The 144,179-nt window shown below is 33.1% G+C and overlaps 11 protein-coding genes and 1 non-coding gene across 15 annotated transcripts; 6 read left to right on the top strand and 6 right to left on the bottom strand.

Annotated features, from left to right (window-relative positions):
• Nucleotides 1-24,949: 24,949 nt before the first annotated feature.
• Nucleotides 24,950-26,915, bottom strand: LOC142626846 (protein FEZ). The gene is made up of 3 exons (XM_075800554.1): nucleotides 26,732-26,915; nucleotides 26,151-26,455; nucleotides 24,950-25,804 (listed from the first exon to the last, which is right to left on the bottom strand). Exons 1-3 carry the CDS (start codon nucleotides 26,913-26,915, stop codon nucleotides 25,079-25,081), a joined length of 1,215 nt encoding a protein of 404 aa, XP_075656669.1. The 3' UTR covers nucleotides 24,950-25,078.
• Nucleotides 26,916-41,440: 14,525 nt separating this feature from the next.
• On the bottom strand, nucleotides 41,441-47,262 carry LOC142629404 (uncharacterized). Its single transcript, XM_075803382.1, has 10 exons — nucleotides 46,936-47,262; nucleotides 45,979-46,070; nucleotides 45,297-45,404; nucleotides 44,667-44,749; nucleotides 44,215-44,345; nucleotides 43,756-43,805; nucleotides 43,543-43,635; nucleotides 42,235-42,326; nucleotides 41,939-42,045; nucleotides 41,441-41,725 (listed from the first exon to the last, which is right to left on the bottom strand). Exons 1-10 carry the CDS (start codon nucleotides 47,137-47,139, stop codon nucleotides 41,684-41,686), a joined length of 1,002 nt encoding a protein of 333 aa, XP_075659497.1. The 5' UTR covers nucleotides 47,140-47,262; the 3' UTR covers nucleotides 41,441-41,683.
• Nucleotides 47,263-51,076: 3,814 nt separating this feature from the next.
• LOC142629160 (uncharacterized) lies at nucleotides 51,077-53,093 on the top strand. The gene is made up of 2 exons (XM_075803140.1): nucleotides 51,077-51,677; nucleotides 52,243-53,093. The coding sequence occupies exons 1-2, from the start codon at nucleotides 51,077-51,079 to the stop codon at nucleotides 53,091-53,093; spliced, it is 1,452 nt and encodes a 483-aa protein (XP_075659255.1).
• A 13,698-nt stretch (nucleotides 53,094-66,791) lies between these two features.
• LOC142627614 (putative methyltransferase PMT2) lies at nucleotides 66,792-72,330 on the top strand. Its single transcript, XM_075801487.1, has 7 exons — nucleotides 66,792-67,140; nucleotides 67,994-68,648; nucleotides 68,780-68,990; nucleotides 69,180-69,462; nucleotides 69,793-70,182; nucleotides 70,476-70,553; nucleotides 71,785-72,330. The coding sequence occupies exons 2-7, from the start codon at nucleotides 67,998-68,000 to the stop codon at nucleotides 72,014-72,016; spliced, it is 1,845 nt and encodes a 614-aa protein (XP_075657602.1). The 5' UTR covers nucleotides 66,792-67,140; nucleotides 67,994-67,997; the 3' UTR covers nucleotides 72,017-72,330.
• A 4,461-nt stretch (nucleotides 72,331-76,791) lies between these two features.
• Nucleotides 76,792-78,951, top strand: LOC142627332 (protein PHYTOCHROME KINASE SUBSTRATE 1). Its single transcript, XM_075801173.1, has one exon. It carries the CDS (start codon nucleotides 77,267-77,269, stop codon nucleotides 78,800-78,802), a length of 1,536 nt encoding a protein of 511 aa, XP_075657288.1. The 5' UTR covers nucleotides 76,792-77,266; the 3' UTR covers nucleotides 78,803-78,951.
• Nucleotides 78,952-82,613: 3,662 nt separating this feature from the next.
• Nucleotides 82,614-86,513, bottom strand: LOC142628289 (sphinganine C4-monooxygenase 1). Its single transcript, XM_075802383.1, has 2 exons — nucleotides 85,931-86,513; nucleotides 82,614-83,393 (listed from the first exon to the last, which is right to left on the bottom strand). Exons 1-2 carry the CDS (start codon nucleotides 86,150-86,152, stop codon nucleotides 82,839-82,841), a joined length of 777 nt encoding a protein of 258 aa, XP_075658498.1. The 5' UTR covers nucleotides 86,153-86,513; the 3' UTR covers nucleotides 82,614-82,838.
• A 5,166-nt stretch (nucleotides 86,514-91,679) lies between these two features.
• TRNAL-CAA (transfer RNA leucine (anticodon CAA)) lies at nucleotides 91,680-91,763 on the top strand. The gene has a single exon. It is a non-coding gene; the product is annotated as a tRNA-Leu (tRNA).
• A 2,371-nt stretch (nucleotides 91,764-94,134) lies between these two features.
• LOC142629550 (origin of replication complex subunit 6) lies at nucleotides 94,135-98,418 on the bottom strand. Its single transcript, XM_075803557.1, has 10 exons — nucleotides 98,171-98,418; nucleotides 98,016-98,062; nucleotides 97,815-97,919; nucleotides 97,640-97,720; nucleotides 97,206-97,317; nucleotides 97,033-97,095; nucleotides 96,843-96,927; nucleotides 96,664-96,734; nucleotides 94,617-94,713; nucleotides 94,135-94,516 (listed from the first exon to the last, which is right to left on the bottom strand). Exons 1-10 carry the CDS (start codon nucleotides 98,288-98,290, stop codon nucleotides 94,437-94,439), a joined length of 861 nt encoding a protein of 286 aa, XP_075659672.1. The 5' UTR covers nucleotides 98,291-98,418; the 3' UTR covers nucleotides 94,135-94,436.
• Nucleotides 98,419-99,933: 1,515 nt separating this feature from the next.
• LOC142627097 (uncharacterized) lies at nucleotides 99,934-106,068 on the bottom strand. The gene is given in 9 exon segments (XM_075800896.1): nucleotides 99,934-100,315; nucleotides 100,430-100,543; nucleotides 101,192-101,323; nucleotides 102,102-102,215; nucleotides 104,120-104,265; nucleotides 104,771-104,849; nucleotides 105,087-105,284; nucleotides 105,713-105,835; nucleotides 105,925-106,068. Coding segments are annotated over 9 exon segments (1,011 nt in total). The 5' UTR covers nucleotides 105,979-106,068; the 3' UTR covers nucleotides 99,934-100,264.
• A 3,963-nt stretch (nucleotides 106,069-110,031) lies between these two features.
• On the top strand, nucleotides 110,032-118,688 carry LOC142629938 (putative hexosyltransferase MUCI70). Its single transcript, XM_075803985.1, has 9 exons — nucleotides 110,032-110,161; nucleotides 110,402-110,632; nucleotides 110,718-110,825; nucleotides 112,571-112,923; nucleotides 115,672-115,883; nucleotides 116,129-116,385; nucleotides 116,492-116,670; nucleotides 117,050-117,164; nucleotides 118,256-118,688. The coding sequence occupies exons 2-8, from the start codon at nucleotides 110,440-110,442 to the stop codon at nucleotides 117,125-117,127; spliced, it is 1,380 nt and encodes a 459-aa protein (XP_075660100.1). The 5' UTR covers nucleotides 110,032-110,161; nucleotides 110,402-110,439; the 3' UTR covers nucleotides 117,128-117,164; nucleotides 118,256-118,688.
• Nucleotides 118,689-120,685: 1,997 nt separating this feature from the next.
• Nucleotides 120,686-125,597, top strand: LOC142627496 (uncharacterized). 4 transcript variants are annotated; one of them, XR_012842857.1, is made up of 11 exons: nucleotides 120,686-120,839; nucleotides 121,114-121,230; nucleotides 122,445-122,527; nucleotides 123,308-123,391; nucleotides 123,524-123,599; nucleotides 123,722-123,794; nucleotides 124,017-124,090; nucleotides 124,332-124,423; nucleotides 124,767-124,860; nucleotides 125,088-125,194; nucleotides 125,356-125,597. XR_012842857.1 is itself a non-coding variant. In XM_075801374.1 (10 exons), exons 1-9 carry the CDS (start codon nucleotides 120,725-120,727, stop codon nucleotides 125,152-125,154), a joined length of 783 nt encoding a protein of 260 aa, XP_075657489.1. In that variant the 5' UTR covers nucleotides 120,686-120,724; the 3' UTR covers nucleotides 125,155-125,194; nucleotides 125,369-125,597. The 4 variants fall into 4 exon arrangements, 3 of the variants coding, with proteins under 3 accessions (XP_075657489.1, XP_075657490.1, XP_075657488.1); XM_075801374.1 differs by lacking the exon at nucleotides 124,332-124,423 and having other exon boundaries at nucleotides 125,369-125,597; XM_075801375.1 differs by lacking the exon at nucleotides 124,332-124,423 and having other exon boundaries at nucleotides 121,114-121,218; nucleotides 125,088-125,597.
• A 4,339-nt stretch (nucleotides 125,598-129,936) lies between these two features.
• On the bottom strand, nucleotides 129,937-137,480 carry LOC142628034 (cullin-3A). Its single transcript, XM_075801972.1, has 2 exons — nucleotides 136,991-137,480; nucleotides 129,937-132,112 (listed from the first exon to the last, which is right to left on the bottom strand). The coding sequence occupies exons 1-2, from the start codon at nucleotides 137,149-137,151 to the stop codon at nucleotides 130,075-130,077; spliced, it is 2,199 nt and encodes a 732-aa protein (XP_075658087.1). The 5' UTR covers nucleotides 137,152-137,480; the 3' UTR covers nucleotides 129,937-130,074.
• Nucleotides 137,481-144,179: the final 6,699 nt, after the last annotated feature.

Below are 144,179 nucleotides of genomic sequence, written 5' to 3'. Positions count from 1 at the left end.
TTTCCAATTTATTATTATTGATTTTTAGTTGAATGTACTTTTTAGCAAGTTCAGGTTCATGTTCAAATGGATGAATCATGAATATGCTGCTTGTTTAATTTGTTTGTAATTGGGTTGGTCCCACCCATATTAGCTTTATTGTTGGGTTCCTCCATGGCCCATATGCTACGAACTAATCTTTTAATGGACTCGATTTCTAAACAACCCGTATGATGGACGTAGTGGAGAAGGAAGCTGTGATGGAAGAACAGTGCAATCCCAAGTCAAAATCATTAGAACTGCCCATTCAATATCTATATGAGCTCTTGTGAGAGGTTTTGAGGAGGGAGAGGGTTTGATCTGTTTACAATTATGCTTTTTGGCATAAAATGTGTTAGTCTAAAGGCAAGTGGGGAGGTGGGTTACAAACCACTAACGGAAAGGACCATAGGTAGGTAAAGTATCAAAAATCAAATTGCAGGTAGGTAAGTTGAATTTCGGGCAAACCATAGGTGAGTAAGTTATAATCTGCTCTTTTGTTTTTAGTTTCTTTATTGTTGTTATTTATGTGTGTGTGTGTGTGTTTTTTTTTTTTTGTAAAAAAATTATTTATGTTTATGTATAGCTTAAATGGATTGATATCCTTATAGATAGAATACAACTTAATACTTTTTTTTTTTTAGAGATAATCACAATATGTTGCTAACCCCGCAGTTCAAACTCTTTCTCCCCTGGACCCCCAAGCACTTCATATATGGGGAGGTGTCAATTCAGCTACAAGGCCTTTGGCAATACAACTTGATACTTAGAATACCAGCTTAGTAAGTATGTTTTGAATTTTATTTCTTCATATATTAATGCATATTAATTTATTTACAATTTTGAACGGATGAGTGCACATTGTAAATATAAATTGTTGCTAACCCCACAATTCAAACTCTTTCCCCCCTAAATCGCCAAGCACTTCGTGTATGGGGAGGTGTCGATTCAGGTTCAAGGCCTTTGGCAATACAACTTAATACTTAGAATACAAGCTTAGTAAGTATGTTTTGAATTTTATTTCTTCATATATTCATGCATATTTATATATTTACAATTTTGAACGGATGAGTGCACATTGTAAATATAAATTAATAAGCTAAATACAAAGTACAAACAACAAAACTTCTAATTACAAAACCACTATATAGAGTATTCTTATTGTTCTACAAAAAAACATAGCTCAAACATTTATAAGATAGTGAAATAATATTGCAAATCAAACAAGAACACTCAAGAAAGTATCATTGAAGGCAATTGAGAATTTTTGGGCACTTATGTAATCCTTGACCCTAGAAACATATTTTAATGGAGCACTAATAACATCAATGAAATTAAGGATGAAATCGTACATATATTTTTCAAGCCAGATGCACATACTCTCTTATACAAAATTTTTAGGCAGTCCATTTGGGTGGTCCTAGTATCGCAACTTGCATTATATGGTGCTCCCTAATACGTATCTGCTGTAAAAAATTTGGTGGTTTTATAATTGCAACATTATTGCATCATGTAGAACTGGAACAAGCTAATATTTCTAGCTATAGTGCAAGATGCCTAAAACTTGTATTTGGTTAATAAAGAAGATATGTATATAATAATTCCATGATTCAAATATGTATGTATTTATGTATGTATGAAATAAATGTGGGTCTGATTATAGCTATGCATCTATTTTAGTTGATACTAATTGATATTAGTTATTCTCTCAATCTTTACAATTCCCATTAGTGGTATGTAAAAAAAATTTCGTAATATTTAAATTCAAATTAGAGACCATCCATCAAGTAAAAAAAATAAATTTGACCTTATTTTTTAATTACAATACAAAAATAATAAAAACAAACATAACATTTGTATAAGCAAATAGGGTAACAAAAAAGAAAATGTTGAGTTTCTACCATTATTATTGTTGTTGTTATGTTTATATTTATGTTAATTGTCATAGACCCATGCGATGTGTGGGGATAGATAATTCTTTTGTAATTAATATATAATAATGGGTGAAACTAAGAGAAACTCAAATTAGAATTCTAAATTAGAGTTCTAATTTTGTGCCATGTGTCTATATTTATGTAGAGACCACACAATACTTATCCTTCCAATTGTTCAATTAGAATTTGAAATTGAAGTTCAATTTTGCTCCATGTGGCTAAATGTATATAGGCACATCTATATATATATATAAGGTAAAGCAGAGAGAAACTCAAATTGCAATTCTAAATTAGAAACCTAATTTTGTGTCATGTGTCAAGATTCATGTGGCTCCATTTGTCTACATTTAAGTGGGATCAATTGTATTCCGATGTGCTCTTTTTTTTTTTTCCACACCCGCGTATTTCTAAGTTCACCTCCCCTTCTACAATAATCGAAACCCAAAATCCTTCCTCTCCTACTCAGCTAATGGTGCATGTACCCAGTTACCACACCAATTCAGGCACCTTAATATACATCTCCCCTCTTCTTCAATGAATGCTATGGAATTTGAAAAGAATCTCTTAGTATCAATGATGCATGTATTTAGGTATTTCTGTATCTTATATAAGAAAAGGTTTTCCATATATTCCGATTGTACTCATAATTTTAATGGTCCTGGTTTATGCTTCCTAAGGTTTGATTACTTCTTTCTTTCATCTGTCTATACTTTCGTTCGTTTTTGTGAATAATTGTTATTGTTTAATGATAAAAAAATTTTGTTTTTCTATCATTGATGTTGCATGTTTATTTTCTGTTTCATAACAAGTTGCAAGGAAACTTAGAATTTTAATCGTTCTGGTTTATGGTCTACAAAACGAATTCCAACCATTCCTAAGGTTTGATTATTAATTTCTTTCATCTGCCTATTGTTTTCGTCCTTTTTGTGAATAATTTTTATTCTTTAATTATAAAAGTTTTTTTGTTTGCCTATGATTGATGTTACATGTTTATTTCCTGTTTCATAACAAGTTGCAAGGAAACTAGGGAATTGTTTGAATTCCAAACTTTCAAGAATGCCACAAAATTGGAATGGGACATTGGAATCGAGATGAACCTTATCTTTACAGTTATGAAGAATTTGTAGTTACGTGCAAAAGATGCTCAATCAACCTTGAAACGTTTAAGTTGGTGGATAGGCATCTTTAAGTCTCTTTTATTGTATTTTTCTACCCTCATTGTAGCATCACTTAAATAATAAGATGCAATATTTTGTTTCTTTGTTAATCGTTTGTTAAGCTTTGAAAAAGTTTTACAATTATGATTTCCTTAATGGTTTGCCAAAAGGAATGATTATCGATTGTGGAAAATTCCAAGTGTAATCAACCTTATCCTTATGATTATCAAAGATCTGTAGTTACATCTCATTGAATATAAAACCTGACTCTTCACCTTTTTTTTTCACATCAATCCCAATCACTCTAAAATCCTCTCTTAATTTTTGTGCCTAAGGAATTATATATATATATATATATATATATATATATATATATAAAATCAAAGCTAAGAGAAAATATAATTTAATTCTAAATTGGATAGTTAATTTTGCATCATGTATCTTATCTAAAATTTTAAATTTTTGTGCATGCATTAACACCTAACACGGAAGTTAGAAAATCACAATAATCAAGTTCATTCACCTAAGCAAAAACATTTAACTTGCATACTAAAAAAATCGCTATCATCCCATTCGTTGTTCGTACAAGCATAAACATACAACCTTCTAGAAACATTCAGCCACATTTTCCACACACACACACACACACACACACACACACACAAAAACACATTCCTACGCCTCCACCACTAAAAAGTTAAAACTAATACAAACTTACACTCTCACATAGATCTTCACATTTAGCTTTCGTCTATCTCTCAAATGCATAATCTTTGCTCTGAGTTTTTAAAGGCATTAAAGGTAGTTTCTCTTTATCTCCCTTGCTTTCATATTCTTATTTTTTCCCCAATTTGGTTTACGATTTGTACAATCGTTTTTTTTTCAAGTGGTATGATGAAGATCAAAAAGGCAGAGTCTCCATTAACCCCCACCCCCTCTTTTTCTAGTTCCTTTATGTTAATGTTTATCGGCCATATGATTTCCTTCTTTTGTTCCAACCAAGCCCACATGAAGAAACGGAGTTTGCATGGAACATATATACCTTTTGAACGTTCTCTTCCAATCCTGTTTTGAATGTACCTATTATATCATTATTATCATGTAAAATATGAGTGGGTTGGGGGATTACTTTGTGGTGCTTCTTCCTTTTTGATTGTTTACTAAAAGTCTTTAAGTTTATACTACTCACATGTTTGAGTCTGGAAAATCTTTGTTATGTGTTTTCGGGCTAAGCATTATTTGCTCCATTTGAAATTTTTGTTAGTTTTGTACGCTATGCAAGTTAATTTATTCCTTTTTTTGACTTGGTTCTATGTGTTATAATTCAAAAGCACCAAATTAACCAATATTATTGTCAAAGGTATATTCAACTGAAATTTTTTTGTTATGTTTTATTATTTCATGGCTCTAACATCTACAATTCCCTTTCTCCCCCTCTCATGTCCAATATTAATTGTAAAAAATTACATTGGTTTACGTAAAATTAAAAGCATGACAATTATTAATTAGAAAACAAGCAAGCAAGTACATTTGAATTGCACAAAAGATATTTCTAATCATATTATTCTAACTTATATATTCATTTTCAATATTGATTTCAATTTTTTTTTTTTAATCCAAATGAATAAAACAATTTCGTTACATCATATGTAGTTTTCCTATAAATAAATCATAATTAAAAAAACATTATGAAGCAAGCAATTATCACTTAGAAAATAAGCAAGTAAAAAAAGAAAAAAAAGTGCTTCACAATATCAAAAATTAAGAATTAATAAATTTTAAACAAAAACAAATATGGACAATTTACATTTTCTACCTAATAATATCCTTACAAGATTTTTTAAAGACTTAACAAAATATAAGAATGACTATTTATCAATAGTATTTAAATTATATATGTAAGAATTATACTATGCACCTTAATGTGTATTTTTTAAGTATATCCATGCAATTGTAAAAAAAATTGCATAATGCTAAGTTTTGTTAATGAAATTTTCTGGTTAATAATATGAATTTAGACTTAACTAAGCCTTTTAAACATAAATAAACTCATAACTAATATATAAAAAATAAAAAATAAAAACTAAAACCAATTATATCACTTAAATAATACAATGCAATATTTTTTTTCATTGTTTTGTTAAATCATATCCATTCTCGTGCGGTAGCACGGGTTACATACTAGTTCTCATTAAAATCGTTCTTCTTAATTGAATTCTCAATTTTGTGTCACGTCTCATATAAGTTTTTACATTTTTGTGCTAAATGAGTTATTGTATCAATCAAGTTTTCTTAATTTTATTGCTAAATGCGAAAACCAAAGAGACTACAATAAGAACTTCGCTTGGGTACAACGCATCTTACCATTAGGATGGCAACACGTGACTATTTTTATAGGGATGAAATGCACTGAGTTTATTATTCAGTAAAAAAAAATAAGAAAAAAGAAGAAGAGAGAGAATGAGAAAAGGCCCATAAGGTAGAGAGAGATCCATAAAGTAGAGAGAGATCCATAAGGCAGAGAGAGAGAGAGAGAGAGAAAGAAATTTGAATTGCACCACCATCAAGCTAGCCTTCTGTCAAAGTTCTGGTTAAGATGTGGAAACAATTGAAACTCTGGTGATGAGGACTTCTCACTGAGAATGGGTATTCTCTTTATTGTAGAAACAAGTTTCACAAAAGCTATTATTGAGAGTGATTCTCTACAGGTAGTTACAGGCTTACAGCTCTTTGGAATCCTACAGAGAATTCATCCTTACCTAGGTAGGTTGCAATGTCAAGCGTGAAGCATACCAAGCAGTACATATATGGGCCTGAAGGCCTTAATACACAGTTCTTAAAATGTTTGGTTGGAGGCAACCCCCTTATCTATTGTAAATGTTGTTCAAAAGGATTTGATGTAATTGGTTTCAGTTTCATTTTTCAATGAAAGAAATTTCCAGTATTCAACAAAAAAATAATAATAATAAAAGAAGAAGATAAGTCTAATGTCCCTCAAAATTTTATATTTATATTACAGGGGCAAAGTTTGGGTCCAATGTTTGTGATTCTATTTGTTAATTTTGTTTGTTTTTATGCGTTTGAAGCCAAATATGTTACTATAACAATGTCATTCTCGGATTCTAAATTGTCCTCCCATGGTGGAACCACAAAGTACAAAGCCTTCCATCAAATAGTCGTGATTGTCAATGCACGCAATCAACGTTTAGACTTCAATTTGATGGGAAAAAAAAATTCAAAATTTAAATGTAGAATCAGAGTTGGATTTTTTTTTCCTTCCATTTTCTTATTTAATTACTCTATGGCAAAATTTGATTCAGTCAATGTTGTGTTTCTGAATGAATCTATGATTAGTTGCAGCATTGAGGGAGTCTGGCATTATTTACTTCACCCAAGAAGAAGATGGTAACTTGAAATTATTGTTACTTATTAAGGAAATGTAAATTGCTAATTTCTTATTTAATTTTAAAGCGATAACTTTCATTTCAAAAATTTTCAGGCCTATCTAGAGCAACTGGAAATATTTATGACCTTTATACCTGGACTCCATGACTTCCATGTGCATGCTCTTGGGGACACAACAAACGGTTGCATGTCCCACTGGTATATTTCAATGAACATAATGTTTGTATCTTTCTATCTAAAGCATTTAGGGGAGAAGAGAAGTAAAGAGTCCCCACTTTGTTCCAATCAAATGCCATTTGGTCTTATTCTAACTACTTGCATACAGTACCATACTTCAATCCTGATGGCAAGGTTAGCATAATTCAATTCTAATATGCCCCATATCGGTTTGCTAAATGATAATTGTAGAGCCACTTCTTTTAGTTTTCGTAGGATGTTTATGTTTATTTTGTTTAGATATTTCCAAACTCTAGAGTGTTATAGATATAATTGTTTCAAACAAGGGATTTGCTTCTCTAAAATCCTATACTTATCTAAATAATGCATTTTTAGCGTGTTTAAATTAGGATTTTTAAAATTTGTTATAAGTGTGTATATATAAAGTTGAAGTACAATTTTAGAATTCAAATTGAATCAAAATTAGTTGTAGTATAATTTTGTGTCACGTGTCTAATTTAATTTTTATTTTTTAAAAATTTTAGTGCCAAGTGATCCCCATTTGTAATATTTTCATTTCATGCGTAAGCACAAGTTACATGCTAGTTGTAATATAATTTATGATTTGTTATCTAAATTTTGTGGAAGGTAATTTGTTCTCCTTAAAAATCAAACAATTTCTAAAATTATTTTCCATTTATTCATCTCTATATATATTATTTTATTATTTTGAACATGTTTGATTGATATTATTCATTTTTGAGTTGGTCCATATTTTTTAAAAATTATTTTATGGTGCGTTATATATGTATGTGTGTGTCTGTGTGTCTGTGTGTATGTGTATTCAGTTAAAACTCATTACCAAATTAGATTTGATATTATTCAAATAGTTGACATAAACATTTAAATACATAACCAAGATTATATTTAGATATAAATTAAAATTTTCACTTTCAAAAGTATTAGTCAAGCAAAAAGTATAAGAGGGAGAGAGAAGACTTGTGATGGAAAGCTAAAAAATCACACCACCAATTGTATTAACCCAAAATAGTGTTATAAAAAGATACAATGATTCATCAACCTAAAGTAGAGTTGCAAAAAAAATAAATAAGAGAGAGAGAGAGAGAGAGAGAGAGACAGAGAGAGGAATCACATTTTTTGGGAGAGAATGTGAGAGGAAATAGTAAATTTAAAGAAAATAAGATAAGAAGAAGGAGAGACAAAATAAAGATATAATCATGACAAATAAACACCAAATTATCCAAGCCATACTATGTAATAGAATAACTTTATATTATTATGAACTAACTTTATAATGTAATATGATAATATTTTACAGTCGAAGAATCTTATAAAATAAAATCAAATCAAAGAAAGTAAAAAAGAGAAAAACTTAAAAACATATAACCAAATTGCATTAACCAATAGTAGAGTTGTAAAAAAAACAAACCAAAAATTTATCAACCTAAAGTAGAGATACAAAAAAAATTTTAAATCCACAAAAGAAAGAAAAAAAAAGGTTTGAGAGAGAGAGAGAGAGTAATAACCTCTTTTGTGTGGGGAAAATATATATAGAATGCAAGACAAAATAGCAAATTTATAGTGTGGGAATGAGAATAAATAGAGCCAAAATAAAAGGAAGTGAAAATGATAGAGGAAATGTAATAGTATTGTACAAAATTAATATAAAAAAATAAGAGTAAAAAATAAGAGAGAAATGGTTGAAAATAGGTGCCTATATGGCTGTTGATGTGGCTCAATAGAAGCATAGTAACAATAATTGTTATGCTTCTAATTATTTATATATATATATATATATATATATATATATATATATATATATATATATATATATATATATAGCTTAAATGGATAGATGTCCTCAATAGATAGAATATGAATTAATACATAAAATGCAAGTTGAGAAATGTATTGTAAGGCAAAGCACATCTACAATAATGTTGAAGATCTATTAGGTTTATTTTCAATTTGATTTTGTACTATGTTAATATTTATTAATTTATTTACAATTTTGATCAAATAGTGCACGGTTTAGGCATAAATTAACAAGTTAAAGACAAAATACAAACTGTACGTTTTTAGATCTAAGTTAAACAAAACAATCATATCATGCAAAGAAGCGGAAAAGTAAATAACACAATGTTATGATGACCTAGGAAAACCAAACTGATAAAAAACCTGGGGAGAATTTAATTTAACTATCCTCAAGGTAAAAAGCAAATCCACTATAGAGAATCAAAGTTTACAATAAGACTTAGACAACTAACATTCTATTGCTACCACATGTAGAACTTACTAACACAATCAAGTGCAAGCTCTGAATCCACGAACTCCTTCTCTATTAGGCCTCTGCAACACAAACACCCACACTTGTGACTTTGAGACTCACCTCAAAGGTTTTGGATCTCCTTAGACATTGATCTTGTATGCAACAACTTCAACAATACTAGATCTTGAGATTCTTCAAGGAATAACACCAGTAGAAGACTTTAGAGAGCTTTTAAGTGCAAAACCCTAGATTTATAAAAGAGGCACAAGATGCACTCTAATCTCTCTAAAAAAACTATGGAAACCCTCTCTAGGGTTAGCTTATGATGTCCTTTACGTACTGAAAAAAATGGATTGCGATTTGGGCTTCAAAAGGATAAATTATGGCCTTTTTACGTTTTCTGATTTTTGATGATATGCGACTTTCGATCGATCGAATCTAATTTTCGATCAATCGAGCCTTGCAGAAATTGAATAATAATTTCCTGTAATTACTTGATTCCAAACTTAATTTAAACCAAACTTTGGGCAAGTCTAAATCTAGACTAAATGTTTTGATCATGGTTTGCTAATATATACAGATTGAAGTTCTAATACATTAGTTCCTAAAGTCTTAAAACCTAACAATCTCCCCCTTTGGCAATCTATGACAAAACACATTACACAAAATAAAATGCTCAAAGTAAAAATAGCCCAATAACATATTATTGCCCATATAAATCACAAATCTCAATCTAAGACTCCTAACTTAGAAGTTGCAAAAAGAGGTAGAAGATCTTGATCAGAATGTACTTGTCTTTCTTGAAACACTCAAAAGAACACTTCAACGCATATGTGGAAAGAAAGTCATGTAAATAATATGAAACACAAATAAAAAACAAAATTAAACTAACTCTCCCCCTAAGTTACATACATCAAAAAACTTCTTATATTCTCCCCCTTTCAAAAACAATTTCAACTCCCCTAAACAAAACAAACAGGATTCCCACATTTCATCTATTTCTCTCCCTTTTTGTCACATATTGACAAAAACAACACAATCAGAAGGTAGACAGAAAACATACACAATAGAGATTAAGAGAAAATAGAGAATTAAGGGAACATAAAACAATTCAACTCTATAGAAAATAGAGACAACTCCCCCTATGGACAACATAGTTTAAAAACAAGCTTCTCCCCCTATAAAAATAGAAAAAACAAAACAAGTTTTGAGAAAAACAATTTTGGGGAAAATATAGGAGGTGGGGAAAAGTAAGAACACAAACCAAACAAAAAACAATTTGAGGTTACACATGAACACAAATATTCTCTTTTTCAATAAATGTAAACTTGACACTATGTGACCCATTATTATCCATCATAACTCTTTAGAAAAATATTTTCTGCAGTTCACACATAAAAATAGCATATACTAAAAAGTACATAACTCAAAAATTAATCAATCAATTTTTAAATCAAGTTGAGTACCCAATTTAGCAAAGTGAATGCATGTTATGTGTGAAAACAATGAAAAATATGACTGCAAAACTGCAAGATGGATACAGAAAAAAAAATGTTATGCATGTAAATCTTAAACATAAATGATGCATGAAAAAATTTGGTTAAAAACTTAGAAACTGAAAATTTTTCAATTTCGATCGATCGAGCATCGATCGAATACCAATCAAGTCAAACAAAGAGTAATGATTAAAAATCAAGGGATTTTTGATCGGTCGAAAAACACATTCAATCGATCAAAATTCTGGAAATTTGAATGTTTGAAAAACTGCAAAAGATTATGTAGAAAACAACTCACCCCAAGTAATTTCATAAATGAAATGCATGAGAATGAGTTTAAATGTTTATCAAAACATGAGTTTTCAACCCAGAACTTCAAAACCAAGATTTTCACACTTTTTACCCCCAAATTTTCAACCCTTGAACATATTTTATATCAAAATCATAGAATATAGAATCTTGGATGGCCAAACTAAATTCACACACAATTTCATGTATTAAGTTTAGCAAAGAATAACTTATGAAGTATGTGTAACTAGTAACAACATGAGATACATGTGAGGTGATATGCAGATAGTAATCAATCATAATTTCTACATTATTTATCACAAAAATTTGAAAGTGACTATCACCTAAAAAGTTACATCATATAACTCTCACATCTCCTAAAAAACAAGCTTGCAATCATGTAAATTTCTTTTTATTTTGGCTCATAATGTACACACCAATTTTATTTCTTTGTTTCATCTTTATGATAGCCCAATAATATACACACTAATTTTATTATTAATCCGAGGCTACACCTTATTTTCTTTTTGTACATGTGCTACACTTTCTTGAGTACAAAATCTTACGATATGCACTAACGTGTTTATGATTGACTAGTAAAACAATAGTGAGATGGTTATTTATGTCTTTCTCTTAGAATTTTTTAGTCCTAACAATCAAAAGCATGTGATTTCAAAATCAAGAACATGTGATCAAAAACTATAAACAACTCCCACACAACATGCACTACATAGCTAAAACTAGCAAAGTGCAAAAAATAAGATCATTCAAGGTATACAAGTATGTTATATAAAGATAATAGGCCAACCTTTGTTGGGAAATTTAGACCCCGGTTAATAGAATTAACAAGTTTTAAACTCAAGTAGTTAATTAGATTTATTATGAATAAAACTTGTTAAAACAAACAAACATCAATATCATGTCAAAATCATATGCTGCGAAAAAATAAATAAGACAAGATATGATGACCTAGGAAAACCAATGAAACAAACTAATTTCACGGTAAAAAACTTGGGGGGAAACCTTCCAGAAAAGCAATCCACTATACTAAAGAGAAGTTTCAGATCTAGTATAAAACCTTTGTCCCTAGACTCTACAATCCCCGTAGATGAACTTATAGCAGAAACCTTCTACCGCTTCAGAACCTCTGAACTCTTCAATATATGAATGTCATTCTTTTAATGCATGGATCCCAGTACGTGACTTACTCCTTTGCACGAATCCCAGTACGTGACTTACTCACCAACTTGAGGAAGAAGAATGTTGGCTACAAAGTTCTTCACTTCATCAACAATGAAGATCAAGAAGCACTTGGTTACAAAACCCTAAGGCATAAAGACGCAGTACCTTCTTTCAGAAAGAATAAGGCATCGGTCACCTTTTGCATATATTCTCCTTGTAATCTTATATGTGACGGCCTTTAAAATAAGCCTTATATATGTCTATAGTTATAAGAAAAGAAACCCTACACATACGTGTCAGCATGGGCCAAAAATCAAATCTAAAAATCTGAATTTCGTAAAACTTGATAGATACAACTGTCGAGCTAGTTGTCGAGACGTCGATAGATAGTTATCTGTCGAGACCTCGATAGATAGCTATCTATCGAGACCTTGATAGATAGCTATTTGTCAAGCAGCTGTCGAGCTTTAATGAATTAGCACTTCTTCACTTGTCTCTTGGACAAACATGCATGGCTTCAATACTTGGACTTGAAACAAAATTCCTTGAAGTATTAAACACATCCTAGATCTACCCAATTACAAGTAAAATGTGTTTTGTCAAAGGATTAGTCAATTACATAAAATAGTGACATATGCTCCTAACATTGAATCACATATGTCCTAACAATCTCCACCTTTAGCAATCCATAACAAAACCACAACAAACAAATGAATATATAAGAGAAGTCATAAATCACTCAACTCATACTCACTTGTTAAGTACAATAAAATATATCCTAACACAAACTCTTGAAAAACTTTGCAAGAAAAAAGTTCATGGCAAGTAAACTTTGATAACATGTATTTCTGAAACACTTTAAACAAAATTCATCAAGGCATCTTAGTGTGAGACAGAAATACAAGATTGCATACAAATAAAGATGAAACATGTATATAAAGATATAAAAGAAATAACACATGTAGAGGTAGGTGAAGAAAACATACATCATCACATACATACATACATACATACATACATACATACATACATACATACATATCAAAGATAAGTACAATGTATGTAAACATGGTCACAAGACCAATATACAAGAAGAAGAAGAAGCAAAAAGTACTCCTACAACAACAAGGAGGTAAACACTCCCCCTAACAAGATGAAACACATCTCCCCCTTACAAAGGCATGTATTTCTCCCCCTAACTTGTAGAATCTTAACAAGAAATCACAAATTCATCACAATTTCTCCCCCTTTTTGTCATGATTGACAAAGGATACAAAAAGCTATAAATCCTCACCTAAGGAACATAAAAATGATAAAAAATGATCAAGGGGCACAAGGAATCGATAAAAATGCATGAATGTAATGAAACAAGATGCTATGGATGACAAGATCAAAGAAATATGCAAAACATGTGAAAAACAATGCATGCAAGAGAATCTCGATTGATCGAGAGGCGTCGAGCAGCTATCGAGCCAACCTTGATGGATCGAGAAGGTGTCAAGGATCTATCCAACAGATAGAAACTTTCTCAATGGATCGAGAAGTTATCGAGAAGCTATCGAGATTGCGATAAGAAAAACTGAAGAGCTCGATAGATACCCTAACTGTTGAGAGGTGTCGAGGAGTTGTCGAGATTGCTTAAAAACATTTTTTCAAAGAAAAGAAAAACACGGACATAAATGCAATCAAACAAGCAACTCAACCAATGATCCAATCAATATTTTAAGCTCTCAAAATCATCTCTTAACAAAAATATTAAGCACATATATCCCAAAACACACACACACACACACACACACACTAAACAAATCTAACCAATTTTATATTTCAAAAACAAGTCAAAACAGTTTAGTGAGCATACATTAACATATGTAAACCTTGTGATGGTCAAATCACATTATACTTGCACATGTATCAAAAGTAGTAAAGAATATTGTGTGTTGTGTGTGAAAAACTTCGCAAGATTGTATAAGTGTATATATGTTATGACGATTGAAATATGAGTAAATCGATTTAACTCACACACGATCATAACTGCTTGATATGGACTATTACCCTCGAGGTACATCCTATAACTCTTATATCTCCTAGAATACACGCTTGCAATCATATGTAAAGCATTTTGATCTTTTTGCTATTATTTTTCTTTGCATATTTTTCTTTTAAGCAAACCATACATGAGCATATAAAAGAGAGGAAAGAAATACCCAATTATGTTAAACTTTTTGACATTGCACTTTTGCTATGCTGAAGCATACAGATGTCATTGACATTGCACTTTTGCTATGCCGAAGCATACAGATGTCATTTCATGATTGGTGGGCAACAACAGTGAGATGGTTATTTATGCCTTTCTCTTAGGATTTTCTAGTCCTTTCCGTCAAAAAGAGTGATACAAGTATTAAGTATAAGAGATTACCTAACCTTACTCATCACAAACATGAGCCACAAAACTTACTTACTTAGTTGTGCAGTAAGATACTCATCTAAACTATAAGAGATACAAAGTTTAGAAAACTTTATTTCAATGGCCATCCAAGGTGCACAAGTACCAATGTACACAAACACATATTATTTTTGTATTTTTCTAATTTTTTCCCTTTTTTTGAAAAAAATAAATAAAAACTAAACAACCAAACAAAAACTGACAAACAACATGAAAGCATGAAAGAAAGATGCATGTGCATGAAAGCATGATAGAAAGGTGCAAAGGCATAAAATCATGATTCCAAAAGTAGATAAGAAATCAAGCAACAAGAGTCCTACTATAGATAGAAAGAATTAAAGTAAAGGACAAACATAAAAGATAGTTAAGTCTTAGGCTCATTTCTCACCCACACAGCACGAGTCTTTGGCCGTGAAGATGAAAATGCGTATGTCCTAGTATGTCTACTAAAGGTGATGGAAGAATTAAAATTCTCCTGAAATTGAGTTAAAAAGCCTAAGGCTTTTAATAACTCTCTAAACAAAGGTGTAGATCCTTGAGAGGAAACTTGTGACCATTTGGACACTTGCTTTTAAGGATACAACTTAAAACAATTAGGACGAATGTGTCTAGAAACACCACAATGGTGACAACCATGAGACTTAACAAAGGATTTAGAATTAGCCAAATCAGTTTTGGATTTCATACATTTATCACCTTTCTCAGATTGGGGTACAATGACAGTCCTTAATCCAGAAGCCATGGAAGAAGAGGGACTGGAGGAAACAGCATATCCTAAGCCAGTCTTATCAAAACTAGACTTTTGAGCACTCAATACTTCATTAAGTTTTGCACTAGATATCCTCTCTATTTGAGTTCTAGCTTGACTAAGCTCAACCTCAAGATTTTTGACCTTCTCTTCTAATGAGGTGTTCTCCACAACCAGAGTCTCAACTAATCTTGTAGTCTCATCTAGTTTGATTAACAAATCGGCTTTTTTAGTTTTTACCTCATTAAGCTCTTTTTTACAAAAATGAAAAGTCTTTTCAGATTTTATAAATTCAGTACATAGCTTATCATAGGCTTCCTAAAGGATCATGTTCTTAGGTACTTCATCATCAAAAGAATCCTCACTGTCACTAGCACTCTCTACAATCACCTTATCAATTGTGGCAACAAAAGCCATAAAATGACCACATTCATCCATAAGCTCATCAGAAGAGTCATTCTCAGTATCACTCCAGATAGCAACCAACCCTTTGTCTTTTGACTTCTTAGTCTTTTCCCTCATAAGGTAGTTTAGGCACTCTATCCTCATATGACCAAAACATTTGCACTCATAGCACTGGATAAAGGGTTTCTCATTCTTACCCTTCCTTAAGGATTTTAATTTCCTAGGAGGTTTGCCCTTATCCTTTTTCCTAAATTGAAGAAGCTTGATAATCTCATCGATTATGAAGGTTAGATCATCATCCTCATCCTCATCATCATCTTCATCTTCAGAGTCCTTAATCTCTTCCTCAATGCCCTTAAGAGCCAAGTTTTTACCCTTTCCACCATTTTCCATTGAGCCTAATCCCATCTCATAAGTTTGAAAGTTCCCTACAAGCTCAATCAAAGGAATTTGATCAATATCTTTTGCTTCTTCAATGGCAGTGATCTTGGCATGAAATCTTTCAGGTAAGGACCTAAGGATTTTCCTAACAATTTTGGATTCTGCTATAGACTCTCCAAGGTTAAAGGCAAAATTCACAATATTCTTGAGTTTAGCATAGAACTCATCAAATGTCTCATTCTTATTTCTTCAAAACTACTAGTGAGTTTTTGAAGCCTCACAGTCTTTACTGTCTTGGTACCTTCATAGGTAGTCTCAAGAATGGTCCATGCTTCCTTGGCAACTTCTGTGGATGATATTTTCTTGAATTCCTCATTGGTTACCCCACAAAACAAAGCATTCAAGGCCCTACTGTTGAAATTTGCGCTATGATTGTTGCTTCATCCCAATCCATAAGCGTTTCCTTTGGCTTAATCCAGCCAATTTCAACAACTTGCCATACTTGTTCACCTAAAGCCTGCAAAAAAAACTTTCATACAAACTTTTCAGTACGCATAATTAGTGTCATTAAATAAAGGAGGAATCAAAAGAGATTGTCCACAATCCATGACAACAGGGGATCAAAGATCACACTCAAGGAAATTAATTCAATCAGAGTGCACCTGCTCTGATACCACTTGTTGAGAAATTTAGACCCCGGTTAATAGAATTAACAAGTTTTAAACCCAAGTAGTTAATTAGATTTATTATGAATAAAACTTGTTAAAATAAACAAACCTCAATATCATGCCAAAATCATATGCAGCAGAAAAATAAATAAGACAAAATCTGATGACCCAAGAAAACCAATGAAACAAACTAGTTTTACAGTAAAAAAACCTAGGAGGGAAACCTTCCCGAAAAGCAATCCACAATAGTAAAGAGAAGTTTCAGATCTAGTACAAAACTTTTGTCCCTAAACTCTACAATCCCCGTAGTCGAACTTACAGCAGAAACCTTCTACCGCTTCAAAACCTCTGAACTCTTCAATATATGAACGCCACCCTTTTGATGCACAGATCCCAATAAGTCACTAATTCATTTGCACGAATCTCAATACGTGACTCACTCACCAACTTGAGGAAAAAGAATGTTGGCTGCAAAGTTCTTTACTTCATCAACAATGAAGATCAAGAAGTACTTGGTTATAAAATTCTAAGGCGCAAAAACGCAATAACTTCTTTCAGAGAGAATAAGGCATTGTCACCTTTTGCATATGTTCTCCTTGTATTCTCATATGTGACGGCCTTTAAAATAAGTCTTATATATTTCTAGGGTTGTGAGAAAAGAAACCCTACACATACATGTCAACATGGGCCGAAAATCAAATTTGGAAATCTGAATTTCGTAAAGCTCGATAGATATAGCTATCGAGTTAGCTGTCGAGACCTCAATAGATAGCTATCTGTCAAGTAACTGTCGAGCTTTAATGAATCAATACTTCTTCACTTGTTTCTTGGACAGACTTGCATAGCTTCAATACTTGGACTTGAAACAAGATTCCTTGAAGTATTAAACACATCCTAGATCTACCCAATTACAAATAAAGTGCGTTTTGTCAAAAGATTAACCAATTACATAAAATAGTGACATATGTTCCTAACATTGAATCACATATGTCCTAACAACCTTGATTACAAATTCATGATGTGTAATACAAAACAAATAAAAATCTTTTTGGTTTAAAAAAAATGCACACATTATGCTAAATGAACAATGCAAAGCTATGTATGATAGTGCTCAACTAAGCTATAAAGGGTACAAAAATAAGAAATACCAAATACTAATTCATGAGTACATGTACAAACTAATACATACTCACACAAAATAAGAATTAGCTTAGCATTTATGCAACACATACTATTTAAGTTTCTCCACAATGTCAAGCATGTTCTAAATCAAAAGAGAAATATTATAACTTATTTAATCCTCGAAACAAATAAAAAGACACAAAATAAAATATTTTTGTCTTTTTGAAATTTTTAATGTTTTTGGATTTTTGAATAATCAAAACAACCTAAAACTAAAAGTAAACATGTCCACAAATAATTGAAAGAATTAAATCAGGGACAAGTCAGCAACACTCACCTTAGAGAATCTTTTCTCACCCATATAGCACGAGTCTTCGGCTTTGTAGGTAAAAATCCATGTGAAGCAGAGTATATTTGAGGGATTACACCAATCTTTTGAGAAAGATTAATATCTTGCAAATTCCTTTCACAAGCCTCAAAAAGATCAACTGAAACAATAGTGTCAATTTTATTCAAATCATCACAATCAAAAATAGTAAAACACTTAAAATTATTCATGATAACAGGGATCAAGGATCAACTCTAGGTATAATAACCTAAATCAAGAGCTAATGGGCTTTGATACCACTTGTACGATTTTAGATTCCTGTAAACTAGATTATTTAACCTAATTAATTAACCAAGTGAATACTTAGGTTTATTATTCAGATCTAGATTAAAACAAAACAATCATATCATACAAAGCAGCGGAAAAGTAAATAACACAACGATATGTGACCCAGGAAAACCAAACTAGTAAAAAACCTGGGGAGGATTTAACCTAATTATCCTTAAGGTAAAAAAGAAAATCCACTATAGAGAATCAAAGTTTACAATAAGACTTAGACCACTAACATCTTATTGCTACCACATGTAGAACTTACTGACACGATCACGTGCAAACTCCGAATCCATGAACTTACCCACACTCGTGACTTTGAGACTCACTTCAAAGGTTTTGGATCTCCTTAGACATTGATCTTGTACGCAACAACTTCAACAATATCGGATCTTGAGATTCTTCAAGGAATAACACCGGTAGAAGACTTTAGAAAGTTTTTGGGTACAAAACCCTAGATCTACAAAAGAGGCACAAGATACACTCTAATTTCTCTTAAAAACTCTGAAAACCCTCTCTATGGTTAGCTTATGATGTCCTTTAAATATTGGAAAAAACAGATTGCGATTTGAGCTTTATAAAGATAAGTTATGGCCTTTTTACGTTTGCTAATTTTTGCTGATATGCGACTTTCGATCAATCGAATTTAATTTTTGATCAATCGAGCCTTACAAAAATTGAATAGTAATTTTCTGCAATTACTCGATTTCAAACTTAATTTAAACCAAACTTTGAGCAAGTCTAAACCTAGACTAAACGTTTTGATCATGATTTGCCAACATATACAAATTGAAGTTCTAATACATTAGTTCCTAAAGTCTTAGAACCTAGCACAAACAACAAAACCTGCAATTACAAGACCACCATATAGAGTAGTCTTATTGATCTACAAAACAACATGGCTCAAGCCTATATAAAATAGATAAATCAAACTGCAAATCAAACAAAAAAAAAATCAAGAAACCATTTTTTAAGCAATTTAGAATTATGGAGGATTTGTGTAATCTTTATCCCTAGAAACATAATTTAATGGAGTACTAATAACATCAATGCAACTATGGATGAAATCCTACTTATCTTTCTGCCAAACTAATTGGACCTCCTCCCGGACCTCCCCTAACCTAGATTCTTCTAAATTTATTAAGCTGAAATGAATATGAAAGTTCTGGGGAGAGAAGGTCTTTTAATACCTCAACAGTGCTTAACTTAAGACCAATTGCATGTTGTAATGTAGTCCAGAAATGTATTACTAAAATCCTTCTAACGGACTTAAAGATTATTTGGCTTCTTGGTAAGCTCTAATCAAACAGCTTTTATAAACGGAATAAACATCTCAAAAAATGTGTTGCTAGCCCATGAACTTGTAAAGAGTTATCATGACATAAGAATAATGCACCTAATAGATGTGCCATTAAAACTGATTTGAGGAAAACTTATGATATATATATTGTCAATTAGCAATTTATCCTGATGTATTTGATAGCTACTGCCTGCCCAATTAATTTTGTCATCTGAGTGAGGGAGTGCATCACATACACATGATGTTTAATTGACCTTAATGGAAGCATGGTTGGCTATTTCAAGGGAGGCAAAGGCCTTAAACAAGGGGAGCCACTTTCCCTAATCTCCTTTTGTCATTGTCCTGGAGGTCTTCACTAGTACAATGCCAAAAAGAGGTTTATGAGCTTAGCCTAATGGCCTACTGCCTACCACACCACTAAACACCTAAAGACTAAATCTTGACTTACTTAACTTGCAAAACATAACACACCACTGCATACCCTTGATACGATAGTCACTTCACAAGTATAAATGATTGTGGAGTGTGGGAGGCAAGGGCCAGGGTTCAAGTCTCTAGAAAGGAGTTTCACACACATAAACACTTAGATTATGCTAGAATAGAATTCTATCTTGTATAAAAGAAATTAAAAAATTCAAAAAAAAAAAAACTTGCATAACACAACACAATTGAACCCATATTTATAATGGGAGTTACAAAATTTTAAAATGGGTCAACTATCAATCAACTAGATGGAAATTTTGAATTTTATTTCAAACCAATTGATTGCTCCAATCCACTTATTTTCTCTAAGCATTCAAGGGCTAGGGTTCAAGTCTCCAGAAAGGAGTTTCACACACATACACACTTAGATTATGCTAGAATAGAATTCTATCTTGTATAAAAAAAAAATTTAAAAATTTAAAAAAAAAAAAAAAAAAAAAACTTGCATAACACAACACAATTGAACCCATATTTATAATGGGAGTTACAAAATTTTAAAATGGGTCAACTATCAATCAACTAGATGGAAATTTTGAATTTTATTTCAAACCAATTGATTGCTCCAATCCACTTATTTTCTCTAAGCATTCAATTCCTTGATTTTTGTCTTTAATTTTTAGAAAGTAAATCATACTTTCCAACAAGTTTCACCCTTATTAAAAGAATTAGAAGATAGATAACCTAAGCTTTCAGATATTCTTTTAATATTCACTGCTACTAGCTTATCCTCAATTAAATTAGTGGTAGAAAGCCTAATTGGGGGATTGATCCTGCTGGGCTATTCACCGACCCCTAATAAAGTGATACTGTGATATTGTTTTCTTTCTTCTATTGTTGTTAGGTCTCGTGTTTGAGTTGTTCCACTTTGTGTTCTCTCCTGTTTTTGGTATAGAGGCTTGTAGACTTGTAATTGTCTCTGTTGCTAGATCTTTCACTTGTGTGGTATATATGTTGGACTCTGAAACTGTGTTAAGAATTTATTCTATATTAAGTCTTTCAAATTTAATCCCACAATAAAAGTATATCATAGTGAATTCATTGAGCTTGGCCACGTACCAGTCATACCATGGGTTAAATGCTATCAATTTATGTAAAGGGGGGAGAATCATATTGTTGACATCCAAGAGGTTGGATTCCATACGTAGAGTCAAATTCACCTTTTTTTTTAAGAACCTCTTAATTTTTATTCAAGAATATTGGTTCTCTCTTTCCTCTTGCAAAATCTTGTACCCTCTTCATCAAGAAATCAAAGCTTTGGGTTAATGGCCAAATCAAGACAACCTTTTGCCAACTAAGGCCTAGTGGCATATTTTTTTATCATTCTAGCTTCAATATATAGAAAGGTGGCATCAATGTTTTCAACCAATCAACATCTAGAAACCGAATCAATCAAAGAACTGACATTATCTTTTCTTTGGATGAGATTTCAAAGGGAGCCAACCATTGGACCATATACAGACTGATTTGTCATTCCAATTCACCAAGATTTTCCTCTTTTGATAATCTCTGTTGGAAAATTTAGACCCCGGTTGATAGAATTAACAAGTTTTAAACTCAAGTTGTTAATTAGATTTATTATGAATAAACCTTGTTAAAAAAAACAAACATCAATATCATGTTAATATCATGCACAGCGAAAAAGTAAATAAGACAAGATATAATGACCTAAGAAAACCAATAAAACAAACTAGTTTCACAGTAAAAAAAAAAAACCTGAGGGGAAAACTTCCCAAAAAGCAATCTACTATAATAAAGAGAAGTTTCAGACCTAGTACAAAACTTTTGTCCCCAGACTCTACAATCTCCGTAGATGAACTTACAGTAGAAACCTTCTACCACTTCAGAACCTCTGAACTCTTCAATATATGAACGTCACCCTTTTGCATGGATCCTAGTACATGACTAACCAATGATGCACAGCTCCCAGTACGTGACTAACTCACTAACTGGAAGAAGATTGTTAGTTGTAAAGTTATTCACTTCATCAACAATGAAGATCAAGAAGCCACTTGGTTACAAAACCCTAAGGCACTCAGTCACTTTTTGCATGTGTTCTCTTTGTATTCTCTTATGTGATGGCCTTTAAAATAAGCCTTATATATGTCTAGGGTTGTGAGAAATGAAACCCTACACATACATATCAGCATGGGTCGAATATCAGATTTGGAAATTCTAATTTCGTAGATCTCGATAGTTAATTCTGTCAAGCTTTTGTCGAGACCTTGATAGATATATCTATCGAGATTTAATGAATGCACTTCTTCACTTGTTTCTTGAACAGATTTGCATGGCTTCAATACTAGACTTGAACTCTTGTTCCTTGACGTATTCTAGATCTACCCAATTACAAGTAAAGTGTGTTTTGTCAAAGGATTAGCCAATTCTAAATGACATATATTCTTAACATGATCCACATATGTCCTAATGATCTCCCCTTTTGATAATCCATGACAAAACCACAACAAACAAATAAAATATGAGAGAAGTCATAAATCATTCAACTCATATTCACTTGTTGAATACAATAAAATCTACCCTAATACAAGCTCTTGAAGAATTTTGCAAAAAGAGAGTTCATGGTATGGAAGATTTTGACAACCTGTATTTCTAAAACACTCGTGCCAACTGTTGCTTGACCAATATCAATATATGTAATTGGTGAAGTTTCACCATTTCCTACCATTACACCATCAATGTCATGATAAGGAATCAAGGAATAAAGATTACCTAGGTTACCAGTCATATGATCTGTAACTCCAGTGTTTGGGTGCCAGGCAGGGTCTTGGGGGTCAACGATGGTCATGGCTATAAATGCTTGTGGTATATTATCAGCAGTGAAAAAATGATTAAAACGGTTATTCTTCTTAGGCTTGTTGGTCTTTTGACCATAGAACACCGTTGGAGGATCTGATTGAGTGTCAAGTTTATGCTGTTCAACATAGCCTTTGAGGAGCATGACTACCTCACAATATGGTGGAACTGGAGGTTTAAGCATAGTGGCAATAAAGACCTCATATTCCTTAGAGATCAGAGTCCCCAAGACCTCAGCTGCAATATTGAGGCCTACAATAATGACAAGGACTTCTTCTGAGAGAGTGGCTATAAGCCATCCTTTTACAAGGCGATCAGACCTACGCCACTTCACAAATAAAAGTTTTGTTGAGACTCAGACTCATCGTTAAGGATGAGTTAAGGCGGGGGTTTGGTTTCACCATTAATGAATCCTTGGAGATCATAACTCTCAAGAATGTTAAGCATCTATGTTTTTCAAAGGAGGAAATTTGTGGATGACAGATGGATTGACACAAAATTAGCAACATTTTGGGCCACTGGGTAAGGATATTCATCGATTTGGGTAGAGGGAAGAGAAGAACTAGAAGAATTTGACATGCTCTAAGAGGAGTTTGAAGAGTTTTACATATTGTGTGCACCAAAAAAAAAAAACTCTTATCTCCCCTCTGGCTCTAATACCATAAAGACTTTTTGAGAAATTCTATCTCACTTGATGAGATAGAGAGAAGAATTGTATTTCTTATATACATAAAGTTATAGGAGTTATTGTTAAAGACAAAGAGGAAATATAGGAGATAATTATGCACACACAGCTAGCTACTTTCCCAAAATAACACAATTGGCTACTTTCCAAGAATAACTAAGTCAGATCTATATTACTTTTGGAAATCTGGATGAGTGATATCCTCCTCTGTTTTAACGGTAGTGCTGGGATCATCACGAGTGATTTCCTCCACTGACGTGATGGTGCTATTATAAGGGTCTAGATTTAAATCTCTAGGAAACAGTTTTACACATATATACATTTAGATTTGACAAGAGTAGTCGAAAACTTTGTACTTAAATTGGCACCTCTCCATGCACAAAATGCTTGGGGGTTAGCAACTTATTGTAACTTTCTCCAAAAAAAAAAAAAAATTGACAAGAGTAGGATTTCTATCTCAATTTTTTTTTTTTTTAAATGTATGTATATTGTAATTATCTCAAGAAAAAAAGATTAGATAAAAAAAAATGTATGTATGCTGTAATTATCACATAAAAAAATAGGTTTAACAAGAGTAGGATTTCTACCCCAGAAAAATTATATATATATGTGTGTGTGTGTGTGTGTGTGTGTGTATTTATGTATGTATGTATGTTTTTTTAATGTATTTGCATCGGTGTTTTAGTTATACTAGTAGGCTTAAATTTTTTTTTTTTATATACAAGATAGAAATTTTACTCTAGCCTAATCTAAGTGTATATGTGTGTGAAAGCTCCTTTCTAGAGACTTGAACTCCAGCTCTTACCTCCCGAACTCCGGCTCTTACCCCCCACACCCCACAAGCATTTATACTTGTGAAGTGACCATCGCACCAAGGGTGTGCGATGATGTAGGCTTAAATATTGAATGGTCATTGCTTAGCACTATTGGTCAAACACGTTAATTCAAGTAGGTTTTCTGCCAAACCTTAAGTTTCTATAGTTAAGTAAGAAACTTTGGATCGATTCTTGTTTAGAAATGAAAATAAAAAATCACACTTGACAATAAATAACCAATTTACATTCAAATTCAATTGGATCTATAAATAAATAAAAAGTATATATGTTTCTAGTCCGCCAACAAAAAGGGAAAAAGCAATTAAAATAGGTTTATAATGTTATATATACGGATATACGAGAAAAAGGGTTTCCTAGTTTTCTTGTTACACGGTTCGCCGGCCATTTTTGGCGTGTGTGTTTGTCTCGATGTTTTTGTTCTTTAATTTGGACTTTACATATGGCTGTCAAATTTTCAATTCCATAATTAATCAACGTGGTATTACATTCTATTCATTCGTTAAACATTACAAAAGCCTACAAAAAGATTCTACAAAATGAACTTCTACTAGCTGAATTAGTCTAAAAGCTAGAAAACAATGTCTTTGACTGTTAATCTCTACTTTTTGATTAAGTATAGCTCTTGGTTGTAGAAAAACTTGTGGACATTTCACTTGGACATGGTGAAGAATCCCACACTAAGTTTGTCTTCCAAGCATCATTATTCGAAGGCAAACTGAATGGGAATCCAATGGATCGGACGGTCTCCCAATGATCATCAGCATGTGCCATATTAGGATTCTTCATCAAGGCATTGGATTGCTCACCTCCACTAGCCATGTTCCCTTGCATGTCTTGAAGTAAACTGAATGAGAAGCCATTGCAATGTTCTTGCGGCCCACTATAGTCTATACTCTCACTGACCTTAGTACCATAATCTCCAAGCATTGAAGAGGGCATGTTTAACAGCATGGAAGAAATATCAACTGTGCATTTTGTTGGTGTTGAAGTTTCTAGAGGTGAAAACAAGAAGTTAGAGGGAAGGTCTCCAGTCAGTTGAGAAGGTTTATCTGCTAATTGATTTAAAGATTTGTAGCACACAAAATCTAAGGGAGAAAACGCAGTGGAAGATAATTGTTGTATGTCATTGTTAATAGAGAAATGAGTGGCTGCTGAACAGTTGGTTTTTGATGTCAATGACATGTTCTCCTGAGAAAACTGAGTGCAGTGTGGACCTTTGACTAACATATCAAGTGTGTTAGTTTCAGATGGTGACGGAGAAACCCAAGAGTGAGAGAGAGCTCTTTGGGTTGTGGAATTAGTTTTCTTGAATATCCTGCATATTGCCCATGAGTCCTGCAAGTTATAAAAAAGAGAGAATATCTTAGTACAAGAATACCAGTAAAACGTCAATAAGTTTATGGACACAACTTTTTTTACAACCTTTAAATCAACAAATTAGAAACAATAGACAATAAAGTAATGATAATGAAGCCAATAACTTTTAGGTCAATTGATACTTTTTGATATTTTTAACATAAATATCTAAGACTCAAATTATGTTTGCAGTTGATTTATATAAAAATCAATATAACAACTTGTCACTTTAGCAAACGGGTAAAAAAAATTTGTGTTTATAATATAATCATTAAAACATAGGCAAAGATCTAAATGAATAGTACAGTTTTATGAGACACTTTACATTGGCAGGAATGCTTTTGTCCACAAATCTCTTTGGTGGTGCTGTTGGGTCAGTAAGTGAAGGCAACCTAAACTCATGCATCATCCAGTCAGTTTTGACACCTTTGGCAGCTCTACCTTTGTAGAACACAAGGGATTTCTTCAAGCCAATGCACTTGGAACCTTCAGAGGAGTAAATAGGTCTGTCAGTTCCTGTGGCTTTCCAAAACCCAGCTCCAGTTACCCGATTAGGCCTTGCACTGTTTCTGTATTTCCTATCCCTAGGGCAGTAGAAATACCACTCTTTTTCTCCAGTTGTGGCAAACTCTACATGAACAAAGTTTGCAGCAAAAACTATTAGCCCCACTAATAAAAAGTCACACTTTTAACTGTTTGGATTTGCTTATTTTCATCATAAACAGGAATATAAAGTTCTTTAAAAAAATCAAATCTTTCAAGATACAGTTATACTTCTACACAATAATAAAAAGAAACTGGTGAAAATAAGCTCATCCAAATGAAATCACATATGAAAGCTAGTTAAATAAATTCCTGCAAAGTGACCTAATTAAGCTAAAAAGTAAAGACTTTAGTTTATCTTACTTGGAAGATCCCATGGATCATATTTATAGATATCAAGCTGCTTGATGAGCTCGATAGAGAGAGGCCGCTGCTGAATTTTTCTCTTCAGATAAAACCCAACAAGCTCCTCATCAGTTGGATGAAATCGAAACCCTGGTAGCATCACTTCGTCTAGTTTATCACCATCAATAATTCTCTCATCCATACCTTCCCTGTTATCTTATTTTTTAACCCTAGTTTTCCTTTCTACAAACTAAACAAGCAGTATATATGGAATAAGATCTATTTTCTTTTTTTAAAGTAGAACTTTTTCCTTTGAAATAGACAACTAGCTTATTGTCTTTGCAGATCTTAAACCAGAACAACTTCTCAATGAGAAAGAGAGAAAAGTATTTTCTTTCTGCAAAGCAAACCCTAAAATATATGAACTTAAAAAGGGAGAAGAACACAAAGACACCAACTTGGACAAACCTCACTTAATTTGAAGCCATTATATGCTACCTGTGAAGGGGTCTGCCTCCGAAGGATCAGCCGCCTTTTCTGGTGACTTTAAAGGAGTGTGTGTTTTGCGAGGATCGCGCTGAAGGCTCACAAAGAAAACTAATGACAAAGCTCTTAAAAAAGAAACAACTACCAAGAAAACCCCAAGTCAAGAAAATGGATTTTGATATGTAAGAGAGAGTAGTATTATTTCTTTCTCTTGTACCTTAATGAAAAACCCCATTAGGGGTTTGTTTAATCCAAGTTGAGGAATCTCAAGAAACCACCAAATCTGAAGTTTATGGAGATTATGGATCAATGTTTAGCTTCCCAATTATCATATTAATTTCATGAAAGTTCTGCTAAATACACTCCAAATGAAGACAAAGCAAGCTTCCAAGAAAGTAATTTTATATTGTGTGGTTTGTGTTTGAACCATTATTTGGAAACGTAGACTTGAACCAACTTCCAACACAAAGCTCATAAATTTATATATTCAAACTATAAAATTCCTATGACACCACTTAGGATTATTATAGTATTGTATCAAGTTTCTCAGAATCCGAAAATCCCGTTTCTATTCCATTCCCCAGAGCTTCTATTCCACTGACTTTGTCAGATTGAAACAATTGTATATTTCTGTATCAAATGTGTAGATAACACCAAACGAACGTGTGATGAGGAAGTACTCCAAAGTCTAAAGGTTAAAAGGGACCACATACCCTTATTAGAACATAGAGAAAGAAAAGTTCTTGTTTGACCAATTTGGAAGGATCTCAGCTAACCTATCTTTCAGAGTAGTTGAAACATATCCAAGTAAAATAATTGACTTTATGGGTAATCTTTAGCCCTCTTGGCTATTGGGAAAAGGGTTTCTTTTGCTTTTGACAATTTTGCTCTTGACAATGTGAGTTGAATTCGGCAACTTTTAGGGGTTTTTTTTTTTTTTCGGTAAAGAAAATTTCTTGGACAGACAGGAGTAAGTTCAATGTTTTTGTTTTTCGGTACTATGATTTCAGAAAACATGGGTTACAAACTTATAAGCTATCTCTTATTCTATAAACTTAATTATCAACATAGATCAGGCTCAAACTAAAACCACACAAGCTTTAATATCATATTAAACTACTATTTATATCCAAGATCGATTTTTTTTTTTTTTTTTTAATTTGATTGTTGTGAGTAGGGTATTTGAATCCTAAATATCTTTTTTGAAACACCAAAAATTTACTAACTAAATTAGTTACGAGGCTCCTGCCAGGAGATTAAATTGTTAGGGTATTTTTTATTTAATCATTTAACCATCTATTCTACCACAAACAATAAAATCCAAAAATCTTAAACAGTCTAAACTCAACAAAAAAAATCATGACTTGTTTTGAATATTATATATCTCATGATTGAATTTAAACCTTGTTTCAGCTAGTTTTAATTTGCTGTGAATTAATTGATATCATATTCATATATATGTTGTAGCCTATATTATCTGTCACTATCTATCTTGTACTTTTATATATTTTTTCCATCTCATATATTATTGATCAATGCATGCGTGTTTGAGATGGAAGGGAACTTAAATCAAAGAAAATAAGCAATTACAAGGAGCAACGTAACAGTACAAGAAAGGGTTATCATAGACTTTTTTTTTAAAAAAAGCAATATTTATTATGTACGATTCCAGCTAATATGCATGAAAGAACATAAAGACACAGACTTTCATAGAAATCCACTAACTCCACTTCTAGATGAACACAGTAGCTGGCACCGACGTTCTTGAGGTTTGAAGACGGCAATGTTCATACAATATCTTTGTGGTCTAAAGTCTAAGACTTTGATTTTGGTTTAGTCATGTCCATAAGTCACATATATAATCATTTCTGGCACAAGGTTATTGTAATCGTCTTTTTTTGGCTTATGTTCAATAAAAAGCCCACCAAAATAAAAACAAAATATATATATATATATATATATATATAAGAAAAACACAATATAAGAAAAAGAAGTAGTACTTTCTCAACAAAAAAAAAAACAGAAGAAGTATTAAAATATAATTAATTTCTATGTAGATAAGATATGTATATATGTAACACAAATTAGAAGTGGAAAAAAAAAAAAAACTATAGAATCGTCTCTATCTCTACTGTGCAGTCTTACTCACTACAATCATTCATAGTCTATAATCAATATGCTCTTTCAAGAAAATGAATATAATTTAATGGGTTTGGGGAATTATTTTACATTACTATATTAACGTGGAATATATAAATGTTTTAGTAATAACATATCTGGCAAGTGTTAAAATTTGTAAAAGTGGATATAAATGCTTTAGTAATAACATATCTGGCAAGTGTTAAAATTTGTAAAAGTGGTTATGTTAATATATTAACATAACCACTTTTACAAATTTAAGATAAATTATGGTGATATTGTATGAACATTGCCGTCTCAAACACTTATCATAACCATTTAAATCACATGTTGTGACTGATGTATAATAAAAAATTGTTAGTAGTGTTCATATTTAAAAGTGATCGTTAATAATAATTTAAGAAAAGTTAACGAACGTTCTAAGGCTATTAGTTTAAAAAATAATTTTAAAGCTTTTTAGTAAAAAAAGTTTTAAAAAAATAAATAACTTTTTTTATAACTTTTTATTTTTCCCATAAAAGTTATATTAAAACTTTCTCAATAAATTTCATCTCAACAAGTTATAAATTCTTTGTGTCCCTAGCATTGTTGGTATTATTTTCTCTATTTAAACGTCCCAAAGTGTTGAAAGGGAGACATGGGTTTTTGGACATTTTAAAAGGCCAAAGTCAAATACCTCTAATTTTGTGGACTTTGGAAAAGCTAAACTATGGAATTCCTCAATTTCTTGCTTTTAGTAAACCAAATTATTACAAAATTAATTTTTGAATTGCCTTTCAAAACCCACCCTCATTAAACTTAACAAGGTCCAATTTTTCATACTAGACTTTGCTAACAATGTCTACTTGTTGGATAGCAATTAGGGAGTGAAGTACTGTGCAGTTAATGATTCAAGCTCTCACTGAGTCAAATGCCAAACTTGGGACTCAAAAATCAGTGAAACTCCCAAAATCTAGCCCTCGGTTGGAACCATTTCTGTCTGTTTCTTGACCTAGGGTTTGCTTCCCAAACGTGTAACCAAAGCTTTTAAAAATGAGTCAAACTCTTCAAGCTCAAGCATCTATACCTCTGTCCACGTGAACATGAACCAGTAAATAAACACCTAGGTGGCAAGTGCACTCAATATGGTAGATAAAACCGAGCTGGTACCCAATTTGAATCAAATTCAGTGACGTGGGTGCCTCATTATCGTTTTAAGTCATGTCATGTCAATGCCTCACATTATTAATCCCAACTTGTCTTCAAAGATGCTAGGGTGGAGCCGTGGAGGTGGTGGGTCATGGAATTAATAGAGTCTATGCTATTTGTGAATTTTTATTTTGCACCTTTTTTTTTGGGGTAAAGTTTTGGAGTATTTAAACTTTACACTTTGAAATTAAATTTTGGAATTTTGATTTTACTTCTTGAAATTATATTCGATTTGCATCAACAACTATTTTGTCTATATTTTATAGTGAGTAATGATTATGGCCCCAAATATGAGTGAATAGTGAGTAATTTCATATTCGTGAAGTGTCGCATAAACTTGTCAAGCTTGTTTAGTTTTTCCAATAATATGATGCTACGTCATTTTTGTACTCTAAAAAAACTTTAAATAATTAAAATAAATTTTTTAAAACAAAAAACATACACACACACAAAATAAACTCAAAACAAAACAGAAAAAATGATGTAACATAATGAAAATGACGTGACATCATTTTATTGAATTAATTAAATACGCAAAGCAAACTTATATGTGGCACTTAATAGAAAATATAGATGAAAAGACTGTTAATGCTAACAAAATATAACTTCAAGAAGTAAAATTTAAGTTCTAAAATTTTAAAGTGTAAAATTTAAAAAACCGTCAAACGTTAGGGGTTAATTTGGATTTTAGCCTTTTGTTTTGGTAATCAACGTCTAGTATCGCCACCCCCACAGGTCCAAATCTGCACTGCACTTCAGACTTTCTTCTTTATAAGGGAACGAATATTATTGGATTAAGAGGAAAAATATTATTCTAAGGCCATAAATAAATCACGTTTAAGCTTAACAACATTACGCTATGACCGATTAAAAAATACAAACAAACAATACACTAGGGGTGCCAATGGGCTTTAGATCAAAGTATCAAAAACATCATTTTTTTGGTGTTTTTAGTGGAAACATCTTAGATTCAAATCCTTCTTTCTCCATTTAAAATGTATTATAAAAACAATACACTATAAGTTAATCTAAATCTAAACTAACAATGTCGTAAAAATAATCTTGTGAAACTAAGGTATGGAGTAAACCTCCTAATTAATATGTGGGTCTCACGTACCTGTGAATCTCAAATAATAAGAGGAAGCCACTACATACAACAACTCCGTAAGATGTTACCTTCACAATGCCAATGGATCAAACTAATAATCCAATTGACCCATTGGCATTTCATTTTTGTTGGTGGTGTTATTCTAAGATTAGGTTCTCTCCAGTGGTGTTGTTATAAGATTAGGTTCTCTTTTGCCAAAAAAAAAAAAGATTAGGTTCTCTCCCTCTCTAAAAATGGGTGGGTATTGACTCAATAAATATAACTATTTTTGACAATTCACTATCTCTATTAAAAACTAGGATAGAGTATTTTAAAATACCTTTATTAAAGATTGAAATTTCCAGTTTTAACTTAAAAGCTATTTTCAAAGTTTAAGATGGAGAAAAAACTCGTTAACAAAAATGTAAAAGAGATGGCAAATTTTGCTAAAGAGCTTAAGTCCATTATTAGATATCGTTTTTCCCTCCTAATGCAAATCCAAACCCCAAGAAAAACAAAAACAAAAACAAACACAAAACAAAACAAACCTTTTCAAGCAATCAATTTTGTTAACACTTATATTTAGTTAAAGTTTACAAATATATATAGATGAGAATGACCCCCAAACTTTTCATATTTCTTATATGACTTTCTTAAATTGGTCAAATTTTTATATTTGTTATTACTTTGACCCTCTTATTCTTGAAATTCCATTACACTTTGGTTAATCTAAAACTTAATATTAAATTTGGTATCTTTTTAGCTTTAATGGCCCATTAAAAGGCCTTTAATCTTTTTTATATATTTAGTGACCAAAAACCAAAGCCACCACTTCCTAAGTCTATATAATATGTAAAAGATGAAGCTTATTATTTATTATTGTCATGCTTGGTCCACTTTGGTTCATTCAGTCCATTTGGTTTATTTCCGTCCAATTTGATCCATTTCGATCTATTTCGACCCATTCAGTCAATTTCTGTCCAATTTGGACTATTTCAGTCCACTTTGGTCTATTCTGTCCATTTCGGTGCACTTCAGTCAATTTTAGTCTACTTTGGTCCATTCAGTCCATGTAGGTCCATTTGGTCCACTTTAATATATTTCAGTCAACTACGGTCCATTCAGTCCACTTCTGTCTACTCATCCAATTCAGTCTATTTTGGTCCATTTGGTCCACTTTAATCACATTGATCCACTTCAGTCTATTTTGGTTCACTTCAGTCCATTTCTATTAACTTTAAGTCTATTTCAATCCTCTTTAGTCCACTTCATTGATGCTTTAGGAGAAAAGGTTTGTGTAGAAACTAAAAAGTGTAGTTACTTTATTGACAACCATGTTGCCTTCTTAACATAATGTTGGTAGGTTCTTAATAAAATTACATTTTTCTTATATCTTACTAAAGTCTTGTATTTTTTTTCTAATATAAGTGACGTATTTACTTAAATCAGCTTCTTCTTTAGGAAATTCAAAACTTATAAATATAAAGAATAAAATGTTTGTAAGGAGCATTAAAAACAAATTCCAATCACACGTTACATTATTTATAAAAATGTCTTCTTGCCTTATATAATAATTGAATGTAAAATGTATTATGTTTCCTTAAAAATAATACTAAATTTAAAACACTTTTAAATAACAAATATAGATAGCTTAATTTAGAAAATCTTATATATTGTATCAACTATACTTTATTAGAAAATAATCACATCATTTTATGTAGATTTTGGGACTAACAATCTATAAGTCTCATCTACTATCTCTCTAAAAAAAAAAGTCTCATCTACTATTTTTATTTTTTACTTAACAAAAACAAATCTTTCAAAAAAATTTCCACATGTTGCGCGGGATTGGGACTAGTAAAAATTAAAAAAAAATGGACTTAACTTGATTAAATAAAGATTATTACATCCATGGTTGTCAAAATCGCAACATAAATCGTAGAATCGCACGATTTTACAATCCCACCTCACCAAAACGTTTAGAATCACACAAAGATCGTAAAAATTGTAAGATCACACGTAGGATCATGTAGAATCGTATAAGATCGTATGGGATCCTACCAAAACATAAAAATCTTTTTTTTTTTTTTAAGTTCATCTTTATAAGTTGTAATTTATAATCTCAAGACTAAGACATTGTACTTCATAAATGTATCAACTAAGTGGTGGGACTCATATGGTGATGACTTTCTTGAATTGAAAATTTTGCTATAAGAATAGCTCTTCAAGTGGTGAAAGTAATTGGAGTACATTTGGAAAAGTAAGACCAAATGACTTTGGCATATTATCCCCCAATTGAGAATTCTCTATTAAAATTTGTACAACTTTATGTACACTCAAAAAGGAGAAAATTGTTTAAACCAAAACAAAAAAAAAAAAAAAGAATGAGTTGGTATTTGTTATGTAAAACTTGAAGATAAAAGAGAAAATACTTAAACTATCAAATGCAAAAGAAGAAATTGGTTTGAAGAACTTGTCTTCAAATGATGAGTGGTTAGCAAAGGGTGTCAACCAAAAAATGATGGTACAGATTTTGACGAAGATAATGAAGTAACAATTCTAATACCTTCCTTTATAGATTTTTTTTTTTTTTAAGTTACATGTGTATAGTGTGAATGTGTGATCACTATTGTATCATTTGGTTATCAATGCTAGGAAATGATAAGGGTTCAAGGGCTGCTGCTGAAGGAAAAAGTGTGCTACTATTTTGGTACTTGGTTGGTTTCTAATTAAACATTCACTAAACTTTTTAAATACATTGCCTTAAAACTTAAATATATTTGTTTCATTAGTATAAACGTAGCAATGTAGGACATGCAAATTTCATCATATGATCAAAATCTTTATTTTTTTATGAAAGATTCATAATTTACGTAATTATTCAATATCAATATGTTTTTTACTTCAAATCTGAAAATACATAGGACCTTACGATCCACGATTCTACCTAATTTCTACAATCCTACATAGAATCCCAATTTTAACAACCTTGATTACATCCCATTAAAGTGGCATTCACGCAAAACCTTGGTCCATTGCAAGTTAGTAGTTACTAAAATAAGAGAAGTTTGTTTGTTATGTTCGGTACTGTCCGAGGGATGACTCACAGAACATGTGAAGCAAGCAATATTAACCTTTTCTCTACTTCAAGTTTCAGAAACAAGTCCATCAAATCATTGAGGAAAAAAAAATCCATCTAAATATCTAAACACCACATATTCAGCAAAAAAAATAAATAAATATCTAATCACCATTATTAAGCTTTGCGATTCATCAACAAAACAAATTGTCTTCAAGAATTCCATATATAAATTTGCTCACTGTACCATCTATTTCTATAATAGCACAGCACTGACCCAATAACATTAACATTCACAGACACAGCTCAGGTCTGCTTTCTAATCTTGGCTGAGTAAGGAAATAGGCATGACTGGCTGGCAAATAACACGTCCAATTTTAAAACAAAACAAACATAAATACTTACGTAGCTAGCCCTGTTTTAAAGCTTTCAAGTGCTTCAGGAAAGAACTTCATCAGTGTTTTCAATTTGCAGCATTTAGCTGCTTGAGAAGTTTCCTTTTCTTTTTTTCCAATTTTGTTGAATAAAACTTCTAGAGATCATCAGATTGAGAAATAAATAAACATGTGCCCATTATGAATGATAGATCATGAAAGAAGTCAATTAAAAATCAACTTCCAACATTTTTCCTAAATGATTAGCTTCCATCAATTGTTCTCCTAGTTTTGATAGCTTTATACAACAAAGAACAAATAAAAGAAAAGGAAAGGTGTTTTTTTTGGGGGGGTGGGGTTGGGAGTGGAGAAACTAAAAGGCAGCCAGTACAAGCTCCAGAATCAATGAAAATGCCTATGTAGATTTGCGTAGTCGCGGGAATCCTGTTAAATCATAACCTCTAAGCTGCAAACAACCACAGTTAGTATTAACACTTGATACATAAATTAAACATGTAACTCAGTAATGAAATACATTTATGCTTGGTTGTCCTTGAGATCCAGTATAATAACAGCAGAAAAGGTAGTGATCAAGGACAAATCAAGCAGACTTACGCACCCACATAAGAAAATAAATACCTTATAATAGGTGAAAAGCAATAGTACTCCCAAGTTCCAAATGGCATGAATTGTGATCGGCGTTAGAAGATTACGGGTTTTGGCATATAATAATCCCAAAGCAGTCCCTGCAGGGTGCACATTGTACTGTTGGTTTCTACATAGTTGATTGACAAGTTTGATATCTGCTGAGAGATAAATTTGACGTTCTAAACAAAGTTATATGCTTAAACAATGTGATCAAGGGAACTTAAAATATAGTCATGTGGAACACATTTCTACATCTTTTGCATATATTTAAAGGGAAGCATGCTACCAAAAACAAACTGAATCAGAAATTTTGCAGGCCTGCGATGTGCAAGCGCAAAAACAGCTGCACTGACAGCTACTGGTGTAGGAACCCTGCAAAAAGAGTGGAAGAAGCATGAAAGCAAACAGGAGCATTTAAAAGTTGACAGGTGATAAATGTACTTAATTTTCCTTAACAATCAAGCTCAAGTGTTGATCAGCCAACCCTCATGGGGGCTTATGGACGCAAGGCTTTGTGGATGAGATATTAATGGAACAATAATAGATGTTGATGGAGGATTCTTTTGTATGGAAAAATTTGGGAGAATGTGTAGATAACACATGAGAACAGATGGCCCAAATTAAACCCCAGTAATGCTTATTTGCAATGATTTCGGATTTATCATAAACATTTTATTTCATTTTACATTTGAAGGGGCCATGCCTGCAGTTGTTTGCAGCATGTCCTTTCTCAGTCTCAGTTGTTGGCAATTGGGACAACATCACATTAAACTACGTCACCCATTAGTCTTCATTAGCAAGAACACAACCATCTCAAACCTTTTATTTTATCTAGTTCTCAAATACTACAGTTTCTTACAAATGCAATCACATCTAGTTTTATCTGTCTTGTATAGCCAGCTATCCATCTCATCCATTTTCCATAATTCTCATATTATGAGCATGTTCTTCCTTTATATTCAAATGTTTTGTAAGAAGTAGCATACTTGGCCCTGTAATCTCAAAACACTTTCTTTACCAAAAAAAATTCTCAGAACACTTTCTCCATCACTCCATGATCAAAATTCAACTTATAATCTCTACGAAGTGCCTATCCTTTCTTTCTTCCTTTCCTTTTTTTTTTTTTTTTTTGCCCCTTAAAATGTATTTTACACATGCACTTAGTGGGTCACAATCCTTCCACCCTGTTCTTATGGAGAAAGGGGCTAAGCCTTAGAAGCATGAAGTCTCATATATCTATTATATTAATTACCACTAGATTATTCAGAAAAAATAAATAAATAAATTACCATTAGATTATGGTAAACAATGAAGCCTAGACCAAGGCTTCACTAAATCAATATAAACCTACAAACCATATGTCATAAGAAATTATCGACATTAGAAAGCACGAAAAAATTCTAAATTATTTACCCTGAGAGTTTGTTACTAAATATCATGTGTGATTCTTGTGCAAAGAAATTATCAATAGTGCTAGGCATAAATTAACCGTAAGCGTTTAAACACTAAGTTTTTCTGCAACATTAAAATGAAAACTTAATATTTAGATGTAGGGGGAAAAATCAAAAATAAAAATGAAGGAATTTTCCCACTTAGTTAAGGACACCATTAAAAACCCTCGAAACAAGGTCTCCTCAAGAAGTGGAGCAAAGACACTAGTGATGCCCACCAAGTAAGCAGTGCTGCAAAGTCATACAATGAATAAAGGGTTCCCTCCAATCTGAAACAATTGATCAATATCATTTCAACAGATCAAGTATATAAATGCAAAACCTACAGCCTAACTAATAACAAATCAATGTAGCTGCCAAGGATGAATTTTACCATCTACATTCATTGCCTCATTGAGACAGATTGAGGCTGGTATAAGAACCACTATAGTCTATCATGCCAATTTTGATTTAGTACATGATTTTGCAGCTTATTCGAATGAGTAAATATTTAAGGGGACGTATTGTCAATAAACATGGGTTGTACCCAATGCACAATTCTCCCAATTCTGTAGGGTCTGGAGAGGGTGATTGGCAGGCAGCCATACCCTTATGTTTTGGGAGAGGTTGATTCTCAAACTCAAACCCACAACATGTTGCTTTGGTGGAAGGCACTTGCCATCAAACCATTTCCAATTAAATCAATTTTTTTTTTTTTTTATTAAAAACACCGTTTGTGCATGAGACCAAAAAGACTGATACCATAGCAAAAAATGTCTTCAGGAAGTGGTCGAAACTCGTTGACAATGCCATACACAACTCCAAGTGCAACTGCAGTGGAAAGGCTACAAAACAAAAGGTTTGCTTAAAAACTAAGGTGACTATTGACTACACTGATAGACAATTTGGTAATAAGTTGACATACAAACAATTTACATGTAAAAGTATTGCAAGTTTTATGAATCCCATGTGAAATCCCAGATACGATATCTATGAAGCCAACAAAAAAAAAAAGACCAACAGTTAAGAGCACAGCCATTAAATGCATAGCATCGATCTGATTTCTAGAGGGTAAATAAGCTTCCAAAAAAAGAACAAAAACCAACTACCGCCTTAAGCAACCCACTGCTTGTACAATGTCTTACAATCTCCAGCAAATACATACAAATTCCAATACAATTCAGGTGTTTCAGGAAACATGTTAGATTCGAAACATGAATGCCAAAGTTATGTGTAAATGTAATGATGGATCGAATATAAAGATGGGGTCCGAAAATTGGCAGGCATAGTTTTACAATTGGCAAAAGATAAGCAAACAATTGAAAATAAACTAGAAGGACAGCCATTAATACCCCTGAGACAAGAACATTATCTCCGCCTGCTTGTCCAAACTCAGTTCCTCAAGGCAAATTCCTAGCTTATGAAGAGCCACTGACAGTGTATGCCCTGCCAAAATATAACTGTCTAGGAAAAAATTGATTAATTTCATTCCAAACAATCAACCTAGAAACAATTGGCATGTATGCATATTTTAGCTTATAAAACATACTTAACCAATACCCATAAGACCGTCTGCTTCATAAATTAGTATTATACAATTATTTGACATTGGTTTGCTAAGAGTTTCTTTGGACGTGCTTATTTTCATTGACTTATTTTCTTTAGAAAAACAAGGCGAAAATATACATTTAGTCCTAAAACCAGAAATTTTCATTGTTAGCCCTTGAAAAAATGTAAATGCAGGAGCACTGAACTCATTGAGATGTCAAAACATGGCAAATATTTGACACGTCTCAGCATCTCAACGAGTCCAGTGCTCCCGTGCACTAGACCCAAGTCGGTACTTCCAAGTTAGAGTGCTAAACCTTCCTTAACCCTACAATTATAATATAGTACCACATGTCTATCTCGAACTTTTAAATTTCAGAGACTAAAATATAACAAACAAACAAACAACCTTAAGCCTGATAAAAGTAGAGTCAAGCAAACCGTTTGCCAACCCCAGGGCACATCCCATCGCTTCAACATTGGCCGGTCCAATCCAGTTTCCTGAAAATAAAATTACCAAGTTATTTTTATAAAAAAATTACTATGCATTTTTTTATACAAACGATAGAAATTAAAAGTTATAAAGAGAATATTTAGTGGGGTCAAAATATTTCCTTATTATAAACACAATGATAACATCTAAATTTGTTGGTATATTTTAGCACTTAGTGTAGTGGGTTTCATTTATCTTAATAGATTGTCACATCAAATAAGAGCCATGAGGCTCAACTCCGCCTATACCAAAAACCACCTCAACATAATTATGTTCAAAACCCGCCAACACCAAAAGCCAATCAATGTTGAAAACCCATGTGAGAAACGTCACCTTGGGTTGAATATCAGCTTTTGGTTTATTATTATCTTTGGAAAAGCAAACTGAGCTAAGCCTTAGAGCTTTCTTGGAAATGGGTGTGCTAGAATGGAGGGAAAGAGCAATGTGGTGGGTTTGTTTCGCTGAGTCTATGGACAAGAAACAACGTTTGGGTGGGAAAACATGGTGACGATAGTGGGAAGAAGATTGAGCAGCTAGCTAAGAAGAAAGTGCCATTAACACCATTTCTTTTGCTCTTTGAGAATTTCAGATGCTGTGAGCGTTTTATGGTTTAGACTACTAGAGTGAGAGAGCACAAGAGTAGAGTGGCATGCTGGGTAGGACAACTGGACAAGTCCCTACATTTTGGGGCTAGCTGTAAATTTGATTTTACTACAAGACCCTACATTTTGGGTCACTCCCAATATGATCCTTACTTGTTAGTAGCGGTCAATTTGATCAATGTTAACGCAAGCCATTGTCAATTTGATTCTTGTTGGTAATAGTGGATTTAATCAATGTTATTTTCAACTTGTAATCGATTTGGTCCCTATAGGGACCAAAATAATATTTTAGACTAATAAATAAGCATGACTTTTAGGGGGAAAAAAAAAAAGTTAAATTCATTTTGTCAATGAGTTCCTCTAACAATATGAAAGGAAATGTTAAAAAATGCCCTAAGGATATTGGTTTATGAGCTATTTTTAGATAGCAATTAATTTTGTTGACAACTTTTTAGATTTCTCATAAAAGTGATGTCAAAATTTTTCTAATATAATTTATTAACAGCATAAGGGCACCCATTAACATCACCCTAATAAGAATAGGGTCTAAGATAAGGTTGTGAATTCAATAATCATTATAGAATTTATGAGTATGTAAATCAAAAAGAATTAAATTTATTATGGGCATAAAATATTCTCACATGTTCAGATAATATTGGAGAGTAGGAGAGTAATTGGGCTTCTTCTTGTTATTCTTAATTGGAAAAAATCTAGAGCCACATAATTTTTCACAACTTCTTGCCACAATTGTGATGTGACAAAGTGTGATTGATAAAGGAAAAATGGTGAGTCCATGTGTAAGTAATAGTTAACCACTCACAATCTACCCATCAAAATTGTGGCAAAAAAATTGTGGAATAATTTGTGGTCCTAAAACTACTCTTCTTAATTACATCATGTGATTGGAAATGATAATGATCTTCTTCATTTCAAATGGATTCATTTTATGATTCATATTAAATATTACAAAGTTTTAAAAGTGAACTAGTATTATACTAGTGCATTGCTTATTTGTGAAAGTGATGATCTACTACTTACAATCAACCAAATCAAAATTTTGGTAAACGTTGTGACACAAAGTTATGATTCTAGAAAAACTGATAAAATTAACATTTGCCAAAAGAGCTGAGTCTGCTTTTCTGATCTTGGCTGGTCGAGGAACAAGCATGACTCATGACTGATCGTTAAGTAACTCGTCCAATTAAAGCAAAACAGAAAAATATTTTGGCATCCAAAAACAAATATTCCCCCGTGGAAGGATGCTGTGGTAAATACATAAACCAAAAATTAAGATACCGTTTAGAAAGACCAAAAAGCTGTGTTTCAGTTCCTAAAGCATCTGTCGTAGGTGAAGTTAAGGCCATTCAATTTTTTTTGGCATAAGAACCAACCCAGAAGGGCCTCTATATCAGAAATTTGGTCACAGGATATACCATATTTATGTAGCTAGCTCTGTTTTAAAGCTTTCAAGTACAGAAATTTGGGTCAGTGTTTCCAGATTGCAGCATTTAGCTGTTTGTGATTTGAAATGCTGGAACAGTTTCCATGAACTTTTTCCAATTTTGTTGAATGAACTTCTTATTCATTGAGAAAGAGATCATCAGCTTAAAAATTAAGTAGACATATACACCCATTATGAAGTAATCATGAAAGAAGTAGTAAATCAACTTCCAAAAATTTTCCTAAATGATTGACTTCCATCAATTGTTCTCTTAGTTTTAATCACTTTATACAACAAAGAACAAAGAAAAGAAAAGGATTTTCTTTCTTTCCTTTATCTATTTATTTATTTTTAGTTGAGAGAGAGAGAGAGCCTAAAAGGCAGCCTGTATGATTACATGGTTAATAAACCTAGAAGGTAGCCTGTACAAGCTCCAGAATCAATAAAAATCCCTATCAGGTTGCTTGTAGCAATTCCTTGATATCATAACCTTGAAGCTGCAAACAACCACAGTCAGTTTAAACACTTGATACATAAATTATACATGTGAAGTTACTCAGTAATGAAATACACCTATGCTTGGTTGTGCTTGAGATCCAGTACAAAATAATAACAGTAGAAAAGGTCATGATCAAGGGCAAATTAAGCAGACTTACGCACCCACATAATAAAACATGTACCTGTTTAGCAACCAAAAAAAAAACTTATACCTGAAGAAAGGTGAGAAGCAATATTACTCCGGAGTTCCAAAAGGCATGGATTGTGATTGGCGTTAAAAGATTACGGGTTTGGGCATATGAAAATCCCAAAGCAGTGCCTGCAGGGATCACAATGTACTGTTGGTTTCTTCATGGAAGACAGACAGGTTTGATATCTACTAGAGAGCAATAAACTTGACATTCTAAATGAAGGATTTTACTTAAATAATGTCATCAGGGAAACTTAAAACAGTCATGTAAAACACTTTTATAGGTCTTTTGCATCTATTTAAAGAGAGGCATGCTACCTAGAACAAACAACTGTGGAAACTCTCCAGGAGTGAGATGCGCAAGTGCAAATACAGCAGCACTGATAAAGACAGCTACTGGTGTAGGTACCCTGCAAAAAGAGTAGAAGAAGCATAAAAAAAAAGGAAGAGAATTTAAAATTTGACAGGTAATAAATGTAAGTTATGTTCCCAACAAAAATCAAATTCAATCAAGTTCATGTTCAACTTACCTATCAAAAAAAAAGTTCGTGTTCAACTCACCCTCACAACGGGAATATGGCAGCAAGGCTTTGGGGATGAGATATTAGAAAAGATGGAGAAGTATTTTATATGGAACAAGGAGATGGAAGAATGTGCAGAAAACTCATGAAAACAGATATACAACCCAAATCAAATTCCAGTAACACTTATTTGAAATGATTTGGAATTTATGTCATAACATTTTATCTCATTTTACTTTATAAGGGCCATGCCTGCAGTTGTCTGCAATATGTCCTTCCTCAGCCTCAGTTTGTCTGCAACTAGGACAACAACATCACATCAAACTACTTCAACCATTAGTCTTCATTAAACAGAACACAACTATCTCAACCTTTTTTTTTTATCTAATTCTAAATGGGTACAGTTTCTTTCAAAAGCAATCATATCTAGTTTTATTTGTCTTGTATTGCCAGTTATCCATCCATCCAGGTTCCACCATTCTCAAATTACGAGCATGGTCTTCCTTTAAAGTAAAATGTTCTGGAAGAAATACTTGGCCCTATAATCTCATAACATTTTTACTTGACAAAACAAATCTTAGAACACTTTCTCCATCACTCTTTAATCAAATTTCAGCTTATTCATAATTTCTAAGAAGTGCCCATCCTTTCCCTTTTTTTCCCTTTAAACAAATATTTTCACGTCCACCCAGTGGGTTGTGACCTGCAATCCTTCCACCTTGTTTCTATGGGGGAAGGAGCTTCCCTTTAAGCCAAGGCTTAGTAGCACAAACCGTCTCATATATATGCAACTTCTATTACATTATTAACTGCTGGATTATAGTACACAATAAAGCCTAGACCAAGGGTTTGCCAATTCAATTTAAAGCTGCAAACCATGGGCCATAAGAAATTATTGGGATTAAAAAGCAAGAAAATGTTCTAAATTATTTGACCTGAGAGTTTGTTACTAAATATCTTGCTTGATTTTAGGAGTGGTGTGTGCAAAGAAATGATCAATAATGCTAGGCATAGAATAAACGGTCAGCTTTCAAACACTAAGTTTTTGTGCAACATTAAAATGACAACTTAATATTTAGATGGAGAAACAAAAAGGGAACCATACCACTTAGTTAGGGACACCATAAAAAACCCTCGAAACACGTTCTCCTCAAGAAGTGGAGCAAAGACACCAGCGATGCCCACCAAGCAAGCAGTGCTACAAATTAAAGCGATAAATTAAAGCGGTCAATCCTAAACGCCAAATGATAGCAATGGTTTTAACAGTTTGACATGGATACTGCCAGAACATGCACAACTATGGAAGGACTTGAGATACCTGATACTTGAAGATCCAATTAGTGGAAGCAAGCGAACTAATGCATCAGTCTGAAACCAAGTTAAATAATTATAAAGGAATATAAGCTTAAATATCCGTCTATGTCTAACTGAATATCACCAAGTAACTTCCTAGTATTTTAATAAACATAGCAGCTGTATTGAATGAAATTTAATCTGCCTAAAAATGAATAGTTCTCTTTAAAGAAACGAAAAAGGTATCTCATTCAGACAGCACACAATTTTGTAGATGCAAGCAATATTCCTTAAAGTTTTACTACAATTGAATCATAGAAAAAACACATATTAGTAGGTATGATACAGGAATGGAGGAGACATGTTCCTACTAATTTAGTACAAGTAGCAATCTAAATAGACACAGAAAAGTCATTGAGTTTATGTCCTATGCACCAAAAAATGAAAGGAAGATATTATAAAAAGTTCCAGACTAATTCCTAACCTCTCTTTGTGGGCTCTCACCACCAAAGGACAGAGCAGCTCCTGTTAATGCAACGGCCATTACAGCACCACCAAGGCCAATCCCTGCCCACAAGAGCCATCCTTTCTGTAGACTAAAAGGATCCCTCAAATCTGAAACAATTGATCAATACCATTTCAAAAGATCAAGCATATGGATCCAAAATCTACAGCCTAACTAATTACAAATCATATGTAGTTGCTAAGGATGAATTTTGCCATCTGAATCTATTATCTCATTGAGACACATACTTGAGATTGTATAAAAGCATTATATCATGCCAATGGTTTTTTTTTTTTTTTGTTCATGATTTTGCAGCCTAGTTCAATGAGGAAACATTTTGGAGGCACATTGCCAATCAATGTGACGAAAGTAAAAAAGAAAGCTGTTTGTGCATGAGGTTGGAGAAATAACAAGACCGAAAAGATTGATACCATAGTGATAAACATCTTCAGGAAGTGGTTGAAACTTGTTGGCAATTGTATACAGAACTCCAAGTATAACTGCAGTAGTAATGCTGCCAAAACAATAAGTCAGCTTAAAAACAAAGGTCACCATCTACTACACTGATAGATAGGCAATTTGGTAATAAGTTGGCATACAAACAATTTACAGGTTAAACTATTGCAAGTTTTATGAATCTCATGTGATATCCTTATCCCAGAGAGGATATCCATGAACTCAACAAAAGACCAACAGTAAGAGCACAGCCATTGAATCCATAGCATCAACATGATTTCTAAAATGTAAATAAATTTCAAGAAAAACAACTAAAACCAACAATCCTAAATGTTAACTAAATATACATATAATGGCATCTGCCACAAGCGCACACTGCTTGTGCAATGTCTTACATTCTGCAGCATAATACACACAAGTTCCAATACAATTTAGGTGTATCGGGAAACATGTTAGTTTCCAAACATGAATGTCAAAGTTACATGTACATGCAATGATGGACCCAAATTCAAAGATTGGGTCCAAAAAGTGGCTTGCATAGTTTATAACGTTCAAAAAAAAAAACCAAACAATTGACAATAGACTAAAAGGACAGCTGTTAATACCCCTGATCCAAGAACAGTATCTCCGCCTTCTCATCCAAATTTAGGTCCTCAAGGCGAATTCCAAGATATGGTATAGCCACTGCCTCTGTTAACCCTGCCAAAATAAAACTGCCTGGGACAAAATTAATTAATTTCATTCCATACCAAAAACCTATGAACAATTTCCCTATATGCATATTTGAGCTAATAGTAATAATACATACTTAACCAATGCCTATAAATACCTATAAGGCAGTTTGTTTCATAAATTCCATGCATAATTTAGATACAATTATTTGATATTCAATAGCTATGAGTGTGTTTGAACGAGCTTATTTTCTATTTAAAAAATAATTGAATAAATAAATTGAAAACATACAATTTGGATCATGTTTTACGTTAGCATCTGAAATTTGAAAAGTTCATTTTTAGTCCCGAAAAAATTGTAAATGTAACATATTAGACCTTCTGTAACCTTGCAGTTATAACAAGGTGTCACAAGGCTTTGTTGAATTTTTCCACATGAGGCAATGCTTAGGTACATTTACAATTTTTTGAGAACTGAAAATGAACTTTTTAAATTTCACAGACTAAATTCAAAATGCATAGTTCTGCCTAAAAATAAGCTAGGTAAAGGTATTGCCATACTTGGAAATATAAAATTAGGGGGGAGAGAGAGAGAGAGAGAGAGAGAGAGAGAAACCTTAATCCGCAAGCAAGCGAAGTCAAGGAAACAGTTTGCCATTCCCAGGGCACATCCCATCGCTTCAAAATTGGCCAATCCAATCCAGTTTCCTAAAATAAAATGACCACAAGGAAATATTTTCCACTAGCAGGCAAAATAATATAAAAATGACCAACATTTATACAATGTCTTAGATTAGGTGCAGGGTTTTAATTTTGTTTATCAAAACCCAAATTCATGAAATCATTCCAATTTTAGACCTCGCTCTATCTCCATTATTCATTTCCGCTATTCTAGACAGTAACAAGCCAGATAAAAGCTGGAAAATATTGATTAAACTCTGCATTTCACCTTCTATTTGTTCATAAATAAATTTGACAGGCGTTGAATAGAGAGTGCAGAGAGATTAAGTTTTGCTTAGTGTGAGAACTTTTTCTCTGCTACATTATGTCCAGGTCATACCCAGTTCACAAAGCTCCCACTTTTTGTGATAGGTACTTGCCATCGCACCAAAGTCCAAACTCTTACATTAAGTCCAGAATAATATAGAAATCAATACCGGAGAAAAATCTGGACTTCAAATTGAAAGGGTTTCATCTTAAGAGTTTAAGACTTTGATTGACAAAATCAAAAACCTGGGACAGGACTTAATTTGATACAGGTGTAAACTCTAGGCCTTTTCTAATGTAACTTCTCCAAATTATAGAGGAAATTTTTTTACTTATACATACACTGAGTCAATGATATAATAGTAATCAAAATTATCAAATGTTAATTCAAACATATAATTCTCTGTAATGATTACTCTTTATCATTGCGTCAATACACCAAATAAGTAAACATTGATGAGACTTTTCCAGTTGAACTAACTGAAACCCAGTTGTGTAATTTAGTACTTAACTATGCGCTCAAACCAAAAAAAGCTAAAAGTAGAGATTCATTGCAGTGAGTTGTAGCTGAGTTGAGAAGGGTTACCTTGTCTTGAATATCGGGTTTTGACTTATCATCTCCGGCTTTGACAAAGCAGACCGAGCGTAGCACTCTCTTGGAAATGGGTCTACTAGATTGGAGGGAAAAACCAGTGTAAGTTTGTAGTTTGGGTGAAGAATCCGGGAATAGATGGTAATGGTAGAGCGAAGAAGAGTGAGCAGCTAGCGAGGAAAGTACCATCGACACCATTTCTGTTCTTGAGAATTACAGGTGTTAAAAAGAGTGTTTAGACTAGAGCAAGCAAGAGCACAGGAGTGGAGTGGCCTCTTGCTTGGTTGGATAAGGTTTTTTTTCTTTTTTTCTTTTTTCCTTAAACTAAATCTAGAGAAAACTAGGTTGTTCTTTCTTTTCTTTTTTTTACAAATATCTTTCTAATAAATTTTAAAAACAAGTTTAAAAAAAAATATTATTTGTGTTTATATATATTAATATATTATTAATGTAATTAATCACTTACCCAATTTATAAATACCTACGAAAAAATTAAAAAATATATATGTAAAGGTAGGTAGGATTATATTAAAAGGATACCCTATTGTGCTTAAGTGAGCAAAGATATTCTTGAGAAAAAGAACATTTTTCAATCCAATTTAGGTGGAGTCTTTTTTCTTAGATTTTTGCTAGCAATCTTCCTTCTTTTATGCATCTTTAAAAATAAATAAATAAACAATTCATTTTATGCACATTAAAGGGAGTGGATTGCTTTGACATTTAAGACTAAGTTTGAAACTTAAATCAAAATGCCTTATTATGGAAAAAATCCAATAGTGGTATTGTTGAGATTCAAAGATCTTAGCAGTTGGTCGAATCTTAAATACATTTTCAACTTGTACTTTTCCACTAGGGGAGCTTGGTTGCGTTGAGCTTTTATGCTTTGGTACAACTACTTGTCGAAAATGGCTGAGTTAGCCTTTCATTAGTTTCGCCAAAATGTCACACAACAATCTTCTCCCAAACATAAAGAGGCGCCTATAAATTTACCTCTGGCTTTGCCCCTTCTCTACTATAGGTGAACCTGTTTGATCCAGAATTTCGTTATGAATTATTAACAATAGTTGAGCTAATATCTCTCAAATTTCAATTAAAATTATATATATATATATATAGAGAGAGAGAGAGATTATTTAAATGAAATCATGACCTCAATATTGATGAGTTTTATATACCTTCAACTTAAATTAATTAAACATTTATAAAGTTATAGTAAATAACATATAGAATAATGGATATAGTCAAAATCTCATACATTGTGAGAGAGATCTTATAAGTTATAAGAGAGTCACACAAGAATTAAGATACACCTAAACCTAATTGGTGATACAAGGACATATCACATATCAGTCTTTTTCCTTGTTAATCTTCTTTTGGATCAGGGTGGAAAAAAGAGTTCATGTGTGATGTGAATGGAAGGCCCACCATGGTGGGCCTTATCTGAGAATGCCAATTACTGCTACCGACGCCGCCTTGCCAAACTTTTGGATCCAAAGGTTTATGTCAACTATTTCCAGAGTGGGCCCGTTTCTGCATGTTGAGATTGGGCCATCACCAAGAAAGGTGGAAAGAAATCAAACTCACATTTGTAAACGATAATGATATCATTCTATTTCAATTGAAAGGGATTGCTTTTATTTTTTTTTGGAAAATCGATAGTAAACTTTATTGGTTCATAATCATGTTATACAATTGAGAAGAGGAAAAAAAAAAAAAAAGAAGGTAAAATTGGGTTTGGTGGTGAAGAAAATGGAAAATCATAGGTTTGTTTGGTTTGCATTTTTTAAAAAGTTTTTTTAAAAGAATGAAAAAATAATATGTTTTTAAAATAAGAAATGTGTTTGGAATAGTATAATTCTCTCTCTATATGTGCGCGCTTTTTAATCAACTCTTTCACAAGCTACATACAACCAACCGTTAGCATACCCAATCACTAATAAATCACTATAAATTAGACAACATTAGCAACCAACAACCACAATGTGAAGGGCCTTCACCATAAGGGCCACAACCATGGAGGACCTTCACGGTTTCACCTCTAGGTTCAACAACCAAAAACCACCCATGGTCCTTGAAGGTCTTCACTAACAATCAGTCATAGTCTCATAGACCCAGCAAGCTCAATCACAATTTCCCCCTATTTTCTTATCTACCAAATAACCCCCATAATGTTTATTAAAAAAAACATGCATGTGGACATCTGTAGCAAGTATTGTGGAAATAGCTATTCCATTGCATTGTTCATTCCTACATGCCATTGTGACCAGGATTTTTTGTTGAGACTGATGCAAGCAGTAAACAACACAAAGAAACAGAGGCAAAACGACATTCAAGATCAAAACAGGAAAAGGAAAACGACACAGTACAAATTGGTGCATCAGCACGTGTGAAGAAAAGATGCATGTGACTTAGTTGTTTAGAACTCCAGATGTCATGTATTCATTGGTGTAGTTATAAGTGTTGGTAGTTATACTGTTTAGATAGCTGTTAGAAAGTTAGTTAGAGCAGAGTATTTCAACGCCCATTTTACTCTCTTGTATACATGTCTATATGTAGCAATCATGGCTTGTAATTATCATTATCTGATTTCAATGAATTAGAATCAGTTCAGAAATTCTCTCTAGAAATTTCTTTCTTTTCATGGTATCAGAGCAATGCTTTCGTTGAAGCTCTGTTTTTCCCCTTTCTTTTTTTTTTAAACCCTAATCTTGTTTCTGCGATCTTTGAAGCTTCTACAATGGCTGCCACAACTGATTCTTCACAATCAATACCTATTACCACAAATTCTTCACAATTTGTACCTTCTTCTAGCACAGCCATAGCAGATGAGTATGCTAATAACCCATATTTTCTTCCAGCCAATGAAAATCCAGGTTTGTTCTTACCTCTCAACCTTTAATTGGACCTGAAAATTACATGAGCTGGGCTAAATCTGTGTTCTTAGCTTTAAGTTCTAGGAACAAATTTGGTTTCGAATAACCCATATTTTCTTCCAGCCAATGAAAATCCAGGTTTGTTCTTACCTCTCAACCTTTAATTGGACCTGAAAATTACATGAGCTGGGCTAGATCTGTGTTCTTAGCTTTAAGTTCTAGGAACAAATTTGGTTTCGTTAATGGTGTAATCACTGAACCAGACCCCAATTCTCCATTGTTCAATTCATGGAGTCGATGCAATACTACTATATTGTCATGGTTAACCAATTCTCTGAGTTTGGATCTCAAAGCAAGTGTGATGTACATCAATAATGCTAGGGATTTGTGGATTGATCTAAAGGATAGGCTATCACAGGGAAATACTCCAAGAATGTTTGAGCTTGAGAAGGAAATCTCTCATCTTTCACAAGGTTCTCTCTCGGTGAGTTCTTATTTCACCAAATTTAAGACTTTGTGGGATGAATTTGCCAATTATCAACCATTTACTGTTTGTAATTGTGCTTGCACTTGTGGTGCTAAATCTTCTCAATTGGATGCTCAGCATAAGGAACATGTTTTCCGATTCTTAATGGGGTTGAATGATAGCTATGGAAATCTTATTGGGCAAGTCTTGTTACTTGAACCTTTCCTTCCCTTAGCAAAGTCTCTGTTCTTTGATATTGCAAGAAGAGAAAAGGAGGAATATTGGTCATGGGGTTCATATGACTGCGTCCTATTGAGGGCCGCTTTGCAATGTTTGTGAATAATGGAAATAAAGGTCACACTCCCACATTATGGTGGTAAAGGAGGGGGGCATTCTAAGAAAGAAAGGCCATTTTTGTACCTATTGTGGTGTTGTCGGGTCATATAGCGAGACAAGTGCTATAAACTTCATGGCTATCCGCCGGGATATAAGCCAAAAGGGGGCAATAAGGCTATGGCTAATCATGTTTTGGTACTTTTGGGAATTTTGATGCCTCGAGCCCTCATCAACTTAATGGTGGTCTCAGCAATTGTTGGTTTTCAATTTGATCCGGCCCTTGCTTCACGAATGTTTTTGGTATTTCTGCGGTAGTGTTTGCCTTGCAACTTGGTTCACAACCTCCTCTGTCACAATGTCCAATGTCTCGGGCACAATGTGAGCGATTACTCACTTTCTTGAAACATTATTCGGCATCCGGATCAAGCAATGGTACTCAATCTCTTCACCAGTCGCTTCAATGGCACCCGCTTTGCGTTACCACTCAATCCCTTACAAACCTTCTAGCTCCACTTCACCTTCCTGCCCTTCCAATTTTTCGGGTAATCCTCATTGGATACCACCGGACTTTTCTCATTCCATTTTTTCTGCTCAAATTGTCAATAGGCATGCATACAAATCTAATGATTGGATTATAGATCTTTTGGAGCTACGGATCATATGGTCCATTAATTACGTCTCTCGGCTTACTACCATTACTTCCATGGTTCAATCTTGTGTCTATTTGCCAAATGGGGAGGAAGTTTTAGTAACACACATAGGCACAGTGCAGATTTCTTCTACACTTACACTTACTGATGTTTTATGTGTTCCCTCTTTCAGTTTTAATTTGATTTATGTCAGCAAGCTCACCAAGAACCTTCATTGTTGTCTTATATTTCTTGGGAATTGTTGCTTTATCCAGGACCTTGCTCATTGGAGCACAATTGGTCTGGGTAAAGAATGCAATGGGCTGTATTTGCTGCAAGACACTGCCTCTCACACTGCTGTTTCTTCACACACTGCTGCTCTTGCTGTTACTAATGGCTGTTCTTCATCAGAATTATGGCACAATAGACTAGGTCATCCTTCTTTTTCCAAGTTTTCTTTGTTACAAGGTGTTATAGATGTTGCTGTTCAGAATAAAACATTCTATTGTGATATTTGTCACTATTCTAAACAGAAAAGGCTTTCTTTTTCTTCTAGTGTTCATGTATCCACTAGACCTTTTGAACTTGTTCATTGTGACCTTTAGGGTCCTTTTGGTACATGTACTCTTGATGGATTTCGTTTTTTCTTAACCATTGTGGATGATTTTACAAGATGTACTTGGGTTTATCTTCTTAAAAATAAATCTGACACTCAAGTTTTCCTTCCTCAATTTGCTGCCATGGTTAAAACTCAATTCAACAGTCATATTCAAATCATTAGAAGTGATAATGGTACTGAGTTTTTTTTAAAAGATTTTTTTCATTCCAATGGTATTATGCATCAGTTATCTTGTGTTGATACTCCCCAACAAAATGGCATTGTTGAGAGGAAGCATCAACACATCCTTAATGTTGCAAGAGCTTTGAAATTTCAATCTCAAGTTCCTTTATGTTTCTGGGGTGATTGTGTTTTAACTTCTTTGTTTACTTACTTAAGAAATTCCTTCCAAGTCTTTAGGTAATAAAAGTCCTTATGAGTTACTTTTCAAGTCTGTTCCTACCTATGCTCACTTAAAGAGTTTTGGTTGTTTATGTTTTGCTTCCACTCTTTCTCATAATAGGCACAAGTTTGCACCTAGGGCTAAGAAATGTGTGTTTCTAGGCTATCCTTTTGGCATTAAGGGTTACAAGGTTTTAGACCTGGATTCTAATTCTACCTTTATCTCTAGGGATGTCATCTTTTATGAGCATATTTTTCCTTATAATACTAATCCTCATCCTTCTGCTTCATACCTCAATGATTTTGTATTTCCTCATTTTGCTTCTGATTCTGTTTTTGTCTCCACTCCTACTTGGGTTTCTCATTGTGATACTTCTCCTAGTTCATCTTCCACCACTATCCCTACTAATTCTATTCTCCCAGATGCTTCTTCCACTCTTCCTTTAGATATTCCTTTAGATGATCATTTACCTTCACCTCTTTCCTCTCCTTCTCCTATTTTAGTTTCTGCAGATGCACCCTCAACACTTGATCCTCCTTTGCTTAGAAGATCTGTTAGAAACCATCATCCTCCTTCTTACCTTTCTGCTTACTCTTGTAAATCTGTGAGTACTAAACACCTTGGATTGCCTATGATGTTTCTCGAATTTGTGTTACTCTCATCTTGGTCCTGTTTTCCATTCCTTTGTCATGGCGTGTCTTCAACTCCATCGAGATCCTGCTTCTTTTCATCAAGCGAGTTCGGTTTCGAGTGGAGGGATGCCATGGACAAGGAAATTCATGCTTTGGAACTCAATGACACTTGGACTCGACTACTCTACCTCTGGCAAGACTCCCATTGGTTGTAAATGGGTGTATAGGATCAAGTATCATCTTGATGGCTCAATTGAAAGGTACAAAGCTCGCTTAGTTGCCAAGGGTTTCACTCGGCGGCTTGACCGGACTATTACGAGACTTTTTCACCCGTTGTCAAGTACGTTTCGTCGGCTTGTTCTTTCTTTGGCCGCTTGTGAACAATTGGTCCTTGTATCAATTAGATGTTAACAATGCATTTCTCCATGGAGACTTGTGGAGGATGTTTATATGTGTCTTCCACGGATTTCACGGCAAGGGGGCAACTAATCTGGTTTGCAAGTTGAATAAAAGTCTTTATGGTCTTAAACGGTGCCTCTCGACAATGGTTTGATAAGTTTTCAACCACTATTCTGCGAGATGGGTTTCATTCAATCCGGTCCAGTTACTCTTTGTTTACACATACTCGAGTTCTTCTTTTACGATTCTCTTGGTATATGTGGATGACATTTTATTATTTGGAAATGATCCCACCTATGTTGCTACTTTGAAGAAGGTGCTTGATGCTAAGTTTGGTTTAAAGGACCTTGGTACTTTGAGGTATTTCTTAGGACTTGAGGTAGCTAGAAGCTGAAGCGGGGATCGGCTTAAACCAAAGAAAGTATGCCTTAGAAATTCTAAAGGATACAGGATTCATTGGTTCTAAACTGTCAAGTTTCCTATGGAGCAAAATGCGAAATTATCTAAGTATGAAGGCAAGCTTCTTGAGAACCTGCTGATCTGAAGACTAATTGGAAGATTGTTGTATTTGACCCTAACCGGGCTTGACATTACCTATGCTATTCATAGGTTGAGTCGGTTGTATCTCAACCAAGAGAACCTCACTTGCTTGCGGCTAATAGGGTCTTGCAATACATCAAGGTTCACCGAGGCAGGGTCTTTTCTTTCCAAGTAATTGATTTGCACATTAAGGCCTTCGTTGATGCGGATCGGGCAGGCGCACGACACCGGAAGATCCTTAGCTTGGTTATGCGGTCTACTTAGGTGATTCTTTAGTGTCTTGGAGATCTAAGAAGCAAGGGGTGGTGTCAAGATCCTCGGGCGAGGCGAGTACGGGGCAATGGCTAGTGTAGCTTGTGAAATCACTTGGATTTTGCAACTACTTAGAGATTTGAAGGTCAATCATTCTAAGGCCGCAATGTTTGTTTTGTGACAATCGAGCGGCATTATACATAGCCAATCCGGTCTTCCATGAGAGGACAAAACACATTGAGGTGGATTGTCATCTGGTGAGAGATAAAATTATGGAAGGCATGATTAAGACTTTTCATGTAGCTACTAATTCACAAGTGGCTGACATCTTTACCAAGGCTTTGGGGTATTCATCTTTTGCACGATTATCAATCAAATTGGGTCTAAGGGATATTTTCATTCCAAGGCAAGTGAAGTCAGCTTCCTTAGTCCAAGTCAACGAACCTAAGGCTCGCTGACTTGAGGGAGTGTTGAGGCCGATGCAAGCAGTAAACAGCACAAAGAAACAGAGGCAAAACGACATTCAAGATCAAAACAGGAAAAGGAAAATGACACAGTACAAATTGGTGTATCAGCACGTGTGAAGAAAAGATGCATGTGACTTAGTTGTTTAGAACTCCAGCTGTCATGTATTCATTGGTGTAGTTATAAGTGTTGGAGTTATACTGTTTAGATAGCTGTTAGAAAGTTAGTTAGAGCAGAGTATTCCAGCGCCCATTTTACTCTCTTGTATACATGTCTATATGTAGCAATCATAGCTTGTAATTATCATTATCTGATTTCAATGAATTAGAATCAGTTCAGAAATTCTCTCTAGAAATTTCTTTCTTTTCATTTTTATTATTGTAGCCTAGCAAATGGCAAGAAGTCGGTTTTGGGATGGGAAGAACCAAACCTTTTAAACCTATAACTATTTAGTCTATTTTACATACAAAACTCTCATTTAACGGTTAAAAATTTTAAAAATTACACTCAAACTCATACAGTTTCTATTTTTTTAAAAATGCAAAATCGTATTAATCCTACTCATTTATTTTATCATGGCCTGGGTCAAAATGAGTCAAGTCAAATTGAATTAACCTAAAATTGAACATCTCAAATATTATTTTACAAAATTTAAGTATTAGTAAACACTTTTATACTAAAGTAAGTAAATATTTCATTCCTATTAACAAAAATAAATATTTCATGAGATAAAGAGAGGCATATATACTTTTATTATAGAAACCTAGTGTGCGTTTGGCTCCAGTTTAAAAAATCAGCTTATTTTATTATTCAGCTTATTTTTGTTACTATTCACAGGCTCCATTGCATTTTTTGATACTATTCATGGTTCCACTGTACTATTTTTATTTTAACTAACTTTTACCTATATCTACAGTATTTTCAACAAAAAATTTTCAGTTTCAACAAAATAAGCGAATTCCAAACAGACTCCTAGTCTTTTATGTAAAGAAAATTAAAATTAGAGGTATTTTAATAATTAAATTAATAATCAAGTTGAGTTCAAGTACCTAAAGTATAAAACTAAGGCCATTTACATTTCCTAATGGGTTAAAACATGTGAACTCATACCCATCATGAATCAATTTCAAAAACCCTAAGCCCTTGCTATTAGGTCGAGAAACCCACAAAACTGACAAAACCCAATCTATTCTATTGTTGGCCTTAGTATTTTTTTTACATATAATTTAACTATTACAAGAAGTAGAGGGGCAAGGAGGAGGATTTTAGTCCTAACTCTTTTTATAAAAGAGACCGACTAATATTACTAAGTTACAAAACTCTTAATCATTGTTAGTCTCAGTCTAATTGCATTGGACTCACAAAAGTCAAACACAACAATTAACTAGCCTATTGATGCTCCCCATGATCAAATTTATCCATTTTTAGATCCATGATGGTTCATTGGGCATGCTCATGAGGCACTTTGTAATTTGCAAACCATTTTTTTATTCTTGGATAGGATATATACATTTATTTATATTTCATAAATAAGGTATTTGACCTTAACAAATTGTTTAGAAAGCCAGAAAAATGGTTCGCAAGGAAGAGCATTATTTGTACATGCAGACAATATATATTTGCATTAAGGTCAGAGTATGGACCTTTATCTCGTTGGCTCAATTATACAGTCCATCTTCCTCATGTTGAGCTCTTCCTGCAAGTTCTTTTGTAGTTTATTTTAGAAAATGATGGAAAGCTGACTTTCCCGTCTTAAACTAGCACACTTTTGCCTCGTACTTTAATAAATAATAATGGGCCATGCCCTCCAAACTTGCTTGTCCCATAGATAATAAGGATCAAAAGATTCAAAATTATTGCACATTCTATAAATATATACTCATTTTTTTAACTGAAATTGTGAGTTAAAAACTCGATTAATTATAATTGCATTTGCAACTCAAGATTTCAGTTCAAAAAATGACAGTGTATAATAAACACAATAAGAATTAATCTCGTTTTCAACTCACAATAATAGTTTTAAAAAAAATTGTGTAATAAACACTACTCATATAATAATGAGTTAATTTTTGTGCAGGACAGTCGGCCAATATGGAGAGCAAAAGAATTCCTTGATCTTAAATCAATGGTGAATATGATTCTCAAAAAAAAAAAAATCAATGGTGAATATTGAAATATATATATATATATATATATATATTCTTTCTCGTTTATGTACCACGATCTTGCTGCTTTGTCTCGTTTATGTACCACGATCTTGCTGCTTTGTCGGCATGGTAGTGCCCGTTCAAGGATTATTTTATTTATTAAAAAGAAATTTGCAATTTGGGCTGTCCAACTCCGACACTCCCAACTCCTTCCTCGTTAAGAAACTGGAGGTCACATAATGAATATCTTATTGGAGCTCCTTTTGGCCATAAATTATCTTATTGGGTGATGGACAAATAGCATAAAACTCTTCTTCTTTTTTATTTTCTTTTTTTAAGAGAGGCTTTCAATTTATGGCGTTACTTCTGAGGATAAATCTTTATCATCAAACCAATACACTACTAATCGATTTTTAGCGTAGACAGGGATTGAACCACAGATCTCTTATTTAACAATCAGAAACTTTACCAGTTGAGCTAACTAGAACCACAACATAAAACTCTCTTATTTACATATTAGTCCGTACGAGCTATGTGCGAGCAGTGCACGCCACATCAGCTAAAATTATATGTTCAAACTACGATTTTAGTTAAATTGTAAATTACATTTTCAAGTCACAATTTCACTTTTTCAAAATTATAACTAAAATTGTGATTTGAATACACAATTTTCATAGCTATATGTACGAATGTGTGTAACAAATATTAACCGGTAACAAAATCAAACTAGCCATTAATAAATTATATATAACTAGCTTTAGTTGTTTCTAATTTGTTATCTTTCTCAAAAAACTCATTTAAAGTGGGCGTACATATATTTCCCTATAAAAATTAGTTATTACTTTTCTTTTCTTTTTGCAAATATATTTCTCCGAAATCAAAATTTTAAATATTATTATTTTTAGGTACGTCTTTTTTTTTTTTTAAGATATTCCGTTTTTAATGATTTTTATTTATCATCAGACCATGACATCAATCTTCTTCAATTATAAAAAAAAAAAAACTTTATCAATTGAGCTAACTAGAACTCACTACGTACATCTTCCCACTTTAACTAGTTTTAAATTTAGCATTTACACCAAAAGCCTTGTAGCTAAATTGACACCTTTTCATGCACAAAGTGCTTAAGGGTCTACGGGAGAAAATGTTCGAGCTACGAGTTAGCAGCATGTTGTAATTATCTCTAAAAAAAAATTGGCATTTACTAGTTTTTACCATATTTTAGACAAACTAATTCATTTTATATTGGAATTTAATCAATTCAATGGTTTACCAAACATCTTCAAGTTTGATACCAACCAATCCTCTAGATGAGCTGTGCGTAATGCTTATATGCCTATATGTTCTAGCTTGTGTTGTGAATAACACTATTATCCTAAGTCCTAACACCAAATTTAGTGGCAACATTAACAATATAATAGACTGATTTGGTGGCTGGATGTATTATTAATTTATAATCTGTGACAATGAACCCACAGATTTAGGATATGAGTTGGATGTTGTTGCAATTTGCAAATCATTCTTAATAAAATAATAATTAGATGTTGTGAAAATTTCTTGAATTAGTGTGTTGGTCGCCAAGGAAAAAATATATATTTGTGATGGATATTACAGATAACCCAATAATTTAGGATAGAAAATTACAATTAATCATACTAAATAAATCATAATTATGATCTATGGGCACCAAGATCGCTAGAACATGTTCCTTTAAGGCTTGAGAAGCCCAAGTTTTGAGTCTTTTGACTCTATTCAAGAGGCAAAATGTCAGTTGCATTGTGATGATGCGATCCCATATTCTTTAGTATTCGAATATATTTATTTATTTATTTTTATTCCCATTGTAAAAGTTGGTCTAGTATATTTCTTCTCCCGAAAAACAAAAGTTGGTCTATTATTATTATTATTATTATTATTATTATTTTTGTGACTAGTACATAGTTTGTGTAGTTAATTAATTAATGTCTTAAAAGTCAAACATGAATTATATTATACAAATTACTAAAACTAAAAGATAGGTAGTTTATTCGAATTCCGAGATGACTAATATTTAAATACATATTCAACTGAAATGACATAAAATAATTTAATCATCTAACCTTATCTATAAGAGTCCTATCATAAGATAGTATTTTTTTCCTAATCCACAACTCAAATTCGAATAACTACATTAGGAAAGTTCCCTTCTCAAAAAAATAAATAAATTAGGAGATTCAAATAACAACTGGCTAATACTTGAGGCATTATCATTATTTCAACATCACTATTTGCTATGACTGCATCTTTTGATTCCACACCACATGTACATGGGACATAATAGACCTCTCTATCTCTTCTCTTCCTTCTGGATTCCTTTCTCCGAAGTTAGAGATGAGCTATGCCTCCCTTTCTTCTTTTGATAAGTCATCATTATTATTATTGTTATTATTCAAAAAATAATAATAAATAGACCTTGTACCAAATAGAAGTAGTATCAGGCGGCTTGATATATTTGGAGGTCTAAGGCGAAAATTGATTATCTTGTTTCATATGTAAAATTACTACTCCTTTTGTCCCACTTTGTTTGTCTTCTATTCCATTTTCGGATGTCCCAAAATATTATCCTATTTCTAAAATAGAAGTCATTAATTTACTAATGTTCTTATTATACCCCAATTTTATTTTCAAAATTATTTGAAAAGAAAACTATTATACCCCTATTTTTGATAAATTTATTTAGGGGTAGTTTTGGAAACTGATACATTTTTAAAAGGTAAATAAGACAATAAATTATGTTCCCTTAAAAAGTTTAATTTTTCAAACAGGACAAACAAAGTGGGACGGAGGGAGTATTAATTAACATGAGTCACGTAGATTTTTTTTTAAAATTTTATAAACACAAAAAAAAAATTTGATAAAACTTTTTACATTTGTTGATATGGCAGATTGATAGTAGTAAGTAAAAAAAATGATGTTAGTGGTTGTAACGACCCAAGGAAAAGTGCTAGCCACAATAAAGGCTCCTTATAGTTGTTAATAAAGCTCAGATCTACCCAGTAGATACCCGATGTGAGACTCATCACACACCCACACATATCACACAATCAATCAAATTGGGGCATCACAATCTCTCTCACTTAAATCTCTAACGTCCTCGTTATGGCCCACTTTGTGGAGTAGTGTCTCCGAGCCCACACAGGGTTACCGGGCCAACTCTGATACCATATGTAACGACCCAAGGAAAAGCGCCAGCCACATCTGCGTTATACCTCAAAAGGACTAGTCACAATAAAGGCTCCTTATAGTTGTTAATAAAGCCCAAATCTACCCAGTAGATTCCCGATGTGAGACTCATCACACACACACACATATCACACAATCAATCAATTAAATTGGGGCATCACAGTGATTAATTTAGTTGAAAACTAGTGAAAACTTGACTACTGTGAAAAATGTTATGAATATTTTTGTGGATTGCTTTCTTTCTTTTCTTTTTTCTTTTAGAAAAATGCTACATCCACAATGTTTTTTATTACAGATCTTAGGTGTTAAGTTATTTTTTGTTTTCTATTCGAACTTACCATTAAAATTATTTTTTTGCTATCAATAATAACCCTTAACAATTTGCTATTTAGGATTTTTTATTTATAAAAATATTGTGAAAAATGTTATGGATATAGCATTTCTTTCTCTTTTTTATTTGTTTTTTATTTGATAAGAAAATATTATTTTATTTATTTGTTAATATTTCAACTTAATTAATACTGTTGATTATAATTTAGGGTCATTTTTTTCATTTGGAGCCTTAGGCGGCTACATCACTAGCCTATACCGTTGAGCCGGCACTGAGTAGTATTGACATTGAATTTTGACCATAGGTTTATAGGATGATAGGACACTCAAAATTGAGGGGAAAAACATGACAATGCCATACAACAAACAAGAACAATTTATTCCCATCAGAAAAATAAAAAAAATAAAAAGAACAATTTATGCTACTAGGACCTCCACTGCAAATCATATGACTAACCTATCATTGATAGCGACATTCAAACAGACAACAGTAACAATGACGAGGACCATCGTGTATACTTGGGTTTGAACTACCTTGAGTAAAGACTAATGGCCTGTTTGGATGTTTAAAAAAGGAGGGAGAGTAGAGTAGAGGGAAGGGGAGTAATTCAATTACCTTGTTTGGGAGTTTTTTAAGGAAGGAGGGGGAGGGGTTTGGAAGGGTTTGAAGGGATTTCAACTACCTCCAATCCCCTCATTTTTAATTCCTCCAAATTGGAGAGATTTGGAGGGAGAGTAGAGCACATAAAATTATTGATAAAGTAAATTACCTAATTTACCCTTATTATATTTATAAAATTACAATGTTAAAAACAAGGAAAATGGCTAATTACTCCCTTCCCCCTTACTAATTATAAAAACATCCAAACAAGGTGGAGGGTAATCATTCTCCTCTACTCTCCTCCCCACTACTCCCCTCTACTCTCCTCCCTCTCTAAACTGCCAAACAAGCCATAAAGAGTGTAGCTATAAAAACTCTTAACCGGTATTTTGCAATCATTTTTAACTGATCTCTTTCTACATTGTTTAATATGTATAGTCATGCGTATGAGAAGCTTTAATATTTACTTTTTAAAAAAAGTTTGAAAGAATTTTTTTTTTTTAAAAAAACTCACTATTGAGGTTTGACTTTTAAGTTGATATCAAGTACTTCTATATATTTGACTCTTCAAACACAATTACACAAGTGACACATAACACTGTTTCAAAATTTCATATTAATCTAAGTCACTTGCTTTCTTCCAACAAGTAGGGTTATCCCATGTCCACGGGTCGAGTTTGTGCTCAACTCATACTCGACTTGAACTTCAAGCAGGGAAGAATGGAACTCTTCGCCAATCGTGAAGGGACATTGGTTCAAACAGCTCAAGTTAAGTCTGGGTTGTGGTCAAAGTTGGCTAAAAGGTGGGGAGGGTGGAGTTCGTTAGATGTGGTTGATATCTTGCCAGGTCCATGACCAGAATGGTGGCAATATTGATGAAATTTGACTGAAATCTTGCGGAGGACAACAAAGAAACCCTTATATATGCAGAGAATACCAAATTTTAATGATGGAGATTAGCAAGATCAATTTGAATTGAGTTTGCTTGCAACAAACTGAAACTCGACCTAAAAGTTGTCGAATTTCGGAGGATAGGATTGTCGTAGATCACTACATTAAGTAGATTAGGCCCGAACGATTCTGTCAACTTCTCAGCTGCCGATCAACTATGGACAACCCTACCAACAAGTCTTGATTGCACAAGTCACAATGATTACAATATAACAATTATATGTTCAAGAAAGTATGGCAAAGGAAGGATTCTCCTAAACCAATAAATAAATAAATAAAATAGAGAATGAAGTAGGAGAGTAGGAGAACTTACAAACAATGTTAAGTGACGTTTGTGCTCAGAAAGCAATTGGATATTTTTGAAAAGTTTTAACAGTACTTAGCATTAACCCAAACCTTCAAAGTGTATTTTTTTTAGTTTACACCCCCCCCCCCTTTCAAAAAAAACTTGCAACTATAAAAAAAGAAAAAAAGAGAATATATTGCAAAGATGACTCTTTTCATTTAACATTTTTATAATTAATATTAACTTTCAAGATGAATTTAAGTCACAAATTCTGTTTTCTTAAAACAAGTGCGAGAAGGAATTATTTTAATTGATTCTTCTTAAGAGAGACCAAACACTACACAATATTATTGAACAAAAAAACTCTAAATTAATACAATATAATATAATATAATATAATTTTTTTTTAAAATACACCAAGCATACTTTTAAATAAATAAAATATAAATCCAAACAATAAAACAAAATCAACCAACTTAAGACAAGTGGCACATTTATTTTATTTTAAGCAAACACACGTTTGATGAAACATTAACCTATATGATTGTGGTTTCTAATAAATTTATAACTCAACTAGTTAGCACATTATAGTGTTTTTAACAAAAACATTCATAGTTTAAATAATTATACCCCCAACTATCAAATTATTATTAAAAAAAAAACTATCCAATTATGGCTTGCATCCAATGCACTCAATACAATACAATTGCTACATATGTCTAAAATTAGTCATGCATCAATATCGTGTTTGATCAATGCATTGAAACACTAAACAAAAATCATATAGGCAATAGCTTTTATAACATTTTTAATTTTCATAACACTTGGATTGACCGGATGTTTATTACTTCTCATATCAGTCTACTATTGAGATTATTTCATCATTTATTATTAATAACATATCAAATCTTTTATTCAATGAAAAAAGATTTTATACTGTGATCGCCGCATGCGAGTTGATCCACAGCCGTCAAAAGACACTGACCCGTGAACAGGAAGAACACACGGTCGCAATAACTCATAAAATCACACACCGGCAAGAGTGTGGTGGGACCCACATGTCCAGTTTTACCCAGCTGTTTTTTTTTATTTATTAGCGCGTGGGTCCCATTCCCATCAGAATCCCAGTAAGTTAATGCGTTTCGCACAACTCTCCACACACCTAGCAGACACGGAGTCCAATTATTATTATTTTTCCCCCTCAAAAAAAAAAAAAAAAAGATGTAATTTTTGTTTTAGTAAACAAATGTTTTTTTTTTTTTTTGAGTTAAAGTAAACAAATGTTTTTGATGAATTATTTTACTATTAATCGATTGAAAACAGAGATCCTTGTCTCATGTTTCGAGATGCTTGGGTTTGGATCTTATGATTTTTTTTTTTTGGGCTAGTTTGCTTTCATTCAATTATTTGTAGTTGGTAAGATATCTTTTTTTTTTTTTTAGAAAAAAATGTCAGGAGTTATTTGGGAATGTTGATTTTTAGATTATTCCTAATTTAGCTTACGTAAATTTACTTTTTAAAGTGAGAAAGTTTTTCTTTTTACATGACTTATAGTTTATTTTTTTTAAAGAGAGTTTTAAGTTATGACGTCCACTCTTTATGATAGTTAAGGGTGTTTATTAAACTGCAAAAAACACACCAAAAATACCTATAAAATGACATAACCAAGTAACAATGCACTACACCACACCACATCACATAGTGCAGTATGATTTGCAATTTTATAATAAAAAACGTATTGTACCCTATGTTTTAAAAATCGGACCGGACCGGCCGGTCCGACCGGTTCAACCGGAAAAACGGTGCAGTCCGGTCCGGTTATATGTCTCAAAACCGGTCAAAAACCGGAAATTTTGAAAAAAACGGTTTTATTCCCGGTTCAGTTTTTAAAACCATGATTGTACTGTACCGCACCAGTTCTATATAGTAATATATTTGTTTATTTTTAATATTAAATATATTATTAATAGTTTAATAATCCTATTTTTCAAAAAAAAAAAAAGTTTGATAATCCTAGGAAGTGTTGATTAGGAAAACCAAAAAAAAAAAAAAACTAGCTCAATAGTTTAAAACTTAAACCATAACAAAGGGAAAAATTAGTTTTATGCTGAGTAGAAAAAGCACAAAATTTGAAAAATATACCATAATCAAATCGTTCAAACCGCATTTTATATACTGCATCACACATGTAACCGCAAAAATAAGGTGCGATGTGGTTATAGTTTTGGCTTAACTCTAAACCACATCGCACCACACGTGTGATCACAAAAATAAGGTGCAGTGTAATTAAGGTTTTAGTTAAACCACATCATAAATGGTGGTGCTAAAAATGGCCCAAAATCGCACCGCAAACACTCCATTGATAGCTCTTTATTATCAGATCAAGATATTAATCGGTTTTTGGTGTAGACACCACTTTTGATGATAGTTTTTTATTATCGGACCAATACATCAATTGGTTTTTGGTGTAGGCGAGAATTGAACTTTAAATATCTTATTCAACCATCAGAAACTTTATCAGTTGAGTTAATTATAATTTATAATTTTTTTTTAAGATCTAATAAACCAGCGAAGTAAAAAAAAATTACACGTATTTTCACATACTTTTTCACCCACGCATATTTCCACACATGTTTTCAGTTTTTAAGTGCATGTACCAAATACCCTAATGTTCCAAACAAACATAAGTAGCAAAAATATCAGAAGGAGATTCAAATAAAGTTGTCAATTTTATTCAAATAATCATTTGGGGGATTTTACTAAGGCGTGCCTTTAGGGCACACAATAATATACCATTTTTGGAAAAAGTTTTACCGGGAATTGAAATTTTTACAATTTTTTCAATTCCTCATAAAATGTTTCTAAAAATGGATGTCTAAGGGCACACATTAATCGGACTCTTGTTTTATTCACTAGAATGAAATATCTTGATACAGGTCTACTCCAATGTGCTATTTTGAAGTTATTAATAATTTTATAATAAATAAATATATATATATATATATATACACACACACTTAATATTTCATCACATAATTTTATATCATATCAAATTATCAATAGAAAATCAAATAATGCACATATTTAAAGGCTCTTAATTTTTAAATTATATATAATAATTGTATCCAAAAATAGTTATATATATATATATATATATATCATTGTCGATTATGCAAATAATTATATAATTGAATTATAGGTGTTCAAATTTTCTAGGCTATTTCAATTGGAAAGGAATCAAATTTATATGACTTTGGATTTAATTTAATATTGTTCAACAAAAGATAATTAAAAAATACATTGAATTATAAAGCTCACAAAAAGACTTCAGTGGAATCGAAAATGGTCAAAATAATTTTGGGTGGCGCTTGTGTCTAATAGCCAGTTTCACTAGATACATTACGATGCAAACACGTGTTCAATCTAAGACACATATATGTATCCTAATATGTTCAGTGGAACTGGCTAATAGACATAAATCTTTCCCAAATGTTTTTGGGCAAATAAGAATGGTCAAATTGATTGAAACTAAATAACAACTAATCAAATCAATCATATTCTCCTATCAAAGAAAAAAAAAAAAAAAAAACCAGCCCTATTCAATAATTAGTTTGGATTGTCGGTATGGAGTAGGATAGGACTTGTTTGTACCGCTTATTACAAAATTGAATAATTTTTTAATCTAAAAAATTAACTCAAGCTCCTAATTAATATACTCTTATTTTTAAATATATAATCTAATGATTTTTTTAATGTAATATTGGATTATTAACTAATAATGCTTGAATAGAAGATTTGAGGTTCAAAAATCGTTCAATCCCTATCTAGATAAAAAACCAATTGGTAACTTGTTTTGATAATAAAAAACTATCATCAGGAGACACTATAGGTTGAAACCCTCTTAAAAAAAAACTAATGAAAATAAAAGAACTCAATCTTTTGAGTATTATATCTATAACATTTATTAAAATAAATATTATATTGTTTCAATTTGTCAAAATATTATGAAAAAATTGCTTTATTTTACAATATTTAAAAATATATATATAATCTATTTCAACAATCATCTAAATGATAAGTCATAAAAGAATATCGAGTTTAACTTATTAAGGAAATATATATAATCAAAAGATTTAATTGTGAAATAAAACTTAGGTAGCTACTAAGAATGTCAACACAAAAATAATTAGAAATAACTAATTTAGAGAAAAATATTTTTTAAAAATTGAAATGAAACTAACTCATGCCATTCTCAAAGTTTATAATTTTCTACACAATAATTTTACACAAAATAAGAGATACATTTATGGAAATAAGCATAAATAATTAAATAAGTGATTTTAAGTATGATTATTTTTTAGTACATGAAAAGACCCAAACATTCTTAAGAATTCCTATACTCCTAGATTGAACATTTAAAAAAACCTATAAAGTTTAACTTTATAAAATCATTAAATAAGTAATTTTAAGTACATGAAAAGCCCAAATATTTTTAAGAATCCATTTGGATTGAACATGTTATAAACAACCTATACCTATATAGAGTTTTAACCTTAAAAATTTCCATAGGTCGGTTGAACCATAGTTGTTATTATTATTATTATCTTTTAAAAAATATTATTATTGTAATAATAATTGCACTAACAAAAACATCAACAATACACACAGATTGAGTGAGAAAAAAAGGGGTCACAAAGTCCCCTTTTTTTCCTCACTATATATTAGTCCATTTATCATCAGTCCGAAACACGATCTCACTGTGAAACAAAAACAAAAGACACATTAATTGAAAAAGCCAGAAATTCCCTTCTGGGAAAACAAAACTACTTTGATTGAAAAAGCTTTTTCAAGGTTTTACCAGAAGAGATTTATTACCAAACAACACGTTCCACTCTCATTGGATCCCCTCATTTCCACTTCTATCCTATTAGTTTTAGCTTCGATCACTGTTTTTTTCTCAGAAAAACAGAACCCCAGAAAGAAAAGGAGTTTATTTTATACTAAATCTTAACACTTTGTGATTGGCTTGTGAGATCTTCCACTTCTGCTTGTTCCTCTTCATGCCATTTGTAAGAGATCTCTGTTTTTTTTTTTTCTTTTGTTAATTAGACTTGGATCTATTGCTTACTAGTACGATAAAGTTTTTCTTTTTAAGTAGTTAATCTTTTGGCTGCTTTGGGTGGTGACTGAACTGAACTCTAGTACTTGGAATTCAGCTGTGTGGATGGAGGGTTTTGCTTTGTTTATTGGGGGATCTCAATTGGTGAAAAGAGTTTTAAGATTGAAAAGTTGGAAAATTTTCTCTTAGCACCCAAATGTTTTTTTTTTATAAATATTTTATTTAAAGTATGGATTTTTATTTTTCATTGCTTGACCCTGGAGCAAAAATGTTTTTCTTTTTTTGGGTTGAAGTAGATCTAAAGCTAGATTTTTAATTCATACATGTATGTGATTCTGGAATACTTGCTTTACCTTGATATTTATGAATTGTGGGACGTGGTATATGTAATTCCCTGCGATTTTGAGTGGTTTTAAGGTTTATTGCACTTTAAAGTGACAATTGACTCATTAAATTGACAGTTTATTTATAATTTTTTATACATTGGTGCTGAACTCACTAGTTCTGGTTTCATGGTTTCCTGTAGTGCTTTGGTTTGTAATTAGTGTTCAGTGGAGGACACCCAATGCTGATTTTGTGTTTCCCTGATTTGGGTTTTTGTTATTTCTTTAATATGTGATGGTAAAAGCCTAAAAAGTAAAAGGAAGATATATTTTTTTAACTGTGGAAGACACTCACTGATACACATATTTACTTCCATGCTTGTGTGCATGTGTCTGGTTTTGCTGTTCTGAATTAGTATTCAGCTTGGTGAGGCTCTTCATTTTCCATAGTACTAAAAAGAATGTGGGCACTTTTTCCAGGTGCATGATGGCAACAAAAACAAATTCAGCCGATGGTAGGACTAGGAGCTCTATACAGATTTTTATTGTAGTTGGCTTGTGCTGTTTTTTCTATATACTGGGTGCATGGCAGAGAAGCGGTTTTGGGAAGGGAGATAGTATTGCTATGCAAATCACTAAAGGTGAGACAGAGTGCAATATAGTCTCGAATTTAAATTTTGAGTCACATCATGGTGGCGAAGTTGTGGCAGTTGATGAATCTGAATCAAAACCCAAAGCTTTTAAACCATGTAATCCTCGTTACACTGATTACACACCCTGCCAAGATCAGAAGCGTGCGATGACTTTCCCAAGGGAAAATATGATTTATCGAGAGAGACATTGTCCTCCTGAGGGAGAGAAGTTACATTGCCTAATCCCAGCACCCAAGGGATATGTTACTCCGTTCCCCTGGCCAAAGAGTCGTGACTATGTACCCTATGCAAATGCACCATATAAGAGCTTGACAGTTGAGAAGGCTGTTCAGAACTGGATTCAATACGAGGGAAATGTATTCAGGTTCCCTGGTGGAGGAACACAGTTTCCTCAAGGTGCTGATAAATATATTGATCAGCTTGCTTCAGTAATACCGATTAAAAATGGGATGGTTAGAACTGCACTTGATACTGGTTGCGGGGTATGTTAAGTTCTCAAAATTCTCACTTATTTTGTTACCTGTTCAATCCCTTTATCTGTTTTCTGGGAGGCTGATCAACTTATTTGTTTATCTGTGATTTTAAGATTCTAACAATAGGTTGTTTTGCTCAGGTTGCCAGTTGGGGGGCATACCTTATGAGTAGAAATGTTCTAGCCATGTCATTTGCACCAAGAGACTCACATGAAGCACAGGTTCAGTTTGCTCTTGAAAGGGGTGTACCTGCTGTTATAGGTGTCCTGGGTACTGTAAAGTTACCATATCCATCTAGGGCCTTTGACATGGCTCACTGTTCTCGTTGCTTAATCCAATGGGGGTCAAATGGTGAGAATTATATATTGTAATTGTTAATTTGTGCTTGTAGCAATGAGATTTTATTAGAAAGGACTTGCAATTTTGCCATTTAGTCTTCCTTTGCCCCCTGTATCCTGCCCAATATAGAATCTCCACATTGTACTAAAGTTGTGATGGCAGCAGTCCTTGAAATTGTGTCTTTTATTGTTCTCTTTGTAGATGGAATGTATCTGATGGAAGTTGACCGAGTTCTTAGACCTGGTGGTTACTGGGTTCTTTCGGGTCCTCCAATCAATTGGAGGAATAACTACAAAGCATGGCAACGTCCCAAGGAGGAACTTCAGGAGGAGCAAAGAAAGATAGAAGAGATTGCTAAGCTTCTTTGCTGGGAGAAGAAGTCCGAGAAGGGTGAAATTGCCATTTGGAGAAAGAGAGTAAATGCTGATTCATGTCGTGGCAGAAAGGCTACATTTTGCAACTCAGTTGAAGCGGATGATGTCTGGTATGCATGCAATTAAGGAACATAGTGTTGCAATTTATCTAACTTATACCAATATTCCTTTTATTTCTTTGAAAACTTTTGGTCGTAACCCAGGTTTGCTATCAAGTATCAACCAGACTAAAGGCCTTGGGATTATTAATCTACCAATATTATTATGATTTCTGAAAGAAGTGGCTGAACAATATTAACATTAAACTTTTGCTTCAATGGGCTTCAGGCTTGGTCATTATGAAATTCAACAGAATCTTAAACCTGAGCCATGCTAATGTTGTTGACACACTCACTTGGCCATTCTGTTATTAAGTTTTCTTTTAATTTGATGGTTTTTAGGTATAAGAAAATGGAGGCATGCGTAACTCCATATCCTGATGCTGGAAGTTCAGATGAAGTTGCTGGTGGTGAACTGAAGGCATTTCCAGAAAGGCTTTATTCAGTCCCTCCTAGAGTTGCTAGTGGATCTATTCCTGGAGTTTCTGTTGAGACATACCAGGAGGACAACAGTAACTGGAAGAAGCATGTGAAGGCTTATAAGAAAGTCAATAAAATTATAGACTCAGGAAGGTATCGCAACATTATGGATATGAATGCTGGTCTGGGAGGTTTTGCCGCAGCACTTGAATCTTCCAAATTGTGGGTCATGAATGTTGTGCCCACTATAGCTGAAAAAAATACACTGGGAGTCATATATGAGCGAGGATTGATTGGCATCTATCATGACTGGTACAACTTTCTCAATTTTCTGGTGCTGTTTAATTATCTTAGCTGAAAAGAATCGTTTTAGTGTACTTATTTTGGGTTTTTTTGGAAAAGGCCTTTGCTTCTTATTCAAATATCCTATGCATTTGTTCTAAAGTAGATAGCTTTGAATACTCACCATAAAATGTTTGGTTGCTGGTGGAGGTTTATTTTTGCAACATGTTTATTATGGCTCATCTTGTGTAGGGTTCTAGTAATTACAATGTGCCTAATGTTGCAGAGTTGGCTTACTACTTTTAATATCTTTGCTGGTTCAGGTGTGAAGGTTTCTCCACATACCCAAGGACATACGATCTCATTCATGCACATGGCGTTTTCAGTTTGTACAAGGACAAGTATGTTACTTAAATATTTGTGCACCCAAATCCCTGAATTCAAGTTTTCTGCCCACTCTTAAGTGTGTAGTTCCAGCCTTCATTATGTATGAAGGATGTTATACACTTGCTAATTTATAGTTAGTATGGAGAAGCTTATTCTTATTCTCCAGATAAGGTCATGGGTAAACAATTATATTTTCCCTTATGTGACATAAAATATTTGGCTTTGGACGTGTTACTGAGCCATAAGTGGGACAATTCAAGCTTAGTATGGTTGAAGTTGGACTGTGCTTAGTAACGTCTTGAACTAGATCAGCCTGTACGATTTGCCTAAACCCTTCTCCACCCCCCGGGGTTTTTCCCCTTTTCTTTCCTCTTCCATGCCTCCACACACACACACACACACGCACACCCCAAAAGAAAAAGAAAAAAACCAAAAACAAAAAACAAAAAAACAAAAAAGAAGAAGAAGAGCATGTTGGAACTTGATGCTCTTATTGTAATCTATAATTATCAGAATATATCTGTTGAGTTTACTCAATTATTCTTCACAACTCAATAGTCAAGTGGCTTCATGTAGCTTGTCTAGCAATTCTTATGTAGTGCCTTCTTTTGGCAAGACGTCTAGTGGAATTATGTTGCTTTAACTGCATAAGCAATGCTTCAACAATTTCATGAGCTTGTATGTAATCAATTTGGGCTTTTTGAGCATTCAAAGCTTAAAATGTGGCCTTCCCTTGGATACTTGTCTGAGAAAATGTTGTCTGACCTTGGATGTTCAATTGGTGAGTTCTTATTCAAGTCTTTTTGTGGGATGAAACTCAGTTGCTCCCTTGCAGCTTTGTTCTTAGAGCAGCCCTTGTAATTTTCCCTGTTTGTAAGAGTCTCTTGTTTGAGCAGAAGTGGGGTAACTCCCTAGCAACTTTGTGCTTAGTGCACCCTATATAGAGTACTTCCAATTTGTTGCTTTAGGGGCTCTATGTAAATGCATTATGGCTGAACATTTACATCTAAAACCAATCTTTGATTTAAAAAAAAAAAAACCATTAAAAGAATCCAATTATGATGATGCATAATTATCCTGCTTGGTTTTAGGCACCTTACAAACTTTGTAGATGAGTTTTAACTTTCCTCTTGGATGAGTCTGAGTCATACTTAACTATTCACTTCAGATTCAGATTCAGATTCAGATTCAGTTGATTGTTCCCTGCACTTCTATAACTTGTATTTGATGATTATATGAATGCAGATGTGATGCAGAGGATATTCTCGTGGAGATGGACAGGATTTTGCGACCTGAAGGAGCAGTCATATTCCGTGACGAAGTTGATGTGCTAATCAAGGTGAAGAAGATAGTCAGCGGGATGAGGTGGGATACTAAAATGGTGGACCATGAGGATGGTCCCCTTGTTCCTGAGAAAATATTGGTTGCTGTGAAGCAATATTGGGTTGCAGGTGGAAACTCCACATCTACACATTGAGTTCTGAAGAGGAAAATGTTGAGAACCATGACATGGGTTAGGCTGGCAATTCCCTTTGTTAGACTAGTCCTCACAAAAATTTGTTTATTTTACAATGAGCACTTCCACTGCATGAGTACTTAAGCATAGGGAAAGGGCTACTCCTGTTCAACTAACCTTTACTTGGCCCAATGTATTTTTTTTTTGGTAGTAATTTATAAACAGAGAAGCTACAAAGCTATGCTTGTAAGGTTTATGCCTTTATGGCATTATTAATTTTTTGGCATCCATTACACATTTGACCATAAAGTTTAAAGTTATTTTTACTTTGGTTACCTTGCTTTAAGATATTTTTCGGGTGTACCAAGCTCGATTCCATTTTTTAAAGTAGTATTTCTTTTTCTTTTTCCGTGACCAATTTGGCCGTCGAGAGAACTGATGTAGTTTTGTTGGCACTTAACTCATGAAGATGGACGAAATCAAACTTGATGAACCAATATAAAATATCTCAAACTTGAAAGATTAAAATGAAAACAAACCCAAAATTTAATAGTCAAAAGTGTAATTTAGTTCCCTCCCCCCCTCCCTTCTGGCCAGAAGATTTGATAGTTATTTATTTCCTGCCAAAATCAAGTTATTTGGGTGTATTCTTCTGGCTGAGAAAGCCTGTGTTTTGTTCAAGTTGTAGAATTTCCTAGCCTAACTTCAAGATTTACCATTACTATTTCTCTTTGCACGTGTTTTAGAATCAAGGCAACAAAATGGTATGCTGAGTTGCTAACTTGTTTCCTATCAAAGTAGAGGCACAGAAATGAAAGACGTGTGAGAAAAGATCAGAGAAAGATTAATTAGAGGAAGAAGGTATAATCTAGTATCTTCATTCTGTTGACAAATTTATGTGTAGAACCTATCATTGTGCAAATTTAAATTGAACAAGACTGTTTAAGAGTTCATGTTTTGCCATGAAGTGAATGCATGAGAAGATATGGGAGGCGGAGGCTAGACTATAAATGTCGAAGCCAATATAATTACTGCTATATATATATGAACAAAACTTAGATACAGTAACTTAGATGCTGTTCCTTAAGTTCTCATCTTAAGATTCAGCCATGTGGTTACTTAACTAAAAAGTATACTTCCATCCCATAAGAAAAAATCCACATAGCAGAATCTTAAAAGGGAAACCTAAAGAACAGCACCTTAGTATTGTACCTAAGTCTTGCTCTATATATATTGGGTATATACGTGTAAGAGTCTTGCTTACATGAAGAAAAAATAGAGACCATAAGGAATTACTATAACATAATTGAAGTCAAATTTAAGCTTAAGCTTTTGGATTGGTGTCTTTATATCCTATATTAAGATATTAATTGAGCCTCAATAGTCAACAATTTATAAAGAGCGTAATAATAATCGGTGTGAGGTGACAAAATGCATGGCCTTACTTGGGAAAAGAAAATAGAAAGATGAAAACTGAGGAGGTGTTTGATTTAAGCGTCACTCATAATTCAGTTCCCATAACTCAAATCATATTATTCAAACTCAATTCTCATAACTCATATTTCTAACTCTACTTTTTCACTCACTTTAGAAAATATTTGTTTGGTTTCTATCTTGGTTGCACATCTCATGTCTAAAGTTCTAATAATGCATAAAGTGGTGGGGCCCACTTAAAGAAGAGAAGCTGCCTGAAAAGGGAAAAAAAAAAAGAAAGAGTAAATAGCTAGCTCCCAATGGTTACACACTACAATAGTTTGATTTGACAATACACTCACGCAAGCCCCACTATAATTGAGTTATTTACAATAATGTCACTGAAACATTTAACTCAAAATTTGGAAACATCTAAATTTTGTTTTCAATTTCCATAACTCTAACTCAAAATTCAATTTTGAGTTTTGAGTTATGGAAACTCAACTCAAAAATCAATCCAAACAACTTGGTTTTTAGTGGTGTCCACTGTTTTCATCAATCCAAAGATTTTTTTTTTTTTTGGTATTATAATAATAAAGTAATTTGTTCAATTGAGCTAGGCATTTCAGGTAACCACGGGCCTCTCTACGGCTAGCCCATCATCCACCATGGACAAGAGCAGAAGCTAATCCCCAATCCGTAATGCCAGTTTGAGCCCAAGCCCCATGGCTCAAACTCTTTGTTTGGATCAGGGGCCAGATAACCAAGCCCAACAATCCCTGCCTGCTGAGGTAACCAATGTTGCATAGGATTTTTGATTGTCTATGAGTTACTTGAAAATTTTGCTTTTTCTTTCCCTCTTTTATTTCATTAGCTGCCTTACATTGTGAATTTTGTCGTACTAAATGAATGCTTTGGACTTATATAGTCGACAGGAAGGGTGAGTCAATGCCATTGTTGTTTATGGACTTGGTTTATGGTAGGGTGGGTTTTGTGTGGACAACATCTCTCTAAAATACACAAATTAAGAAGCTTGTAGATCTATGGTACACAAATATGATTGGATGTGATAGTTTGTGGCTTGGAAATTCAAGCATGGATGGTTGGATACAATGTACGGGTGAAATATTCTCAGCCTCTTATTTCTTTATTTCCCAAGATGACCAAGATACAAATACTACAGTATTGGTAATTTGGCATCTCTTGCTAAACCAGCACGGTATTAAATAAAGGGTAAATATTAGTTACAGTTTTGGGTATTATACGTTAGATTCTCCAATCAATCAATCAATATATATATAAAAGCAGAGACCTCATGCGAGAGAGCACGAGGTTCTGCCAAGTGGCGCTTTCTATAACTCTTTTATTTAATCCATCCATCTTTTTTCTTTTCTTTTCTTTTTTTTTTTTTTTTTTTTTTTTTTTTTTTTTTTGGTTTCAAGTTTTTACACCTCATCTGTTATTACTCCTCACTCCTCTAATGTTTAAACTTTCAAGTATACCATTAATTCAGCCCTGCGTCTAAACCTTCATTTGCCTACCCCTTGCACTTATCCAAGTTACATTTTAGGCTTTACCATACTTCCAGCCCTGAGTCTTAACAAAAATCTCAACAATTTCTATAATTTTTTCATCTCTCTTGCCTCTCCTCTTCACTCTACAACATCACCACCATATCTTCATCACCATCGCCAAACAAATCTACAATTTCACCATCATCCCTTGAGCCAAACTGAAAAAATTTCACAGCAGAAACTGAAAACCCAAAACCCACCATTTAGCCAAATTGAAATCCTAAACCACCTACCACCGCCACTAGACAGCCCAAATCTCCACCATTGTCACCCACGCCACGTTGTCGCCGGTCTACAAAGGATCCAATCATATCCAATGGCTCTCTCTCCACAGTTTGCACATTTTTGCCAAAATCACAAATGTATCATCAGAATTGGAGTATTCCTTTGAGGTCAATTTTATTTTACCCCGTTGTTTCCTTTGGGATGTTATTTTTAATGTTTTCAACTAGAATGAACTTTTCTTTTTTAATTAATAATAATTTATAATTTTAAGGCATGCAAAATTAATGAAGTTTTCTATGTATGATGAAGGATTGAAGATTTGAAAGCTTTAAGGGATCATTCAAATTTATATGTTGTAATTACTTTTTAACCATTATGGTTTGTGACTTTCAAATTACTGCATATTGCAAATGGTTATGTTGATATTAGCTTGTAATACTTACAAAAAATAATAGAGTGTTTTCAAATCTAAACTTGGCAAATTTGGCAGTAACTGCACTCACTAGAATTTTAGTTTTAATTTTGAACTTTAATAGGATTTGGTTAAACATTGACGTTGAAATAGGAGTGTTTTTTTTATATTTTAAATTTATTTTTTATTTCTCATTATTTCAATTCAATAATTATAACAGATATATGTATGCAATTTATAATTGTTGCTTTTTATGATAAACTCATTATTAATAAAGTTCTATAATAATTATGCTATAATACATATACAACATTCTTCAATCATCTTATATAAAACATTATAACATTATCCATGCATCGCATGGGTAATTTACTAATTAAATTTAATCACACAGTTTCATTGACCAATATAATAAAAAATGTCTTATCTTTTCTAAAGTCACCCATGTGACATATTTACGAGATTAAGTTTAACTGAAAAATCTAAGTTTTGCCTACTAATAAAACACATTACAAATTTATTTGCCGTCTTTTCATTTTTGCTATAAGGATTATTCACATTTCACGCATCACTTTCTAGACAGATCAACATTGATAAGGGACATATGAATGAGGATCATATGAATAGAACAAAGGTACCAGAATTTCAAAAAGTTTTGCTTGTGTGACTAAACCATATCAAATATACTACTCAAAATATATTATTGGGACCATTACACCAATCATATATTGCGGTTGTACCTGACTTAATAAAGCATCTTCAATTAAAGGGATAGGAATGTTTTGCTTGTGTAAATAACCGTTTCAAATTACCAACTCAAAATCAATTATTGGGGGTGTAAGAAAATGCTTGAAAGTGTTTGTGTAGAAATGAAGAATTAAATCCACATGTGGACCACCCACTCCATTATTTCCTCTCTTGTTTAAATAGCAGACTTAGTAGCGTGATATGGTAATCCAATCAAGTTATTTATCTTGTCAATATCCGTACTCATTGTCAAGTTATCCCCACTTGAAAAGCAACATGTCAAAGATAGTTCCATTTTCAAGAGATCCATATTTTTTAGCATAAAATTATCATATCAATATAGGCTGGGTTGATCTAAGGATTATCATCAGATAATGTTAAATAAACTCTAGAAAATTTTCATGTTGTGTGAAAATTTACCAATTTGTTAACATTGGTAGGCCTCAAAGCATATGGCCCTACATTATTAACATTTTGCATGCTGCACATGCCTACTTAAAGAACTAGTTGTCAATAAGCAAAGCAGCCATGAGCCTAGAAATTGATTCAGACCCTCTTGTTCTATCCAAGTTTTCTCCATCCATCTGATTTCAGGTTTGGATTTCATCAAAGCTCAGGTTAAGTTTCTTTCGGCTAGTTATATCATAGGGACCTCAGGTTTCTCCAAATCTTTTTAAGTATTTTTTGTCTGCAGAGAAGTTGTTCCTCTAGATTCTCCTGAGATTAATTTTCTTTTCTGTTCCTAGCGTAGGGTCTTTTTCATATTTTTTTTGTAGTTTTGTGCTTCTTGTCCAATTTGTTCCAACCCCATTGAGAAAAGAACTCCTCTTTAGTCATTTTCTCTTCTTTTTGGTTTTGTCCTGCACAAGTTCTCTTTTAGACTAAAAGAACAGCCATCCCATGTCTATGATTACTTTAACTACAGCTTGCAATCCCAGCCTCTCACAAACTTTGCCCTTTGGAAGCAACAACAATAACAATCTCCGGGATGCCTCATTTTCTTCGTATCTGAACGGCTCAGAAGAAATCTTTATTCGAAAACTTGCTGAGTCAAGCGGAGACCTCATGCCTGTCATTACCACTGAAGAGCAACAAACTCAAATGGGAACAAAAAAGGAAGATGAAGAAGAAATTGGAGTATTTGGTGCTGAGAAGTATTTCAATGGAGTAATGGATGATGATAGTGCATCAACTGCTAGCATGAGTAGTGCAAGGAAGTACCAACACAAGAAAGAAGAAGGAGTTGAGGTAGGCACTGGGAAGTACAAAGTTCAGCCTCGAACTCCAAGTGTTCATTCTGAATCAAGTTGGAATAGCCAAAGTGCATTATTGCAGGTTGGTTTAAAAAACCCTTCAAGGACTAAGGCAGAGAAGGTACGCGGAAAAAGAATTCTTGCTATTCTTTGCAAATGCTCTGATAAAGACGCTGTTGAAATTAGAGAACAAGTTGGTGAAATCAGTTTCAACAAAAGTGCTACCCCTAGTGTAGTCCAAGGCAAGGCAAATAAAAGAGAGCCTAGGAAAACCGAATTAGAACTTGTTGATGCAGTTCAAGTACATACTCCTCGCCTGGACAACAAGGTTGAGGAGGAGATGCACTCCCATGGATTGGATGAGTTGGGAATTGGGTTGAACAGAGAAAACTGTTTTACTTTCCCAACTTTAAATTCTGGTGTGGGAACTATGCCTATTAAATGTCAGATTCAAGAAGAGCTAGAGAAAATACCACGAAAGTCCCTAGAAGTGTTTGGCTCGCCTGTATTGGAAAGGAGAAACAAGTCTTTAAGCCTTGAGAGGAGGCTAACAATGTTGTCTTGGGATGCTGCTCCAAGAGTGGAGGATCATGAATTTTCTGTGCCATCTGGTGGAAACTACAATGATACTGAGAGTGATGCAAGTTCAGACTTGTTTGAGATAGAGAGCCTCACAGGCAAAGCCAACCCTTTTCTTGCAAGGCAAGCATCAGATGCCACTTCTGGCTGTGTCACCCCAACAACTTGTTATGCACCAAGTGAGGCAAGTATAGAGTGGAGTGTAGTCACCGCTAGTGCTGCAGATGTCTCAGTAATGTCAGATTGTGAAGAGCTAAGGCCGACAAAAATGACAAGTTGTCCAACAAAAACTGTTTCTTCAGCAATTATTGATGCCAAAACTAAGACTAACAAAGAGATACAGAAGCGGCGTTCAGGCATTTTGTTGGGTTGTAAGAGTCACAAAGCTGTGAGAGTTGCAGGAGATGCCTACAAAACAATTGAGAAGGCAAATGTTTACCCACAAATGCAACGCAGCTTGGATTCCTTCACTCCAGTGACAAGGTTTCAAGCTGAGACCAAGCTAACAGGTTTCAATTCCAGTGTTGCCATTGCCACACGCACACGCTCACACTCACTCCCTCGGCCACAGTCACCTCATGCTACAAATGTTTTGCACATTTAGTAATCTACATTTTCTTTGTAGAAGTATGCTTCAGTTCTATAATCTGTATTGAGTATGATGTAAGGTTTATCTCACAATTTTTCTTTTTTAGTGAATCCGACAAGGTGCTCTATGATTAAGGCCACCTCAAAAAGCCATATATACCTACATTCCTCTGTTTCATTATCTTTCTGTATGTGTAACTTTTTCTTTTCTTTTCTACTAATTTTCTTGAGCCACAAGCATGAGTATTAGAAAATGCATTATTTGGATGTATTATGTATCTTTGTGTGTTGCAAATGTCTTTGTGTGTTTAGAGGTTTCTTTCTTTGTCCACGCATGCATAGTTGGTTTTGAAGTGCTTCCTCTTTGCAGGCATGTTAACAAGGCTACAAAGCTTGCTTTTTGTTTGGGGCTTTGTGGATATAAACTTGAGAATTATAACATCTAACTGACTTAGAAGGTGCAACTAACCTGAAATTAAATAGTTAATCTGTCAAACATTTTGGGCATATTTTCTGTGCTGGACCACCTGCAGGAAACACGGGAGAACTCTACGAACTCTACAATTTCCTTTGAATTGTCGGCTGAATACCTTTGCATTTAATCTCCATTAAAGTCTTGGACCCCCTCCATAGAAAACACCTGTTAGATACAAGATAAACAAAATAGTAATAAGAAAATTGACTTTCTCCATTATCTTATATATATCTTAAGTAGAGAACAGGGATTCAAACAGTAGAAGTCTTTGTTAGGAATACTAGGAAGTACCAATTGACCTAAAGGTCATTGAAATGGAGAGGATCCTTTTTTAAGACTAAGGGTAATAACATAATAAATTTCCGAGTTTGACAGTAATTTAATCCTAAAGTTCAACCACAACAATTTACACCCTATTGTTTCAAAATCATTACAATCTCAATCCTTTGTGATCCTTTGTTAATCGAACATAATGATTAAGCTATACTTGAAACCTATTTAGGAACTAAAAACTTTTTCACATGAACATCAAGAGGTATTTTAATTTCAACCATAAAACCATGACATCTTCATTAAAATGATATATTTGTTAGGTTTTTTTTTTTTTTTGGCATGAATAAGTTGTTTTGAAAGCCTTTAGGTGCCAAAATACAACTTGCGAATCACAGAGTTATTCCAAGCCATTACTATTACTTAATAATAATCATTAAGGATTCAATGATAACAATTTTGAAACTATAGAGTGAAAATCGACTCAATTAAAACCTCTAAGTAGTTTTATTTGAAAGTAAGATCAAACTCTCAGGTTTATCATGTAATCATCATCCCTTAAATTTCTCTCATCCTTCACAATACCAAAATTGCACACAAAATAATTGCAGAGAATTCTAATCTAGTTTTATTTCAGGAAAACTCTGCAAATCACAACAAAACTGCACATTATCCTAATTTTCTGTACTATTCTGCACCATCATATCACTAATCACATAGTAATTGCTTCATCCCTGACTCAACTTCAACTTGTATAAATGAAGGCTATGGTGAAGGAGAATTGTCAATCCAGCTGTTGATGATGAAATTTCAATCTTCAATCAAGGAATGTCGATAATAGACCAAAAAAATTATAATTAGCAAAGGAATGTCCAATAAAATGGCATGGCCAACTTGCTACAATATGAAGAAATGGAGACTGCTCCTATCAATTCCATAACCGCCTAATAAATAAGGTGGTCCATGATCAATCCTAGTCCACATATTAGCACAGTACCTTGTCTCAGAATCTGATGGAGCTACTGATGCAATGCTTTTACTATCTTTTAATGTTAGGCCACAACCTAGTTTTATCTGAATTAAGAAATCCATCCAACGATTTTAACCAACACCAAAAATTATTCTAACTGAAATGATCAAATCAATAAGAAAATAATTCAATGACACACAAAACACCAAAACGTACGAGAAAAACATTTTTTAAGAGAAGCATCATGGGACCAACCCTAAAAAAAAATTGAACAATAAGAATATCAGGTACAATAATCCTCCAATTCTTATTTCTTGGTAGACAAGAACTTCAATACTTGGTAATCTTTTTTGACAAGGAAACCCAAAGGTAACCAAGTTAATTTTTCTTTTTTGTCAAGAAAACCCAATTAGCTAACCAAATTACCACAGAAATTTGAGCCAATTTCCCAGCATTTAAAGCAGCTTCACCACTCCTAAAACCAAGTGAAAATGGTAGCTCAAAAGGGTTCTAGGCTTGTGGCAAAAAGCATCATCTTCTTTAAATGTGTCCATTTCAGTCCTTATCGAGTGGATGCTACTCTTTTAGAATTTCTAATGCTAACAAAGAAATTGAAGAACCATTAGCACTTATTAGCAGATAATGGCTGAGAAAGCGGCCATGTGCTTGATGGGGTCCAATAGTAATACCAAAAGGCCAAAGTAGATGTGCCATTAATTATATAAAATTGATACATTAAAAAACTAAAATGCAAAAGAAAATCAAATGACACTGAACTTATAGCTGTGGATATAAAATGGATACCTTAAAAAACTAAAATACAAAAGAAAATCAAATGACACAGAACTTATAGCGAGGAAAACACTGGTGTGAAAACTCTCTTATACAACCATTAGAGACTTTACCAGTTGAGCTAGCTGGAACCCACGAATGGACAATCTAATAATGTCTTTTTTATGTATCTATCTGCATTATGATATGGTTGATAAGGTTTGTTCATAATCCATGGACAGCTGGATAAGATGACATTTAATGTTATCTAAATAGGTCACTAGCAACATAATTGGAGTAAGATGAGCCATCCAAGTTTTGTATAAACTACAAGTCAAATACGTGCAACCCTATTCATTTTCTAATTTCAAAACCATCATGAGTCAAGAAATTAAGACGGTATGTTGGTTCTAATTAAAATATGAATAGGACATTCTTATTGTTGTTGTTTGGTTTGGTTTGGTTTCCATATCATCATGAGCAAAGAAATTTATATGGTATGTTGGTTCTAATAATTATATGATTATGACTGGATGGTCCTGGTTTTGTTTTTAGTAAAAAGTTCTATTTTGTTTAAATAAATAAACATCCGCAACATAAGTGCATTTTAAGTGGGATAAGCTTTAATTACAATTCCTTAGTTGTTGTAAATTAGGTTCCTAATTGAAATCAACCACATGATTTGACTGACAATGCAACAAAAACAGTATTATTCATGAGGTTAATTGGCAATAAGCACACGGTTAAATTCAATTGGAGAACATAAAATACAACACCTAAGAAATTTGTAATTACATATGATAGCATCAATTATTAGAGCATTCTCAACAAAGTTTTTAAAAATTTTAATATTTAACATCTCAAGAAGCCACTTTATCAATTTTAACAACTCATTTTACAATCACTCAACATCAAAAGTTCTATTTTTTTACCATCTTGTTTAAAACAATATAAACTACTCATTAAAATAATAAAAAACAACCACACAAACCACCTTTTCCACCACAAGCATTAAAATAATTTTTTTTTTTTTTAAGATTGTAGCTGCACAAGCATTAAAATAATAATTTTTTTTTAAGATTGGAGCTACAGATTGTAGCTCATTGTAGCTCAGATTGTATTTTTTTTTTTTTAAGTTTAGCATGTTTGTTGTAACTTACTTTTTGGTGCTCTTTACAAATTTGATGTTAAAATTTAACATTTATATCATTTAGCATTCTTAATGAGAATGCTCTTATCTACCTTCTGCGTGAATAGGTCAACGGCCAAGAAAGAGTTTGGATTGTGCAAGCATGCAAGCCTCTCAAGCTCTGACCGAAGCCCAAACATCCAGCCAATCCATTGCCATTTGGAACCAATATAGAATAAAACCTCTAATACAATGCGAATTTTATCTGGGTACACAACTTCTCAAAATCACATATAAGTTTTAAAAACTTATATTAACAAAAAGAAATAGAAGTATAGGGCACAGCGATATATGTATATACAAATCACGTAAACAGTGTGACTCTTCAAGGGGAAAAATAATACAGGTACAAACAATGAATGCTTATCACTCAACAATCAGTCCTCCTTGTAGCCATTAGTAGGCTGTGCTTCAAAGCCCCCACCCGCTCTTCTCTCTAACGTGTAAGGCATATAGGTTCCAAGAATTCTATCCCACATAACGAAGAATGGCTGTGAGAAGTTGTACTTGCTGCCATACAGCTGATGGTGGACATCATGATAAGCAGTATTGTTTTTGAAAAAGACGTGGAAGAGATTTCCGGGAAGCCATAGCCCGCAGTGGTCATCTACTGTTTTGATGGTAGCAAAGGAGAAGAAGAAGATGGAGGCTCGAGGAGACATACCCGAGAGAAGAAAAGATAAGGCTCCACCAACTGTGTCAAGGAGAAGCCCCTCAATGGGGTGATTGTACAGAGCCCCAAATGAATAGGGTACAACAAGACGGTGATGTAGAGCATGGATATGCTTGTACAAGAACTTGTTGTGATGCATGTATCTGTGCATAAAGTATTGCCAAGTATCCAAGACCAACATAGCAGTGATGAATTGTCTAGCTAAAGCGATTAAGGATGATGGTGGAACCGTAGCATCACTGCCATCATTTCCCGTCACCTACATAATACCATGACTACATTACAAATTGATAATAGAGGGTAAGCATAGGAAATTATGGCAGCATGAAATGATGGAAAATGTATGGATTTACTATCCGAATGATCGTCAATATCAAAGGGAAACAGTGACAGGAAATATAGGAAAGAAAAAAATGACTACAGAGCTCATGTTATGACAGAAAAAGAGACTTGGTGAGAAAACAACTGACTGCCAGTTAACATAAAGATAAATACCATACAAGTAACAGTCTCCACATGATCATACCTTCACCAATCAGATAACCAAGGTTTCCATAAAATTGTCCACATATCAGATACATCAATTAAAAATTTCATTCAACCCAACTCTTCTTAACCAAAGCTACATCCTAATCAACTAAAACATATAGCACATTAATTTATAACCTTTTTTCACAATTAGTTTGCCCCTGTAATTTATTTATATAAATTTTTTTTGTAAGTTACCTTGCCCCAATTACTTCAGGCTAAAAATACTTTTCCTTGCCATTTCAAGCAATTCATGCAATGTTGTTTTGATGGAAAATATTTTCCAACATTTTCTAATGGTGCAACCATAAATCTTGGTTAATAGAAGCCTTTCCATAACCCAAAAAAGGCTTAAATGTTTTACGATGCGGAGGAATGTGGAACATTTTCCACATTATACAGCTTCCCTTCTCAATAGAATAGAACAGGGGGGAAAAACTCTAAAGTCTCAATAATAAGCTTCTCTCTTTCTCACACATTACATGCAATATTAAAGATTTTCCATGTGGGCCAAACAGCAGAAAGACTTTTTACTTTTTAGGATCATTTTCAAGGTTGCAACCTAACACAGTTAAACAAGCCATTTCCCTATTGTTTTCAGGTAAAAACATTTTCCCGGACCCCAGGAAATTAGTGTATGTTTAAACACACACAGTGTCAATCAGAATTTTTTTTTTTTTGATAATCTTCAATCAGTATATAATTAGTCATAATATATTACATAATAGTTGCATACAAGTGATGCAAAACTAATTAATCATCTAGTGGCCGTACACACATTTGTCATAAGGTTAGTGTAACACCAGGACACCAAAAGAGTGGCAATTTGTCCCTAAGCAGACCATCCATCTTATATTATGAGATGTAGAAAATTTTGATCCCTAACTAGACATAACTAGCTCAAGTGTGCTCCTTTATGACCTTATGTTAATCAATAGTAAGTCACAAACCATTTCTTTATTTGTACCTGGATACAACCAGTTACCCACAATGCCTCATAGAGAGCTTGCCCTATATCATGTCAATATAAAAGTAACAAAACTAAACTGTCCGGTAAGAATATTTCTAAAGCTATAAACACTTTGAAGTGCTTTCAGGAATTCCAAATGACATGATTCTGGGACCACCTGACAGGATAGGTTCAAAATAGAAGCGCATGGAGGTGCAAGGCCATAGTGAGGATGGCTTATACTTATATATTGCTTCCTGACCCAAGGAAACCATGTTTAACATATGAATCCGAATTTGGTAAGGATGGGGTGTAAAACTCATGTAATTATCTGTGGTAGAGTGTATCCAATAAGAGATTGTCACATTAGTTTTTTACTTCAAACTCAATACACCCTACCACACATAATAACATCTCAATAAACTTAAAATTAAGTTGGATTTTCAAATGAATATTAAAATTGATTGAGTATGGTTGTACCTATTCTATAATATGTATATGATGATGTGACATGTTGGGATTGGAGGGGTAGGTTTTACACCACATCCTTATAAAATTTAATCTCTTAACATATTAAGTTACAACATCCCCTATTCACAGCTGAAAAAGTTCCAGAATTATATAAAGCCCTAGAGTATAATTAATCAAGTCATCCCATAAGGGAAAAATTCATACAATTTCAGAATTTTTCTTCAAAAGTGAACAGAAAAATGTATTACAACACAATAAGTAGAGAGGAAGAAAAGGAAAAGATAAAGAATAAGCCAGCACCAAAACAATCTATGGTTAAAGGTTATAGTCAAGAAAGACATCAAAAGACACTAGAAAATCCAATAATTGAAAGCTATTATTATAACCAGCAAAATCATTGTTATAAGAATAAGCCAGTATTAGTGTATTACACCGCCTAATCAAATATGGTAATCAACGATTATGCATATGAATGTCGTAAATTAAACATCCTGGTCAGCAACAAGAATGATGATATTACTTACCATAGCACAGCCATCAATAACAATAACAAAACAATCAATAGAAACCCAACAAAAAAAGAAAAAGAAAAAAGGAGTGTCCTATCAACATGTGACCAATTTTCTCATACAAAATCAGCAACTTAACATAAATTGTCAAACATTTCTATTAAAAAGCAGACACTAAACAATTTTTTTTAAAACAAATCCTAAATTACAAAGTCAATAACCCAATTGAATGTTTCATCTAAAAACAACCCAATGAATCAATATTTTTGTCCTAATAGACCCAAAAATCAATTAAAAGTAACCAAAAAAAAACACAAATTTTCAAAAAAAAAAAGTTACCTTGAACAATATGATTGCAACAATAGCCTGAATGGTTTGTTGAAGAAGGACTCCTTTGACCACAGTAGCCTTTGAAACCAAGTTCTTCTCGTCCTCATCTTTCTTAGAGTGCAACCGATAATTCTCAAAGCACCCCAAAAAAACATAAATCCCAGAATACAACCAATAAACCAAGATTGGGACAAAAGTTCCCAACAAATCATCTGAAATCTCAAAACCCATTTTGGAAAACAATGAAAAGAGTTAGAATTTGACGGAAAGATGGTAAATTTGCATGAGAATTTAAAAACCCTAAACAAAAAATCAAACCCTAACTCTCTCTCTCTCTCTCTCTAATGGGAAAGTGGGGACCTTTGACCTTTTCACACAATGCTAGGCAGGCTTTGTTTATATATAATAGAGAAAATTGAATGTGTTTGAATGAATGATATTTTTGATTTTTTAATTATCCCACAAATTAATTTTGAATTTTTTTTTTTTTTTTACTATAAAATTATGGGTTGGTAATGAAATTGAATTATTTTTTTTTTGGTAAAGAAGAAAAATCGGAGAGATCATAGATGAGAGAGAGAGAGAGAGACCCAGAAAATTCAAACTTTGTTGTTGGTTTAGAATATTGCGAGGGTTTTTATTCAGTGTATTCAGTTTCATATTAGACTGTGTGACATTTGCACGTGGCGTGTTGTGATTGGATTATATTGGAGAAATAGCGAGTTTAGGTTGTAGGGGATCGAATCAATTGTTGTTGAGTTTGTGTGTGTGTGTTTCTCTCCGCGTTTTGTCGTGGACTTTGCAAACGACGCCGGTTTTGACTGACTGTCTTTGGGTTCCAATAAAGTTGTGGGCGGGACCGTGTCCGCGTGTGCATGTCGTTTTTCCGACACATGGTTTTTAACCTGCGGCTTGAACCTTATATTGACAACAAGGAAGACCAATGCCACCATGGTTTTGGTTAGTAATGTTTTGGCAACAATGTTTTAGTAATATTGTTTGTATTTTTTTAAAATACATTTGAGTGAAAAAATATATAAAAATACGTATAATATTATTTAAAAATTAAAAATATATTGTTAAACTATTATATTAAATGAGGCTAAATTCTAAGTAATACATTGTTATGAATCATTATTATTAGTGGGTTCAAATTAAAATTGACAATAATTTATAAAGAAAAAATTATGGGTGTATTTAAAAGTGACAAACACGGCATGAAATAGGTGTGAAAATTAGTATATGTTCTTTAGAATAACTTGTCTTGATGTCTTCTAGAGTTTTCTGATGGTATCAAAAGGTGAAGTTTTTTACTATAATTAATAATTGTCTTATTATAGAGTTTTTGATGGTTTCGAAAGGTGGAGGTTTTTAAATCTTACTCATCTATTTAAAATAGTTAATTGAAATTTATCTATATCGTCACATTTTGAAAAGTGGACTAACAAATTTTTAACACCGATTAAATTATTAATAATATAATAAATTCTAATTTAATCATTTTAAAATTGATGTAGTCACTTTAAAAACTTTTAAAGTAAACTATATATTTGGTCTTTATTTTTTACATCATATTTTAATTTGGTTCCTTACTTTTAATTGTGTCAATTTAGTCTCTTCCCTTATCTCTTGGATAAAAATTGCTAACATGTCAAACAATCATAATAAAAAACTAGTTTATTGAAACATCAATGGAAACTAATTTTTTATTTCGGTTATTAACCACGTCAGCAATTTTCATTCAAATTATAACAACAGAGACTAAATTGACACGGTATTAAAAGGTTATGAATCAAATAATTTTTATAAAGGATTCTAATCTTTTGGGTAATGTACAATAGATTTTTCAATCAAATTCAATTGTGTAGTTATATTAGCCAATAAATTATATAGTTAATTTTAATTAAGGAACTTGAGGCAAAGTGCCTAAGAAATCTTACATAAGCTTTGTCCAACTTTAGTTTCTTTACAATTTGGAAGAGGGACAAGTGATAATTGGTATAACATTGGTTTTAAATCCAAGTTACTGATAAAAGCGTCTCCATGACTATTAAGGTACTTTATAGGTGTGTGCTACCATTACTCTTTTCACACAGTATTGGGTTCCAAATAATATTTTCACCAATATTATCAATCTAAAATAACAATCACACACAAAAATACAAATATTTACGTAGAAGAAAAACCACAGGACTAACTCCAAATCGATTCATTATTATCAAATTAATTACAATAATTCTCAAGTTTATGTATAACTTGAGATCCACCAAATATAATAACAAATTCTCTTGTGTATGTCTTATGGCCTCTCACACACGCTCTCTTTGTGTTTCACAACTAAAAAAAAAAATTTCTTGTTTTTCTTTACTCTCATACACACTAACTATTTATCTCGAAGGCGGCAACACTTTGCTCTCTCCTCTCTAGCTCTCTCTCCCTATACGGCACCTCTTCCTTTGGCATATTAGCTCTCCTTGGCTATCTCTCTCTATGCGGTATCCACTATAATTCTCCTTGATTCATGTGCTTGTTGTCTCTCTCCTTGTATTACCTCCCAAGCAAAAATCTCTTCTTCTTTTTTTCTTAGTTTCATGCTCTATTTTTCCTCTCCCATAGAGAGGACTCTGGGCCAAAGTCATTAATTCTTTGTAGCATTGTCTATTTATAAGACTATTTTCCTATTCCCTTGCCTCTTGGACAAGGAATACATTATTTCTTTAACAATGAATAATCTTTCTTTCCACACGAAGGAAACTCAAATTAATTTTTCATTCTTCAACTAGGAAATCTAATTAACTTTCCAATAATTTGAAATTTGAGGTAATTTCCCAACATATAGATCCATCAGTAACATTTGACATCAGTGGCGAAGCCACACACAAGGGTGGGGGGCCATGGCCCTCCCAATTTTTTTTTAAATTCTTTTATAGTATATATATATATATATATATATATATATATATATATATATATATATATATATTATTTACATTGTAAAAAATGTAGCTTGTAAAAATTGAAGTTTGGCCTCCCAAAAATTTGAATCATTTCAATAGTACTCTTAAAAAAGAGAGAAATTATATTTAAAGTCATATAAATTAAGAGTTTTAACAAATTAAACTATGTAGTTTCAAAAGCAACAAGTTTAATCTTGATATTTCAGAAAGTAACAAATTAAACTTCAACCTATTGTGTTTGAGATTTAATATAAGTTAAGGGTTTTATTACTTCTTGAAACCTAAGAATTTAATTTATTACTTTTGAAATTATAAAGTTTAAATTTATTAATTTTAAACTATAGGGCTAAATTTGTTGCACTATAAATATTATTTTTTAAAAAGACCAATTAGTCTAGATTTTTTTTTTTTAGAGAGTTTCAACATATTTTGTCTACTTCTAATGAGAATTCTTTATCATCAGACCAAGATGCCAAATCAATTTTTGTTATAGGCAGAAGTTGAACCCTAAATCTCTTATTCAATCATCAGACTATACTAGTTGAGCTAATTAGTCTAGTAGTTATAGAAACAAGATTTTTTTTTATTTTTTTTACTGTAAATTATGCTCTAGTATTTGTTAAAGTATTGCATTATTCTTGAACTCGGAGACTTTATTGGTTCCATTGAAATTTTGTTATTCACTTTGGTAGACAATTTAATAATTTATATTAAAAATTAAAATCTTCAAAATTTCATTATGGATATGCTAAAAGATGAATTTTATTATATGAAAGATCTCATTTAGCATATTTTTGATAGAAGATATTATGATTCAGCCAAAAAAAAAAAAAAAAAAAAGATAGAAGATATTATGTTATTTTTTTACTATATATTTTTTGTAAAGGTCTAATGTAAGAAGTACATGATCTTTATATACTCATTAAAATTTAGAAGATGATAAATTTTTTTAACAAATTAATGCATGTGTATATATATATATATATGTGTGTGTGTGTGGAGATTTGTCTTAACTAATATATTAGTATTACAACTTAACCCTCAAAACTAAATTTATAACTCCGCGCAAGTAGCATCACTTTTACGTGTATAAATTCAATGAAAATGAAAACATCACTCCATTGACCATTGTATTTCCATCGTAACAACTTCTAACCGTATCTTAAAATAATGATTAATAAACTGATTTGCAGCTTTGGTATTTGATCTTTTCTTTTTCTTTTTCTTTTCGGGAAGTTGGTCACTATTTAACAAGTGACAACAGTGATGTTCTATAATTTTTGTCTGCCTCGTCATTAACTCCATGTGGAACAAGATTATAGAATATGCAAAACGTAACAAAACTTATGGAAATGAAAACAATTTGTTACCCCTTTGTAATTATTATATCATTATAATCATACCAAACAGTTCTTAATAGAATGCTTAATTAACGTTGAAATAGTTAGACAATTAACGCATCATTTTGTGTAAACTGTAAAGTTGTTTTTCCCAATCATTTTGACCATGTTTCTAGGCTGCACATTGCCTTTTTGTTGTATAGTTGATACAAATTCCATGTATCTTCTTCTAGATGAGAATTCAATTGAGATCATGTAAAATATTTGCAGCATCAATGGGGCCAACTTATGGATTTCCTATCCTTGTCTTTTAGGAATTTCTCCATAGAGGAAGACCGTAAAGTCAATATGAAATTCATTGACCGAGTCCTTGGTTTAATAGTCAAATTTGGTGTCTGGACCAAGCTCATTTGACAAATCAGCATTACAGAGTCCGCTAGCTTGTCATCGTAACCAGTAATAGAGGTGGTGGACCCACCACCACACTTGTATCACTCACAATTCCTCGTAATGTAAGTTATGGCAAAAAATTGTGTAAAATTATGTAGTATTAACATTTTTCTTATCATAATGTAAGAGTAGAGAAAAGAAAAAAACTTTTAAAATCCCTAAAAATTACACTTTTTTATATAAAATAATTATTTTATAATTTTAGTTTAACAATACACTCTACCTCTCATATTTTATTTTACAATACATCATATTAAAATCATCTTTAAAAAAATTGTACTTTTTATAATGGGACTCATACTCAGCTCACCCAAAACGAAAACACACCCAACTCATGATTAAAAATACTTAGTATTCTAAAAAATAAATAAATAAATAAAAACTCATGATAAAAATAAAAAATAAAAAAAAAACTTAAAAAGAAGAAAAAAGAAGAAGAAAGAAATAGAACATGCAGTTTGTATTTATTTTTGCATCTTGCTCTAATTTAGCTCCCTAAATGTACTGTTTTGTGCATTTTTGTTAACAAGTGGGATCCATTTTCCAAATGGGAATGCTTTAGCATTTTTAAGTCAAACAAACACGAGGCTTTGATATTCTATTTTGGCAAAAATATCATTTTGATCTCTATTAGTACGTTTGGATTGAGAGGAAGGAAGTGAGAGTAGAGTAGAGTAAAGTAGATCTGACTCAAAATTAGCTTAAATTTAGTCAACTCTACTCTTTTTCCTCCACTCTCCCTCCTTCCCCCTCTCAATCCAAACAAGCCTTACATTTTAAGGCCATTGCCGATTTGGTTTTTTTTATTTTTTACTTTCAATCAATTTATAGTCAATTTTTGTTAGAGTCGTTGATAGGGATCAAAATGATGTCGGTATCAAAATGGTCTTTTCAGGTACTATTTTCTAATGGAGTTGAGAGAACTCAATAGTAAATATAGGGTCAAGGCCAACCAATACCATTGAGACTACAAACGTTATGTAAGAAAATCAACATCTTACAGACACTAAAGTCAGGATGGCCGAGTGGTCTAAGGCGCCAGACTCAAGTTCTGGTCCTCTAACGAGGGCGTGGGTTCAAATCCCACTTCTGACAAAACAGAAAACCTTTTTATCATTTTTTGCTTTCTGTTTTTTTATTTTATGTTTCTATTTCCATATTTGGAGAACATGGTCAGTGAAAATTTCATAGTGTTAGTTAAAATTCCCGAAGATCACAGTTTCTATAAATAATTCAGTCATCTTTAAATGTTAAAATTCTAACTCTTACATGTTAGCTATAAATTTTTTTTTGTTTTTGTTTTTGTTTTTATAGATAAATTGGAAATATCAATCATCACATTTCTTATATTCATAAAATGTATTATACTTCGTACAATTTGTGGCCCAACAATTGTTTGTATTTTGGTCCTTTACATTTCAAAGTTTTTATTTTAAATATTTATGTTTGATTTCATTTTATTATTGGTCCTATCGTCCATTTTTCTTAGTAATATGACCACTAAGTGCTCTTTATATTTAAAACTTCATGAAATACTAGCTCTAAAATGATCTTAAATGCAATAATTTCATTGGTCAACGACAATAGGATTCGTTCATTAGGTACTTGGAATATATGGTCTTTAATAATAAAACTAATGAAAATAGTAGAGGCAATAATTAGGAGAAGAATAAATATAGTATGCCTTCAGGAGCTAAATGAGTAGACAAATTGAAGATACATGATGTTTTAAAAAAGATAAAAGTATAAATGAGGTTGGGATAGTTGAAGATAAAAGTTTTATAAAAAAGTTGTCAAGGTCAGCAAATTAGGAATAGAATTATGTTAATAAAACTTGTTTTAAGATACAAGACAATTAACATACTTAGTACAAATAGGGTTAGAATTAGAAGTATCCATTGATCAAAATTTACATGAGGAAATGGATGAACTGATTCAAGGATTACTAAACAAGAAAAAGTTTTTTATTGGAGAAAACCTAAATGGTGATATTGGAAATGGTAATGGGAATTTTCAAAGAGTTCATGTGAGGGAGATGGAGTAAAGAGTGAATTAGTGGATGATATTTTTACTTTGCAACAACATATAATCTTATATTAGCAAATATTTGGTTCAAGAAGAGGGATCCACACGTAAAAGTGGGACAAAACTTAATCAAATAGATTTCATATTTTTTTCAAAAATTTGATAGTAAATATTGTAAAAATTATAAGGTGATATCAAGAGAGAGCATAATCGCTCAACATAGGTGATAAAACTAGATATTTGTATTAAAAGATGGAAAAGAATGGGCAATTAGACAAAAATACCCAAGACTTAGATGGTGAGGTTTGAAGGGAGAGAAACAAGACGTGTTTAAAGATAAAATGGTCGAAGAAGGCAAGTGATTTTTTTTTTTTTTTTTTTGTGAAAAAGAAGGCAAGTGAAATTTAGACAAAAATATTGATAAGATATTATATCAACATTTTATTTGGAGAATCCAAAGTATGTGGGTGACCAACCAAGGCAATGAAATAGGGAGAATCTAAAATGTCTAAAATATTCATTTATTTAACACTGTGAACAATAACCGTGAGAGTAAGGTGAGAAAGGAAATGAGAAAAAGAGAGTGAGGAGAGAAAAAAAAAAAAGAATAAAAAAATTATTTACACGGTAAACAGTAACCATGTATATATGCATAGTTACTATTCATTTACAAGACCATTGTATATATTTAGACATTTTAACAAAAACTAATGTGAGAATTTTTTGGGTTAAAATGTGCAAAATTGAATACTTTTTGTATTTTAGAAGACTATCCACGAGCTAATGTAGTTGCTCGAGAAAGCTATAAAAGCCTATCCAAATGTATGGACAGTGCTGCTAATAAAAATTACAAAGTAACAAATAAGGAAGCAAAAAAAGTTATCCAATAAGCTAAATTTAAGACTTATAATGAATTAGTATTTAGCAAGCTGGGAACGAAAAATAGAGACAACTATACTTATAAACTTGCTAACACATAGGAAAAGAAAATAAGAGGCTTGAATTGTATCGAATCCATATAATTTAGGATTGAATGATTGATTGTTATTGGTTTTTCTTTTTTTTGGATTGGTAACTGATTGTTATTTTTATTTTATTTTTTTTATGGAATTAGAAAGTGTAACACAATACAAACTACAAAATTTTTTAAAATGCTTATCGTTATCAGTTTTGAAATTTAGAATCAAAACGTAAAAAAATGATATTTAAAAATATGGAGTAATGATTGAGGTTCTGTATTATTATTATTTGTATGAGTTGGCTTGTTGCAATAATTTATGCCAGGCAATTTATAGTCCATTCAGCACGCGGAACAGCAGTTATAAACTATAAATAAAATCCACCAGAATGATATGGAAATTTGCCAGGTTTCTGTTTGCACATGTTCATTTTCTGTTTAAAAATTGGACATTGAACGGAAAGTACAAAATATGCTTTAAAATTATTTAAAATTTAAACACAAACCATTTGAAATTAAAGAAATGATATTTCAATATAGACAATAATGATTGCCTTTCTGTACAATGAGTTGTTGCAAAATTGTATGCAGGCCAATTTTTTTTTTTTTTTTCCATGATCCATGCAGCATATGAAACTGCAATTACAATATGATGAACCAACCAACAAGGCTCAACACTTGTTTAGGTAACGTTGACCAAAAATGTTTAATCTTCATCTCTTGGTCCCATGAACTTCCAGCATAGTAAACCCAAAATAAATCAGTATGACAAACATTGGTGTCTCTTACATAGCCTCCAACTCCTGTGTCTCTGTAACTTCCTTGGGAAAGTTGAGGCGAGTTTGCTTGGTTCGCTTGCAAGGAACTGGAAAATGCAAATAGATAAAATTAGTTAGGTTGGGTCCTTGGACTACATGATGTGCAATGTGTAAGCATAAAAACTGAGAAGGGAATGCTTTCAAAACCTTTTGCCTTGTTTTTGTCATTAGATTCAATGACAGAAGATTTCCACTTCTCATAAGCATGCTTTTCTGTTCTTTTGCGCTTCTTGTAACTTGAAACCTGCAAATGCATCACATTGGCTTCAGTTGACAGTCCACAATTTAATTTAGGAGTGGACTTAATATAAAACAATGCATACAGAACAATAGATAATTTCTGAAGTTAAACAGAAAACTTCAAAACTTATTGAAAGCGCTTGCATTAAACGGGTCACTATAAACCATAGTATTGAAGACTTCCATATATTTAGGTAAAACAACCATTCAAAGATAGTCATGTAAAACAGCAATCTGAAGAGTGAAAAGGGCTGGAATGGGAGAGGGTGGTAAAATGGTTTTTAGCAGCTATTCCTCACCCCCCTTCAGTGGCGCCATGTATAATTGAGGGTGGTCCTTGGGAATTAAAAATAATAATAATAATAATAATTATGCTTAAAAAATTCTAAATTAATATGAGTAAATGACCACCTAGAAAAAAAAAACTTGACCACCCTAAAAAAAAACCTGAACATCCTAAATAAAAGTTTGCTCATTAAAAATAAAATGACTTCTCCAAAATTTTGGTCCATTGAAGATTAAACTAAAAAATTATGAGAAATGCTATATTCACAACATGTCCTCAACACTTTCATAACAAACCCTAAGTAACAGATTGTTATTAGTGAAAAAAAAACAATTTTAATGATATGTAAATTAGAACTAGTAACAATTGCTAACTAGAATTTGATGTAAAAATATTGTGAATGTAACATTTCTCAAAAATTGTTCAAACAAACAAATTACCCTAAAAACCCAAATCAAATGTTTAGTTGTGACATTTTAAATTGTGTTTTTGAAGACATTTTAAAATTGCTATTTTTTAATAAAATATGCATACTTTTCAATAGCTAGTCAATTAGTGCTTGTTTTAATCTTTAGTTGAATTTTATTGGATTTATGTGATACATCTTGTACATACACATATACACTAAAATAATACCTCAATATTTTATTGCACATGATTAATGTAATGGTTTAATGCCTGTGTTGAATATATTGAATGAACTTGTAGCTTGCCCTTTATTTTTTTGTTAGCACTATGGACAAAATTCTTATAAGGAAATCACTTTTATTGTAAAATTTATCTTCTAAGCAAATTCATATTCACTTGAATAATCTTTTTGTAGATCCTCGGCTTTGAGAAAATGTCTCATCTTTTCATTCTAATGATCAAGAGAGAATAAAAATGTGATATTTACAAAGATGTTCTTGTCAACTTCTTAGCCATGATTTCCCTAAAAAAGAAATTAGTGGAGTATTGTATTGATTTAAACCTAATTAGTTTAAAGAATACAAAATATTCGTTGGAACATATCTTAAAAAAAGATGATGCATTTTGTTTAGAATGTTACTTATTTAGGCAAGATGTTGGTAATTGAAAGGGAAATTAGTATTTTAATGATTACTTGGTTGTGTATATTAAAAAAGATGTAGCTGATAGTATTAATAATAAAACTATCATACAACAATTTCAAAATACGAAAAATTTGTAAAATGAAAATTTAAAACTTTATGTATTTGCAACTATTTTTTTATGTCAGTATATTCAAATTTTATTTTTATCAAATTTTGTTTAATTTAAATTTTTTAATGAACACCCTGAACAAAATTTCTAAAACCGTCACTGCCCCTTTGGATGATTTTTGGCAATTACTATCACCAATTTGGTATATGGGCACAGACATTGCATAAAACTGCAGAAACCATTCATATACTCTTAACAGAGGCGCAAATAACTATCTAGGTCATATAGCAAAAGCAGAATTCCATTTGAACAAAGCACTATCAATGTGGCAACAGCAGGATAATGGCCCGATTGTTATCAAATTAATGAGAACTGATTAATGATTATTTCAATGCAATTGAAGTTAGAAAGGTCTCATTTGCATGCATCATCAGCATGATCTAGAACCAAACAAGATGGACCCATTAACCAACAAAAAATAAACAATTTGTGATGCTGTTATAGTACCTCTGGTCCATCATCCGATAAATATCCACCATCCTCAATTTTTCTTTTCTCAGGTAATACATCCAAAAGTTCTGCAAGTCAAAGAAGAAAAAACGAGCTTAACAATATTGAATAAAAAAAAAGGGGGGTTTTCAAGTAAAACACGCAAAGTGACAACATAAACACCTCAAGAGACAAACCTCGATTTCCCTTTACATCTCTAGGGTCTTTCTTCTCCTCAATTCCCACAAAATCATGGCACAAGTCCTTCATGGAAGTAGAAACCTGCAGTAGTAAGCCATTATCAGTATCAAGCATATTAGAAGTAAAGAAAGAAAACTATAGTTGGCAACAAGTCAATTATGCGTAATAGAAAACGGTTTTTCTTACACTAGAGAATTCAGTTTCAGATGCACCACAAAGCTCAATCAACTTAAGCTTGTCTACCTTGAGCTGTAAAAAAAGTAAATCAAATACCAATTAGTTAAAAAACAATAAAAGGTGACTCATTTCCCTGCCTGAAAAAAACACAGATAGGGATCATTGTTCATTGATGTACTCACCTTATGCTTTTTAGCACACAAATAGAATGCTACAGCAATAAACACAGGGCGAGTGAAGTCAGCACTTGCACGACGAGAAGCTGGCAGCGATGCAAGAAATCTGTTCCTATATCTGAAAAAACAAAACACCATAAAACCATGAGTGATGCTTGCTATACTGTAAATTTTATTACATAAACATTACAAACTGATTCATGAACTCTTAAACATTACACCATCATTGACATCGAAATATCAAAACACTAACATTCTAACAAATTTGTCAAAGGGTACTAGACATTTAACATAAGCTCAATTAGTGAACTACATAGCAAAACATGTAACAAACTCAACTCTCTGAGGCATTCTGTCAAACATGTAGCAGACAAGACTGATATTTTTACACAATAAAAGAAAAACAAAATGTGGACAACATAGAAGGAATTTGGACTTACAGAGAGAAACCCTTGTTCACAATAGGTATGAGCCTCACACACCCAAACTGGATTGCCAATTCTCTCACATCCAAGTTGTTCCTTCAAAACCCAATTCAGTCTCAGCCACCATTACCATAACATTACAAATAAAACTAACTAAATAAACAATAAAAAAATAAAAAAAAAACCCCACTTGACACCGAAACCGTTCTGCAACAAATTGAAGGACCTGTTGTAAGCTTTCTCCGACATGCCGCTAAGCTTTATAGCGCTTTGCCGATCAAACAAAGCGCCATGCCTGTTAGCCAAAACGACAACACACTCAACAACAACAAAAACGATAACCCAAAAACCAAAAACCAAAAAACCCATTAAATTAAACAAAGAAATGTACCTTGTAGCAACGATTTCTAAGCAGATTATAGCTTTACAAACCTCGCCCTTCAAAAAAACAAAGAAAATAAAACAAACCCAATTAATATTTTTCGTTAATTATTAATTTTTTTGAACTGAATCGAAGTGAATGCGAATGTGAATTGTGAAACTTACGACGCCGATGATGGAAGAGTCGAACTGGACATCGCAGAGGCGGCGGAGCTCCGCGGCTTTCCGGGTCAAGTACTTGGAGTCCGAGAGGTCCAGCTTCTTTGCAATGTCTGAGAGATCCATTTTCTCCGAGTCGGGTCGGGAGGGTTGTCGGGTCGGGGATTAGAGACTTGGGTTCGAAATTTGCATGGAAATGGAAAGAGAGAGTGAGAACTGAGAATTGAGAATGGAGAAGAAGACATTTGATAGTAATAAAGTGAGCGGGGAATGTGAATCTTGGATTTTCAATTTTTCATTACTTTGGCGGGAATTTACGGGATTTTCATTTTCCCGGGAAAATATTTTTTTTTTGGCGGTAATTAAAAATTATGGGATTCTTTCTCGGCGGTGAATTTGATTACTAAATTTAAATTCTAATTAATGGAATTTTTTTTTTTGAAAGGCAATTAATGGATTTTCCATAAAAGGTTTTTTTTTTTTTTTTTTGGGTGGGCTTGGGTTAATTAATTAAATACTCCTAACCTTTTTTTTTTTTTGAGAAATTTATTGGCATTATTATGCAGCCACGCCATGACGTATGCCAAAATTAAAGAAAATATAACATGGTAGAAATTGAATGCTTTGGCGAGGGATTCTAATTGGTAATTTACAGCTTTATACCGGAAAATTATTGAATATTGGCTTTTGTCGTATGCCATTTTTTGGGGCAGGATCATTGGATTATTAAGTTCTTGACAATAATATATTGATGACTTGGTAGTACTTAAGCTTCTATCAAAAACAATATTAGTCAGATTTTATTTTATTTTATTTTTAAGTCCGAATTTGGTAAAGATGAAGTGTAAAACTCATATTTTACATCATTCAATAAAAGATTGACATATCAACATTTTATTTAAAATTCAATACATCCTACCACGCCTAATAATATCTCAATAAACTCCTAATTTAGTTGGATTTATATATGGGTGTAGTTGTGTTAACTTTTAAATATGTAATAAAATGATGTGGCATGTTGAGATTTAAAAAATAAAACATGAGTTTTACATCACATTCTTACAGAATTTAATCTCTTTATTTTTTTAATAATGCGTATGCTTTTATGAACTTGGTGGTTAAACTCTACTGCAATGCCTCCATATTGTAATGGAGGTCTTACACAAAAATATTACTAACACCAAGATAAGAAAACACTCAACACCTCTCATTCTTATTGCTTTCAATAAAAAAAAATTTAAAAAAAAATTGTTGTTTTATTCAAAACCCAAATTAAGTTTTTTTGGAATATGACATCCAATTTTTTTTCAATTAATTAATTATTGGACTTAATGGTTGTAAGGCGTTAAAGCTAATTTTCATATTGTAAACTTAATGTTTTACGTATTATCCAACATTTTTCATTGGCTCGGGTCATAAGAGATTGCCAGATTGGTTTGACCCAGTAGGACATGGTATGAGTAACGTTTTCAACTTGTTTTAGTCCATCCATTTAAACAATATCAAGCAGGAGTCATACCCAAACCCGCCCAATCAGACTCACTTGCCAGGCCTGAAGACGAATGGTACACACAACAAAAGACTAATGAGTCAATATGGGCTGATTAGATGAGTGATGCCTGATCCAGACCCAAATCAGTTATAATAATAAGGCTATAATATGGTCGCAATGATTCTTTATACTAACTGGGAATTTGGGAATGATATATTATCAAAAATAATAATTGGGAATGACATGGAAGAAACCAAAAAAAAAAAAAAACCAAGTGTAGCACCAAACCAACACAAATGCATGTGGATCAAAATCTTAGATAGTATTTAATTTAAGTACCAAAAAGAACACTGGGTTTGGTCTGAGGGACACCACAAACCAGTGTAAGGGGCAAAAACAAAAGACTAACCAAAAAGAAAAAGAAACTGATAAGGCAGACTTCTTCAAAAACTAAAAAATGGCAATTGCCTCAAATATCTAAAATACATGTTGTGGACAACTTCCTAACTGTTATGCTGATACCTATGTCCATAAAATGACTGAGGTATGAATTGCATTACCCTTCAATACCAGCATTAAGTTCATGTATGAATGAACATAAACAACTGCTAATTTGATTTCTCAGTGGATGGTTCTTCTGTGCCACTGTTATCAACCAGCTGGTAAACAATTAGATGGCAAATTAATATTAGTAGCAGTACTGAAATGCATATGAAGAAGCAACAGCAATGAATGAAGGGAAAGATTGGGTGGGGGGAGAGAAATTTGCATACCAAGGAACCAACTCGCTCATAGGCTTCCATTACTTTCGGGTCTTGCTCGTCCTCATACCCCACTTGAAGTATTCTTGGTCCATTGACAGACCAAAAAGCTCTTCGACCTGCATCCTGAAAATATATTAAAGAATGGATTGAGCATTACTGTTTGCCAGTGGGTTGTAACAAGCTAGAAATCAGCAAGGACAATGAAACTAGAATTTCTTGGAAAGCATCCAGAATTCTCCAAATAAGGATGATGCCTACATTTATAGCCATTCCACATAGGCTGGTCATATAGAGCTCCAAGGATTCATATTATGCATTATCTTAACAAAAATAGCACAATAGGAGAACCACTTCACTAGCAGATGCTGGGAATGAGCTTGCAACCAAAATTTTTGCCTAATCTTTTAAATTTAAAATGTCAAAATAAATATATAATAATGCATTATTCTTGGGATTAAATTTTAAAAGCAAGTAATGAAGCCATTTCAGATTTATTGACGATTTTTGTTAAAAAGCCAATAACTTGAGACTATTAAAATGTAAAACCAACTATATATCAGCTCGAATCTCACAATAGCAGTAAGAGAAAAAAGCTCCACATATTCTTGTTGGAACACTGGAAAAATAATAATAATAACTTTTTCTTATAGATGTCTGAGTTTTATAGTTGAAGTGGTGTTCTAGACAATTTTATATGCTGGTAGAATCTATATAGATAAATATACTGACATATTTCATCTGAAAAGGAAAAATTGATGGTCCTTAATTGACCTGTAATGTGATCAAGTATATAGCCTCTAGTACTTGGACTTGAATTTCAGGATCCGTAACTGGTTCACGCTCAATCGAGAGTGCACTCCCAAGCTCAAGTGGCATTTTCGATGTGTCCTTCTCATTATAAATCTGGGAACAATTCACCAGGTTGATGGAAAAGAAAGCAACTTATTAGTGTACTCCAAAAAGCGAAAGGGAGAAAAAGAAAGAGTTGAAGATTGCAAATGGAATCCAAAAAGAAGAGTAAATACTGTTTGTAATTATAAAAGAAGTTTTCAGTAAACCCTGTAATGATACAACCAATTTAAATTTGTAGAATTAGCATATTCTAAAAGAAATGATTGAAGAAGGTAAAGCAAAATAAAGTATATAACTATATGGTTTTTATCAATTTAAAATACTGTCATTCTTATGTTTTCACAGGACAAAATATTCCATATTGCAAGGTTGTATAGCAATGAATCATGATCATTAAGTTTTGTTTTGAGTAATTACATGCTTCAAGTCCACAAAAATGGCATTAAGATACTAGAGGGCTTCTACTTGAGCAAAAGATACAAGAGGCCTTCTTTCTGCATCCATGGAACTAAATCATTGAAGACTATTTATAAACAAATGAAGTAATGTAATTGGGTACAATTGGATATAAAGCAATACCACAGCAATTTCAAAAATTAGAAAGTTTCGCCCATATTTCTAATAGTTAACTAATTAAAGAGTTAAGTGCTTCCTAACCAATTTAATAAAATATGAATGCTTTATAGAGTCAAGAAAAGTGAAAAAAGAAAGAAAATTTACCCTTTTTTTATAAGTAAGAATGATATATATACCAAAAGGCTTCTCTGTGCATAAAAAGCACAGAGCACACCAACAATTACAAAAAAGAAGGAAAAGAGAGAAAAATTACCCTGTTGCCAGCAACTGGTAGAAGCAAAGCTGGCCAAAGAAACTCTGATATTAAAAGTAAATTTGGTAGCTGGCTCTCAGCTTCAAAACAACAGTTGCGAATAGTTCCAGAAACCTGTAAGCAAAAAAAAAAAAAAAAATCTTACTTCACATAAGCTGCTAATCAGGGGACTATTAGAGCTTAATTTGGTTGAATAGGCATTGATGTTGGCTGCGCAAATGTGGCCACAGAAAGCTTTGTTACACACACTTGCTCAAGTTCCACAAGCTGAACCAAGCTCATTATTCACCCAATCTATGACCCAACAGAAGGTAAATGCCCTCTCATAATTTACTAGTTCTAAATATATCTACAGATTATTATTTTCTTGGAAATACTATCGCAAAGGAGTTTGCTGTCAAACTGTATGTAAAAGCTATCTCTGCTTAAGCTTGGCCTTTTTAAAAGGTGGAGAAAGCCTCTTAACAAGCCAAGCCAAAGTTGATCAGAAATAGCCAGGTTCATTTGGCCATCCCACTTCAAAGTCTTCAAGAATTTTTAACTCAAGATCATGAATCAGTCCCGGTCACCCAGGTGGGGTCCTGACTCCTGAGGTGGTTTGAATACAATCTTGCACTTCATCATTTTTTCACTATACTGAAACCCACACTTGCCCTTGGTAGACAAAGACTTTACCATTACAGAAGAAGACAGCCACTAAAATGTAGCATCTGTGGGATCAGCACATTTAGATGTATCTATATTCTATACATGATTTATTTTATCACCAGGTAACTTTAAGACTAAAAAAAACTTTCCTGGAGCAGGGATAGAACTCTAAAAGAGATGTTTCTCAGGCTCTATACTATTGCTTATAGGATAGATGTTACAGTAGCAGATTTAATGAGGTGGAGGGTGGATCAGACTGTATGGGACATTTCCTTTTATAGAGCTTTGCTTGATTGGGAGCAAGGAATGATGACAAACTTCCTTTCTCTGATTATTCTATAAAGGTTCAAAGGAGAGAAGAAGATAATATCTGTTGGAAGAAGCAAGCTCTTTGAAGTCAAGTTATTCTATAAAGTGCTGCATGGTGGGGGTGTCACTGATTTTCCACGGAAGAGTATATGGAAGGTAAAAACTCCTCTCAAAGTAGGCTTTTTTTTTTTTTTTTTTTGGGATCTAGTCAGCCACTTTAGGGAAGATTCTCACAACTGAAAATCTAAGACAGAGAGGTGCTATTTTAGTTAATTGGAGTTGTATGTGTAAGCAAGATGGAGACTCCGTTGATCACTTATTGTTACATTGCTCTATGGCCAGAGAACTCTGGGCGCTAGTTCATTTTTTATTTGGGGTGAATTGGGATATGCCTAAGAGAGTGGTGGATTTATTGGCTTGTTGGAAGGGGTGATTTGCTAGACATCGTAATGGGGACATTTGGAATGCTATCCCTCTTTGTATAATGTGGATCATTTGGAGGGAAAGAAACGGCCAAACATTTGAAGACATTGAACGAACTATTCTGGCAGTGATGCTGATCTCTTTGCACACTTTATATGAGTGGATGGCTAGTATGAGTGGTCATTCTTTCTCTAGCTTACTAGAATTTTTAGATTTATATACTTTTATGTATGGCTGCCATTTCCTTTTTTATCAATAAAATCTTACTTAAAAAATAAAAAATTATAAAAAAAAAACCAGGTAACTTTAGGACTATGTATCCTAAACATGCATCGAGTTTATCATGCACAACTTCAAACTACAAGATTATATAAAAAAAAAAGACAGGTTTGCTTATACAGCACCCAAGAGTTTCAGGGGGTCATGATTTGTTGTAACTATTATATGCTGAAATTAATGCTACTTGACACTTTGCAAAAAGTGAGGATATTCATTTTCTAGTTCATGCTTCTTCCATTGTTAATTGTAACTAATCAAAAGGAGAATATATACTCCCTAATATGCATGCTAAAAGTAAAAAAAAACATTCCATTTCAAAAGTTGTCTAAGAAAATTTTAGTCATTTCTATGGAACATACCCCTTTCTTTCTCAATGGACTACTTGAATCAAACTATCTAATGATCTACTTCAGAAGCCCTCGGTTAGGGTCTAATAAAAGTTTCCTTGTTGCTTCCTGCTTTGATATGTTTACAAGTATAGAGGCAACATGTTCAAACAGATCATCTGGTAGATATGCAATGAAAATCTCAGACCAACACTGTGGGGTAAAAAAAGGAAAGTTCAAATTTGCAAACCAAAATAATAAAAAATTATAATACAAAATAAAGCATTAAAGACAATAAAATTAGAACATTTTTAAACAGCAGTACTCTTTTTCTGTGAACTTCAATGAGGAAAAATCTAAAAATCATGCAATCTTCAACTAGAAAGATAAGGCCCAGAAAATGAGGTAAGAAAATTTAGAATTTTTAATACTTTCTAAGACATTGTCAAGATTTAATTGGCTTGAAACAATAACCTAGTGGTCTAGGAACTCTAGAAACCTTTTGTGGAAAAATCAAGTATTATCTATGTATAACTATGCTTATTCTCTTCCATAGTTGTGTTCTGTACCAACTGGGAGTATTACCAGTACTCAGATATAGCACCACCACATGGAACAAAGTTTATTCATCTAAAATCATACATTCATATAAACAACTTGAGTTGAAAAAAAATGAAAACAAACCGCTAGTTTCACTGGAAGATCTACAGAATGATCTCACAAGCTTCATAACATACAGCCCGTTCATCTTCTCATCTTCAGTCTAACAAGAAGCAGAATTCCCACAATCAGTAAGAGATATCTTTATATTTCAAGGCACAGGATGATATAATCATGCACTACTAACAAGAAAAATAAATAATTGCTATGCTTCACCAAAAATAGCAGAAAATGCTTTGGTAGACTGCAATTTGATTCGAAAACTATGCTTTACAATTTCTTTCGATACAAACTGCAAAAATAACTGGCATATCACATAATGAACTACACAAAAACACACCTGAAGCAAAGAAGCAATACCAGCATCCAACTGTGTGAGATTAACTAGTAGCATAACCAACAACTTACTAATGCCAGACTCTGGCTTGTACAAAATTTCCATGGCAATTTTAACCATTCCCATCTCAACCATCTTCCGCGCTAGATCCGTGTCTTGTGAAAGATTCACAAGAGCTTCTGCTGCAGGCTCTGACACCTCCTACATTTATATATCAAACCAAAACTACATCACTCCAATTTGCCAACACAACAAGTTAGTCTTGGCACCAAATCAAACACCCAAGTTCTATAGCCATCTATTCTATACCTATTAATAAGTTACAAACACAGCCAATTGATCTTGAACCCACAAACTTGCCCTCTATCCCATTATTATGAAAAACAGGAACTGTGAAGTGTAGTTTGAGTAATGCTTGGTCTTAGGAATAATTTTCTAATTCAATCACATTGTTGTATGGACCCATCAAACAACATAACTCTCACATAACTCACCACTTACACCACTTGCTAGTCACAATGGGTCCTATCAAATCTCAAACAGTTGTGAAATATTTTGCGTAACCGTACGTGAGACCATGATAATAAAATTTAAACTTAAGGTGTTTGCTACTTAATAATTGCTCTTACCTTAGGTCCTGCTAAAAGTCGAGACAGAGACGGTAGCACGACGTTGGCATAGTGGGCAAGAGACTTCAACCCATCCTCTGAGCCTGTTAATCCCCGAACTATATCAACAGCTGCCTTTGTAATCTACACACACACAAACATAAGATAATATAAGGTTGTTACAAATTTTTGGGGTCTGTTTGGTTGGTTGGAAATTATTTGGTTTAGCTTACTTGAGGGGATGGAGATGAGAGAAAGCCGATTAATTCCTCAAATTCAGTCGCCATTTTCTTTTCTGTTTGTAGACTCTCTGCGGTTCTGAGAGACAAAAAGATGTATCGAACTATCAATGATTTATAAAACTACTTGGTGACGACGCCGTATTTGTTTTAAAATCTGATTTCAAATTTCCAATATTCTCCCAGGGACATTATCGAGCTCGAGCGGCGGATTAAAACTGGCCAGTTATTATTTAATTAATTAATAATTATTACATAGGAGTATTTAAATATATTTTATTAAATAAATAATAATTCTAATGTTAAATCAATGATTTTTTTTTTAGAGGGTTAAATCAATTATTAAAGTTGAATGGGTCTCTAACCTATGAGGTATAATACTGATGATTTTTTTTATAGGGGCAAAAAATTTGAAATTGGGGCAAAGATCATATCAAAATATCAATCAGTTTTTAGTATAGGCAGAGATGAACTACAAATCTTTATTTAACCATAACAAATTTTTACTAGTTGAACTAACCAGAATCCACATGATGGGAAAAGAGTTTGAAGCAAGTTAAACAAAAAACCATAGCAAAAATTAAATTACCAATAGAAATTATAATAACATCACTAAATTCCATTTTCGAAAGAAAAAAAATTAAATTCCAAATCAATAGTTTTTCATACTGAACTTTAGTATATAATTAAATAAATATTTGCTTTCAAATTTTTATTGAAAACTGAAATCAATAACAAACAACACAATGGAAGTATAGCTCAATCTATATATTCTTTTAAATTTCTAATATATATATAGAGAGAGTTGAGTTAAAGTTACACCTGGTATAAACTCTAAGCAATATTGCATCATTAAATATTTTTTAATTGAATGCGAATTTTGACAAATTCACCATCAGATTATATTATCTTCGTATATTTTTCATACTTGCAAAATTTCAAGGTAATTAAAGATTAATAGTCATTTCATCAATCAATTTTTAAAATTTAAGTTTTTGTAGTTTAAAATAATGCATAAAAGATGAGTTTATGAATTGAATAATAATAATATCCAATTGACATGAAAAATGACATGAATGTTAAGAACATATAAAACATGTAATTCAATAGTGAGATTTTAAAAATATGAATTAAATAACAAGTTGTTAGGTGGTGTAACATTGTTTAGAGTTACACTAGGTGTAACTTAAACCCAACTCATATACATATTTATAATGGAGGTGCCACGTTGATCCCAGGGTGTTCCTGGGATCAATCTGAGGCCCAATCAGGAATGTGTGTTGGGTTAAAGGCCCAATCTGAGGACACTAAATGGTCCGAGGATGTGGGAATGTTAGCCCAAGGGATATTGCTGATGGATGAAAATGCAAGGTCAAAGTAAGGTTGTCCAAGAAGATGATCTGAGGAAGAGTGTGTCCTCGGCTAATTAAAGCCGAGATAGAGAAAGGTTGCCCGACGTCCAAAGGCAATATTCTAGGAAATCCTATAAGTAAGGATAAGCATGGTAGATGTAGAAGATAAGAATAAGGGTTACAAAATATCTGGGATAAAGTTATTATCACCGCATTGAATGCTCTGTAACTAACTCTCTGATCGCATTAATGGGGAAGTGATGCCTGAGTATTAGGGTTCAGCCTTACAGCTACCTCAAAAGACTTCAGGGATAGGTTGATGAGACAAGTATCTAAATTAGGAATCTAATTTATACGTGGAGGATGGGGGAGAAGAAGGAGGATGATATAAAAGGCAAAGGAAGACATTTAAAAAGGGAGAATGGAGACGAAAGAGATAAAATATTGTACACATTTGCATCCATAATTGTAATCTATCTTTGAAAGAGTGAAAGAGAATATCAATCATCATTGGGTTGTGTCCGAGGACAATTTCTGTTACATAAACAGTCCTGTGTGTATGATGTTGCAATTTAGCTCATCACTCTTGTTATCCAACATCACTAGAACTTAGATTTCAAGCCTACTCTCTATAAATTTCATTGTATTGAGCTTTTTGTGCCTATCTCATTTTTACTTTTGGGGTCAGGTGTAAATTGTGACCTTACAATTGGCGTTGTCTATGGGGAATTTTGTGTTCTAGGAAGGTTAACATTATGGTAAGCTCAGGTCCACACCATGCAGAGTCTATGGGGTCCCAGCGTGAAGATCAGTTCCTGCATCTTGAATAGGAAAGAGAACGAGAAGGCAGTGTGCATATAGCGCACACTAGTAGGAGTCATTCATGAGGTGGAAGTAGAATTCTTCACGAGGAAAATGCTAAGGCCATGTAGTTGGAGATTGACCCCCTGAAGAAGAAGTTGCACCGTGAAAGGCGAAGGCGAATTCCCTCCTTTTCTAACCCTTCTTCTGAGGACACCCAGGGTAGTAGTTACAGACCCAGGTCAAAAACTCCTCCTAGTGAGTCTTTTTCCTACGAGGAGGATTACCTTCATGGTCGTGAGGGCAAGAAGCATTGATTCTTTTTGTTTGCCTATCTGTTTGTGGGTGATTAGTAGTAGAAAATTTCAACTCTAAACCCATCAGACCAAACTAACAGTCTAAAATCGATCAGTAAATCGAGAGTCTCTATCGCTTACAATATCTTGAGGTAACCCAAAGTATTTCATCGCATTTTTGTAGAACAAATCAGCTGCTACCTTTGCTATACATGTACTTGGTGCAACTATAAAAACAACATATTTTGAGAATCGATCACCACTATAAATACTGAATCCATCCCCTTAACTTTTGGCAAACCAGTAATAAAATCCATTAAAACCAAAACCCATGGACTTTCTGGTATAGGAAGAGGTTGCAGCAAACTTACTTTCTTTTGAGTTAAGCCCTTGTCTTGCTGGCAAACTAGACAAGTCTTCACATACAACTCAATATTCAATTCCATTTTAGGCCAGTAGTAAGAACAGGAAAGTAATGCATACATTCTACTTATTTTGATAGTTTCAAATCGACGTTTTGGTAAAGTTTTGAAATCATGCTTTTCAATCTTATTTTGATACAATATTGAAATTCTACTTTATCATAATTTAAGAGTATATGAGTGTGAAGTTTTATTCCAGAGACTTAAACCCTGACCATTGCCTTCTATATCTCACAAACACGTATACCTATGAAGTGACCACTGCAACAAATATATGTTTTTCAATCTTGTAAACGTAATATATGTGTGCTTTCGTGTTGCTTTCCATAATTTACAAGCCACTTTTTATTAAAAAAAGGCCAAAGTAGAAAAACTGAAACAAATTTTTTTTTTCTTTTTGTGCCAAAACGGGAATTTAACATTAATTTTTAAACATTATAATTAGTAGGTACTGTTTATAAACTATATTTTTTTACTAACATCTTGAGTCTAAGAGACTTGATTTTGGGTCTATAAATCGAGTCTCAAATACTCGATTTTCATGGTTGGATCAAGTCTGATGTGACATTTTTTTCACGTGGACTTCACCTGGAAATCGAGAATCTGACACTCGATTTATATCTTTCACTTTGTTTTTTCTTATTTTCCTTCTCCTTCTTTTTTTCTTAGTTTCATTTCCTTTGTGCATCTGTTCTCCATGTCTCTCTCCTCACTACCTCTCCATCTGCTTCCTGCACAAGCTCAGCCACCACAGGCCCATCGCTGCCGACCCAGCCGGTGCGACTCAGGCCGCGAGACCTAGGCGCGTGACCCAAGTTTCTGGGATTTATTTATTTTTTTTTGGGAGAGACTTGAAATTTTTTTAGTTTATAAATCGAGTCTTTAAAACTCGATTTTCAGGTGAACACCATGTGGATAAAATGTCACGTCAGACGTGATAGACCATGGAAATCGAGTCTTTGAAACTTGATTTTGGCCCAAAATCGACTCTCTTAGATTCAAGATGTTAGTATTATATTAACTTTCGAAACAATACCTACTAACTATATTCTTGAGCAATTATGACTATTGGCCCATTTTTCCCCTCTTTGTCTGAAACAAATGTAGCTAAAACAAACTTAAAAATGATTCATCTATAGAGTAGAACTTCAAAAAAAAAAAAAAAAAAAAAAAAAAATTGTTACCTATAAGCAGAATGGTATAAATACTTGAATCCATTATCCATCTATCGATACACACCAAAGGCAACACAGGAAAGGATACGTAAATAGTTTGCCGACAAAAGAAACAAACTCAACGCTACATTACTAACAATAGACACTCGCCTCCCTTCATCTTGGGCCGTCTGATCTCCGATCAGGTAAATCCCCTAAATCCCCAAAATTTATTTTTTTAATCTAAATTTATACAACCCTCAAAAAAATTTCCTTAAATTCTTGTTCTAAATTAACGTTGTCAAGATTCAAAATTTGTCAATCAGTACTTTCGAATTTTGTTACATTCGAACCCACAAAAAAAAAAACAAAAAAAAAAAACAAAAAACTACTATTGTAAAAAGTCTCTAACTTTGTTTATTATTGTTGTCTAAATCCAATGTTAGAACAAAGTTTCACACAAATGAGAGTGTGCCTATGAAGAATGGGCCTGTATAGATACACTAGTGAATTGTTACCTGAGAGACGCGGCGGCGGCGGCGGTGGCGGTGGTCCTCGGCGAGGAAGAAGGTTTGGTGGTCGAATTATTAAGCAAAGGTTGTCGCGTTGGGTCTTCGCGCTTGCATTGCTGTTCATAGTTTATTTGGTAGTTTCTGGTGTAAGGATGTTAGTTTTTGGTGAGTTTTTAGGACTTAGAAGCTTTGTTTTTGCAATGTGCATTTTGTTTGTGTATTAATGTGTTGTGTGTTACTTGTTGTTTAGGTAATGTGGAAGATAAAAGGGTTTTGATATCGCGAGGAGTAGAAGAAGATGGAGTTTTGGGGTCTAATTCTGAAAGACCACCACCAAAAAGCAATCGTCGTAGAAAGTGTAAGAATTGTTGGCTTTGCATTGTTTTTTGTGTTGGTGTTATTAGGTTCTATGAGTTTAAATTTTTGTGTGTTCAATTGTTGAATTGAAAATGAAGCTTTGGGATGAACCCTGTTAATGGGAAATACTTGAACAAAATGAAAATTGTGCGATTATTTTCAACACGTGTTTATTATGTATGGCGATAGTGTTACTTCAAGCTGTGCAACATCATTTTATTTGATCATTGTTTTTCCATTAATGGCATCATTCATAATAGGTTTTTAAGAAAAAGAAAAAGGGAAAAAATAATCTTGCCATTGCAAACAAACAGCCACTTTGCCCTAACTGTCATTTTCGTATCCCCCACATCCACACAGCAACAAAGCTAATAATCGGAATTCACATATACATGTGATATAAGATATATGTGATCTTTATAAGGATTCTGTCTCTCAAGTGCCATGTGGGAGAAGATATTGAATTGTAGAGGGGCCTATCAAATTTCAAATGTTAAATTACTTTTAAGGCAAACTCATTTGGGAAAAAAAAAAGGTTCTAAATGCTTTTAAGTTTCTTAGAAAGATTTTTTGCGGAACAAAGTCATGAGATAGTTTTTGTTTTTTATTACATTTGAAAAAAGTGGATAATTTCAATCTACAAAGAGTGCATGCGGGGAGAATCTTAAAAAGGATCATGAACCATAGGATCTTTACTGCCAATCACTGCTCACCTATAAATGAAAAGTTTATTAATCACACAAGAGGTTACCAAAGACAGTAGACACTAATTTGTTACTGTTGTATTATAATTATGTTACTTGTTTTCTATCTGAAAAAGAGAATAATTTTTAGTCAAGAAATCTGTATCTCCATGTAAAAATTAAAAGAAGAGGAGGGCTTGGCCATAACAAGGGGGGGAAAAAGTAAGGGAAAAGAAAAGGGAAGACACACAAACCATAACACATGCTTTTGTAGAGGTTAGGTTGTGTCTATATCATCATCTAAATAAGACCTTCAAATGACCCATATGGCCACAGAGCACCTGAATGAGGAGATAATCCTTCTACTGCTCTGCTCATATTACTATAATTGTTCTGCTGAAAACCAATAAAATTTATTAATCTTTGCCAAGTAAGGGATTATAGGTTTAAGATGAGAACCAAAAGCGATGATTGTTAGCGAATAGTTGCCTTCATTACCTAGAGGTTTCCTTCTGACAGTTCAAATGGTGTGTGTTCCTCCCCCCACCCCTTCAATTGTGTGCCTGTGTGTGTGTGCATGCAATTGTTTTCCTTCTTTTGAGTTTTTTTTTTTTTGGGGGGGGGGGGGGTGGTGGTATTGGGAAATGCCAAAATGGTGTTGGAATGCGAGAATTAAGATGTAGCACCAGAAGGGATGGAGCTTGGTATTACACTTTTACCCATACGTTTCAGACTGTCCAGCTGCTTCCAAGCTTCCTACAAATTGGCCAAAGTTTGCTGCATTAATTAGATAATAGATCTAATGGTACAACATGACACAAAGTAAATCTTATCACTTGAATTTTTAATTTAAAAAAAAAAAAAATACTTTATCAGCATTGACACATTTCCTCTTTGCAGTCATATTAATATATGCCCATATTCTTATAATGATGCAAACAATGTCAAGCAGAATTAATTCAGTTATATTCTGCATATATATTGAGTTTAAATGCTAATGCCTCATCATTCCCTCTATTTGACTTAATCCTTGTGACTTTTCTTCCATTTATTCATCATTCAGTTTTTCCTTGCGAAGTTGCATTTGCTGAATCAGTTGATGATCTTGTTGAACCCAAGGTTCTTATGAACTTCACACAGTTTTTACTAGAGTATGTTGACAGAGAGGAAATATATCAGAACCATTCTTTTGAACCCAGATTTGGAGGTCATCAAACTCTTGCAGAAAGAGAGAAATCCTTCTATGCAAGAAATCAGACACTTCATTGTGGTTTTGTCAAAGGACCACCTGGGTACCCAAGCACTGGATTTGATTTAGATGAGATGGACAAGGCATACATGTATACCTGTAAGGTTGTAGTATCTTCTTGCATTTTTGGTAGCTCCGATTTTTTGAGGAGGCCCACACGCAAACTGGTAAATGAGCTATTCTTTTATTTTGTTTCTATCATGATAACATGAAGTTAAAACAATTTTTAGTCTAACACTTAGTAACTTTTGTTTTTCTAGTAGCTGGTTGCTGCTTAAATTATCTTACTCCATTTAGCTACTTCATTCAACTAAGCATTGTTTTATTTTCTTCTTTATGAATCTGTAATATCAAACAAACTATGTCCACCAAAATTATACATATTTTAATGAAAAACGACGACTCATAAGAAATGAGATTTGAGGCTCAACATTCATTTTTATCAATAATCATATTCCATTCAGTTTTCACTCCTTTGAACCATTCTCGTTTTCAATTATAATTGGAAAAAATATATCTTAATGTGTACCCCTGTATACTCCCTGTGAACTAGGTTGTCCCCTTTTTGATATCAATGAATCTTATTACTTATCAAAAAGAAAAATCTTAATGTAAAGAGAGAGGAGTTAAACTTGAGGATGTAATTGTCTTTTTGTGGTCCACATGAGCATACCTCTACTTGGTTGGAACTGAGCTTAATTGAAACCATAATCTACATGATGTTATTGTTTGAACTTGAAAGATTATCAACATTGATGCAGTATGAAGTTGCAAGGATAAGAAAAAAAAGAAGAAGCAAAAAACAGAACAACCCTAAGGAGGCTTGGAATCATCACCAAGCTAGAGAGAAAATATCTCAATTCCATTTATTCATTAAAATCTTATATTCTGTGGAATCTTTATTTGAGAGACAGGAGGAGAGGGGGATGAGGAGTTGAATGTGGGATTCATGAGAAATTTTAATGAGTGGGAGATTGATGGGTTGGCTTCCTTCCTTCATTTGCTAGAATCTTATATTCCCACTAGGAAGGGGGACGATAGGATGAGATGGAAACTAAGGTGTAATGGGAATTTTACTGTGAGATCTTTTTACGAACTTTATGGGGGTCATCTTCTGTGTCTTTCCCTTGGAAAGCCATATGGAGGGTTAAGGCTTCTCGTAGAGTTTCCTTTTTTGTGTGGACAATGACTTTGGGAAAAATTCTTAGTTGTGATTACCTTATTAAGGGGGGGCTATAGAATGGTGAGGTGGTGTAGTATGTGTCGATGCAATGGGGAGACTGTGGACCACCTTTTGATACATTGTAGTGTGGCTTTTGACTTATGGTGTTCTGTTTTTTGCATGTTTGGGATTTAGTGGTTATTACTGGAGAAGGTTTTTGATTTATTATGTGGACGGTGGATTGGGAGGTCTAATCATTTGTCAGTGGTTTGGAACCTTATTTGCTTATGTGTGCTATGGACTATCTGGGGGGAAAGAAATTGACGTACTTTTGAAGATGTGGAGTTTACATCAACTCAATTACTAACATCTTTCATTAGTTCTTTTTATGAATGGGCCCTTTGCTGTGGGTCTTACAGATAGTACTTTTGTTCAGATTTTCATAGAGTCAATTCATATGTAGATATTTTTCCGATTGTAATTCTTTAGACTACTTCATGCCTTTTATTCATGAAGTAAAAGGCATGAAGTAGTCTCTTATCCAAAAAATTATTCTTACCTATCTAATAATGTTTCCTTAGGGGACTGTAAATAGAGTCCCAAATTACATTAGATAAGGAAGGGAAATCAAATCATAATAAGATAGAAATCAAATCCCGTAAAACTCTCAAAATAAATAAAATTCAAATAAATCCAAATCCCATAATTCAAATTAATTCAATAATCTTGACCAGTGGAATCAATTTAACATTAATCTGGCATCTGCACCAAATGTTGTGTGGGAATCATACACACTTTTCTCTATTTCTCCAGCAAACTTTTAATTAGTAGCACTGTCTTTAACTTTGAAACTGCATCAAAGATGGAAAAAGAAAGTTTTTGTTCATACAAATTAAGATATTACATTTTTCTTTTACCAAAATTTTTTGAGATGAGTTCCCCTCCCCAAAAATAATCCTCAAACCCACCAAAAAAATCTCATTTTCCATTAAAGAAATGAGCAAATTCTACTTTCCTAATATTATGAAACTCTATTGTAAAATTTATAAAGTATTGAACTTTAATTATGTTGAAATTTGTCTTCTTGAAATGCTAACAGCCGCTTTTTCATCATGTTTCAACTACACCTATTACTTCTTGCTTCTTTTTGGGTTCTGTTTTATTGGTATGGATTACAATAGGCTTTCCTGCATTTTTATGCTTCTGTGGGCTTGTTTAGTTTATATATCCTTTCTTTTCAATTGGAGGTAATAACTAATAGGTAGACAGTTCAACATGTCTTTATGAAGCTTTACTTAATGCCATTCCAGAGAGTTAAAAAGTAGGATAGACATGCTACAAGAAAGATATCCCTTGAAGAATGGAGATGGAAAGTTCATTTAACTTGAAATTTCCATTTCTAGAAACCTTTGATCTTAATTTGAACTTTATATATATATATGATTCTTGGATAATTGATTTCATTTTGGCTCTAATACCTTCTCAGATGTTTCCGGTTGTGTGCTGGATGAAATCTTTATTTATTTACATTTTCATCTTCTATTTTATTTTCAAAGATTTATGAGCTCTAACGGTTGATATATGCTTACTTATATGCTATAATCTTATTGTGCTGAGGATGATGGGCAAATTAATGTTTGAGTATGTCATAATCATAAATGTGGATTCTATTTGGCTACTTTGTAGTAGATTTAGGTTAATATGCCTATCTTATATCCTTTCAGTGATGTTCAAATATTCTCTTTTGCTGCAGATCAGTGAATATTCTCAAAAAAATGTTTGTTTTGTTATGTTTGTGGATGAGCAAACGTTCAAAAAACTATCATCAGAAGGAAATACTCCTGATGATAAAGGATTTGTTGGTCTATGGAGAATTGTTATTGTGAGGAACTTACCATATGAGGACATGCGAAAAACTGGAAAGGTGCCTAAGTTTTTGTCACATCGCCTCTTCCCTTCTTCTAGGTAATTTAAACCTAATAAGTCTATGGACACAACAAATTTCACAATTGCTTTTCACAACTGTTGAGATGGCAGGTTGTGATTTCCATGTGAAAGTGATGCTGTATTAATCACAATTTGCCACTTCAATAAGTTGTGAATTTTTTGTTGTCTTTAGCATTGTTGATTTGAACCATGTTATAGCCATCTACTTTTGGTCCTTCTCTTCGTAAATCCAGGTTTTTCTTATATTCGGTGTTTGTTTGAAGGTACTCAATTTGGCTTGACAGCAAGATGCGACTTCAGATTGATCCAATGCTGATTATTGATCACTTTTTGTGGCAAACAAAATCAGAATATGCCATTTCAAACCATTATGATCGCCACTGTGTCTGGGAGGAGGTACTCCAAAATAAGCGTCTAAATAAGTACAATCACACAGCCATTGATGAACAGTTTACATTTTACCAATCTGATGGCCTCACCAAGTTTGACCCTTCAGACCCAAATACTCCTCTTCCAAGTTGTGCGTGTCATTGATGTTTCTATTCATTGGGAGATTGTCTTTTACCTTGATTTGCGATGTAGTCACCATCAACCTGTGTGCTAATATGGTGTCCTTTACCTTGCAGATGTTCCTGAAGGTTCCTTTATAGTACGGGCACATACACCAATGTCAAATTTATTTTCTTGTCTTTGGTTCAATGAAGTTGACCGATTTACTTCACGTGATCAACTAAGCTTTGCATATACTTACTTGAAGCTGAGGAGAATGAATTTAGAAAGACCATTTTACTTAAATATGTTTAAGGTAACACATTTTCTTTTAGTGATTCATTGTAGTTGTCTCTGTATTATTATAATTTCTATGTCATAGATTAAGTAATTTACTTATTTCAGGAGCTGTGGCTAAAATGGTTCCTAGAGCTACTCTAATCATACATTTGAAATATGTTGATTTTGCTGGGATTGTATTATCTGAGCAAATGCTTAATGTGTATGAAATATGTTGATTTTGCTGGGATTGTAAGATCTGAGCAAACACATAATGATACATCTTTAATGTGATGTTTTCCCGGATGCACTTGGAACTTGGAAGCAACTGTAAATGAAAATGACTTCTATAAGCATGCTAATATTGTAGTTGGCTCGTAACGCGTTTTGTTTTTATTTTTTAAAAATGTATGCAGGATTGTGAGCGCAGATCACTAGCAAAGTTATTTCGACATAGGGCTGCACCATCTCCTCCATCTCCTCCACCTCCTTGATCAATTGAAAATTTGAAATTCTTTGATGTTATGCCTGGTAAGATTGAGTTGATTTCCATTTTCTTTTTGTAATTCTGATTGCTTCGAGACATGTTTTATTCTGTTCTTATGTGTTGTCATAACAAACCTTTATGATTGAACAATAAGATTATTTTAATAGGATTATTATGTTTGGACTTTGGTGGAGTCTCAAGCGTCATTTCAAGAATGGATTCCAACTTAGCACCACTATTTAAACTCAACTAGTAGAGTTTCTGCACTTATGCACTTGTTATTAGTTTAAATTTTTTGACAAAAATTTGTAACCTTTAGTATTATTATTTTTTTGTTTATAGACAAAATCGAAAAACAATAAGAGTGTGATTTGAACATACTATATATGTTTAAAAATGTATGATATAGTGATTGATATATAGGCATGTTTCACGCTTAATCAAGAATGCAAATATCATTTTGATAAAATAAAAATGCAAATTACTCTCACTTTTGTGGAGTAGAAGAGCTGAAGAGGTAATTGATAGGTAGCATCAACCCTAATTTTATTTTTTTTGGGGGGTGGGGGGGGGGAGCTAATTCCCAAACTTGAATCTGCAAATTTTCGCTTTTGGTAGAAGGCAATTGCCATTGCACCAAGACCCGACCTCTTATACCCAATTTACTAGTAATTGTATCTAACAGGAATTTACGCCTTTATTGATGCTTTTGGATCACATGGAAATCAAATCTTTGCATATCGATTCCTCTAAAATCAAATGCAACGGGGAAGGGAAGGAATAACAAACTAAAAAAATCATATATTCCAGTGGTTTGCTGGTGATGAGAGACTGAATATTGTCTTCACATTCTATTTATTTAAACAGCAAAAACTGACTACTGGCTATTAGAACTAAGAAAAGAAATAGAATATGAAAGAAAAGATCAGATAGTGAACTAAACTGGTAGGGGTATGAACCATTATATTATCTGCAATCTTTAGAAGCAACAGTAATGCATGTATCCGTTTGAGATATTATGGCTGATGGATACTATTGCATGACTTCTTTATTTATTTATTTTTATATAGACCCAAATAGTTTCTGTTTACAGATTTTATAGAAGTTCATGACAGTACTTATGTTGTCTATGCAGGGATGTATACTGAATGTATATAGGGCTGTACCGTGAGTGGCTTTTTCCTTTTCCCACTTCCCAGAATCAACTTTGGTGCAAGGTGGACCATAGCCAAGCCATATTCTCTAGCTTCTTTCCTTGCTACCAATGAATGTTTCAACTTTCAAGACTATCCTATTGTATAAGAATGTGATGGGATTCAATTTTGGCCTTACAAATTAGTAATATAACTAGTCATGAGTTGTAGTTTGGGAAGATAAATTCAATTGTGTTTGATTCCCATTAGATTCTTTAAGAGGGCAGGGCCGACTGTATTAGGTTTTAATTTGATCTGAACTATCATAATCATGGGGCCTAAAAGGATAAAGGAAGGCTAAAAAAAGTTAGGGAGCCTTTCACATTCTACTCTGTATTACTTTTTGTGAATATATTTTAAAAAATTACTCCATAACTGAATGAGTACATGGCTATAAGCCTTCTCTTTTGTTTTTATTTATCTATTTATCACATAATTATTGTTTTGATGTTTCTTGATTGTGTGTGTGTGGGAGAGAGAGAGCCTAACTACTTGTATGTTTGCAAGTCATGCTTTTTATGAAGATTTGAACTTCCAGTCTTTGGTATGTATAGTGAGATTTGTCACTGTTTGTTACCATGAAAGTCATGCAATTTGCATGCATTTCTTTACTCGTGTGATATGCATTATTGCTCAACCACCGAGACTATCTATAAATACCAGCTTAAGCACTAGGTTGTTCGGTCAATAAAGCAAATAAGCCAATTCTCTCTAGGCATCTAATATATTTGCTCTACTAGTTTCCTTGATCTCTTTTAGAGTGAGTAAACAATTGTTTGTGTCAGTGTTGTATGTGAGAATTGAAGGCAACTAAATGGATTGGCGTTGTTCACTGTTTCCTATTTGGTTCCCTCCAGTATCTCATGTCCAAAATTAGGTTCATATGCGTAATCCAAGTCCTGCTGAAGGAATGAATATGCAAATTGGTAATGTCAAAGTTGTATGTGAAAATTGGAGAGAACTAAATAGATTGGCATTATATGGTACATTCTGTTTAGTTTTCTCCAATATTTCATGTCCAACATTACATTTGTATGTGTAATCCATGTCCTGCTGAAGAAATGAATATGCAAATTGATGTTGTCAAAGTTGTATGTGAAGATTGGAGCAAGCTAAATAGATTGGGCATTATTTGGTACATTCTGTTTAGTTTTCTCCAATATTTCATGTCCAACATTACATTTGTATGTGTAATCCATGTCCTGCTGAAGAAATGAATATGCAAATTGATGTTGTCAAAGTTGTATGTGAAGATTGGGGCAAGCTAAATAGATTGGGCATTATTTGGTACATTCTGTTTAGTTTTCTCCAATATTTCATGTCCAACATTACATTCATATGTATCATCCAAGTCTTATTAAGGAATAAATAAGCAAATCGATAATGTCAAAGTCGTATGTGAGGATTGGAGAAAACTAAATAGATTGGCATTTTTTGGTGCATTTTGTTTACTTTCCTCCAATATCTTTATATCCGTTAAATTGAGCCTTATTCTTCTACACAAGGATTTTTTTATTTCATTAAAAACTATATAATTCTTTCAATTTTCATAATCAAGTTAATTTCATTTACTTCTAAAAAAGAAGAAGTTAATTTCATTTAAATTTTAACAAATAAAGAAGTTGTTAAAAGTCAATATGGAACTTTAAAAAAAAAAAAAAAGCATTACGAAAGTGTGTAAAAAACAAGTTGATTTTTGGTATTGAGTGACCTAAAAGATGAGATTGAATTCTTTTTTAAAGTTGAGAGATTAAACTAAGTTTGTCCAATAGTTTTTTTTTTTTGGTTAGATATGATAGGATTTGAATTTATAGTGTCCGCTTTATGATAATTATTCTTTTTTTTTTCGTGTCAAGACATAAATTGATTTGTTGTTGTTGTTGTTGTTGTAGGTGAGATTTGAAGTTAAGTCTCTTATTTGACGACATTTGAATAATCAAGTTACTAAATTATTCTTAACTAAAATGCTTTAATTAATTTTTTTTAATTCATTCTTAGTTTGTTGAGCAACTAAATTGAGGGTAAGGTATACAAGGTCTTATAACTTAGTGGTATTGTTTGTCTCTTTTAAGAAAAGAATTAGTGTTTGAATCCTTTGTCCGTGTGTATTATAACTTATAAGCATCATTTTTTTTTTTTTTTATGAGAAGAAGTTATAATAAGTATCATTTAAAAAGAAAAAGAAAAAAAGAAAGGCCAGGTACCAAGGTGGTGGCCATAGTCCACAAGGGCTCAGCCCACCCTAAAATAACAGAACTTGGGCCAAGAGAAAAAGCCCATTATGCCTGGATGGGCTCACATTCTAAGGGTTTTAATTTAATTGGGCTGTATATATATATATATAGCAGCCCAGAACATGAAGCACCTAGGAATATCCAAAACCCAACACAGAGAGCTCAGCTCCGTCAGCAATGGAAACATGTTTGATGAAATGCTCTCATGGAAGTGCTCTTTTCAGAGCCCTCAAACCTCTCAGTTTGAAGCTTCCCAATTCCATTCATTGCTCTTCCATGGCCATCCACACTGGTTAGGCTCTCTTAAATTTCTCTCTTTCACCATTGATGAATTATAGTTTTGACTTTATTTTTATTGTCTTTGCCTTTTAGTTTTCAAGCTAAAGAATTCTTCATTCACATACTGAATTATGCTTTAATATTAATAAATGGGACATGGGTATTTGTTAAATTGGCCTTTAGTGTGCTGAGCCTTTATGTGATTAAGTTTTTGGGGCACTATTTTAACATGGGGTGGTTGTATATTCTGATTCTTTTTTTGTTTTTTTTTTTGTTTTTCTGGGTAGATGGGGGAAGATGGACTAAGAGAGCATATGATATATTGTTGTTGGATGCTGGAGGTACCCTTTTGCAGTTGGCAAAGCCTGTGGAAGAGATTTACGCCACCATTGGTTGTAAATACGGTTAGTTTAGTTTCTTTATACATACATACCTACATATATATATATATATATATATATAGCGGGTTCATAACCTTTTTTATTTAGATTAATATTTTGAAAATTCCACCATTGGATTAACAATTCTCTTTGTTCTTAATGTGCACCTCAAATTTTGTGTTAGCGGATGTTAATTACTATCTCATCCATAAACTCGTGTTTTGCATATAATTTTTAAGTTAAGATACTTTTAAGTGTAATATTTTTAGAATGAGGTAGTTATTGATCTCCGATCAAGTTGATATTTTGATGGCATAGAGAGTATAATGAGGCAATATAATCCAACTGTTGATTTTTCAAAATTCTTGTTCAATAAAATATTATTTAGTGGTGTAATACCATTGCAAAGAGTTAGACCAATTGTAACTTGAACCTTTGAGTTAGTATTGGAAGGGGAGATCAATATGTTTCATGAGTTGTGGTCCCTAGCTGATTGTGCTACCTCTTGGGGTTGTGAATATGATTAGTATTTTGGGTATGATTTATTGAGCTTTGTAGGAATTTTAACTGAGCAACCAAGCAAAAACTCTACCCTTTAGCTCGAGTGGTGGAATTGTGTTAGTTTGTTTATGTGACTTTTGCATAAACTGATTACCAGACCTATAAAAAAAAAAAAAGTGTAAACTGATTACCAGAACACTAAATTATTGTTGCAATCCTCATTTTAATTGAAGTGCATAACTTACTATTAGGATGGTTAAGGTCAAAAGAAGAGAATGCATTTAAATATACAATATGCGTGAGAGCTTGGAGTGTGTTGATTTATGCTAGTTCTACTGTCTTCTAAGTTCCAAGACTTATAGCCGATGAACTAAAAGGCATTTGTAAGTTGTAACTACTCATATGATTTCCAAGACTCATAATGTTTGAGCAGAATTATGTAAATATTGTCCAATTGCTATAATTCTTGAGCTTTCAGCTTTCATTCAACCACTCTGGAAGTTGTAGGTCATAGTATTAGTGGTTGGGAATTTTTGGATTATTTACTGAGAGGGTCATCCATTGGCACTTTTGTTGGATGTGTTGCCTTGTTATAGCTTGCTTCTCTTACTTGGAGTAACCACATCCTGGTATCAATTGACTTTAATTATTTTTGTTCATAATTTTCATTAGTCTAATCATGGTTCCAGTACTTTTAGTATCTTAAACTCTTGATCACAATTTTGAAACATTTACAGGTTTGTCTGCAACATCAGCTGAAATAAAGCAAGGGTTTAGGAGAGCTTTTGCTGCTCCGTGGCCTGAGAAGCTTCGTTACCAGGTTTGTATGTGTCTTGACTCTTGAGACAGTTTAAGGTGTTCAATCTTTTCCTTACTTTGAATGGGGGGGGTATTCATTTTTCTAGACTGATCCTTGATTGTGCTACTCTAGTTAACGTTTGAATCATTTTTAGTTTCTCCATCGAGTTTTGTGTCTCAAATTAGTGCATTCTGACTATGCTGTTTCTCAAGCAACCGCTTGATAACTTTATTGTACTTACAACACATGAATACTTTTGATGCATACCGATGTTGATAATACCCCTCCTGCTGTAGTCAAACACTTATGTATTTTTCTCTAGAGTCTCTCTATAGGATTTATTTATTTTAAATTTTTTTTGAAAAAAGATCTTAAAGAAGAGGATGTTGATGCTTTCAAATAGTAATGTATTCGTGTCACTATGAGTATGATGCCATAAAGTATAAACCATTGAAGTACTCATATTGTAGAAGACAACTGACACTTTAACAAGGAGCTTCTTTCATGGAAAGTAGCCATGTTTTTGTATAACATAAAAGGTAGACCATGTTTACTATCACAGTTCTATGTGAAGCAGAAAACAAGACTTTTACAGTCACTAATTAGAGTCACTCTTGTAATATTTCCCCTTTTCAAAGAATGATTTTCATATTTGTCAGACTCTGCATCTCTTTATATTTTCCCGATTGCCTTTTGATTAGATATCTGGAAAATAATTCATTTCACTTGCTACTTTAGTGAAGAAACCAATTCCCTTGATATAGAAAAAGTGTTGATTGTAGTTATTTATATTATCAACAGGGAGATGGGAGACCATTTTGGAAATTGGTTGTTTCTGAAGCCACTGGTTGTGCTGATAATGATTATTTTGAAGAAGTTTATGAGGTGATATTTCTTAAGACCAACTGCTCAAAGTGCTTGTTTCCTAACCATTGTGCTGGGACTGTATATAATTAATCAGCACTTGATATTATACTGGACACTTTTTATCTGAATTTTAGTAGTTGCTCTTGTCAGTACTATGCAAAAGGTGATGCATGGCGCCTTCCAGATGGAGCTTATGAAACAATAACCCTTCTCAAGGATGCTGGAGGTCATATTCATAAAGTATTCTCCTTCTTTATCTTTTATTGCTAATACTGTTGAAGTCTAGTGTCCTCAAATATATGTTTTTCTAGCTATTTTCTATTTCTAATGTGATGTGCTATGATACAGTTAAGATCGCTGTTGTCTCCAATTTTGATACCCGTCTAAGGAAGTTATTGAAAGACCTGAATGTTTTAGATCTGTAAGTATTAGCACTTCTGTTTTCTCTTTCTTAATATAAACGATTAAGAATCTTTTTTCCATAAATGGGTGATTTACCAAATTTGGATTATTGAATAAGTTTACTACAAATGTCTCTCCTTTGCTTTAAGAAAAGGTTGGAATGCTACCATGTAGGACGGGACAGGGGTGCCTAGAGAATTTGTAGTTCTTATTAAAATGTTTGTCTTGCTTTTCTTGTCAGGTTTGATGCTGTTATCATATCTTCAGAGGTTGGATATGAAAAACCAGACATAAAGATATTTAAAGCTGCTTTAGGTACGTAGAACCACCAAATCACCTTTTAAGTGTGCGTGGTACTCACCTAAATTTTGACTCAGTCACCACTGTGCGTATCCATATTGTCTGTGCTTGGGAAACTTGAGAAATGATCAAATATTTGTTTCATTGTTGTATAGTAGTAAATCTGTTTGGGTTTAAAAGACATGCTAAACATGTTTCCAGTGATATAGTTTTTGCATTCCCCCTGTAAATGAAATGACCCTGGTGCATCATGCAGGGAATTCCAACAAAAAATTTACTTCTATAATAGAACACTGAAGCCAATCTGAGCATCTTTACCATTGGAGTTACAATTCAAGAATTCACAGGGTACCAGCCTATCATGGCCCCATTTACTATGATGCTATATTTCAAAGATTATATTAAAAAACAGTGTGTGTTGATTTTCTTCTTTTCTTCATGAACATTGTCAAGTGTTGCTAAAAGAGAAAATAGCTTATATGTACTTTCATAAAGCCTAACAAGATTCAATCAGTTATGAAAGATACCATTCATTAGAAAAAATCATACCCTTTTTTTTGCTTTGCCTATGTTAGTACCCTTTTTTTTTTTGCTTTTGCTGTATATCTTTTTGTGGCTGAGACAAGATCATTTTATCTTGTGCAAATGCTTAAACATATCAAACCATTGTCACAATGTTCCATTTCTGTAGATCAAGTTAATGTTGAGGCTTGCAAAGCAGTACATGTTGGAGATGATCAAAAGGCAGATAAGGAAGGGGCCAATGCCATTGGGGTTGATTGCTGGTAAGCACCTTTTGTAGTCGTATGCAATCACTGCTCAGGATAGAAAATCTTTTTAATACAATAGCCCATATTTGCTGTTAATTGGCTGCATCCCATAACATCCCTTCTTGTTGTGAGTCAAGGTAATAAGGATTTTATTTGTCATCTGCATGGGAGTAGTAAATGCATGGCATTAAAAATATTATCTTGGTTTATCCATAATGGATTCCATTGATCTTAATATGCAGGTTATGGGGAATCGATGTAAAGACATTCTCTGACATAGGAAACCGAATCCTCATTTCTGAGCCGTAGCTTCCACGGATCTGAGAACCAGACTGCATATTTGCTAAAAGTAATATAAGTTATGTTAAAAAAAAAAAAAGTAATATAAGTTTCTTCGATCATCTTTTGCTCATTGTCTTTCTGTGTAGTATGAATGTGGCTTTGATCGCTTCAGTGTTTAACATTTACCATTGCTTTGACAAAAATCATGGAACTGACCTGAATGTTTAGTAATATGTTGCAGGGGTGATGGTTGGACAACTTCCTTTTTTTTTGCTGAATAAATACTTTATTGCTTCAAAGGACAAAAACTAAACGTATTGGATATTTGAGGAATGATATAGAAATTTCTGTATTGAATAAGCGAGTTGTGATATCTCCCAACTATTAATAGATTTGTGGATACACAAGGATTTTTTCCTGAGTGGATTTGATGGATTACATTTCTGTCATTTTCATCCAGTCTAGTGCTATTACTTGTCAACTATACTTGAAATTTCTTCAGAAATCATCAAGAATGAATTAAGGCGTAAGCGTACTTTTAGTCTTTACATTTTGATCCGATTTCTATTTTGGTCTCTACATTTTATTTTTACCACTTTTGGTCTCTAAACCAATTAACGCGTGACATTTAAGTCCTTACCGTCACCCAACTAACAGAAAATGTTGACGTGACTGACGGCACAATAAAATAATAATTAAAAAATCTATTTTGGCATTAAAAAATTGCCACGTCAAAATTTATATTAAAAAAATTAATTTATTAATTTTAACTAAATGAAAAAAATTAAAAACAAAAAATCAAGCTTATGGGTTTTGTGTGTGATTTTGTTTGTACTTGTTTCTTTTTTTTTTCTTTTTTTTTTTTCCCCAGATCGGTCTCTCAGATTCTCCGCCTCCATTCTTTCCTTTTCTTCTTCTTTTACTTCTTTCTCCCTCTATCTTGGCGCTTAGCCTTCTTGAACTCATCTCTTGATTTTGCTCAAACCCAAACCCAAACCCATATGCCTCAAGCTCCTCTCTCAAATCAATGGGTCTCTCTCTTTAGCATTTTTTTTGTGGGTTTCTATGCATATGGTGTTGCCGACTTATTGTGGTGAGGTGGAGGGCATGGGTTTGTGGGGATAGGCGTGGTGGAGGTCTGAGTTTGTGGATCGGTGTGGTGGAGGGTGTGGATTTGTGGTGATCGGCATCTGTGGTGGAGTTTTAGTGATGGCACAGATTGGAGTTTGGGTTGGTCGGTGATGGGTTGCATGATTGTTCGGTGGCTGGATCGGTGATGGTTGGTGGTTGGATTGAAGTTTGGTGGTGGGTTTCGGTGATGGCACAAATCGGAGTTTGGTGGTGGGATTCGTTCACAGATTGGAGTTTGGTGATGGATTTCGTTCTCAGATCGAAGAGGAATGGCGCCTGGACTAGCTGAGTTTTTTATTTTTATTTTTTATTTTTAAATCAAATTTGGGTGGGGTAGTTTGCTCCGATGGGTTTGTGTGGGTAGTGGATGGGTTTATTGTTTTGGATTTGTGGTGGATAGTTGATGGTTTTGTGGCAGACTCTGGTGGATTTGTGGTTGTGATTTGAGGGCAGTCACGGGTCAGGAAAGAAAATTCTATGTTTAGGTTTGTGTTCTTGAGTTCTTTGATCTGGGTTGGAGTTCTTGTTTTCTTCATGTTCTTCCTAAGTTTTTTTTTTTTTTTTTTTTTTTTAATTTTAATTTAGTTAAAATTAATAATTTTTTTAAATTTAAATGCAGACGTGACAATTTTTTAATGCCAAAATAGATTTTTTAATTATTATTTTATTGTGCCATTAGCCACGTCAGTATTTTCTGTTAGTTGGGTGACGACAATGACTTAAATGTCATGTGTTAATTGGTTTAGGGACAAAAAGTGGTAAAATGAAAATGTAGGACCAAAATGGAAAAAAGTCAAAATGTAGGGACTAAAAGTGCATTTACGTCTTGAATTAATCAAGTGCAACTAATGATGTGAGAAATGCAAGAAAATTATTATTTAGTATTATTTATGTTTGCAAGTCAATTGTATCATTATGTTTTAGGTCCTAGTTGTTTATTAGGCTATTAGTATTTTAATTTGGAAGCAAGGTTATTTTTGTAATAAGACAATTAGGGTTTTCTAGCCAACTAGAACTAGGGTTTAGTAATCATTTATAAGCAATCTATTGTACTCATTGAGGAGATAATTGATATTTTGATGAATGAAAAAATGGCCGTTTGGTTTTTCTTTGGTTTGGTGTTGACTCCAGGTCCATCCTAGGGGCTGACTCTAGGTCCACCTTAGGTCTTGACTTCTAGTGGTTTTCCTGCTTGGTGCTGACTCCAAACAAGACCTAGGTGCTGACTCTAGGTCACATCTCTTTTATTTATTGTTGTTTCATTTTTGTTCTGGTTGTCCTGCGTCAACTAATTCTCAAATTCTTTACTGGCAAGGTAAAAATAAGCCCAAATGAGATGCCGTGTCTCTGAAAATGACAATGTTAAAGTCTATTTTCTTAGGCTTTTTGGAAACAGAAAGTCTAGGGATGCACATATTTTCACTACTATTTGACGTAGCATGTTGTGATTAGTGTATAATAAAACTATGTCAATTATTTGTCCATGTAAAAGTGATGTTTCAATTATAATTTATCATCTTAATAAATGGTGAAAATGGTCGTTAAAAACTTTGTAGGCCTAGCTTTGCTCTTTTAGAAAACCACTAGATAGCATATTGCATCCACTTAGGAACCAGTTTATTGGTGTTTTACTAAAAGTTGGTTAAAATATGGTTGTAATTAGAAAATACGAGGCTTTAAAAAGTTTGGTAAGTAGATTCTAGTTGTCCATTAATAAAGCTTAAAGGCAAAAACGTTTTAGCATCATGCTGACTGCAACAGTGGGTTTATGACCTTTACTTTCTGTACATGTGGTGGTTGGTTTCCATTAATACCACTTTCAATTACACCAGCTCATAATTTCATACATCTGAGCACATTTACCGGTGAAACATATTTAAGTTCCTTTTCAGTTTTTATTTTTTATTTTTTATTTTTAAAATTTTTTTAGAGTTTCAACCTATGACACCGCTCTTTATAATAACTCTTTATTATCTTACCAAGACACCAATCAATTTTTGATGTAAGCGGAGATTGAACCTTAGATCTCTTATACAATCATCAGAGATTTTACTAGTAGAGCTAACTGGAACCCACCAATCAGTTTTGATTGAAGTAAAATGCTAAGGAATGGTCATTGGTTAACAATCCATTTTAAAAAAGTTTTTATGAGAAAAGAAAAAAAGTAATTAATGTTTTGACAATTTTTTTCATTTCGCATAAAAGTTGTGTCAAAATTTTCTTGAATTTTTAACCAATGCCATAGGATACTCATTAACATGACCTTTGATTGAATTATGATAGTAAATTAAATTGTTAAATAAATTGCTCTGGGCACATAGAGGTTGCCACCTCTCCTCCTACGCATTTATAAATAAATAACTGTTAAACAATGGGAAAATCATTTCTCTCTCTACATCTCTACCTTACTGTGGACTGAAAATAACTGCATTGGGCGACATGCTATTTGTGGTGAACGACGTGTGGTGGTCGATGCCTGCAGTGCCTTTGCTCCCACAAGGAACCCAACGAACCATTGGCCCAAATTGTCCCCAAGCCACTTCCAGATATTTCAGGGCCACAAAGTTGAACCTATACGGGAACGTTTAGTTTATAATAAAGTTAGGGACACAATAAGAATTCACGACTTTCTTAAATTAGTTTTACTGGCTCATATATGATACATGGGTCTGCTATACTTAGCAATTTTAATTTTTAAAAGCCCATGTATGAGATGATAAGTTAATTTGTGAATTTTGTGAAATTGTTGTGTTACTAAAAAAGACTTGGTTACGAAAAAAAGCATGTAGTAGTTAATTCCCTATTGGTGTAAAGCTTCCCCTCTCCATAGAGCCAAACTCACTCATTCATCCAATATATATATATATATATATATATAGAATTTTACTAACGTGTATCCTTAGAGCATACAATAGTATACCATTTAAAAAAAAGTTTTATCGAAGATTGAAAAAAGTTCTCATAAAATGTTTCTAAAAATAGATGACTTAATTAGTACACATTAACCGGACATATATATATATTCTCAACCCTTTCTAAAAATCTTTTTCATATAGAATTATAGAAAATCAATGGGTTCCACTTTAGCTAGTTGGCCCCCATTATCCATATAATGACATTCTATACTTTTGTTCAGGTGAAAGTGAGTTAGGAGCTATCAAAGTAGATGTTAGGTCAGGTTCAGAGCCTTAGAGGTGCTTTCAAGGTCTGAGTACGGACTCCTCAACCCCACAGTACATAAGGAAAAAACACTGAAGGGAGAAACATCTTCTCAAATCCTACTTCTACGTTGGACTCTTCTCAAAAAAAAAAAAAAAAAAAAAAAAAACTTAGATAGATTGGACGAGTCAGTAAAAGGAGCCAAAAGAAAAAGCAAACTAGACAACGAACCAACAAAAAAAGAAGAAGAATAAAAGGAAGACTGTAAGAATCAAAAAATAATGTTCTCCATTTCATGCTTTAGCGAACACTGTTAGATACATAAAATAATCCTTCAGAGAATTGGAAAGCAGGACCTCACAAGTAGACTTCAAATTGTTTTGCTGTGAGCCTCTAACATATGGGATCATTAGCTGGGTGCTTTTACTAGTGACCATTGAGAAAAAGAGCCGAGACTCCTTGCAATTTAATATGAGAGACCTATGCTTACTATCGAGTGTGCTTATCAAGAATGGGGCAAGCAGCAATGAAATTTCATTAAAACCAATAGAGCAAAGAAGAAATTTAAAATGAAAGGGCAGAAACAATTTCCACTTACTAAAAAAGTTACAATAGCAATCGCCACGCTATTTTTCTAACATGAGATCAAGCCATGCTTCAGGCAAGATACCGATACAATTTCCTGTCACTATTATCCCTCTCCAAAAAATCCCGCTCGATTAGGGACTCAATCCGTTTCTTAATCTCTGTCGGATTTGCCAGGAAACGGGATTGCAACTGCTTTGTAACCTCGGCTATTATATTGTTATGGTCCAGCTGCCTCCTTGATTTCATGATCCTAACTATTGCGGCTTCAATCTGGGGCTTCCTGTCCTCCTCCACCCTCTGCCGCGTCTCCTGTTTTTCGGGTTCCGATTCCTTCTGTGCAACTACAGTTCCTATCTTCACCTTGTAGAATTTGCTTGTGAACTTGTCATTAACAAAGAACGCGTCATCCTCGCCAATGTCTTTACTCATAGGCTCTTTCCGAAGTACATTCTTTCCCTTCACACAAGCCATTGATTGGAGACACCTCTTCAAATCTGAAGCAGGTATCTCAGTAGCCTGCTCAATCTCCTTGTAGTTAAGCCGATCAGCATTGTTAAACAGCATTAGGACACACATCTGATAAGTGGAGACATTCAACTCATGCTTTTGACCCTTCCCAAAAGTTGCTTTTATATCTGCTGTACCCATGTTAGTTTGCCACGACAACCTCCGACCAGTATGAGTCCCCAGATAATATGACCGAAACTTCTCACAAAGTACTGACATTTCAGCTGGCAGGTTGCATGTAGCACTAGGCTGCGTTGGCCAAGACCCTGTTGTCAGAACCTGGACCGTCAGTGTAGGGCCATCCCCAAGCTCAGGGTGGCTGGCATAAAACCCATGCATTGTATCCTGAGAGGTTTTCATGTCTGTAAACATACCCTCTAATTTTGAAGTAAATTGGTACCCACATTCCGTCTTGAGCTTAACTATCAAGCTTCTCTCTGCATCATCTGAGACAGTTTTCCCAGATAGAAGCCGCTTCGCCAAATGCTGTTTATAATACTTTTCAAATACATCTTTCTCCTGCAAGTAACGAAATAACATCATCACCTTGTCAAGTATAATCTCTACATCCTCCTCGCTAACCCCCTTCAGACCTTTGCGAAGTTTTTCGTCCACAAACAATGAAATAAACTCAGGAGAACGAGCATTCAAGTTAATAAAGTATTCAAAGGACGAATTTAGGGCATTCTGGAAAGTCTTGTCATTGTTAAATGATAACGTAATAATGTTATCATACTTGTCTTTCTCGTCCAAGAGCCGCTGGACAAATTCCACTGGATCCTTGAGCCTTTCCGGGTCAGTAACTAGCTGCTTACCGGTCTCCCTGATGTGAGAAGTCATTACTTCTCTTATTTTTAAGAGGCCATCCTGAACCCGACGGAACAAAACATACATTCTTCCCAGGTCTTCATACTTATCGTCGAGAAGCATGTTTACCAAGCCAGAATTCTCCATTTGGATTAGTCTCACCATATGGTTAGCAATCATCTCCTTCTCCACTACATTAGTTATCTTTGTTTCACTTTGGGCATCCAAGTAATGCGTCACTCTCTCCATTTCCTCATTTAGACGCCTCTCAGCTTTCTTTAGGTAATCTCCACAATCACAACACTCAATGAACTTCTGTGATTCACCCCTGTAGAACTCAGCCGAAACCTCAAGAAAAGGCCTCTCGAAGTCACCTTGGTAAACAGAAGAACCTAAATCCATTAGCATCTTAATTATATTCCTCATCAGCCCCCTGTTAATAACTTCACCAGTCCGTTCTTTAAGTACTAGTTCAAGAAGTGTGTTCAACAGTCTAGTCTGAATCTTGCCGGAGTGGATTATGTTATCTCTCCACAGGTTCATCCCAAGCTCATGAACAGGGGTCTTCTGGGTACTTGGAATGTAAGTTCTGTCCATGTACATAAGTATATCCCGGATCATCTGCAATGCCTTGTTATGATCATCCCACTTCCTGTGCAGTTCTTCCAGAAACAAACCTCCCTGCGCATCTTCAATAGATTTTGATATTTCTTTGAGATGTGAAGTCATAGTTGTAACCAATCCTGAGTACAGCTTATCGCCAAATTTGTGAAGCACCATGTTGTACGCATTTCTAAACCCATGAAAAACAAAACATAACATCAAAACACAGGTCCAATTTCTCTGACGAAAAAAAAAAGGAACATAAAATCCCACAACCGTGCCTTTTTTTTGGGGGGGGGGGGGGGGTTAAAGGCTGTCAACATCATATAATTGCTGTGTGTTTCACCCATAATTGTCAGTCCAATGATATAGATATCCTAAACTTCCACATTATTGAACTGCTCACAGGGCCCCAAGGGCTCTTGGCATGGCCAACACTCCACTGATACCAAAATTACACTAAAAACATAATTTCAAGACCAGACCACAGCTCTGTTATGTTTTCCTGCTTGCCTTTATTAAAAAAGGAAAATAAAAAGAAAAAGAAAAAGAAAATAAACAAACATTAAAAACACTAGGGGAATGCCTTTCAGGCAGTTGGCTTGTTAAAAGAAAAAAGTAACAAAATTTCCTAAGTAACAGATATTAAAAAAATTGTTTATAATTGCAAATTCTATTCAGTTTACTTGTAGAGAGAAAATGGACTAAAGAAAAGATTATAAGGAAATATTTGCAAGACTTTAGGTTGTGAACAAAATCCCAGACACTGATGCACCCGGGGAGATTTGAACCCCCACCATACCCACCATCCCATACTTATGGAGGGTGGAAGTGCCACTTGCACAATATCTCGGACAATCATTCTAGCAAGAAACTCTTGAAAAAAAATGATAAGTATACAATTCCATAGAGAAACTTTATGGCAATGAAAAGTCATTTTTATTTTGAAAATAACCTTTAAGCATCAGGAAAAATAATGCTATTTTTTTATTCTCTTTCTAACCATACACCCTGTGCCCTTAGTAATCGTGCAGCCTGGACACTCTACCACTATATATAAAGAATTTTTTTACCAAAGCATGCCACTCTGGACAAGAAGAGGTTACGTTGCCATTGCCATTTCAGCAAAAGAACCAAGAAACTGAGGGAGAAGGATAGACATGGCTCTGAACTTGCCAGAACAACACCATAAAACCGGGTAGAATCATAAACACAATAATGCATGTATCCTGATTGAAGATGCAGAAATTTGATGGTCCAGCATTTTATTTTAACTTCCCAACCAGGGAAATATAACAATTGTAATTTGACAACGATGCTCCAACTGACTGACAGATTAAGGCAGCAGCACATCATCTAAAGATATCTTCTAATCATTTCAGCAACGTTTTCTCTCTCCACGATGCTCACATGCTATTGATATCATTTTTGCAACTGAATTCAGTTCAGAGGGTTTTGAATAGAAACATTATTATCAACTTACTGCTATCCACGAACACTTCCGGTGTACCTGGGTATTTTGATTAATGAACTTTCGTTATTTGTCCCAAAAAGTATATATTTATTCAAAACCTAATCATTGTTCAATTAGATTTCACACTTTTTATTTATTTATAAAGCTAAAGTTGAGAGAAAATCCAACTAGATTTTTTAATTGAAGTCCAATTTTGCTCCACATCTCATCAATTTTTTTTTTCAAAAACTTTTTGTGCCAATTGAGTTAATACAGTGCTAAAATCAAAGAGCCCAATATTAATCAACTATTGAAAAACCAATCAACCTACAACTAAACCAATAAAAAAAAGAACCCTCAGTCCTCTCTCTTTCTCTCCCAGCAACATTTGCATTTGTTTAATTGCCATAGTTTTTTGGCCATGGAAAATGTAGAATTCCAAAAGCTTCCAACTTCTTCTAAAGAGTATTAAGGAACCAAAAAAGAATGAAACATGACAACGAATCACCTTCGTCAATGAAGACAGACAACCTGAAATTGGTTGCTTTCAACATTGCCCCTTCATCCTAAGTAGACATCATGAAAAATTCTTAGGCTTAAGATCTCAATGCATCACACCCATGAAATGACAAATATTGACCACATTCACAATGGCCCTACAAATACCTGAGGCAGCCCTCTCAGAATACTGGCCTTGTGCTACTATTCTAGCAAAAAGCTCACCCCGCGGCACAAAGTTCCATCACAAGGTGCACAGAGTACCTATCCTCATAAGCACCCCTGAATTCCACGATGTTTGGCTGACCAGATATGTGATGCAAAATCTGAACCTCTCTCTTTATATCATCCCTATCATCCTTGGACACAAGTTTACGTTGCAAAATGGATTTGCAGGCATAAGTTCAACCAGTTGAGTTCTCAGTGCATAAATATGTGATGCCAAATTAATCTCAACCTAATTCTTTTCCAAGAGATCACAAGATTGAAAAACATCCTATGTGATGCTGTCCTTTTCTTCTTCTTATTTCAAGATTTGAATATAAGCTATTTTTTCTTTAGCTTCATAATCTTGGCATATCGGATTGTGCTCCACTTATTTATTTGGGTGAATTGAAGTGTCCTCTACATGCTTGACTAAATGCTTGGTCATTAGGTCTTGCTAAAGATGTATTGATTTCATAGAGTGGTTATAACCTCCTGCCCCACAAGTTTTTTTTTTTTTTTTTTTTTTCTTTTCAAATTAACTTTCATACTTGGTCATATTATGAGCGTAGTTCAATTCAGTCATATCATATGATATATGAAGCTTTGGTCTCAATTATTTATCAAGTTATCTAATGTTATATCTGTTCATAGCTGTTTCTCTTATGTTAGCATTTTAGTGATAATAGTGGCTGAAAGGACCCAGCATGGACATCCTAGAAAAACATTTCCAACATTGCTGTCATAGAGATAGACTCTATCTATTTGTTGTGTTTTTGATTATAAGACTTTCTTCTGATACTGATAAAGCTGTTCTAAAGGATGCTTTTGGACGACGTGGTGAGATAATTGAAGGTAATGTGGTAGTAGATTATTTAGGTTGTAACTTATAATTTTAGGTTTAGATGACCTTAGATTTACTTGAGGGTATTATGCTGTCATATTTGGCAATTAAAATTATACATGACCACATTAGTAGGAGATCAAAAGGGCATGGGTTTGTGCGGTTCACTTCTAAAACTACGGTCACCACAGCTCTAAAGAAATGGATGGTCAGGTAAATTAACTTTGGCATGATATTATTATCTTTTTCTTACGAATAGCCCTGTTAAGCGCCTAATCTTAAATAAAAAATAATGTGAATAACTAAACTTATGTTTGATGACCCTCTTCAGGTGTTGGATGGCAGAAATATCCGTGTGTATTATGCACACAAGGGATAACAACTTGGGTCTCGGATACAATCACTTTCAGTCATAGAGGAATTTGATGTAGGACCAAGTTTCACCTTCTTGAACACTATACTGAATCAGTTCCTCTAACATTTCTTGGCTCTTACCATGAGATCATTTGATGAAGATATAAGCTATAAGCTATCTGGTAGAGTTTATATATCTCAACTCCAAGAGGTGGCCTAACCTTCTTCTATGGCCATTCTTTTGATGGTATGATGGAACCTAGAGATTTAGATCAAGCTGTCTTGAGTGCAACCCCACCACCCCCCCAAAAATGCATGCACACATAGACATAAATATGCAAAATTGCAACTAATCTATGGTTTAGACTGCAAGAGGTGGAAGCTTATTATAAATTCCTTTAATTTGAGCTTATGCATCCTATATGTTTAATAACCCATGCTTACATCAATAGTACCACTATAATTGAAGGTTTCGTGCATAAGCACAAGTTACAAGCTAGTAATATTAATAGAAGCAGTAAAAAAAAACTCATCAATTAAGGAAGTAACAAAGAGTATGGTTTGGGATAGAATTAAAATGGTGGAAAAGTATACTTGTGGTTGACCCTAGACTAATTTGTTGCCGATCCATAGCCAACCCAAAATTTGAGACTAAGGCTTGGTCATTGTTGTTGTACGATATGTGGCCTTTAAAAAATCTAATTTTCTTAGAAAACCACACGAAATCAAATAAATTAGAGGGAATTAGAGGATTTAAACGAGAAAGGACCTCTTAGGACATAGTGAAACATTGAAATTTTAAATTTCTTAAGCATTCAAAAACCTAGTTGAGGAATCCTAAGTTCTCAAGAATAAAAAAAATCTAATTAAAAAATATAACCAACCAAACAACCCTAAGCACAATATAAACAACAACAAATCCTTATTCCTAAATTTTTTTTGTGGACGTTAGCTACAGATTCTCAACAGATTAGTCAGAGTTAGCCACACGTATTCTTTTCTTCCATTCCATATTCTCTGTTACTTTCTTAATTGAAAACGTTTCCTCTCTGGGGAAGCATTCTTCTCAGATCTGGAATTTAGTCCCGCTGTGCATCCTTTGGTGTATTTGGAAGGAGCGAAACCGGAGGACTTTTGAGGATTTGGATAGTTCTAGTGATCAGTTACTTGTTTTTTTTAGTGAAACTCTCTTTGATTGGTCTTGCGCGTGGGGACTCACATCTAGTGATTCCCTCCCTTCTTTTCTTTGTTCCCTTTTCCTTTAGTAATTTACTTGTTGTCTTTGTTTCTCTTTTTTTTCTTCTTCTTGTATCTCCTAGGTTGCTCTGTGTTTTTTCAGGCATAGAGTAACCTTTCGCATATATATCATTCTTACTTATCTATATATCATTCTTACTTATCAAAAAAAAAAAAAATGGCCAAAATTCCTTTTACAACAAGTTTTACCTAAGTTCAAAATTAAGTCTCATTTAAACAACATTTAATCATTTGGTTAAAAATTAGTACAAATTTAATTAAAACACAGTCACATTAAATGGTATTTATTAACCTCACGTAATTTTTTTCCCTCAATTAGAAATCAATCTAACAAGCTAACCTAAAATCAAACTATTCAATTCCCAAACAAAAATTGAAATCAAACTATTCTCAAATAAACCTAATAATAAAAAGCAGCATAGAATTGAATTGAATCGAATCGAAATTTTTTGAAAAACCTGTAAAGCTCTTCGAAGCTAAGGCCACTAGCATTGTGATTGTAAATCTCGTGGATTGCATGTTCTAGAATGTTCCATGTCTTCTCTGCGTATTTCGGATCCACCACAACCCGATGCTTGAACGCCTCTATCTGAAAATTCCTCTTCTTCTGATTACTCATCTTTTCAAAATCCCCCAAAAAAAAAAAAAAAAAATCCGAAACAGGAAAAAAACGAAAAACTCCGATTTTTCCTTTGTTTTATGAATCGGAACCGGAATTCGAATTCATGGAATCCAAAATCCGTGAATTCCTTTTCCTTTTCCTTTTCCTGGGTTTAAAATTTTTTTTGTCAGATCGATGAGAAGCGGGATTTTTGGGGAAACTGGAAACCGGGAATTTACCGGAAGAGTTTTTGTTTTAATTGTTGGAGGGAAATGAAATAAATTATGGAATTCAGGGTTTTATAAATTTGGAGGTGAAAGGAGGTTATGGGAAGCAATGGAGGAGAGTTTGCCTTTTGGTTTATAACTTTATACATATAGAGAGAGAGGATGAAGGTGGATTTGTTCACAAGTTTTGGTTTGTTTTATGTGTGTATGTATATAGAAACGTTTCTTTTGAGACTTTTTTTACACGTTTCGAAGTTAAAATTCTTTTTTTGAGTCATGTATTTGTGTGTGAAAAGTTATCGAGGACGCCCTATTGGTCGGGTGGATGGACTTGAAGAAGTTGCCGTAAATTCGGAGATTCCAAGATATTCATTATACTACTGGTTCTATAAGTTTGTGCGGTTTAATTCTTTTTGAGTTATGTGTGTGTGTGTGTGTGTGTGATGCATCATAGAGGACGGCCGATTGGTTGGCTTGTTGGATTTGATGAACTTGCTGTAAATTCAAAGATTCTAAGTTATTCATTGTACTATAAGTTCATAAGGTTTCGCAATTTAATCCTTTTTAAGTTATGCGTGTGCGTGTGATGTGTCACTAAGGACGCCCGATTGGTTGATTCAGTGGATTTGAAAGACTTGCCATAAATTCGCAAATTCCAAGTTTTCTATCATACTACGGGTTTCGTAAGGTTTTGCGATTTAATTCTTTTTAAGTTATGTATGATGTGTCATCGAGGTTGCTTGATTGGTCAACTTAATGAACTTGAAGAACTTGCCATAAAATCGAAGATTCCAAGTTTGCTATTATACTAAACAAGGCAATTGATACCATACTAGTCAGTATATACCGTACCAGTATATATACCGGTATCGAAGTGACAACATTTCGCCGAGACTGGCCTGATCACAACTTGCCTCAAATCAGCTTGTGTGCAAACTAAAGCCCCTTTTTGCTGGAACCTTGATCACTCGCTTATGGTAGATAAAACTGTTACAAGAAAATTATGGCAGGTAAGTGTAATATAACAACAATAAAAGGAAGTATGTTTGCAATCAGCCAGAAAACATGGAATATTGAGTGAAATAAGGAAGAAGCAGTGCAGCGATATAAATATAATATTAATATGACGGTAATGATAAATAAAGGGAAATAACACCAATGCTTAATCAATAAAATGAAAGAAAGGATGGTTAGTCTATCGTGCTTGGTTGCCTTACGGAGTTAAGTCCAAGAAGGGAACCACTTCTTCAATGTGGGTAACCTTATGGAAAGATCTTGCCACGGAAATTACTCGCTTTGAGAGAATAGGCCTAAATGACTCGTGCTCAAATTCCTTAATCCTCACTAAAGGGTAGGCTTTTAGAGAGAGAGAGAAGGGATTAGTCTATTGGTGTATGCTTGCTACCACATTCTTGCCTACGCTTTGTTTTTTTTTCTTCTTTCTTTCTAAGATTTCTGCTTTATTTTTACTCTCTTGTTCCGTGTTCCTTAATGCCTCACTGTGCACGGCAGAGGCTCCTTTTATACTGCCTGCTGTGATAGGTTTTTACTATTTTACCCCTTAATCGTTTTTGTCTGGGTGTGGGTGTCCTTCTAGATCACCCTTTGGTTTGTCAGCTACTCAATCAGCACCACTTACTTGTGCTAGCCATGCCACATCCCATTACTAGACAAAGAGTCTTATTTTTTTTTGCTTGTCCACCATGGCATTCCCATCCGGATAGGGGTGGGCATTCTCTCTCACTATCCCTCATGGCATGCACTTAGTAATTCCAACTCATTTTTCCCTTTTTTGAGTGATATGTCATCCCAGCAGGACATTTTCCCCAAAAGAGTTTGAGCGAGAACCCCAGAATAAACTCTCCCCTTCTCCCCATTGCCAGACCATACCCTCTCTTACCTCTGGTCCATGGCCTACCACTCCTGTATTGACTGGGACCAAGTTGGCGATGCCTGAACCTTGTGTGTGCTCCACTTCCTTGTGTGTCCATTGCTTATCTGCTGCTCATGCGTTTGCCATGACCTGAAGGCTTGTCTGTGCATTTTGTTACTTATTCTTGACTTCTTGTGGTGTGAATGGGTCTCTGAGTCTTTGTTCTTTATAACTACCTTCCTTCCTAGGCTGGGCCTTACTTGATTGTGGGATTTTCTTTCTCTAATTCATTCTTTATCCCTTTAGCGAGTCTATTGGTACTTTTGCCACACCATTCGGTCATTCCTGATGCGTCATTGTTTGGCCCATGCTTGCTAGGCCTCTTTTGGGCCTGCTGTATGCTTTCCCTTTGCTTAATTCTAGTGGCCTAGCGGTATCATTGAGCTAGTATTCGTGCTACTTTGGGCTTCCTTGGCCCATTCCATTGCTTCTGGACTTCCTCGGCCCATTTCATCCTTTTGGGCATCCTCGGCCCATTCCCTTTCCTTGGGCATCCTTGGTCCATTCTGATTCTTTATTCCCATGGGCCTTTACTAAGTCTTTTGGGCTTCCTCGGCCTAAATTACCATATCCTTCATCTTTGGGGTCTATGAGCTTTTCATCAACCCCTTACTCACTTAATTCATTACTTCGGGCCTCTTTGGCCCATTCTTGCCTGTTTTATATTTCTCATAATGCTCATGGGTTTACTACTTCTTCTCTGGGCTCCTTTAGGCTTGCTTGCTTCCTTTAAGGCTCATTTACTATTTTCTAGGCCCATGATCCATTATTCCTGCCACTTGGCCCATTTACTAACTCTTTTCCTCCCATATTGTTGGGCTTCTTCCTATTATTGGGCTTTTTTGTCAAAATGAGCATCAACAACTGGTACCGAAATATATCATTTTATTGGTTAAACCGGTACGACATCTAGTACAAAAATGACTCCCTTGATACTAAAGGTTCATAAGGTTTTGCAGTTTAATTCTTTTGAAGTTATGTGTGTGTGTGTGTGTGTGTGATGTGTTATTGAGGACGTCTGATTGGTTGCTTCAATGGACTTGAAGAACTTGTCGTAAATTTGAAGATTCAAAGTTAATAATTTATAAGGTTTTCGCGATGTCTCGTAAGTATGGTGTTGAATAATTAACCAAAACACCAAGATATCATTTTAAGTCTATATATATTTTAATGAGTTTATATACATCTTTCACACATGACATGGTAGTATGTGATTGGTGTACATTGAAAATGGTATTAATTGTAGTTCCCTAATTAATAAAAAAAATTATACTCATATCGATTGTCTCTCATACTCAAAAAGAGAATCAATGTGTGTTTCAATTAAATTTCTATTGAAATGTTTATTTGTTATTTGCTCAAGGTTTATAATGATCTAATTGTATCAATAACAAAACAATATTTTAAAATATTATAAGTAAACAAACAAGTTAATACAAGAAAAGAGTTAACTCAAACACATGTTATACTCAATGATAATAGTAGGATACTCATATGAAAGTAATGCTGTTTTGATAGCCCAATCACAGTTTGTTACCTAAAAGAAGATATAGAAAAGATTTTGAAAATTGAGTAGTTTTTACTTTTTAGTATTTCTTAAAGAAAATAGCCAGTTTTCCTTTTTTTTTTTATTATAAATAATTTTAAATCTAGATTTAAATTATTTACAATTACACCATTAACACACTTTTCAATTGTTTACATAAAAAATCATAGATTGTGATTTTTTTTTTGTTGAGAATAATAGATTGTGATTGATCTATCAAAACTTTCACCTGAATTAATTATTGCTATACATTTGTACATCAATCATAACTTAACACATCAATGAGCTATGAAATGCCAAAATATGTGTCATAGACTTTCTTATTTTGTAAATAATATGTTTTGGATTTTAGTCACTTGTGGTATGGTGTTACTAGAGTCTTTTATTTTTTATTTTTTTATATTATTTTAGAAATCGGTGTTACTAGAGTCTAGAACCCTCACCAGATATCGACATGTTTCGTATAAGCTTATAAGTTGGTTAATTTTTAAGCTTGATTTATGTAAAACTAGTATTATGCCCGTGCGATGCATGACTTAATTAAAAAAATTATATATAAATTTTAAAATATAATTTTTTTGATAATATAATCAAATCTAATAGCGAATAAAAAATAGTAAAAATATTTTTAAAAATTAAGTTACATGTAAAATGTATATTATGTAAGTTTTTTTTTTTTTTTTGCAAAAAAAGATATTATAAAATATTTTTAAAAATTATGGCAAGTTTTAAGCTCTTAGTAGTAAAATTGTAATTTAATTATATGTGCGTGTGTGTGTGTGTGTGTGTGTGTGGCACTTAAAAATCTTTCGATAATACTTGCTAACATGTATAGTAGCAGGAGTGCTAATTATATACAAATTTCTTATATATATATATATATATATATATATATATATATATATATATATATATATATATATATGAATAGAAACAAATTCCATAAATTACAAAAATGTAAGTATTTAATCAATTAAGAACACCAAATCAAAAAATAATATCAATAATCAAGATGAATTGCATTATCTAAAATTTGAAAAAAAAAATCATATAATTTAAGCAGTAATTGAACTACCTTAATAGAAAAATAGATACTAAAAAAAAAAAAAGATAGCTTTTCTCGCATAAATCTTCTAATTTCATATGGTAGGTGAGTTCTATCTCAAATAGATTCAATGATAAAATTTTGACCGAAATAAAATTCCACAAATTATATATATATATATATAAGCACCTGAACCTTCTAGGGTACCACAATCAAAATAATTTCAAAAATAGATAAATAAAAGTACATAAAGAGAAAACAATAATTTTATTGCAATGTAAATGTAAAAGTTTACATATAACACCTGAACCTTCTAGGGTACCACAATCAAAATAATTTCAAAAATAGATAAATAAAAGTACATAAAGAGAAAACAATAATTTTATTGCAATGTAAATGTAAAAGTTTACATATAAATTACCTGTGGGTATCTAAACCTTCTAGGGCACAACAATCAAAATAATTTCAAAAATAGATAAATAAAAGTTCATAATGAGAAAAAAAAAATTGTATTGCAATGTAAATGTAAAAGTTTATGTATAAATTACTTGTGTCTAGCCATTTTAATATTGACATTCGTGTCTAGCCATTTTGATATTGCCATAAGTGAGGAAATAATATGCACAATCAATTAAGAACACCAAATCAAATAATACATCAATAATTAAGATGAATTGCATTATGTAAAATATTTTTAAAAAGTCATAGAATTTAAGTAATAATTGAACTACGTTAATAGAAAAATAGAAACACAAAAAAAGAAAAAAGAAAAAAGAAGAAGATAGCTATTCTCACTAAAAAAAGCCAAATCATTCCTTCTGCAGTTCTTCACTTAAGTTTGTGGAAGTGTGAAAAATAATCACATTAACTCAATCGAATATCATGCTGTTTTTTTTTAATTTTCTTTTTTACGTGTAGTAATTTGATTTTTTTTTTGTTTATTGATTGATTTTAGCATTCTTAAATAGTTTTAGTTAAACTCAATTTCTCTTGGATTCAAGCTTAATTTGTGGAGGTGTGAAAAGAATCATGTTAACTCAATCAAATATCACGTTACTATTTTTTTTTCGTGTAGTAATTTGGTTTTTCTATTGATTGATTTAGCATTCTTAAATAGTTTTAGTTCAACTCAATTTCTCTTGGATTTAAACTTGATTTGTGGAGTTTTGAAAAATAATAGGTGTAGTAATATAATTTAAATGAAAAAAAAGGATTAGATGAAGATGAAGATTTTGGATGGTAATCAAATTAAGAAGATATAGATGAGGAAAAGAATTTGTATTGTAATTAAATTAAGATTTTTATCAACTTAAAAATTATAGGAGAATAATATAAGAAAAAAACAAATTATATCTATTTTTTTTTACGTATAGTAATTTGGTTTTTTTATTGATTGATTTTAGCATTCTTAAATAGTTTTAGTTCAACTCAATTTCTCTTGGATTCAAACTTAATTTGTGGAGGTATGAAAAATAATCAAGTTAACTCAATCGTATATCACGTTGCTTTTTTATTTTTTAATCCAAAAAATTGGGGCTAATAAGTGTAGTAATATAATTTAAATGAAAAAAAAGGATTAGATGAAAATGGAAATTAAGAAGAAATAAATGGAGAAAAGAATTTGGATTGTAATTAAATTAAGATTTTTATCAATTTAGAAATTATAGGAGAATAATATAAGAAAAAAATTATATCTATTTTTTAAAATATCATATAAATATTGCGGCAATTTAAGGTGCATTAGACTTTTTTTTATGTAAATTTTTTCTTTTTAAAATCTAAAAAAATTCTGCAATTTAGTGTCGCCACTTGACGCAAACTCAACATTAAAGCTCACTTTTATTATATAGTATATGATTTTAAGATCTTATTTATCTTAAATACAATTATGCTTTTATCTATTAATAAATAAATAAACACATTTTAAAAAAAATCATATGTTAGGGACCAGAGCCCAGAAATTTTGGGCTCCATTGGGTAAATATAACTATAAGAGACACACATTTTTAGAGTCTGTTTGGTACATGTATTTAAACATATGTTTTTAATTTTTGAACAATATTACACGTTTTTTCATATATTTTTTTATCTATATATATTTTTAAAAATACAAACAACATTATTAGAACAATATTATCAAACGACCCTTAACTTTTTTATGGGTGAGTTTTGGCCCAGTGATTTTGGGCTCTTGGTGAGTTATTACACGTATCCCACTTTTATTTTAATTTTTTTTATTTTTATTTTATATTAAAACAACATTTGAGTTAAGTAAAATGATGCAATATATTGTCA

This window comes from Castanea sativa, chromosome 3, assembly GCF_040712315.1.
Source record: "Castanea sativa cultivar Marrone di Chiusa Pesio chromosome 3, ASM4071231v1".
In the NCBI taxonomy this organism is placed as follows: domain Eukaryota; kingdom Viridiplantae; phylum Streptophyta; class Magnoliopsida; order Fagales; family Fagaceae; genus Castanea; species Castanea sativa.
This window is presented reverse-complemented; position numbering and strand designations above follow the sequence as displayed.

Excerpts from the sequence above, each read along its gene's own strand:
- LOC142626846 (XM_075800554.1), bottom strand. The coding sequence starts at position 26,915 with ATGGATGAGAGAATTATTGATGGTGATAAACTAGACGAAGTGATGCTA. Across the intron at positions 26,456-26,731 it reads TGATCCATGGGATCTTCCAA|AGTTTGCCACAACTGGAGAA; the intron begins GTAAGATAAACT and ends TTGTTCATGTAG. Across the intron at positions 25,805-26,150 it reads ACAAAAGCATTCCTGCCAAT|GACTCATGGGCAATATGCAG; the intron begins GTAAAGTGTCTC and ends TATAACTTGCAG.
- LOC142629404 (XM_075803382.1), bottom strand. The coding sequence starts at position 47,139 with ATGGTGTCGATGGTACTTTCCTCGCTAGCTGCTCACTCTTCTTCGCTC. Across the intron at positions 46,071-46,935 it reads AACCCGATATTCAAGACAAG|GAAACTGGATTGGATTGGCC; the intron begins GTAACCCTTCTC and ends ATTTTATTTTAG. Across the intron at positions 42,046-42,234 it reads TCCACAGTTGTTTGTTCTAG|GCACTGCTTTGGGATTTTCA; the intron begins GTAGCATGCCTC and ends TGATCCCTGCAG.
- LOC142629160 (XM_075803140.1), top strand. The coding sequence starts at position 51,077 with ATGGCACCCGCTTTGCGTTACCACTCAATCCCTTACAAACCTTCTAGC. Across the intron at positions 51,678-52,242 it reads ATTATGGCACAATAGACTAG|AAATTCCTTCCAAGTCTTTA; the intron begins GTCATCCTTCTT and ends TACTTACTTAAG.
- LOC142627614 (XM_075801487.1), top strand. The coding sequence starts at position 67,998 with ATGATGGCAACAAAAACAAATTCAGCCGATGGTAGGACTAGGAGCTCT. Across the intron at positions 68,649-68,779 it reads CACTTGATACTGGTTGCGGG|GTTGCCAGTTGGGGGGCATA; the intron begins GTATGTTAAGTT and ends TGTTTTGCTCAG. Across the intron at positions 68,991-69,179 it reads AATCCAATGGGGGTCAAATG|ATGGAATGTATCTGATGGAA; the intron begins GTGAGAATTATA and ends TTCTCTTTGTAG.
- LOC142627332 (XM_075801173.1), top strand. The coding sequence starts at position 77,267 with ATGTCTATGATTACTTTAACTACAGCTTGCAATCCCAGCCTCTCACAA.
- LOC142628289 (XM_075802383.1), bottom strand. The coding sequence starts at position 86,152 with ATGGGTTTTGAGATTTCAGATGATTTGTTGGGAACTTTTGTCCCAATC. Across the intron at positions 83,394-85,930 it reads TTGCAATCATATTGTTCAAG|GTGACGGGAAATGATGGCAG; the intron begins GTAACTTTTTTT and ends GGTATTATGTAG.
- LOC142629550 (XM_075803557.1), bottom strand. The coding sequence starts at position 98,290 with ATGGATCTCTCAGACATTGCAAAGAAGCTGGACCTCTCGGACTCCAAG. Across the intron at positions 96,928-97,032 it reads CTGAAACTGAATTCTCTAGT|GTTTCTACTTCCATGAAGGA; the intron begins GTAAGAAAAACC and ends TTACTACTGCAG. Across the intron at positions 96,735-96,842 it reads AGATGTAAAGGGAAATCGAG|AACTTTTGGATGTATTACCT; the intron begins GTTTGTCTCTTG and ends TTTGACTTGCAG.
- LOC142629938 (XM_075803985.1), top strand. The coding sequence starts at position 110,440 with ATGGGCCTGTATAGATACACTAGTGAATTGTTACCTGAGAGACGCGGC. Across the intron at positions 112,924-115,671 it reads GGAGGCCCACACGCAAACTG|ATCAGTGAATATTCTCAAAA; the intron begins GTAAATGAGCTA and ends CTTTTGCTGCAG. Across the intron at positions 116,671-117,049 it reads TTTACTTAAATATGTTTAAG|GATTGTGAGCGCAGATCACT; the intron begins GTAACACATTTT and ends AAATGTATGCAG.
- LOC142627496 (XM_075801374.1), top strand. The coding sequence starts at position 120,725 with ATGGAAACATGTTTGATGAAATGCTCTCATGGAAGTGCTCTTTTCAGA. Across the intron at positions 121,231-122,444 it reads CACCATTGGTTGTAAATACG|GTTTGTCTGCAACATCAGCT; the intron begins GTTAGTTTAGTT and ends AAACATTTACAG. Across the intron at positions 122,528-123,307 it reads CTGAGAAGCTTCGTTACCAG|GGAGATGGGAGACCATTTTG; the intron begins GTTTGTATGTGT and ends TATTATCAACAG.
- LOC142628034 (XM_075801972.1), bottom strand. The coding sequence starts at position 137,151 with ATGAGTAATCAGAAGAAGAGGAATTTTCAGATAGAGGCGTTCAAGCAT. Across the intron at positions 132,113-136,990 it reads AGCTTCGAAGAGCTTTACAG|AAATGCGTACAACATGGTGC; the intron begins GTTTTTCAAAAA and ends TCATGGGTTTAG.